Source organism: Chelmon rostratus, chromosome 10, assembly GCF_017976325.1.
Source record: "Chelmon rostratus isolate fCheRos1 chromosome 10, fCheRos1.pri, whole genome shotgun sequence".
NCBI classification, from domain to species: Eukaryota; Metazoa; Chordata; class Actinopteri; order Chaetodontiformes; family Chaetodontidae; genus Chelmon; species Chelmon rostratus.
In genome coordinates, this window is record NC_055667.1 from 4,655,218 (window position 1) to 4,765,000 (window position 109,783).

The 109,783-nt window shown below is 43.4% G+C and overlaps 4 protein-coding genes across 5 annotated transcripts; 1 reads left to right on the plus strand and 3 right to left on the minus strand.

Annotated features, from left to right (window-relative positions):
• Positions 1-18,678: 18,678 nt before the first annotated feature.
• LOC121612824 lies at positions 18,679-22,428 on the plus strand. Its single transcript, XM_041945949.1, has 2 exons — positions 18,679-19,256; positions 20,206-22,428. Exons 1-2 carry the CDS (start codon positions 18,734-18,736, stop codon positions 20,493-20,495), a joined length of 813 nt encoding a protein of 270 aa, XP_041801883.1. The 5' UTR covers positions 18,679-18,733; the 3' UTR covers positions 20,496-22,428.
• A 5,065-nt stretch (positions 22,429-27,493) lies between these two features.
• Positions 27,494-39,466, minus strand: impdh2 (IMP (inosine 5'-monophosphate) dehydrogenase 2). The gene is made up of 14 exons (XM_041945996.1): positions 39,030-39,466; positions 37,397-37,445; positions 36,981-37,082; positions 36,792-36,866; positions 36,081-36,287; positions 35,240-35,327; positions 34,889-35,088; positions 34,408-34,498; positions 33,944-34,039; positions 30,551-30,694; positions 29,345-29,489; positions 28,785-28,928; positions 28,059-28,142; positions 27,494-27,878 (listed from the first exon to the last, which is right to left on the minus strand). The coding sequence occupies exons 1-14, from the start codon at positions 39,125-39,127 to the stop codon at positions 27,857-27,859; spliced, it is 1,545 nt and encodes a 514-aa protein (XP_041801930.1). The 5' UTR covers positions 39,128-39,466; the 3' UTR covers positions 27,494-27,856.
• Positions 39,467-40,530: 1,064 nt separating this feature from the next.
• On the minus strand, positions 40,531-54,799 carry arih2 (ariadne homolog 2 (Drosophila)). Of its 2 annotated transcripts, none has more exons than XM_041945416.1 (15): positions 54,676-54,799; positions 52,929-53,477; positions 49,904-49,971; positions 49,556-49,628; positions 48,625-48,766; positions 47,551-47,672; positions 46,792-46,901; positions 45,837-45,954; positions 45,596-45,646; positions 45,256-45,277; positions 44,553-44,704; positions 44,270-44,413; positions 43,720-43,788; positions 43,411-43,536; positions 40,531-43,137 (listed from the first exon to the last, which is right to left on the minus strand). In XM_041945416.1, exons 2-15 carry the CDS (start codon positions 53,193-53,195, stop codon positions 43,066-43,068), a joined length of 1,536 nt encoding a protein of 511 aa, XP_041801350.1. In that variant the 5' UTR covers positions 53,196-53,477; positions 54,676-54,799; the 3' UTR covers positions 40,531-43,065. The 2 variants fall into 2 exon arrangements, with proteins under 2 accessions (XP_041801350.1, XP_041801351.1); XM_041945417.1 differs by having other exon boundaries at positions 52,929-53,455; positions 54,676-54,783.
• A 2,316-nt stretch (positions 54,800-57,115) lies between these two features.
• xpc (xeroderma pigmentosum, complementation group C) lies at positions 57,116-69,464 on the minus strand. The gene is made up of 14 exons (XM_041945745.1): positions 69,202-69,464; positions 66,719-67,015; positions 66,148-66,244; positions 65,058-65,142; positions 64,797-64,954; positions 64,549-64,669; positions 64,339-64,428; positions 62,831-63,715; positions 62,410-62,570; positions 61,145-61,226; positions 60,491-60,622; positions 60,097-60,266; positions 59,419-59,512; positions 57,116-59,270 (listed from the first exon to the last, which is right to left on the minus strand). Exons 1-14 carry the CDS (start codon positions 69,311-69,313, stop codon positions 58,941-58,943), a joined length of 2,814 nt encoding a protein of 937 aa, XP_041801679.1. The 5' UTR covers positions 69,314-69,464; the 3' UTR covers positions 57,116-58,940.
• Between the last annotated feature and the right edge of the window lie 40,319 nt (positions 69,465-109,783).

A 109,783-nucleotide genomic window follows, 5' to 3' on the forward strand; every position in this document is an offset into this window, starting at 1 on the left:
GACTCAGAGAAAAATGTACAATTACAAATCTATCTGCTGCATCAGCACCATGGATCAATCAATACACAACACAGTAAGGCTACGGATATTATAGAGCCATGGTTAGAGCCGAATGTGGCAGTATAGAGACCTGTGGGTGAGCCTGCCTAATTGGCAACACCACAGCCAACCACCAGAGGCGCACCCTCCTATAAAAGGGGTCGATCCCTCCCGGCCAGTTCTCTCTCGCGGCTCCAGGATGTGACGTCACTTCCGGGTCGTTTTTTGTTTTGTTTTTTTCAATATATACAGAAATACACAGCAGATTAGGGCAGACTGGGGTATAGAGTCATAAACAGAAAAAAGGGCTTTTGCATAGAACCAAATATGTAACATAGTGAGGTTGAACATATACATTAAAAGAAAGAAGACATAATCAAATAAGACAAAACAACATAAAAGAAAAGAGAGAAGAAGAAAAAAACAAAAAAACAAAAGAAAAAACCCGAAAGAGAAGCAAAGGAGGACAAACCTTCAGGGGTCACTTATAACAGTTTTAGGTCAACAATGATATTCAGGAGTTTCTTCCCTTTCTTCCTCATACTTTTCAGAGATTTATGAAACAAAGCTAGCTCTCTCTTAAAAACCGCCAACAGTGGTTGTGTTTTGATACATTTAGATTTGTGGATAAAGGTTTTCCCCAGAATAAGTAGGGTACTCAATAGAAGTTCTGAGTTCTTATCCTCCCTTAGAATTCCAAATGTGATGTCTCTGTTGGTGAAGTCAAGGAGAGAGGGAACTTTGGGCTCCAGCCACACATGCATATCATTCCAGAAAGTATTACTGAATGTACAAGTGAAGAACAGGTGACCCGTGGTCTCTGTATGTTCATCACAGAATAGGGAGTTTTTGTTTTCTATATTAAATCTTTGTCTGAGGAGATTGCTTGAAGGATATATGTCATTGAATACTTTAAAGTGAAGCTCTTTTGCTTTAGGAGGTAAAGGCATTTTTAAAAAGTTGGTACGTAATTTTTTTTAAGACAGGTTGACCAAAGATGTGAGAGCCTGAGTTTCTGCTAAATTGTAAAGGATATATAGTGTATGTTGCGTTTGTTGGCAGCCTGACGAGGGAATCACCTTCACCTGAATGTGTGATGGCACTCCCTGACTCCTAGTTAAAGCCCAGCAGTGGATGCGGCCAGGCGCTCCAGGAACCAGGAGAATCCTTCTTCTCTTCCCCCTTCCCCAAACTTTTTAATCTTTTATAGTAAATAAAGTAAAGTATTTTTGAAACCAATAGAACCAGCTGATCCTTTCCCTGCACCTCACACAAATTTGGCGCCAAAACCCGGAATATAATCCAACAGAAGATGAGCAAGATTGTGTTGGATTAGGAACTCACCTTGAAGTTGCAGGGACAAAGAAAAGGAGAAGTATGGCTGAAAGCGGTGAAAAGGATAAGAGGAGCTGTGAGATCCGCCACAACCCGGCTACTGAATAAGATTGATCGGGAACTAAGGAAGGAAGAACCAGATCTTTATACTCTGGAAGAACTCAAGGACCAGCTGATCACTAAGGAACAGAGTTTGATTGAATATGACAGAGACATTGAAGCATTAACCAGTGAAAATGATTCGGATGAAGAAATAAACACTGCAATTGAGTATATGGATGGCATAAGCGCATGGAAGACACAAATCAGACGTGCATTGCACATGGATAGAGAGTCAGATAACGCAAGCACCATATATACAGTCAAAGAAACAATGGACATATAATTCATACGGTTAAACTCCCCAAATTAGTCATTCCAAGATTTGCTGGGGAAATTAGTGAGTGGCAAGGGTTTTGGGGTCAATACCAAACAGCTATACATGACAATGATTATTTGAGCAAGACAGACAAATTCAGTTACCTCAAGTCATTCTTGTCGGGCACCGCCGCCAGTGCAGTGGCAGGTCTTGCCTTGTCAGATGACAATTATGACAGTGCAATTGACATGCTGACAATACGATTTGGCTGCAAAGATCTAATGATAAACGCTCACATGAATAAGCTGCTAAACATGATCCCAGTAAGAAGAGCTTGGACCTAAAATGACAACGGTAACTGTTTATTTTGTGGGAGGGGTGAACATAAATCATCAGAGTGCACAGAGTTTACCGTTGACATAAGAAGAGATAAATTGAAACGACTTGGCAGATGTTTTGTATGTCTTGGGCCCAGACACCTTGCGCGTAATTGCAAAGCGAAAGCGAAAGAGTCGCTCGGGATACAGATGGAACCTGAACGGAGCATGGAGACGGATGTAGGTTGGAGATTGAACGAGTCGGTGAAATGCCAACAAGGTTGATATGAAGTTTGTTTGCCTTGGAAAGAAAATAATGTGAAATTGGCTACCAATTAATAATTAATTGCACTGCACTGAATCGACTGAATAGTCTTTAAGGTTCAAGGTTCAAGGTAACTTTATTGATACCCGTAGGTAGATTTGTTTTGCAGTCTGGAGAGGGCATCTCAAACATTATGCACAACATTTAAAAACACAGGACACATACGAAAGACAGATCAACAGCAGAGCTTTAGGGCATTCAATCGTTCGCAACTGGACCTCGTCATTTTGTCTTAGAAGACGTTTCACCTCTCATTGGAGCAGGCTTCATCAGTTCGTGTCACCAGACTAGATAGGACAGCTCTAGTCCAATGCAATGTTGTTAGGTTCAAGTATTTATCCCCTGAGTGAGGCCAACCCCCAAAACCAAGAATGGTATCACTCTATTGTGAGGCAAACGATCCCCCCATTAAGGCGGGGTAGGGTGCAACCCTTGGGTGTAAATGACAGTTTTTTGCCTCGTTAGTGTCCCATTGTTGTCATTGGGAGGCTCCTTGAGCCATGTGTGAATGGCTTTGTTGTTTGTTTTCAGAGGCTAAATCTTTGAATCTCTTTGGGAGAGATGAAAGGACAGCATTGTATGTGGGAGATAGGTGGTGTCTCAGACCTCCCCCTCTGTTCAGAGATGGTTTTTCAACCTTGACATAGATGGCTTCTCTTACTCCTCTTTCAAACCATCTGTCTTCTCTGTCCAGAATATGCACATTTTTATCCTCAAAGGAGTGTGCTTTCTCCTTGAGATGCAGGTAAACAGCCGAGTCTAGACCTGAAGAGTTAGCCCTTCTGTGTTGTGCCATGCGTCTGCTCAGTGGCTGTTTGGTTTCCCCAATATACAAGTCTGTGCATTCCTCACTGCACTGGACTGCATACACCAGATTGTTCTTCTGAGTGTGAGGTGTCCGGTCTTTGGGGTGCACCAATCTTTGTCTGAGAGTGTTCCCAGGTTTGAAATGTACCGGGATGTTGTGTTTGTTGAGAATACGCCTGAGTTTCTCTGATACACCAGACACATATGGAATGACGATGTTATGCCGTCTGTCCCTCTTTTCTTCTTCTGTCACTGTGTTCTTTCTGGAAACAGCTGAACTTTTCACAAAAGACCAGCTGGGATAACCACAGGTTTTGAGGGCCCCCCTCAGGTGTTTGTGTTCCTTGTCCCGTGCCTGTTGGCTGGTTGGAACATTATCAGCTCTGTGTTGGAGAGTTCTGAACACCTAGTTTGTGTTCCAGTGGGTGATGTGAGTCAAAAAGAAGGTACTGGTCTGTGTGAGTAGGTTTTCTGTAAACCCCAATATGGAGGCGCCTGTTCTCTCCAATGTGGACATCACAGTCCAAAAAAGTGAATTTGATGTTCTTGTCCACTGAGTTAATGTGCTCGGTGAAAGCTTGCACTTCTTGGCTTTGGATTTTTACCCAAGTGTCATCCACATATCTGTACCAATGACTTGGTGTTGTTCCTTTGATAAATAAGTAAATAAATAAGTAAGCAAGTTAAGACCACGTTAAAATAAGACAGACCTCCTATTTAAAAGAGAAACTGTAGCGAGTGGTCCTAACTCTCGGGACTATGAATCTCCTTTTAGATGGTAGCAGCTGGAACTCACTTGCCAGGGGATGGGAGTCATCAGTGGAAATGGAGCTGGCCAGTCGCTGTACCTGCCTAGTGTACAGTGACTGTAGGCACCGCTGTGACTCCCCAATGAGCCGACCAGACCATTTAATGATCTGATTCAGTGAGTTCCTTTCTTTTGTGGGCAGGTTTCCAAACTATGACACAAGTGAAAAAGTTAAACCAACTCAATAAAAGCACGATAAAAAAGTGTCATCATGATCCTATCAATGTGGAATCGGGACAACTTCCGCAGACAGAATAAACACTGGTGTCCCTTCCTGCTCACAGCTTCACAGTTTAATATCAAATTCAAGTGGAGTCGATGATAGTCCCAAGATACTTATAAGATTGCACTTGCTCAATGGCCTGTCCCTTGATTGTGATGAGTTCAGGTGTATTGGCATTTTTCCTAAAATCAATGGCCATGTCTTTTGTTTTGGCTTCATTGACCTGTAGGTATGAGTCCTCACACCACTTGACAAAGTTGTCAACGACAGGGCCGTGACTGTTTTCTGTTCCTTGGAGCAGGCTAACAATAACAGAATCATCTGCGTATTTTAAAATGAAACGGTTCTTAAAAGTGCTCTGACACATATTAGTGTACAGTATGAATAACATGGAAGAGAGCATGCACCCTTGTGGTGAGCAAGTGGAGGTGCACACCTTGTCAGATAAAAAGCCATTATCTCTGACCCTCTGTGTCCTGTTTGTTAAAAAATCTAAAATCCAGCCCACAAGGTTATTGCTCAAGTTAAAATGCTCTAAAAGTCTCTGTGTTGAAATGTATGGTTGAATTGTGTTAAAAGCAGAGGAGAAGTCAATGAATAAAAGCCATGCGTGACACCCACTCTCTTCGAGGTGTTTAAAAAGCAAGTTAAGGAGAGTGAGTGTGGCATCCTCTACTCCCCTTTTCGGCCTGTAGGCGAACTGCAATTGATCGATTGCATTCTCTGTGTTTTTGAGAATTTCTAGACGAACTAGTTTTTCAAAGACTTAATTATTGAAGTCCGAGCCACCGGCCTAAAATCATTCAGTGTCGTGGGGCGACTGGATTTGGGGACTGGGACAACAACAGCATCCTTCCAGATCCTGGGGACATGCTGCTTTTCCAAGGATCTGTTAAAAATTCTGTGGAAAACAGGACTTAGTTCTTTTGCACAGGTTTTCAGTAACCATCCACAAATGTTATCTGGTCTATGACTTTTGTTAGTCTTTGTGCCATAAAAGGGTTTTTCAACATCCTCCTGTGTTACAGAGGAATGCTGGTTTTCACACAATTCAATGCTCAGTGTCTCTATTTCTTTGCTAAAATCAGACCTGTTAAAACGATTATAAAAGCCATTAAGAGCATTGGCAAAATCGGTATCTGAGCTGAACCCATTTAAAGTGACACTGGTGCTGCTACTTCTGGTATTCTGGAGGCCAGTGATCATTTGTTGTTTGAAGCCATTTTGATCTCCAGTGTGTGTATGCTTAGAGCATACTAGCATGATTTGGCATCAGATGCAGACAGCTAAGAGGGAGAAAAGAGACTTGAATGTTGTATTTTTAGATCTGGCTAATGCGTTTGGGTCAGTGCCGCATAGCCTTATTTGGAGTTCCTTTGACTACTTTAAGATAGATATTCTTGAATAGATATTATTATTAACTTGGTGAAAGCATATTTCCAAGACATCAGACTATGTGCAAGTAGTGCAGAGCTCACAACAGGCTGGCAAAGATTGGAGGTTGGATTTATGGCAGGATGTACAGTTTCCCCGCTAGCTTTCACAATGGCTATGGAGGTAATTAATAGGGCTTCCAAGTGAGTCGTAGGTGGGGAGAGACGGCAGAATGGAATGCGTCTTCGACCAATTAGGGCTTATGTTAAATGTTAAATTTGGCCGGGGAGGCTTGGGGCTTGGCCCAGGCAAACCAGTGTGGAATAAAGCAGGTCTAAAGGAGAAAAGAAAGCTTGTAGTGGAACAGGTGCGTAGGCAGGAGGAGTTGTTAAGGGGGTCAAAAGCAGTTTATCAGGCCAAACAGGGAGACAGGGTAGAGGACATTCATGCCTAATCCAGCAGGAGAAGAGGTTAAAGTCTGAACAAGACACCTCTCCTCTGCTCTGCTTTCCCCATCCCATCTTCTCGCTCTGCCAATAGGAAGAGATCCAGGTAGAGAAAGTGTAGATAAGGTGGGGGTGTGGGCAGCTAGAGTCTCTCTTTGGGACCATGCTGCCTGTTCAGGTGAGTCTGCGTTGTAAGATACAGAGTTGGCTTGTTTGTTTGTTCTTTTTTGGTTGTTTTCCTGTTTTGCTTGCTTCTAGAAGGAAATGTTAGGGTTTGTTGCTTCTTGAAGGAAATGCTAGAAGAGGCTGTTAAATCTAGTCTGTGGATTAGGCCTCCACCTTCAGCACCCTCTAAATTTTCTACCTACCCGAACAAGGGTCTGTATCCAATCCCTACTTTCATCTTTGACTCTACCTCTTTATTTTCTACCCCCAACCCGAACCAGGGTTTGTATTTCCCACCCCGCTTTTATTGCTGCAGTTGGTGAGAGGCAGGGGTAGATGATGGTAGTGTGGCAATTGGCAGTTACATGTGGCATCTAGGCCTGTGGTAGCATTGTAGCAGCTAACAATAGCTAAAGCGGTGGTAGTATGATAGTATCTTAGCAGTTAGTATTGGCATCTAGCAATTAACATTAACAGTATAGGTGAATCTAGCTGTATTGTCTTCTTCTGTTCCTCTTCACAGGTAGCGGTTAGCATTTAGCATTAACATTAGCTAAATGGTAGCATCGGAACTGTATTGTCTTCTTCTGTTCTTCTTAGCGGTTAGCATTAGCAATAGCTAAATGGTAGCATCGGTACTGGCCACTACCTGGAGCATCTCTGGGTCAGTTGAACGTGGCAGTGCTGTTTGGATTGTGTAGGAGCAGTGTGAACTGGCACTGGGGGGGTGACTCTGGGACGCCGGAGTTCACCGCCGAGCCTCCTGGAGGTGTAGTGGGACTAAGTAGGTGAAACGCTGTTGAAGGGAGGTATCCACCTGATGACCCCCAGAGACGTGTTAGGAATCACTGCTCTCTGGCATGTATAGAGGCAGGTTAGGGGTCCAAGGTTCTTTCCTGAGAATGAATCCTCTTTTTGAGCACAAGTATCTTGTGTTTAAATTAACTCTGCCACATCATCCAGAGATCAAAGACAGTAGAGCTACTACAAAGCTACGAGTAGTGTTTCATGCTTCTTCACATGAAAAGGAAAGTCCCTCGCTAAATGAATGTTTATTAACTGGACCAAATTTGAATCCTGATTTGTTAAGCATTCTGATTAAATTCTGACAGCACAGAGTTGCAACGATGGCAGACATAAGTAAAGCATTTTGCAAATTTAACGTAAACAAGAAGGACCAAGATGTGCTGCGCTTTTTATGGCTGAAGGAGAGACCAGGCCCCTTTGAGGAGTTAAAGGTGGTAATTAAGAGAATGACGCGTGTGCCATTTGGCGCACCTGCCAGCCCCTTCTTGTTGGCAGCAACAATTAGACATCACCTCAAAAATTATGAGCACATCTATCCAGACAAAGTAAAGACATTGGATGAGTGTTTATATGTGGATGATTTTATTACTGGAGCAGAGAGTGACGACAAGGCCCTGAAATTAGCTCGGAGAGCCAAAGAAATCTTGTCAGGTGCAAAAATGAATTTGTGCAAGTGGAAGAGCAACTCACCTGTGTTGCAAACTGTGTGGAAACAGGAAAATGAAATGGAACAAGTGGAAATCAAGCGTCAAAAGCCATTCAAGGTCCTGGGCTTGGCATGGAAAACTGACACTGATGAATTTGTGTTTGAAACTAATGAATTAATTGAATATCTGCAGGACAGAAAGGACACAAAGTGTGGGAGAGAGGAATTGCATGGGGCCAAGACCTTCCTGATGATCTGGCAGAGAAATGGCATAAATGGTGTTCAGAAATTCCAGATTTGAGCAACATTGCCATTAACCGACAATATGATGTTGAACCTAACAGTGAGTGGGATGAACAGCCAACAGAGGTACGTGAAATCCATGTGTTTACAGATGCCAGCAAAAAGGCTTACTGCGCTGCCGCATATTAGCGGTGCGTAAAAGCAGATGGACGATGAGCAACAACTTTAGTCGCCTCTAAAACTAAGGTTGCCCCCTTGAAAAAAATGGAATTAATGGGAGCACTAATTGGAGCCAGACTCGGAAAATTCATTAGGAATAACCTGAATGCTGGAGAAAATGATGTGCATTTTTGGACTCATTCTATAATAACTTTCCATTGGATTTGGAGCAGCTCAAAACAGTGGAAACAATTTGTGGCAAACAGAGTCAGTGAAATTCAGAGTTTGACGGTACCTGGGAACTGGAATCACTGTGCTGGAAAGGAGAATCCAGCGGACCGTGGAACAAGAGGAAGGAGTGTGCGGGATCTCAAGGAGGGTGATCTGTGGTGGCACGAGTGGCCGCAAGACGTGAGTAACACCACTGAAATGATCATTGAAGAGGATGAAATTAATGAATATCTTGTTCAGAATGCTGTGACTGAATTGGACTGTACAATTCAACCTCTCTTTGAATTGAGCAGGCACAGTGAACTCAGTAAAGTTTTGAGAATAACAGCTTGGATACAGCGTTTTGTGCATGCACGAGCTGGAGAGAGACGCACTGGAGAGCTGTGTTCGGAGGAGATACAACAAGCGGAGAATTACTGGATCAAGCAGACTCAACATGTCATCTTTCCAAAGGAGATGGATCACCTGTTAAAAGGTACAAGTTTGGACAGACAATCAAGGATCATTACACTGATGCTGTTTTTGGATGAGATTGGACTGCTGCGAGTGGGAGGCAGATTACAGGAGGCGAACTGGTCTTATTCCCAGAAGCACCCACGCATCCTGCCAGGGGGGCGGATTGAGGAAACCTTTATTGGAAGAGATGGGAAAATAAGATCATGTGCTGTCAGACTGCCTTCTCGTCTTATCCTCAGGAGACCTGTGCAACTGCTCTACCCGATGGAGGTGGATGAACCTTGACTGGAGGATGGAAGTTCATCGGGCCGGAGTGCTGGTTTGTTGGCGGCCTGACGAGGGAATCACCTTCACCTGGATGTGTGACGTCACTCCCCAAATGGGGGGGGTTCCCCCGTAGTTAAAGCCCAGCTGTGACGCGGCCAGGCGCTCCAGGAACCACAAGAATCCTTCTTCCCTTCCCCCTTCCCCAAAGTTTTTAATCTTTTATAGTAAATAAAGTATTTTTGAAATGAATAGAACCGTCTGATCCCTTTCCCTGCACCTCACAGTGTATGTGAAGAGACCACGGATCACTTTATTTGGCAGAGTCCCACTTGAGAAATCCTGTCCATCAATGGTCAAAGAGGGGAGTTGGAGAGGGGCAGCCATATAGGGAAATGTATTTTTTACCATCTGAAGAAAGGCTGTTGGGATACTTTTGATGACTTTATATTGATTACAGTTGCATTGGAAACTGCATTAGAACTTCGCCACATTCAGGTACGTGGGGGAGCTAATGTTTGTGTGTCATGCAGAGCGGCTGACGTGGGGCTTCCAGGGACTCCTATGTGTGTTTGTGTGTGTCACCTAGATGGCCTGCTGCGGTGAGTTTCTCTCCCTCTCTGTAAACTGCTAATCATGACCGCAGCTAACAATTGCATTGTAGGTTGTGAAACGTTTGTGCCACCGCAGGTCTCTAGACACAGATAAAACTCAACTCCAACAGTGGCTCCCAAGCTTTTTATTTTTCAATCATCCAAAAACAAAACTCAAAATCTTGTCCAGTTCTTGGCCTGGCTGGTCTGGAGAGCTTCACTTTCTTGCTGCCATGTGCAGCTTCTTCCATGAGAGTTTCAGGCCCACAGGCCCAGCACACTACTGCTTAAGAGAGAGAAAAGGTAATCAGCAGAGTGAAAACACCTGACAAGCAGAGTGAAAACACCTGACAAGCTCTGGCACTGACTCCCTGAGCCATTCCCCCACATCCCTCCCTTCTGCAGCTCAGTCAAATTTGCATCTAGAAAATGTACATCCAGCTGTGGTCTAACATTTCCTCTTAACAATATCAATAGTCCGACAGGGAGAGCATCAAATATTATGGCAAATTCTTTAGGTGTAACTGGAAATGCATACTCTCTCAAGAACTCAGCATAATTAAACAAATATCCATCTTCATTGAACAGCTGTGTCACAAACATAATATTTTGATCAAACCATCTCTCAAAGAATAAAGATTTATTCTTATATCGAATATTTTGATTATTCCAAATCAGACACTTGTGTGGTGAAAAGTTATGTTTATAAACTAACATCCAAGAAAGTAAAGCTTGTTTGTGAAAATTTGCCAGATTGACAGGAAGTTTATCAACACTATAGTTACAGTTTAAAAGAAATGTAATTCCCCCAACCTTCTTGAAAATAAGCTGTGGTATAATGTACCATAATTTACTTACTCCTTGCAGTTATCTCTTTAGCCAATTTATTTTGAAGATTGTGTTAGAAGTGTTGAAATCCAATGCATTTAAGCCCCCTTGACAATATGGGTGTCAGGGTGGAAAGGCTGAACAAGGCTAGGGGACCCAGGAGCAGACCAAAGACAAAAAGTCAATCAAAAAATGTAGTTTATTCAGGCAAGGCGTTGACAGGGATGAGGCGGAGAATCAGAGTCGAAGGCAGGCAGAGTTCGAAGCACAGGCAGGCAATAAATGATCAAGCAAATCTTCACAAAAACAAAAACATAGGCAAGGCTCACATGACAGTAAGTTCCAAAAAAGGCCAAAAACACAAGCAAAGAAAAGAGGCGGAAATGTCCCAAAATTGACCAAAAAACAGAAAAAGGCTCACGTGGCAAAACTCAAAAACAGCTCCAAAAGGCTTCTAATTTGGAATTTCAAGAACTCCCATTGCTCTCCAAAGGAGTTCAATACTTTTGCCTTTCTCCAGCTTTCATTAATAGTTAATTTTACCAAGTTTAGAAATTGTTTATCTTCTAAGAGAGTATTATTTAATGTCAAATAACTTGTTCTACTTCTTTGATCATGATCTGTTGTGTAATTAGAATTAACTGAAATATATATCAATTTATGGTCTGAGTACAGAGGGTTCAATATAAACATCCATGACTTCTTTCTCCAAAATTGTTGATATTAACCAAAAATCTATTCTTGACTGTTTAATCAAGTCTTTTGTTTGCCATGTAAACTGAATCTTATCAGGATTTCTATATCTCCATATATCAAAACAATTTAAATTAAAACACAGTTGATCAATTTCTGCAGTTTTATCCACTTTCACCGGACGTGGTGGCACACAATCCAAAAGTGGATCTTTAATAGAGTTCCAATCTCCTCCAAGGATTAGTTTCGCGCTGGGGAATAGCATTAAAAATGAACAGATTTCTGCTTCCACTTCTTCAAATAAGGCTCGGTTTCTGGAACTATTATTTGTACCATAAATATTACTCAATATGAAAATGGTGTTTCACAGCCAGAATAATCCATCTTCCAAATACATGAATTTTATTCTTCAAAAGTTTTACCTTTAAACTTCCCTTTTAAAATGGCTACACCTGCTGAATTATTACTGCGATAAGACATCCAAATGTCCTCTCCCCATTGCTGCTTCCAAATTTTAGAATCAGTCACTAAAGCATGGGTCTCTTGTAAAAAAAATAAAAATCAGCTTTAATTTTTTTTACAGAAGAGAAAGACAGCTTTCCTCTTTAAATTATCTCAGATAGCCCTAACATTCAATGAGCACAGTGATAGGGACAATGTCTCACCCACACACTCCAAGAGAGAGCAAAGAAAAGAAAAGAAAAACAACAAAAAAAGATTTTAACACCTACATTAACAGTCTACTTTAATGTTATACCTGATCATTTAAGATAAGTCTTCTCTTACTTGCTGTCATCCCTCATATCGCAGTTCCTTCCCGTCGATTTTGGCTTTGGCCCCCCTGAAGAAAGCCATCTTTCCCTCCTTGCGTGCTGCCTCGATGTGGGGCCACAGTTTATTTCTAGTCTCTTTATCCCTCGATGTCAAGTCCTCTCCGAATCTGATTTTCCTGGATGTGAGATAGTCAGCATTCTTGGCGTTTTTCCAAACCATTTCTCTGGTTGCTCTGGAAGTTAAACGCGTGATAATTGGTCGTATTCTATCTTCAGATCTTCTTCCTACCCGGTGGCTGACGTCGATGTGGAGATGGAGAAGATTCTCAAGTCCTGGAGCAACTGCCCAGCAGATTTCCTCCACTTGCTGCTTGATGTCTTCTCCCTCTTGCTCTGGAAGTCCATGGAGTCTCAGGTTCCAACATCTCTGGTAACGTTCAGCATCGTTCACTTTGTCCTCTAACTCAGATATCCTTTTTTCATGGTCAGCACTTGCCTTCTTCACAATGGTTTCATCTTTTTTCATATCCTGAATTTCTTGGAAGATAAATTCAGCATTTTCCTTCAAGGCGTTGATACTTGCTGCGTTATGTTCAATCAGCTTCTCCAGGGCATCTGCTTTCTTTTCCAGAACATCAGCTCTCTGGTCTATTTTTTTTCAAGAAAAGTTATACTATTGTTCTGTACCTCTGCCAGCGTCGGCTCGGGTCTCACTTTCTTCGATGTGGGAGTACTCGGCATGGAGTCGGGTAACGGCACGCATTCAGGGCTTTGAGAGCGTGCATAGGAATGTAAATCTGTATAACTGACTTCCATCGCTGCCCCAACCATGGGAGTGTTGTTACTTAAGATAGTGAAGAGGTTTCTATCCATCTTGACTGTGCGAGGTCTTCCTCCTCTATCTTTCCCTCTTCTCCCCGCCATGATGGTGGCTGTCGGTGTCCCAGGTGTTGTCACTCACCAAGTTGATTGAAGCTGGCGGAGATTTTCTTTTTTCTTTCTTTTCGACAGGCTCGCCTTCACCAAGAGTTAAGAAGTCCGTCTCCAACTTTCAAATTAAGTCTTGATATTGTTAGAGATAGCATTTATAGTTGGTATAACCTATAAATCAAACTTGTCACACATGTCGCCTCCGTTCCTGGACGAGTCATTAATGTCATTTGCCGAACAAGCGCGGGTGACGTCGGCATCAGCTGATCTGGTGCGCGGGTTTAAAGGGACACATGGCCACAGCTACAGGGGGCCTCTGCTGCTTTGTTGTACCGCTGCTTTGTCGTACTGCTGTTTTGTCATACTGCTGTTTTGTCTTACCGCTGCTTTTGACCGCTGCTGCAGGTTTCCATGTTTTGTGTGCTGCTTTTGGTGCTACGCTTTCTGTTTTGCTTTTCCTGCTTTTGCTTTGCACCAAGGTTTTAATTGGCATTTAATGCACTTATTTAAATGAAGTGACTGAATAGTGGGGTTAGATCCTCTCCACATTTGTTTATTTATTTCATTTTTGTTCTCATTAGTTACTTTATTCAGTTTCTCTGCCTGTTTGCTTAATTGGTTATCTAATTTGTGATTATTTCCAAGATGGCAGCGCGTGCAGACGCAGCGGCTCGTACCTCCCGTGTTTACGTTTTTGTTTGTTTTTACTCGTTTCCACGTTCACCACTCTTCTGTGTCACACCGCGGTGAGCTGTCTCGTCATGGGGTTCTTGTCATTTCCTGTTTTATTTTGAAGGTCTAACTCTCCTCTCGTTTCAGAGCACTTGCCCTTCCCCATGTGTCCTGTGTGTCCGCCCCGATCACCTGTTGTCTCCACCTGTTCCTGATTACCCTCCACGTGTTAAATAGTCTGCGTCTCCCTTGTCTTGTGCCAGTGTGTCTTTGTCCGTCAGCGATTCACCCGAGCCTGTCTTCTCCATTGTCCTTGCCGTGAGTGTTTTTGGTTTGTAATTTTGATAAATTAGTTTCTGGTTTCTTTTCACAGTTTAGATCTTAGTCAAATTGTTTTCCTCATTATTGAGTGATTTTCTGTGGGATTTTTTTTTTTTTTTTGTTATTTTGATTCTAGTTCCTCCGTTTATTGGGAGTGTATTTTGAGTTTGTACAGCGCTGATGTGCAGACCCTGTGCCCTGAGGTTCAGGAGCAGAAATCACATTAACCACGTTTGATTAATATTTTAATTGCCTATTATTTAGCATATATCCATATTTTTTCATTGTTCAGTGAAATAGTCATTTTATTATTCAGGTTGACAGCTGACTGCACGCGCCAGTAAAAGGATGCCGGCACGCAGAGAGTGGAATACCGCTGTTACTTCAGCCACGCCCCCTGACTATGATAGCCATAATTAACCAATATTGATCCGCATAAAAGGCGCATCGGATTGTAAGGCGCACTGTCGGTTTTTGAGAAAATTAAAGGCTTTTAGGTGCGCCTCATAGTGTGGAAAATACGGTAAATATTAAAATCAGATTCAGTCGTGAACGGAGCCCGGCTGTCTATTGTTGTTGCTACCTGTCTGTATAAATGAACGAGTGCATTAAATCGAGCTCACGTTTTAGTATCTTGTGCACAGGATTTATCTTAAACGTGCACACATTTTATTATCTCGTGCGCTCGATTTAGTATCTCGTGCGCACGATATAGTTTTTTTTTTCTTCATGACACTTTAGGGGCTCCGTAGTTTTCCTCCTTCGGGAGCGTCTTTTGTTTCTTACATTTCATTGTTTTTTCCTCTTTGTTGAGCGTTTTCAGTTTCTTTGTTATTTTCTATAGTATAGATTTATTATCGTGATAGCTTTTTGCTTAACACACTTTTTTAACACTCAGCGAAGTGGTTCTTGGGTCGTTCGATAAAGAACTGTGTGAATTAATCTCTGCGTCTGAGTCCTGATCTGAGTCCCGGCCTGACATGCTGGAAGCTCTGACACAGTTCAGCAGGTCTGAACTGTTGAACTTTTCGGTTCGGACTCCGCACTCCCCTAAACTGGACTTTATTCCACTGGAGCTGCAACGGACCCCAGAGCCCACCACCATCCCCCCACTGCTGCCAAGGAGACAGAGGAGGCGCCGTAAACAAAAGCGTGGCAAGAGAGCCGGCTTGCGTGCTAGGCTACAAGCTAACCCTCACTGACCGGCTCTCCCCAGTCTGTTCCTCACCAACGCCAGGTCTCTCTGCAACAAAATCGACGAGGTCCGTCTAAGGATAGTCTCTCGCCGGATGGACAGCTGTGTTACCATTGTCACAGAGACCTGGCTGGACGACAACATCCCGGACGCAGCGGTGGAGATAGCGGGGTGCTCTCTGTTCCGGGCGGACAGGCAGCAGCTTCAGGTAAGAGCAGAGGCGGAGGCTTGGCCCTGTATGTACACAATGCCTGGTGTACAGACACACGCACCGTCAGCACGTTCTGCTCTCCTGATTTGGAATACCTGGCGGTGAAATGCCGACCGTTCAAGCTGGTTAGAGAACTCTCGTCCATTGTTATTGTGGCCGCCTACATCCCACCGCGGGCTAATGCTAAGTTAGCATTAGAGGAGCTGTACTGCCTAATCAGCGGGCAGATGAATGACAACCCGGAGGCGGCTGTGATTGTGGCGGGAGACTTTACGCATGTTGAACTGAAGGCGGTGTTTCCAAAATTTCACAAGTACATAAAGTTTCCTACCAAAGACAGTAACATTTTGGATCATCCCTGCTGCTTACAAGGCTGTAGAGGCTCCAGCAGCATGTCAGACCACATCTCAGTGAAACTTATTCCTGCCTACAAGCCTCTGGCCTGCAGAACAAAGCCGACCACCAGGACAGTACAGATATGGACTGAGGAGGCCTCTTCTCACTTCAGGACTGCTTTGAGCTTACAGACTGGACTGTGTTCAGAGAAGAGGCAGACCTTAAGGAGTACACATTATCTGTATTGTCCTATGTTCAGTTCTGCACTGATGCTGTCCTCCCCGTCAAGACCATCACAGTGTTTCCCAACCAGAAACGATGGCTGGACAGCACAGTGCGTTCCCTGCTGAAAGCCCGGGATACTGCCTACAGAGCTGGTGACAGGCTGGCTTATAGCAGGGCTCGAGCAGAGTTGAAGAAAGGAATTAAGCAGGCCAAGCTCCGGTACAAAGACAAAATTGAAGATCACTTCAATAACAACAACCACAGAATATGTGGAGAGGCATCAGAACCGTAACGGACTACAAGCCTAACACTCAGCTTGCCAGCCACGACCCCACCCTGCCTGACACTTTAAACAGCTTCTTTGCCCGCTTCGACACATCAGGCAGCAGAGAAGTCACACACCTACCCCGGCTGGAGGAGCAGCACCAGCCCCTCGTCCTGCAGCAGCACCAGGTGACATCCACCCTGAGGAGGATCAACACCCGCAGAGCTGCAGGACCAGATAAGGTGTCAGGCAAGACTTTGAGAACATGCACTGACCAGCTAGCAGGAGTGTTTCCGGACATTTTCAACCTGTCCCTGCAGCTGTCTACGGTTCCTGAGTGCCTCAAGTCCTCCACCATCATTCCGGTACCGAAGAAGACATCCTTCACCTGCCTGAATGATTACTGGCCTGTTGCTCTGACCCCGGTAATCTTGAAGTGCTTTGAGCGGATTATTCTCAGGTACATCAGAGGCTTCATCCCCTTGGACCTAGACAGCCTTCAGTTCGCCTACAGAGGGAATCGGTCCACAGAGGATGCTGTCTCCATCACCCTGCACACAGCCCTGACCCACCTGCAGCAGCCCAACACCTACATCAGAATGCTATTTGTAGACTTTAGCTCAGCTTTTAACACCGTCATCGCAGACAAGCTGGCGCTGAAGCTACACGCAGTGGGTCTGCCTGCGTCTCTGTGCCACTGGATCAGAGACTTTCTCACCAACAGGCCTCAGGTGGTGAGAATAGGGAACACTACATCATCCCCTCTGGTCCTCAGCACGGGCACGCCACAGGGTTGTGTGCTCAGCCCAGTCCTCTTCACTATGTTTACTCACGACTGTGCTGCCATACACCCCACCAACACAGTCGTGAAGTTTGCGGACGACACTACGGTAGTGGGTGTCATCTCAAATAACAACGAGACCCACTACAGAGAGGAGATGCGCCAGCTCACCCAGTGGTGTTCAGCCAACAACCTGGTGCTGAACACACGGAAGACCAAGGAGGTCATTGAGGATTTCAGGAGGTCCAGAAAGATGGATCACGCCCCTAAAATAAAATAAAAGCATTCATTATGCAAATTGTGTTCTAATGTTATATACAACATTTAGATATTGGATTAACATGCAAGCAGCATTTTGATATTGTAGCTGGTGATGATGGAGCTCATCTTAACTACTTTATTCACTAATGTGTAGTTTTATCTGTAATAATGCCTCATATTTATTAAATTTATAATGTGGAAAACACCTTAATCTGCAAAGTAACTATATCTGACAAGTTAATGGAGTCAAGTTAAGAGTATAAAGTGCCAGAAAGTTAAAATACTTCTCTAAAGTATAGTCTGAGTTCAGTACTTGAGTAAATGTACATCCTGTGGGTACTTTTAACCACTGATTAAGAGGAAGGAGAAGAAGAAGAGGAAGTCAGAGGAGAAGAAGAAATGAAGCTTCTGACACAGTGATTTCAGCCATTTCTCTAATATTCACAGTTCCTGTGAGGCCTGAATCCTTCAGGCATCAAGTTACCTTATTTAACCTTGAAAGGCTCAAATTAGGCTTGAAAACATCATCAGACCTGGAAATGGCATTCACAAGGCATCCAGGTTGTTTTGCCATCAGCCATCAATTCTGGGGTGGAATCTCACGGTGAACCAGCCAGGCCGACATCAGTGGCTGACTTCACTGAAGCTCATGTGGCAGACAAATCAGATGTTATAAGAGCATGTTAATCCCCAGGGTTTTGAAATGAGATGTTCAGCATTTGGGTGTGCAATATCCTCATACCTTTGGCCATGTCGTGCATATGCAACACAAACATCATGTTAATTATAAGCTGTGCCAGCAATAGCACGACTACTACTACCACCACTTAGAATGAGAATAACTGTTTATATAGCAGTTTATAGACCTGGTGTGATGGCTATTAAATCAATAAATCCATCAACAGAAAGCAACAATTTTGATTATTTATAACTGAAGTTATTTTCAAAGGAACCCAAAGATCACTTGTTCTTCTCTCTATGAATATTTGCTTCCATGGTTGTAAACTGAATACTAAGGGGGCTTGCACTGTTTGCAGTTTGAATATGCCAGTGTGGATTTGAGGAAACTTTGATGGGCATCTGATTTATCAACAATGAAAACAATCGATAGTTGCAGCCCTTGCAGCCTATGATGAGGATGATGATGATTAAAGCCTGACTTTTCAGTAAAACAGGAGACAACTTGTTCCCAGCAGTTAATAAAGGGGCATCTTAAACTATAGTGTTAAACAAAGTAATTATTTTTTGTTGTCATTAATTTATGATTTAATGGCACTATGACTAGCTAGTTACTGTAATTAATGTGTTTTTTAAGTAACAAAAACATAAACAAGAAAAGAGTTGTTTTTCTGCCTCTTGTTTTAGCTGCTTTTTAGCTGCTTTAATGTCTGTTTTCTGTCTCTGCTATGCTTTCGTTGTTTTCTTTTGTGACACACATTGTACTACACAAATAAACGGATTATTATTTTTACACTTTAATGCACAGTCCATTCTTTGTAGCTACAGAGTGAGTGATCCCTCTCCAGCGATCTTTGCGCGCGTCTGTTTCCGGCGCACAACTGTGACGTAAGCAGCGCAAACATACAGCGGAGGTGTTTGTAATAAGTTGAGACGCTCCAGCGGCACAATTTCTCACAGCCGAGAAGATGCACAACTGGCAGGAGAACGAAATCAAAGAACTTCTGACCATTCGGGGCTCGGAGGCGATCCGAAACCAGATCACAGGCACGGTGAAGGACTCGGTAGTTTACAACAGGATGACCAAACTGCTGGCGGAGAGGGGGGTGTACAGGTCTCACATGCAGGTGATCAGCAAACTGAAGGCGCTGAGGAAGCAGTACATCAAGTATCACCAGCAGAAGACCCGCTGCGGGAGCGACCGCGTCGACTGGCCGTTTTATGAGCAGTGCCACCGGGTGTTCGGGAATGCCCCCGTGGGCAACCCGCTGAAGCGACACCGGAGCCCCACGCCCCCACCCGCACCCTCTCCTCCGTCGCCGCCCCTTCCTCCGCCGCCGCCTGCCATCAGCGAGGAGCATCAGGGGGTCGTAGTCGGCCTGTGGGACGAGGTGGACGAGAGGGAGATCAACAAGCATCTGGGTCCAGTGGAGGCGGAGGACGACGAGGAGCAGTACAGCCCGTCAGAACAGCTACAGCCCAACAACACCAGTGAGTCCATGTGTTTCTCTTCTTATTGTGTTCAGAAAGAAAGGACAGCAGGGACACCTGCAGGGTCCTGTGTCCTGAGGTCCCTGACACCAGCACAGCATTTCATCAAACCTGAATCCAGAAGCAAGTCCACTTACACAGTCCAAATCCTATCAAATCACTTATTTAATCCCAGTTTAAGTAACAAAAGTTATTTAAAGGCGAACCAGCTGTCATAACAAACCCTACAGAGTGACCTCAGCAGCTCCAGATACTGCCTTCTTCATGCACTTGTATGTACTGTGTCATCCATCTTCACAGTAAGAAAATGCAACTGGTCGGTTGCTGAGCCTGGAGCCAGCCTGTAGAGGTGCAAGCTTTGGTTGCTGCGCCAGCATCTGCACGGAGTCCTACGAACCTCGTCTTAGCGAACTGTGCGTGTGTAACAGCCTCGGAATGAGGAAGTATTTGTCACTGTGCCTCCTGAAAGTCATGTGAAAAGTGACTCCCTCTGCTCCTGGCCTGCCCGGGAGATAACATTGTGATGAAAGAATAACAATTGTTTCTAAGAACTAGAATCAGCAGCATTTCGTCTGACTTTGATGAGGCACAGCAGCGAATGCTTCTGTGTTTCGTGGCAGCAGCGTACAGTTAGTCTAAAGTATGTGAGCGAGTGATTATTTGGTCCCGTAGGTGTAATCTTTCAACAAGCTCCCACATGATAAGTCCGTCTGTCAAATGCTGTTTGTCCTCTTCAGGTGGAACTTAAGTGTTTTCACCCAGTTTTAATCATGGTGGGCTCAGTGGTCTGTCTGTCTGTCAAAGCCTTCTCATTTATTATCATTCTCCTTTTCTCCATCATCTCTGTTGCTGCAACTTGGAAAAAGTTTTTACAACCTTTAACCTCTCGTTGAACCATAGCAATAAAAGAACGAGTCACTGAGAGGCTGTATCGTCTCTTGTTTTCTAGTGTACACGGTCCCATCGAAGAAGAAGAAAACGACGGTGATGGAGCAAGTCTCTACGCTGGTGTCGGCGACGGTCGCCCAGCTCAGGGAGATGGATGCGTCCATGCAGGCGCAGGAGGACGCCCGGCTGCAGAGGCTGATGGACCACGAGAAGGAAATGCAGAACAGTCTAATGAGTCAGCTGGTCGCCATGCACGAGCGGATCAGCCGAGAAAACCACGAGAGACAGCTTGAACTCGTGGACAGGATACTCTCTCGGTTCCCTTCACCTTCAGCACCTTCAGGCCCCTGACTGACACTTCCTGTGCGAGTGACGACGGTGTACAGCAGGGTTATTCAGGGTTAGGCAAACACTTGGGCCTCTCCTCTCCACCAGCTGACGAGTGCCTACGCCCACATTTCTTTTGTTTTCACACTATTTCTCAGCATGAGGAGAGATAAAGATCGACTGGCCTTTAACCTCGATACAAACAGTAGGTTAAAAATCCGGCCATGTTCGCACCACAGGCCTGAGTTAACCCTTTAACACTCCAGTTGTGAACTGACGGCGGTGCTGAAAAGACACACAAGTGCAAAGGAGCAGGAACAAAACACAATTTGAAAGGAATAATAATGCTGCACCACAGTAGTCGACTGTAGCGCCATCATACCACTTGTAAAAAGAATTTGATGAATGCATATTGCTACACAATACACAAAATATAGCCCGACACGGCAGATGGGTTATTACACAGAACCATCTGGGGGGTGGTGCGCAGAGACTGTTTGGAAAAGGGCAGGCGTTTTCAAGAAATACTTGTTTTTGCTCTTCTTTGTGTGAAGAAATGCTCTCCAGTTCTGATTCAACTGATGTGTAGTAGCATGGAGGCCAACCTCTCCGGGAGCCGCCATCGTTGTTGCAGCCAGTAGTTCCTCAGAAGGTGCTGATTAGTCTGAACGCGCTGAAAGCCCCAAGCACTTAGCATGAAGCCGGGTGGGATGGGTTCTCTCATCCTGTGATCTCTAGCTAGACTAAGACTCTGTGGAGTTATGCTATATATGTATGATCGTGTAGAGCATATCAAACAAAACCAGTAATTTACAGATTTATAATTATTATTATATAAACATTTTCTGACTCAAAACAAGGTTGAAAATCTGTACACGGAATCAGAACTAGATCAGTCTGAGTCACATGAGGCTGAAGATCTGAATTTGGAGACTGGACACCTGCCATGTGAACATGGCCTTCAGTTAACTGATGTGTGGATGGATGTCCTGTTCCGGTCCCACCACCTCACCTGAACGTGCTGGTGTGATCCGTGGACCGGACCCCTCAGCAAAAGCAGACCAAATCACACCGGCAGCTGCTGCCTTTTGTTGTAGGAGACTCTTAACTGAGCATTTGAAGAGCTGTTTTAAAGTGAGACTTCAGGGAACAATCATAAGCAAGAACTGCTGGTGACATCGGTGAAATCTGGCAGGTAGAGAAAGCGTGGCTGTCGAACGCTGAGGTGGATATGTGTTTCAGCCACGTCACCCCTCAGTGGTTCAGAGTCTGTTTGCAGCGCAGGTCATGAATCATGTGCTGATGGATATTGTAATGAGAGTACACACAGAAACAGATATTTTCAAATCCTGAGCTTTATTAGAAATATCCATTCAGAAATACCACGCAGATAAACCATAAGCTGCAGTGCGACAGTTAAAGAAACCGCAGCCGGTGCTCCAGTCGCTGTTCTCGGCGTCATTCTTGGCTGACACGAAATTCCCGGTTGCGTTTCCTGCTGTCAGCAATCCGGGAGAAAACGTGTCATTGAGGAAAAACACCTTCTGCATCAGACTGCAACATCAGACAGACTTCACCCCACACACTCCGGTGCAGCCTGCTCATGGCAGCACAGCCTCACTGGTTTCACTTTCCTTGTTGATTTGAGAGAAACAAAACTGCAATTCCACCTTAAATGTCTTGTATGAATCAGACTGGGTGGACTATAAGATGAGCGGACTTTGGTTTTATACTTGTGGCTCAGTCAGCTGGGATGTGCATTTTTATTGTAGATACTTTTATACTGTTACAAGTGTTTTACTGTTTTAAGTTTATTGCTTTTTTCATTCATGGAACAATAAAGTTTTCAACTGAAATCATGTGGATCCAGTTTCCAACAGGCTGCTGTTACAAATGGAGCGTGAAGGCGGACAGAGAGGACGGGGTGTGTGGTAGGACGGACGAACCCCTGCTCGAGTGTCCTCTTGCCGCCGAAGCGTCGCCGTCGGGTCGTCCGCTCACGATGAGCTGTGCACTGTGGGATGGAAACGGACCCCATAACCAGCTGGAGCTCAGAATCACAGCTGCATTATGGGTTCCGTTACAATCCCACCCACCAAAACAAGCCGCTGGTACGGGCTCAGGTCCACTCAGGTCGACACAGCTGAAGGGAAAAGAAATGGTGATTAAAAAGGTGGAAAAAAAGGGACTGATGGAAGAAAACGTCCCAGTTTGATCTGCAAGAAACACCTTTCCGATCAGTTCTGTTAGTCGCAGCTGATTGGTGTATTTTTGGGTAGACCGACCCTCTTTTAAATCCTCTCTGCAGCAGCAGCAAGTCGTACATTTACTTTGGTGGCTCGTCACCATAAAACATAGTTCAAATACATACAAACGCCCCTTTCCTCCCTTCAGCATCCAACTCCGACTCTTCACCTTTACTCCGCCTTCCAGCCGCTGCAGAAACACAACTGTGGTGTTGGCAGGTTTGAGGTGGTGTAAAACAAGACGAGCATTAAGAAGCATCCGTCCACTCAGCTGTAACCCAGCGGCTCAAAACTCTTGAGTGAAACCACAAAGCCACAGTGTAAGCAGAGTTAGTTTTCGCTCGGAGAACTCACTGACAGCAGTAGCTGGGCTCATTTATGACGGCTTAAAGGAGGAAAATGGTCAAACTTGAATCTGCTGCAAAATGATCAAAGCAGTAGTTGTGTATAATTACAGTAAAGTCTCTATTCTCAAAAATGGTGACTCTTCAAGAACAAATGCGTAAAAAGTATAATTTGTTTAATTGTGGACATCTTTAAGATGCTATTTTCGATTTGATGTATTTGTGATACATATGTAAACAAATTATACACTGAAAAAAACCAGGCCTATATCCGAGAGGATCAATTAAACCTTAAACACAGCCGCTGTAAACTCCTGCTCTCTTGTGTCTGCTGGTCAGCCCACGTTTGAATAATCGGCATCCAAGCAACTCGAGGAAATACTTCAACATTTTCAGCACGGAGCCGCCTTTAAGTCCAACGCAGCTAATGTTAATGTTTTATACTCTGGATGAGGAGGAGCGCCAGCAAAATGCCAACATCCGGCGCGTCCCTCCAGCTCCTTCAAGATGCTGAAATCACAACAAACCAAAGCAGTGACACAAAAACACACACCACTGCTCTTGGCGAAAACCTGAGAAAGTTTAACACTTGAAAACCAAGAAAAACTTCTTTTTTTTTGTTAAATTTTCTCCAAGACTGTCCAGTAAATATTGGAGCGAGGAATGAAGCCCTATCATCTGCAGCATCAAAGTGACAAACAGTCGATTGTAGTGAGGCCACGTCTTGAAAAACCTGTTGTGTCTCGACTAAAAAGAAAAAAAAAAGAGGTTAGAGCTGATAGAATGATAAAAGGAAGGACAGAGCTGAGAAAAAAATTAAGGAAGAGATTTGATTTACACCGTGGGGCTCTTCCTGGAGCCTAAAATGGCTTTTAGACCCTGATTTAATGCTGCATTCAGTTCTCATGTCCTCAACAGCTTCAAAACCCCTGAAAAATGAGAACTAAACCCTGAGAGAAGCAGTTGGTGAGAGAGAGGACCTGGACTCAGCAGAGGCTGCAGCATTGCTTTCAGTTTTGTCATCTGTACTTCAACCCTTGATAAGAAAGTGTGGAGGACTTGAAGACGGAGGAAGAAGCACGCTCATGAAGAGCAGCAAACCGAGATTTTTATGGCAGGAACGTGGGTACGAAGTTTAAAAAGCATGCAGGCACACGTTTAAAAGAGAGAAGTCAAACGAGGCGAGAGGTGAAGCGAGGACAGGCGGCAAACAAAGAGTGAGAGCAAAGTGAAAGTGGAGCAGGAGCTGCCAAAGACTGCAGCACAGATTATTCACAGTCGTGACAAAGTCTGAAAAACAGTGTGTGGAAGCTCTCACCGACAGCCCAGAGCAGCGAGTCCTCCTCTGTGGTCCCCTCTGCCAACAGCTCCGGGAGTCCAGACTTCCTCTTTAAATACTCTAGAGCTTCATTTCACTTTCACTTCTCCTGATCGCTCAGAACTCCTCCTTTTCGTCCTTCACCCACTCCTCCTCCTCCTCCTCCCCTGCTCCTGTCCCCGCAGGACAGACAGCAGCTATTATCCTGCCTGTCTCCAGTCCTGTGTCCAGGCTCTCACTGTGCCTTCACTGTGTTTATTAAAGCTGTACTGATTACCTATCACCTCAATTAAAGGTTTTTATATATCATGAGATATTTAGATACTTTCAATATGTTGAAGACAGACAAGTGAGGTGAAATCATTAATTATGTTAACTGATCCCAGTGCTGTGTTAAGATGACTGAGATGTATGTATTTTAGGCAGTTTGAGCGCCTTCTTTTCTCGGTGCTGTTACATGTCAGCGCTTGCTAGCATCAAGATTTAAATCCAGTTACATTTGATAAAGAGTCAATTCACTCAAAAACAAAGGTTAGTTTAGATTTATTTTTAGACTTTAGTTTTTGGTCAGTTTTTGGATCTGCTGAGGTTTTAAAAGTAAAAAAAAAAACAAGTGACAAACTGGAAATACTTGATGCTACAAAACAAACTGCGTGTGCAGTAAATTGACTAACGAGGACTCGGGTGGTGTGATTTTTCAGAGCCGTGAACAAAGACGATAGACAAATAAAACCAGACCTGTGTGTGGCTGGATGCCACGAGAGGTAAGTGAGGATCGTTTATGTTTTACTTAATTATCTTATTTTATTTATTCATTTGTTATCTGGGTGAACCAGCACTGGTCATTTGCTTTCCTGACACAGATGTGTAGATGTGTTTGTGCTTTTTGGTTGCCCAGTTTTTTTGGGGGGAAATTCTATTAAGAAAATTGTATTTAGAAGATAAAACAGTTCTGAGGAAAAATCTTCAAAATCAGGTCCGAATAGTTTTAGTGTAGTTTTGATCCAGTTCGGCCTGTAGAGTTAAGCTTTTGAGGTTACTATATTTTGTACAACTTCCTTGAAAACAATTTTTTTTAACCTAAATTTGCTTTAGGCAATCTCATTTTTGAAAAATGTGTGTTTGTTAAGTTCTTTATTCCTCATATTGACAATCGGCAGTAGTAGTGTATATATATATATATAAATACTGCCTAATTACATTTACTGTATCTATATATAAATACTGAAATACTGTGATGGTTTAAAAGTAAAATAAATCAATTTTCACTGAAGTAAAATAATTACATAAATATATTGTGCTGTGCGTAGATATAAACAGGTATGTGTAAATGGGTTAACAATCGCTCTGCTTTTTGATATGTGACATAAAGAAACCACCCATTATCATTAGGATTAGTGTTAGGAGGCCAGTGCTAGTAGTTTTTCTTGCACAGTAATAGTTGCAGTAATAGTCGCAGTACTGACATGAATACTTGTCATTATCATAGTAGGGACAGCAGTGGTTCCTTCTTTAATTTGCTTACCTGCAGCACGTCTGAAGTCATCTAGTTGTTTAGGTATAAAATGAGCTAAATCTCGTTTAAAAGTCAGTTTTTTTTTAAAACATGTAGGTTACAGATAATTTCAGCTCATCTCAATAAAAGATTTTATTGACTAGTATCGGCCTGCTTAACATTGAAATATAGTTCTTGAATTGAAACAAGTCATGTGCAACGTAGACATTTAAAAAACATAAAGGCTTCACTGGTGTGAGTTATTATATTCCATGAATCACACGTAAAACCCTGAACTTTCTGCTGCGCTAATTGAGGCCTGCAAACGGACTCCTTTGTGCGCTAATTAGAAACATCTGCATGTGACATGGTGGATGACGTGAGACAGGTGTGACCAGTAGAGTGTGACTGGAGCCGTCCCATCAGCCTGTCTGGGTTTCAGCCTGGAAAGTCCGGTGGATTTGGCCGAGCACCCGATCCTCCCTGGAGACCTGCGGCGGGCAGAGGCAAGGTTAGGTGCTGTAGGTGGAGAGGAGGTGACGGAGGACACCAGGCCATCAGTCCCACGCTTTGTCCTTGAACGTCCTTCAGTAATTAACAGTGCAGCAGTCGTGCTGTGCTTCTGCTCCTCCGCAGTGAATACTGGAATAAACGCCACGTCGCACTGAGTCAGCGTGTGGATGTAGTGTTTAAATGATCAGAATGTAAACTGTTAACAACCAGTTGCAAATGAGGCATTTATTGACCAATTCTTAAGTTTTGTTTTCCAGGACACCTTCCTAATCTTTTCCTAAAAAGAAAACTGATGTGTAGTTAGTGATTACTAGTGCAACAAACAGCCTTTTAGTCAGCTGAACACGTAAAAGTATAAATGCAAAATTTGTCTCAAAAGATTTTCCCTGTAATTATTGCCAAACATTTAAGGGAAATTTTGGCAGTTTAATAAGAAAGCATTTCCTTGTAGTATTTGTAGTTTGACCCACTTCTGACTTCACTTTGTGTACGTTTGTCGGTCTGGTCTGAAGCCACTGCTGTAGTCAAGTCCACCATCGAGAACAACATATGTAAAATGATAATCTGATGATGTTTATGTCCAACCTACTAGCACATTAAATGGATGGTAGTCACGTCTCTTCGCTAACAGGAGTTTAAATGATGGGATTTTCTCGCTCTGCTTTCCGCCATCAGGTGAGCAGAAACTAGATCTCGTGGTTGTTGAGGTGACTGTTTCTCATTAGACGCCACAAGCTGCAGCACGTCTTTCCGGGGTATGCTTCTCCTCTGCAGGTAACACGAGAATCCAGCAAAATAAACTTGCATCGGTTGAGAAACTGTCTCTACATTATCAACTCTGGAAATTTTTTTGTCTCAAACTACAAGATAAGTATAAAACGTGTATATTATACTGTATATATGTGTGTGTGTGTATATATATATATATGCCTGTGAATATTCTCATTCATCCAGGTCATTGTAAGCTTTAGGGCATTCAATCTGGGGATAAAGTCTCTTATCTTGTTCACACAACTCTTCATCCACATCATTTTACGGCTGACGAAAACAAGACGAAAGCAGCTTGTGCAAAAACATAACCTTTATTATCAGACAAGTTTTTTTGCCTTAAAATGGACACACCAGACTTTTTTTTTTTTTAAATCACAACATGAAAGGCATTGGAGGGCTCAATCACACGTGCACTGATTGATAAACGCTTAGTTCCCCCCCTTCACACACAAACAGCTAGACTAAACACAATGCATAGATGACACTGGCAGGAAGACTGATGGATCCTTGGAAGAGTTTAGTGTGTGTGTGTGTGTGTGTGTGTGTGTGTGTGGGCTCGTCTTTTAATTTGATTGAGATGTTAGTTGTGTGTGCATTTGTGTCAGGTATGAATATAAAAGGGTCTGGCAACTAGTGTGTTTGCATAATGTGTCTGTTGGAAAGATTCTCCATCTGTAGGCTGATCGGCCGAATTCTTCTCAAAACAGACGTTTCTCATAACTGCAGGAGAAAGAAGAGTGTCAGTGAGGAACAGATAAAAAAAACACACACACAGCTATCCATGATGCTCCCTGAGGCTTCCTGTTAAGACAGACTGGTAGCTCTAAAGAGGAAGTTGAACTGAGGGCTCGTGTGTCTCGGGGCGAGACATGTGGATCCACAAGTTGCGAGTGTGTGTACCTGTGCAGGCTGTGGACTCCACCCTCCATTTGAGCCGACGTTGTTCTCTTTTCAAATTTCAGATCTCCAGAGTACATCATGGCTCTGCCGGGAGGAAAGAAACAATGTTATACACAACACCGGACATCAAGGGGACCAAATACAGTTTGACACAAGCACAGGGGAAAGAATATAGCGTGCGGCGGGCAAGTGCCAAGACTAAAGCCGAGTCCTGAATCCACACAAATGCCTCTTTCACACGGGACAAAACACCTGCTAACATCTGGCCTTTGTCTTCAGTGGGAAAGAGTCTTTGCAGAAATGACTCTGCAGTAGTCAGGGGTATTTATCAGCTCCAGCTCCAGTCGACAATGATGGAAACATGACACCCAGGTGGATGCGTTAATTTTCGACCCTTTTCCGTTGCAATGACGTCCCACGTTTAAGTTCCGGTATTTGGTGCATAAATATTGACTTTGTACGAGAGAATTTATAGCACAGCTGTTGTATTGAATTGCAAATGAGTTATTGCAGTTATTAGTCTGTGCTTTCATGAAGTTTACAATTAAATACTCTAATAGTTTTGAATCATAATTCACCACTTTTATTCTGAAGGCCTGATGGAAGTCATACGTCAAAATAATTGTACTATTGTGTGCACACATTTCCATGTTATTTTTTTCTTCTGTGACCCCTAATGGGCTCAATAATGCAGTTTTCTATCATTCTCTGTCTGTGTGTCTTTACCTGAGCTGTGTGAGGCTCTTGGATCCTATGTCCTGACAGGAGTGCTGAATGCCAGCCAGCAGGTACGGAACAAACTTGTGGATGGAGCCTTTGTCCTGCACCGCTCCAGAAACACCCTGAGCAACTTTAATCTTATCGCTCTCACTGAGGAGAAAGAGGAGTGAGACATATGATGCGGTTAGTGCCGTAGAAAGAGCCCACGCTGGGCTTGTACAATCTGCTTTAAATGTCCGTGACAGACGGGATACCTCATGTGTACTGCCACCATGTGGCTAAAGATCTGATGCATGATGAGGTCAATAAATTAAACCAGTTTGAAAGTTAACACGCTCATCAATCAAAATAAAGATGTCTTGTGGGCTCATCATTCTTCACCACAAAGCAGTTATGTCAAACATTCTTAAAACCACTGAAAATGAGGAAGACGTGATAAGAGTGAGACCCTCGCATTGTGGTGATTTGACCTGCAGATATACAGTCACCTGTAGGGCTCTGTTACCCAACTGTAAGCTGATCAGTTTGAACAGCACAGTCTCACAGCCCCGTTTTTGTTTCTGTACCTGAAGTATCTAGTCTGGGAGCCCAGATTTTTGTCCATGGCATCCAGGGAGCCCATGCCGCGGTACTTCTTCAGCCTGATGCCGTCAGAGAAGAAATACTCCCCAGGAGCTTCGCTGGTGGCAGCCAGCAGAGAGCCCATCATCACTGAACGCCAAGAGAGGGAGAAAAGGCGCTAAGTGGAAGTTAGAAAAGAAGACTGGAAACTAACTGTTATTATGCTACAAAAGGTTTTGCAGCCAAACCCGGAAATGAAAGTTTTAGTTTTAACCTCATCCATCATTTAAATATTTGAGTTTTAAGCTCCTGCACACTGACAGAGTTCCCACTCTATTGTAGAGATCATTTTCAGTAATGGCCTAACAGGTACGACAGACAGGGATCACGCCATACACAGTACACAAAATATACTTTCATAGCATTCCATCATTGTATTGTATCAGGGAAGGCCTTTGTGTTCTGTGCTTCATTTATGTGCAATAACATATCAGCAGCATTATTCATTCACAGCCAGAATGCTTTTTTCCTTATGAATTATATTAACCATTGCTGCCTGAACACCAATAACACAAACAGTAGCCTACAATTTCACCTACTGTAAAATGTAGCCTGAATTTAACATATCTAATTACAGCTCAGAGTTGAGTTTGGCTGGATTATTTACTGATCACTGACTCTTATCAGTTTATCACACCATACTAATCCCTTTACTTCTAATATTAGGTGGAGTCTTTAACAAGGATAATCACACCCAGTGCAAGCGACCTCTACAGAACGTAACGTTTCATGTCACGTTATGGTCACTTTTACCTTAAAGACGCAACATTGCATTTGAAGAGATGATGCTAGCCCATTCATTATCATTGGACTGTCTGAGCAACGGCGAGCACACATCTGAAACATTACTCCGAGTCGATTGACAAACCGAGCTAGCAGTCACATCAACTTCAGCAACTGAAACATGCTAACTAATTTCACATTATATGAATTGTTTAAAATGTTGTCTGTATTTAGGGAAACTCTGGTAGATAACCTAGTAATTCATTCTCAGCTAAAGGAAAATAGAAAGAAATGTTGAAATACTTTTCAAGGACATTTTACTTTTTCATTCATTTTCCATGCCTGGAAAAAACTGGTGACTGGTCTTCCAGGTTTTCCCGGACGCGTGGGAACCTCGCCCTGTATCTGACACACCCATCTATCCATACCTGTGGATGCTCCCAGTGCCAGGGCTTTGGCAATGTGTCCGACAGTCTGGATGCCGCCATCGGCGATGACTGGTACACCGAAACGCCTGGCGTACTCTGAAACCTTATAGACAGCTGTGGCCTGGGGTCTGCCGCACGCCAGCACTGAAGGCAGGAAGAAGAGAGACGGAGGATTGAATGATGTGAGAAAATGGGTAGAGTTATGGACGTAGGTCATCTTAACTGCAGGAGCCTAGCCTCATCATGACTGCTGAACTATTATACCAACCCCTCACCTTGCAGACAATAACTAACCAAACACAGCTCATCACACAAACCTTCACACATACGTGGTGGAAATTGGAATAAAATGCTGGGTTTTTCATCTTTACCAGCCAATTATTCTTTCACATAATTATTATATGTTTTCAGAAACAAGGCTCTGATACTTTCACTCCTCTTCTTCCTTAAAGTGTTAAAGTACAAATTTTAGCTTTGGTACCAGCAATCATTAGCTGGATGGAAATTTGATGACGTGACGTTAAAAACCCTCGAGACTGTATTTCAGAGAGTTCAGTTTTGATAGACATGCACGGTGAAAACTCCCAGTCATTCAGATTATGTTAAAAAAAACCTGAAACAGTGAATGAGCAGACAGGCTGGGAACGTGACTCTTTGTGTTGTCAAAGAAAAGTAAGAATTAGGAAGTTAAACTTGTCACATCAGCAGATAAATACCACACCGCACTAAGACTCCACACCCATCTCACATAATACACGCTGTCTCTATTCAGCCCAACACTGCTAATCAATTCATTTCAATTACATTTCTACGATTTCAACCAATACTGTTTCACACCATCAAGTACAAGCACGGACACTCAATTTTGCTGTGTGTCGCAAAGAGAAACATCCCAATTCCTTTTTTCACTATTAGAGTTGTTTTGCTTCCTCTGACCTCCGGGCTGCACGGTACTTACCAAACTGGTAATCCTAATTATCCTGCTACATACTGACGGCCTCGATCCAAGACAGTGCATGCCGTAAAGGGCTTGTGCAATTCATCAACATCTTTAAAGTCATAATAATAAATAAATCCTTAAGACTTCAGTTTTGGTTGATTTGGTGGCTTCATGGGTATCTGGTGGTGTCTGAAAGTGCAGTTTAATACTTAACTCTGGGGCAGCAAATACTCCTTGAGCAGCTACTTTGTCAGGAATCCAACAGAAGAGCAAAGAGATATCTGCTACAACGCAAGTTTGCTTGGTTATGCTCTAAGTAAGTGGAAGTAGGCAATTTGAATCCACGACAGGGATGGCGGCTCTGCCACTAACTATGAAAACTACTATATGGAGACGTGTCGAGGAATGTAATACATTGAGTGGGTATTAGTGGGAAAAAAATGTCAACCATAAATAAATAGCATCAAATGGGGTTGATTTCATGATAATTTCAAGGATTATAACTTGAATGTAGAACAAAAGCAGCTGAGGTCAATCTGATCGGGACTTCAAAATCATATTTTAGAAAAATCTGCAGCCCGATCATGTATGCTGTTCTGAACATGTGTCGTATCAGAAAACATATGAACAAGGCAAATTTTACAGACACAAACCACAACAAAACCGAAGGAACAGAAACACCTCATCCTTTCTCAGCCCCGATGCTGCTCAGGCTACACGTAACAGGCGAGCGTCCTCTCGCACAGCCATGCCACAAATCTAAACGTCGCTTTGGGTGCAAGAATCACAGATGGCAGCACATTCTACCATCAGCTTGATGCAGGCGTGCAACTGCATGTCTGTTTGCAGACTGAATATATGATGTCGACTCTTAGAAAGTCAGACACGGAAAGGAGAATATGGCACAAATTGCTGAACAAAAATGCATTTATCAAGGCCACCTCGTCCTTGATGATCATGATTAATTAGGATAATTCAAGTTGTGAAGCAAAGATGTCAGGTGAAATATGACCTGCCTGGTCCCAAACAACTCAGAATTATTACCACCTCTGCTAAACAGAGACACCCTGTGGCTGCCAACTACATTACTGAGCCACTCCTGTTTGCTGGTTCCAATGAGTTAGGAATGGATGTTAGAAATGAATGAGAGCTGTGGTTACAGCTGGGGTGGTGGAGCTTCTGTCAGAACAAAGTGAGTGGGTGGGGGCAAAAGCAACATTCACTCAGGATGACTGACAGATTAGTGAGGACACAGGAACAAGCAAACCCCAAAACCCCCAAGAGCTCTCAAAACAAACCAAAAACCTATTTCCACTATCTCTGCTACGTCTACCGATGCAAAGCTGTTAACCAATCAGTGCAGCAGGCTGTGAGGGGGGGGGGGCACACTAGTGATGGTGGAGCCAATAGGCGCCCAGCGCAGGCCAAAGGTGGCGGGGAAACTTACTGGAGTATCCCGTAACAGTGGTTGGGGTTTTGGGGCTGTGGAGCTTTATTGCTGGTGGTACACTGAGGGGAGCTGGACATGGACGCACACATACACAAACACACTCGCACGCACACAAACACACACACCAACACCAGAGTGGGAGGTAGGTGAGAGAGAATTTAAGAGGAAGAAAGCAAAGAGAAAGGAAAATAAAGAGGGGGGGGGGGGCAGGTAGGAAGACAACAAGATGAAGATGACAGACAAAAGTGAAGATAACCGTAAGCAAAAGAAAATGAACAACAATAAATATTGCTGATAATTCAAGATGAAGAGACAAGTCAGAGACCACAAACAAATATCTACTGAATACTCAACCATGCCAGACAAATCGCAGCTAAATGCACCCCAATGATAATTTAGACTTACAATCCAAAACCAGTTGTTTTCACACCAAAGCAAGTTTAAATTCAAATCAGCTTCATATTTCTTGGGCAGTGACTCACAACAACCCTAACTGCAACTACAGATGCCCACAACATCAGATCAGGCAATCATAGCACCTGACGTGACTTGGCAGAGCGAATTTTCAGACTACACACTGCCAGGATCAGACATGTCAACAGACACTGCACCTGAAGCACAGAGCACCTCCTAGATGTCAGACTATGCAAGACAAGGCAAAGTAATCCTTCCTTCCATCTGAGCCTTCTGATGAGTCTTACCACTAAGACACACTCCACAAAATAAAACAGAACATTGTTGAACCAAACGGTCGTTATCAAGCTGCTATTATGCAGTTTGGTCCCAACATTAGGATCAAAAAACTGGACATTTACTACCCCACCTTCTAGTGCCAAACCAGTCAAACTGTTCAACAAAATGACAAACTTAAGAGTTTCCTTTCACCCTTTGACTGGCACATTCAATAACCACACGAGAGGCTCCAGATTGGCTGCTGGCTGATGCCGTGTGGGTGGGAGCAAGGCGGTTGGTTGTTTGCCGAGTTTGCTGGTCAGTCGCTCACCTTCCTGTGTGATGCAGATGGAGCCGCTGCCCATCCCCACTCTCAGCCCGTCCACTCCTGCATCGATCAGGTTCTTAGCCTGAGCTGCAGTCACCACTGCAGCAGACAGGGGGAGACAGAGAGGCTGTTAGAGATGCTCACATTGAGGGAACATCGTCATTATCCGGCTTTAACTGTGTGATCAACAAGCAACTTTGAATCCATTTTCATTAGCCTTTAAGGCACAAAGGAAGCTCAGCCAATCGTTTGGCCGCTCAACAACCTTACTGGCTGAGAGACCTGACACAGCTGATTTCTTTGCAGTCACAGCTGAAGACAAACATAAGATCTGCCTGCTTCCTCTTTTTCCTGATGCTATGATTTTGATTAACCATTAACTGGTCAGTCTGACACGTGCACAATGTAAATATCTTGTTTGGTTAGTTTGCACATGTTGGTGCAAAGGTAAAGATAAGTGGGGTTACCGTTGCCTCCGATGACCTGTAGGTTTGGATACTTTTCTTTGATATATTTGATCATGTTGATCTGGAAGATTGAGTTGCCCTGAGATGAGTCCTGGAGGAGCAGAAGGAACACATGGCATTGTTATTTACAGAGCATCGTTACTGAATTTGTACACTTGTGCACACTCCAGATCAAACCAGAGGAACCTGCATGTCATTAAATTTGCTCTTTGCTCAATCAAAAAGAACATCTCTCATTTAACACGCTCAGTAGGAGCAAATTTAACTGTGTGCAGACTTGCTACTTGATGTTGACACTGTATCTAGCCTGCTATGCACCCAAGTACCACAGTGAATATGTATACCACTACCACCACACTAAGTAAACCCATTACAAATCTGTGAAAGAGCCCACATCCAGTCTGTTCTCCACTAGCAGTTCCAGTACTGATTGCTCAGGTGGTCTGGTCACCATGGTGAATATGAGTCTCAACCTCCTCACCAGTACAACGACATCCACGCCGCTCTGCGTCAGCAGGTCCAGTCTGTACTTGTCGTCATTGTGGGTGCCGATGGCGGCGCCACACAGCAGCTGTTTGCGGGAGTCTTTGGAGGCCAGAGGGAAGTCTCTGTTCTTCTTCAGATCTGTGCGGGCGATGATGGAGACCAGGGAGCCCTCTTCATTCACTATGGGTAGCTTACCTGCAGGAGGAGAGGAGAGAGGTCAAACACGTACAGACATTCACACCTGGATGTAGATTTGTCAGTTTTTTGTCATATTCTTAACTGAAATGGAAAAAACAAAACATGACAGTCATCAATAATTCTTATGAGAAAGTTAACATCCTCCCACCTTTCTTACTCCTCTGGAGAATTTCATTGGCTTCTTTCAGTGTCACTCCAGCAGGGGCGACCACCAGGTCCTCTCGCTTTGTCATCACCTGTCAAAACGGTAACACACACACACACACACACACAACATAACATAACATAACATAACATAACATAACATAACATGACATGACATGACATGACATGAACAGAAGTAGGGCTGCAATTAACAATTACTTTCACTGTCTTTTAATCTGCCCATTATCTTCTTGATTTAGCAAATTAATTATATATACCGGTATTTATTTCTCACAGCTCAATGTGATGTACTCATATAGCTTAAAGTTTATTATCATACATGACAGGAAAAGCATCAAAGAGAATGAGAAAGTTGTAGCTCTAGCTGGATTTAGCTGAATTTGAGCTTTGCTAATATCATTACCCAATATTTGCTATTTACATGTAGTCATATGATCATACATATACAGTGGCAGATATGGAAACATTATAGCATACATTTATTCATATGGTAACATTACTATTATTATTAATATTATTACTACTCGTTTTAACTTTAACATGTTGTATTTGTTATTTCTAGCTTTTTAAAGCTTTTCCTGAATAGCATAAACATACCATTATATTTATATACTTATATTTACCATCATCTTTGTTAATACAGTTTATTACACAGCAGTAAAATATTGCTTTATCAGTCTCAAACATCCAGTATGGAACAGGCTCTGACTTTAATTCTTAGCTGTTGAACTGTTTTCCATTCATCAATTCCAAAACCTACAGCATCCAGCTTTAACATCATAGTGTTTTTAGTCACTTCTGGCGTCTGTTTTGAGTCTACCCACCTCGCTCAGCGGCAGGTCGTGGTCCTCCTCCTTCAGGAAGTCGATGTCTCTGGAAGAGATGATGCCCACCAGCTTGCCACCCATTTTGCCGTTGTCTGTGATGGGGATTCCGCAGAAGCCGTGGCGAGCCTTGGCCTGGAAGACGTCTCGTACACACTTGTTGGGGCTCATCACCACGGGGTCTGTGATGAAGCCCTGCTCATAACGCTGGTGGAGGGAAGGAAGCAAGGAGGTGAGGAAAAATAAAGCGGGGCAGGAGACGGAGCAGGGGTGTAGAACATATAGGAATATACAAGGGAAGTAGGGGAGAGAGTACCGGCAGGGAGAAGTGTGTAAGGGTTGGATAAAGAATATGAGAGCGTTTCACTGCCTACACTCTACAGCACAGGAACAAGGGATGCAGGGAAATTACATGATTCTACCTCCTTCAAACTGACAGCAGCAGCAAATAAAAACAGAAAAAACAAGACAAAGAGAAGCTGATGTGAGATGAAAGAAAAGATAAACATTAAAAAAAGTGAAGAAAAAAAGAAAAAATATATATGAAATATGAAAACCTATGAAAGACTCACATAACACAGATTACATACAGGAAAAATGGATAAGAGGAAAAAATCTTAAAAAAAAGACAAGACCAAAGATATGGAGTTGAACAAAATGAAAGAAGGGATGAAGGAGTGTAAAGAGAAATTCAATAATCATCATCACTACCTTGACTTTGCGAACTTCATTGGCCTGGAACTCTGGAGTGCAGTTGTGGTGGATGAAGCCGATGCCACCCGTTAGCTGGGAGGAGGCAAAACATCAGTGTGTGTGTGAGTGAGCGACATGGTGTGTTAATACGACAGCAGGAACAAGAAAATTATCGAAGGAAACTGTGTTTTTATGTGTCACACTTACTGCCATAGCGATGGCCATGTTGGCCTCTGTGACTGTGTCCATGGGAGAGGAGACGAAGGGGGTTTTCATAGTGATCTGTTTGGTGAGTGCTGAGGTCAGGTCCTGGACAGAGGACATTTCAAGCATCAGGAGGACATTTCCAAGCAGCTTTCAGCAAAATTTACAGTCTTACTTTAAATTAAAAATACGAGGATCAACTATTAATTAAATTCCAGGAAGCTATAATTTACTGCTCTGCCTAATGGAGGCACTGTGAGCCTAATTCAGGGAATATTTGTGATGGGAGGCACATGTCTGATAATCCTCACTCTCGCCCCAGACATAATCCCAGACTCAGATTGGTTTAATACCACATCAGCGGCGTTAATCTGATTCTGAACCTGATCTGTAAATATTTGGCCGCCATCACGACTCACCACTTGGTCTGATGTGAAGTCGATGTAGCCTGGCAGAATCAGGAAGTCGCTGGAGGAGAAACAAGAACAGTTTTGAGTCCTTACCAAACGAGATCATTGTTCAAGTAAATATTGTCTAGTTCAGAAATAGAAGCTAGAAGGTCTTCAAGGAAAAGTGTGGCCTAAAAGTACTGAGCAGGACATAGGATGACTAACATTTCTTTCTCAGGAATCTTCAGACGGTGTCACATTACAGCACAGGAGTGTGTGTGTGTGTGTAAAATATTTTTTGCAGAGAACTTCTTAAATGCAAGGCATGTCGAACCATGTGCCATACGACTGGTGTGAGGCCCATGTGACAACGAAACCGAGAGCAGAAGAGCGTGTTCTAGCATGTGACATGAGTGACTTTAGGGATTTATCAGGTTTAAATAAGAAATATCTTTATTTACAAAGGCACTGAGTAACCTACTTTTCTCCATTTCATAACATTTTAATCGTTCAGCATAGACTTCGGATGTTGTTAAGACTAAGTATGCAAATTGTAAGCAATCATGTGGAAGGGCTGGTAGATAGACATGGGTTGCAAGTAATGATTATTTTTCCTGATTTATCAATGACCTGCTTAGTTGATAAGATGTCGGAAAATATTATCGCAGTCTTCCAGAACCCAAAGGTGAAGTCTTCAAACAGCTTGTTTTGTTCAAACAACAGGGCTAAACCCAAATCTATTCAATTTACAATGATATATAACAGATTTAAAAAAAAAAAGAGCCAACCCTCACATTTGAGAAGCCAAAGCCAAAACAGGTTTGGCATAATAGACAATATTAAGACATCACTTTGTAGAACTAGAAGAAATAGAAATATAATGGTCATGATGTACATATGAAGCTATAATCTGTACCAACATCACATGGCACTACTATCTGTGCTTTGTTGTATGGAGGACTAGTAAGCAGATGCTCTAAATATAGCCAAGGTGCACACAGTCCAGCAACAACACAGGACTGCGTAAGACCTAAATCTGGGACCTGTGTGTACACACAGTGTGTCCCCCCTGTCATTTCCAGGAGGCTCTAAATCAGACTACAGACGAGCTTTCACTCTTTAAGACATACACTTAATTTACCCACGACCCTTGTTTGCTGGCAATGCGTAATGTAAACGGGGAAAACAATCACCTGTGTGCAGGGAAAGTTCAGAGCACAAGCTGCGACCACCCAGTTGACATAAACACAAGGGGGGCTAATTGTACGAACTTTGCCCTTAATCACAGCAGAAAGTGGATTAGTATACAGCTTCTGCTTTCTTATATTATTAGGCTGCCACATCAGAGCACACAAGTTTACTTTTCACAGTTTCATACAATAAACTGTACATTTCAAATATACAGACAGCAGGCTGGGCTCCAGTAACTTCTAATGCAAGTGTGCGATTACTTTGTCACGAAGAGCATTATCCAACCCGTGAAACGACTTTGGCAACACCTGGCCGAGGTGTTAGCCACCTGACAAACGTCCTAGCTAACTGACAGCTAGCCAAACGCACGGGGCTAACGTTACACACAAAGCGACGTGATAAAAGTAAATGTCGGGGGAGTGTGCGGCCGTGCTCGGCCCGGAGCACAGCGGAATGACCGCGGTGTCTTTACTTGTATGTGAGCCCGTCTCCTCCGTTGAACAGCTGCTGTCCCGTCAGCCCGTCATCGGGGACGTAGCTGGTCTGACCGCTGATCAGGTAGTCCGCCATGACGACCAGTCGTTCAGTCTTAAATAATTTAAAAAAACAAAAAAACAAAAACAACACACGCTGCTAGGGCGACGTGCGAACACACAAACACACACAGGCCCGGGAACAGAGACCGAGAACTTTCTTCCTCCGCGTTGCGCGTCGCTCTCCTCTACGGCCACCGTCCTGCTCCGCGCGCCTCTCAGCGGCCGGGGAGATTCCGGTTGTCTGGCGGTCTGCTGGCGGTTAGAAACTGAACAGAAAAGGTCGGTATGACCGCTGCTCTATCTTTTCTCAGGCCTTTCTATCACTCGGAGCCGAGCTCTCATGTTCTTTCAACGGCACACTGCGACACGTGCATTTTACCCGACTGACAGTTTCCGACACCGACGTCACGTCCGGTCGACCCGCCCCCTCAGTTTTTGTTACTTTATTACATATCTAGCTACACAAAACATTTAAACACTTTTATAGTCTTTTGAAAAAATAAACTGAGTTGAACATTAAGAACACAACCTTCCTCCATCAGCTCATCAACAGGGGCTTACACGAACTCACATACAGTGTAATGGATTCTGCACTGCAACCTTTACATGACCTAATTTTAATTGTTTGCAGCCAAAACATATCATACTGTATGATGGGCTGTTATTTGATGGACTTCACAAAGTTCAGAAGAACAAAATGTGCGTCACATCTTCCAGTGGCTTCAAAAACATCCTACAGCCCGTAGAGCTGTTTTGAAACTGGAAGTGCCTGCTTGTCCTGCTTTGGAATAAACCCTTGAGGTAGCAAACCTCCCCACCCTCCGTGTTACTGTGTGAAGGTGATAGTGGGCCATACACACACACACACACACACACAGAAGGCCAGGCAGAGCAGTGGAGCAGCTAATACCATCTTGGCACATTATTACGCTTAACTATATAAGGCTGTGGCAGACACGCACAGGCCCTGCGCCAAGTGATGTGCAAATCTGATAATGTCAGAGGTGGCCTTGGTTTCTGCAGCATGTGTCAACACTGCAATGACTGTTAAGAAACATACAAAATTATTCAGAATATTTGGAATAATATTTATACAGCACCTGCAATTTATGCATGCCTCATTCTATAATTCACATTTGCAGTGCAGATGTAAGAGGTGCAAACAGAGATCCATAATCAAGGGGTAGCACAGTTCTTATATTAGACAACTGGGCAACATGATGCAAAACATCTTAATCAAAAATAATTCTTACCATATATATATAAAATCATGATATGGACTATACATTAAAAACTGTCTACAAAAACAAGGTTGTGTCTATACATCTGTGTGTGTGTGTGTGTGTGTGTGTGTGTGTGTGTGTGTAATGAACACACGAGAGACAGGGTCCGGTTTTAAAAACTCTCAGTAACTCTATTTCTGTATTAATGTACAACCGTTGAAAATTACAACAATTTTTTTGTATTTTTGTATTTTTTTCTTTTTTTTTTTTAAATGATCTATCTATCAACAGCCATTTTCCAGAAGAAAAGTGAACAAGGTGAGCAGGAAGAAAAGAGAAAATAAAGAGCAAAAAAAAGCGAGGGGATGAATGCAAAGAAAGAGAAGAGAGCACGAGATGCTGGAAGGAGACAAATCAACGGTTAACGTTTATTTTCTGCAGCGGAGTGTTTGACCATGAGTGTGTCAATGTGTGAATGCTATCTGCGTGCAAATGCTTTGTCGATGGGTGGTGCTGTAGTGTGCGTGAATGACTGAGATTACTCTTGCTGCTTCAAAACAACCTCACCATCTGATCAGTGGAGATGCAAATGTTCGACTTTTATGGAGAAGGTCTGGCTCACGCTAGCCTGGATCTACATTAGCTGAACAATCAAAGTATAACGATGTAAAGAGACAAGAATGGGACCATGTAATTCAGTAGTTTTACTTGGACCATAATGACTAACAACTATTTACTGGCAGTAGTGGCTGCAGCAGGTCGGGTTTGGTACTAACACAAACAAAGGGAGAAGGTGTGTTTGTGAAACGCTGGCAACAAAATCTAAAAAAGTTGTCATCTAAACACACATTCATCTTTAGTCATGTGGGTACATGAACATGCATCATACGTAGCAAAATATTGAAAGTATTTTCAGGAGTATGTGGGACTGTGAGGTCACCATTTTTCCAGAGTAAACAAACCATATACATGTTTATGGCATAATATCAAAAGAAGCACGTTTACAACAAAAGGTGTCTAAAATCTGCCACTGAGAATTGATCATTAGCACGTCAAGTTGCATCTACCCTGGTTGCTCTAGAAGTCTCGCCCTTCACGAGTCGGCAAAAAACAGCTTCTTCCACAAAACCTTCCAGACCTACTCCATCATCTTTGCTACAATCAGTTTCTCATTCACTTATTTCAGCTAACCTTTTGCAGCCTTGGAGAGGTAGCTGAAATTTAAATGTGTGGAAAGTTCAGAATATCAACGTGACATGTTTTCAGGCTACAGGCAACAGTTAAGTGCTGCAGGTACAACTGCCAACAACAGTCCACTAGTCATTATGATCCATGTAAAACCACCAAGTACGGAGCCACTATCAGCACAGTCAGTCAATCAGTCTCCTGAAAGAAAATGTATTCCATCTCCTACATCTTCCTTATCTGCGTAAAGGACCAGTGTGTAAGGCTGAGGGGGATCTATTGGCAGAAATGGAACAATATTCATCTATAGGTTTTCATCAGTGTATAATCACCAAAAAATCTGAATCATTGTGTTTTTGTTACCTTGAGAATGAGCTCTTTATGTCTACAGAGGGAGCGGGTCCTCTTCCATGGAGCCTGCCATGTTGCTCCACCATGTTCCAACAAACCAAGCACTAGCTCTAGAGAGGGCCTTTCACATTTTCACAAGTTTTGCAGCCACTGCAGGTTCTCCTAAGGTGAGGGGTATTCAGTTGGCTGCAATCTTCAACCTCACCAGTAGATGCCAATAAATCCTACACACTGGTCCTCCACTAAAAGCTTCTCCATCCTTCAGTTTTACTTTTCTGTCTAATGATCATTCCAGCACCACAGGGATACTGTTGGGAGAAAAACAGCCCTGTCTATGACAGCTTGATTCCACTGGGCATGGCTCACTGATGGGTTTGTTCCATCCAAGCATTCATCCCCAAAAAGGAGCATTTCAGCAGCGGAGCCTTTTGCGTGCCCCACTGTGTCGATTTGCTCAGATTTTGTTGATTTGGTCATTTTTCATTCATTTTTGTGCTTCTACCACGGAAAGGCTAGATAGTTATATGGTTTTTTTTTTTAAGGGTCTGGTTTCACGATCAGGAGTCTGTACAGGGTGTTCTACTTTAGAAAATTGACCAGATGTTCTATGCCATTCCTGTGTCTGCCTTCCTTCTCGATCTGCTCTTTCCAGCTTCAGTCAATAACAGACTAGGCCAAGCGTGTATTTTAGTTCGAGCAAAGGGTCACGTCTGGGACGATTCTGAAACACACTGTGGGACTCTGGTGGGATTATTGACTAGAACGGCCTTGATTAGCTCCAGCAAAGCCTGATGTAGCCGTGCCCAGTGGAATTCAATGTCTAAATGCTTAACGTGGAACAAAAGAATATCCACTTTTTCCAGACGTGTGACAAGACCTCAAAATTTCATCTTTATGACCAGATGTGAAAAGCTGCAACAGGTGTAACCCGTAAATGTGATGCTCTGAAGCCAAAACATGTACATGAGGATGAGAGTGAGAAGAGGAAAGGGCAATACAATCGTGCCATTCTGTGACCCTGCAGCATTATGGGAGTAAGAGGAGAGGGAGACAGAAAGGAAGAAGCAAATGAGTGAGCCAAGAGAAGCAAAAAGTAGGGGTCAATATGACTGCACCGAGGGATGGTCATGGAAGGAAGCAAAAGGGAGGAGGAAAGGAAGAAAGGAAGGAAGTTAGGAGGGAGATGCTGGTGCTTTGCAGTTGCGATGGAGCTTCAGGTGTCGTGGAAATCCTTCAGCAGCGTGCGTCGCCTCTGCTCAGCAATGTGCATCTGATTCTCCAGATCCTGGAACGAAAAACAGACAAAAATCACCTTTTGCTGTTAGAGACACCTCCAAAATAAACATGGCATACTAACATTTGCTAATTAACTCTAAACACAAAGTACAGCTAGGACTCATGGGAATGTCATTAGTTTTGCAGGTATATAGGCACAAACCAAGTATTGGACAAATTAATGTTTGTCATGATGTCCTGACAGTCAGGGCATCACAAAAGGTCGCAAAATCCTCCTTAAGGGCACATGAATGTCTGAATCAATCCATTCAACGGTCCTTACCCCTCTGTCACTGGCGCTGAGCTCCCCCTCGCCTCCTACAACCCCTCTCTCGTAGCTGTCGGCCCGCTCCACCTTCCACGACAGGTTTTCAATCTCTGCCTCCAGCTGGGCCTGCTGGTACTCAAACTGCAGAAGGGTGGATAAAGAAAACACCAGTTACTTTCTCCTCCGCCAAGAAAAACAACGATCAATTAATCATCATCACAATTAATAGCAATATCAAATTATACTGTTTGGGGGGAACCTTTGGTATACTGCAGTTATTACATTATAGTTCTGCAATAAAGGACAGACATTTTTGTTTCTCACCAGTTTCTTGCGTGGGCCGGACTCCATGTAATAGGCGTAAGGGTATGTATACTGCAGCGTGTAGCGACACTGGAAACAAAAAAGACAAGACACACTCGTGATGTTTAGGGCAAACTTCGAGGCAGAGCTTCACATTTGAAATCATCCAGTCAGGAAAGTGAAAGTGAATCAGGTGATTTGTCTTTTTCCCAGTACAGTTCACAACATGAAAACATGTGACAAGGCTGAGACTGCACTCTGCACTCACTTCACTGTGTGTTAGCAGCTACAACTGACTCACTTCTCTCTCTCTCTTCAATGTAAGCATACTTGTCAGGCAACTTTTTATATACCGCCTATAATTCATTTGTATGTTCAGTTTCCTCAATAAATCCCAAAAAACAATTTCATGATTTCACATTTTTGCTTACCCTGTGTGCTTGTTCTTTCTGTGCATCTCCTACCCTCTTTCTGCATTTACCCATTTGATGTCTCCCCTCAAATCACTAACCTACGGCCTGTACATCTAGAACACACACACACACACAGTCACAGTCCAGTGTGTTGGTACCTTCGCCAGAAGCTTTGCAGCGTTATGCAGGTACTGCCAGTCGATCCAGGTTCCCAGGTTGTTCATCACTCTCTCCTGGATCTTCTCCTGGATCCTCTGGTACGTCTGAGCCTCCAACTGCAGAGACTTGTTGTGATTCTCCCACTTGTGGAATAAAGAAAAAAAGGAATGAAAGACAAAGCAAGTATTTCTCTTGAAGACTGAAACTTGTCTGTTGTGTTTACTTTATATTACTTGAGCCATAATATAAAAAACATATACACAGGGATCTAGAAAAACTCACCCTCTCAAAGTAGAAGAGGTATTTCTTGAGGGCCTCTCTGGCCTGAGCCTGCTGGCTCTGGTTGACTATATCAGGGTTTTCTTTATAGCGGCTGCACTCGTAGTATTCACTGCCGTGAGTCTTCCAGTCACCAAGACACATCCAGCAGAAGTCTGTCAGGAAACACAAGACACACATTTACGGACTCTACACTGTATACAGGTGTTACACAGTATGCACTTTAAGTCTGGTATCATAGAACAGCCTAAAGGTTCTGCTTATTTCTCAGGTCTACAGCTTGTCTAACCTGGCAGCTATTGGCTGTAGTTAATATAGTTTCCATTTGTCCACCATAGTGTGATTTAACACATTGTTAAATCAACTGACAAAATCCAACATATGAAGAAGAAGCTGCTGGCTTGTGGGACACGTTGGTGCACTAGTGGACACAAAGTGACAAACAATTCTCAAACCGTAGCTTCAGAAGTTATTCTCAATTCTTTTCTTTTAGTTTTGGGTAATCTACTCAACTATATGTTCCTTTAAGGCAGTCAGCTGTCCGCATGGAATGGAAGTTATTCTTGTTTTGTAATTACTGCTGATGGTTACTTTTTGTGCCACGCATTGTGCCGCTAGGTGGACGCAAAGCGTTTCAGAACAGAACAGTGACTTCATGCTTCACTGGATCATACCGGAGGTGTGACACTCAGACACAAATACGTACCGTGTTTACACTTGGAGCATTGCTGAAACAAACAAAGACAGGGGAAGTCGGATTAGTGAACCAGCAACCTGAAAAAACAACCTTTGAATGAGCTTGGACAAATCAGCAGCTGAATGTTTTTATACGAAACCATTAAATGCTTTATTTAACACAACTGCTGAGTTACACACACAGATTGGAAACTGTTAAAAATCTGATAAAAAACATCCATATATATGTCCAGGAGTGGTTTAAATCAAGAGTCAAACTATTAAAATTGAGGACTTCAGCTTTCAGAATCTGAAAATATTTTTAACATTTCTTGTGTTCTGATAAAGAGTGATTTTCAGCTCTGACTCACCATGTGATTGCACCCTCCGTTCTTCTCAATGCAGATATTGCACTTAGGACACTAGAGGAGAATTAGGGTGTTTAGGTTTCAAGCGACAGGTCACAGAACTGTTTCACAGATAATAAGTAATAGGTATTTTTGTGTGTCTGCGTGAGATCGTGTGAGCGTAAAACACTGTGTGCAGGTACGTTAAATATCAGTGGCTATGCATGTGCATTACTGCATGGGTACAAGTATAGATCCGTCATACATCTTTAGTGTGTGCGCTGATGTAGTTAGCCGTCTCCGAGTCATCTGCACATTTGGTCAGCCATTTCCGGATCGTTGCACAGTCTGTGGGCGCGTGGTACATCTGACGGCATTTAAAACTGAGACAGAGAAAAAGAGACAAAAAAATACAGAGACTCACACTTGTGTTGATTACAAGCACATAACATACAGATTCATTACAACATGTTCCAAAAAAAATCTGTCAACAACTTTTCAAAACTACCCGGTAACATGCAAATATCAGTTCAGTCTTTATTGTCCCACATGGCAAAAAGTTTACACCAGTAGTGGGAGTGGGCGATGAATTGAATTGTATTTTCAATGATGATTTTGGCTTCCAATGATTATGAAAAAGAGATAATCCAGATGAGACGATTATTGTGCCACATCCCATTTCACAATGATGCTCTTGTTTTATCCAGCGCACCCCTTTCCTTTACAGCGGTGCACTTTCCTCCCCTCCCTAAACTCACACGCTTAGGGCAAATTCTAGACTGATTCTGACATCATATATTACATTAGTAACAGTTTAACAGCTCAGATCATTAAAGGAACTTAGATAAATAAGGGAATGTTGTGTGTAAAAAGCATTTAATTTAATTAACAACAAGATCAGCTGTTTGACCATCTGTGAATCAAATGCACTTTTCTCATTAAACTTTTGTTTTTATCTTCATCTTGGAGAAAAAAATGTTTTGCTTTTTGTCTTACTCTTGAAAATCGAAAAAAAAAAAGGATTAAAAAGAAAGCCGATGAATTATATAACTGTTTTAGGATAACAAACACACATCAAAATCAGTCAGTGAGATAACTGAAAGCAACCCTGTCCCACAGCCAGTAGGGCAGGCAAAAAAAACCTGACCACAGTCAAGCAACAGTAAAACTTATTTATACTGTAGTGTGTGTGTGTGTGTCTGTGTGTGTGTGTTTCCTACCAGAAGACTTCACTGCAGCGGCTACACTGCACCCTGCGTGCCCGGGGCTCCTGCACCTTGATGACGATTGGACAGTCTGCACCTGGACACAACTGTAATTGGAAGTGACTCTGCGGGACAGAGAGAGAGAGACGGAGATCAAGTAACACTGAGGGAACGTCAGAATGGACGGCTGCAACATCATGATAATGATTCAAATGATAATGATCCATCTCCCAAGTTTAGCAGTGAGGTCAGTGTTTAAAGGGGGGGTGGGTAGACTGATGAAAAGCTGACATTGGATTCTCTGTGGATTATTCAGAGTAACATGGACATTGTTTCTTGAAAGATGTGTTACTGTGTGTAATGTATTTTTAAATTCCAATACTGTAAGGACCATCATTTCTATTCGAATCAATTCTAGATGGAAATCTTAGATATAGCTATCTCAAAACCTGGGTGAATAAAACTGATGTGACTTTCTTCACAATCTGGGTGAATGATTCTTTAAGAAAACACGAACGTCTAATTTGAGATACCATCATTTGCATACATATATTTAGATGGAAGCCCAGATGACAAGACAGACAGTGAAGAGAGTGAAAAAGCAGCAAGAGAGAGGATTCAGATTTAACGTGGTGTGAAGGAGATCCAAAGATCACTCGTTGAAACAAACACAAACTCCCTTCCCACATGCCTATGACGTTTCATTTGCTATACGTGCAGACCTTGACGCAGCATCTGATCGGACAGACTCAGCACACGCGGACAGACACACACCTCGACGTAGTCTCTGAAGAGGTAGCGTCTGTATTTGTCCTTTAGCTCCTCCACTGGCAGCAGCGGCAGGACAAAGTCTTCTGGCATCTGCAGGGAACAGTCCTGAGCCATACAGGAGATACCTGAACACATGCACAAATGTATTTTAGAGAGTCCAGCATCATTGACAGGGAACAGTGAGAGAAGCAACATGCACACACACTGCTGTATAAAGGCTGCAGCTGCACCAACAAACGCCACCCATCATTTTAACTTCATCTGCGGCTGAGAAAGCTCCTCTGCAGTTTAAGCAGGCTGGTTTCTAGTTACAGTGACCCAGAAAGTGGACTGTCTGATCTGTCATCATAAACGTGTCCTTCCAACAGCTGATAGAGAAATACTTATCAGGCTCAGAAGGACTCGGTTACGTGGACCAACTCTATCAGGGACGCTGTTGGAAAGTTGCACAGGAACACAACTGTACACGAATATGTTCACACACGCAAGCCCTTGTGCTCCCACACACTCACAACTAAAAGGACAGGGAGTCTGGTACACTGTATGCACTTTAACACACACACACACACACACAGTACAAAAACTTATCCTTGTACACACCCACACTCCCATCTGTGCTCCTGCTGACACAAGCACACTTTCTCTCTCTGATACACACACGCACTACTAATCAGAAGTAGGAGCATGCCTGCCTGCTACATTTTACACCAGATGGAAGTCATCAAAACCTCTTATTACACCTGCCTAATCTTTAAAGTCACAAGTCACTCTTTGATTCTACACACACGTAAACAAATGTGGACCTGTGCGCAGGCATCCAGCGGGGATCTGTAGTGTTTTCTGTCATTAAAATTCGGTTCATCTAGTGATTCAGTCTGCCAACGCTGCTGGTATGGCAAGACAACATAAGCTCAAATACATTTTCCAAAAGGATCTGAGGCTAAACCTGTGACGAAACTCTGAGCAGACACACACACATGAACAGACACTTGGGAGCTCACATCAAACACAAAACGTGACTCACAGACTCTAATTCCAGCTTTGATGACTACACAGACACACACTCCCTCTACTCACCCACTCCCATGCCATCTTTGACCAGAACAGTGCAGTGCTGCTCCCAGCATGCTTTGCAGAAGGAGTGCTGGCAGGGCAGCGCCAGCAGGGAGTCTCTCCGGACGACCTGTAGACACACACCACACTGGAGGGACTGAGGGGCCTGAAACACATAAATCATGGAACGAGCCATCAAACACAACCTGCACTAGAGAGCTAATAGCTCAGTATGCATACAACACCTTCATATGTTTGTTGCATGTAAAATGACACAAGAGAATCAAACCAAACGTAAATGACATCTGTAGCACGAGTAGTTAGGAAAATTAAGAACTGTAACATAAATTTGGGGGTAAGTCTTAATCAATCAGCTAAAGCTTCTAATTTTTTTATAAGAGAGGTCATACAATTGATCTGAATTTCACCGTAAGCATAAAAAAAATAATTCCGAGTATAACTAGAAATTAGTTCTGCAGGTGACTATTCTTCATACCGATTAATCTACCGATTACCTTTTTCAATTAATCAACAGAACACTTGAAAATATAACAAATAATGAGTTGCCATTTCATATTACAGCAGCGTTATCTTAAAATGTACTTCTTTTATCCTCTGCCGACACTGGGGGAAAAAATAAACAAAAAACCTTAAGATATTAAATTTCAATGATGACAAACTGAGAACAGCGGCTCCCACTAGAGAAGCTGTAAGCAGTAAGCTGTTTGGGAGTTCAGTTCAGACTTCAATGGCTAGTCAATTATCAATAGACATCTATTCATTTTGTCAATTGACTGTTCACACAAACAAAGGACAAATGTCTAAGTAAGATAAGAAAAGAATGACGATAAAAAAAATCTGCATAAAGTATTAAAGTATAAAGTATTAAAAATGCTTGCAAACAGTATTTGTACTTCATTCGACAACTAAGCCTCACATGAGGTCAGTTACTCACAGTGACTGATCTGCAGGTGCTGCTGGGCTGGACCAGAGCGTCTGACAACAGCAGAGATGAGTTGGACTTGTATCTGTGGGGATATGGACACACGCATGGGTCAAATGAGGATGAGAGACCGAAAAGGTTAAAACTGCAGTGTAGCGAGAAAGAACTGAGAAAATGACAATGGACACAGAGTGACAGAACGAGGCTGCTGAGGGAAATCGGAGACAGAGAAACAATAAGGTAAAGAGAGGCAGGAGGAGGAAGCACAAGAGAAAAGTAAAGGAGACTGGAGAATCACGGGGATTAAAATGATGCAAAAAAGGGGGTACAGAAGCAGGGAGGGGCTAATGAACGTAATACCTGTCCAGTATCTGTGTAACCTGCCAGTGAAAATGCACCAGGATCAGCTTTGCTACCGCTGGTAAAACCTGAGAGAGGAGGAGAAAGAACAGAGAGAGAGAGACTGATGAAAAAGTGCTTCTGTGATATTCAGTTCAAAGCGAAATGTTGCTTCAATGACACGTGATACAGCTAATCTGTAATGACACACACACACCTCTCATATTCCCAGTTTGTCTGTTTATACAGTAGTGCATATTAATCCAGCTCTACTGCTCATGAGAAGGAAATGCTTCTTGATCACGACCCGGCTGTAAACACTGATAACGCAAGGCTTTCTTAGTATATATATTTTAGCTACAGAACAAATAACTTATCAACAAAATGCTATTAAATATGGAGCTCATTTAAAACGAAGTACAACTAAAACAATTATTTGATTATTTCACCAAAAGAAACTCTATTGACAAGAATTTTTAATCAAACAAAGACAAAAAATGTAAAGAAAAAAGTTAAAAATCTACCTGCTCCTCCCTGTCAGTGCTGTAAATTGAGTACTTTTTGGTGTAATGATCACTGGCAAGGCCATAAGCCATTTGTAGACATCACCTGGTGCTGTGATATTGCTACAGACCAACAGATTCAGCGATTATTGAAACAAATTGGTAGCTACATCTATAATACAAATAATATTCCATACATGCGAGACACCTGCAAAACAAAAGGCTGCCCTGCCTCCATGAAAAGCGCTTTATTTTGATTCATTTTCATCCTAGAAAACTGAAATGTGGTCAGTGCTTTCCCTGTTGATAACTTGTTGCTGTGACTCGATGTGTTCTCTGAGCTCTTATTGTACAGTGCATACTAGATGAGGCAGGAAGATAACTTTATAAAAGGGACATGTCTAGGATTACTTCAGCGTATCAGCTTGCACTACAGGCCAGACGTCTACGGCTCATGTTAGTCCTTGAGGTTAGAAAAGCCTGGAAGTCAACAATTCAAATCCAGTTAATGACTGACGTTTTCCCCTCTTTCACCTTCTGCCATCATCACACAGTTGCTCCTTTGGGGGATGCTAATAAACAGAAAACTGCAGTTGTGCTGTTCAGGTGCCAGGTGTGATTATGTTCAACTACGAGTGTGAAATAAGGTGTTGCCGCAAAACAGCATGCAGACTCAGCAGAGTTAGCCGAAACAAATGAGAGTGAAGTAAACTGCTCATTATGAGGTTTGAAAGGCCATAATCAAGATGATATTCATGATCAATGTTAGTCAGCCTCATTCAGTCTCAGCAAAAAAATGCATTAATATTAATGTGTGCACTCAGAACAATAAACAGTCAGAGATTGCAATTATTCTGCTGTGAGAGTGTACTCACTGCAACTATTCCAGGCTGATCATTTTAATGCAGCCGTAACCTCAACCAACAAAGTCCAACCAAGCACACAATCTTTGGCATACATCTGAACATATAATACACAGAGGAAATGTTACCATATCGCTTAATCTTGGAACATATGCATTAGCAATTCAGGCAGTGACTCACCGTACATCTATATGTGGCCTTGTGTTACTTCAGAAACACACTTAGTGACTGACTTGAATGTTGATGACATACCTCTATTTGGTACTAAAATTACTGTTGACCCTTAGCACACGCACACATGTACATAACAAGATTATTTGGTTGACATCACACACTACTGCCTCAAAATGACCAACATATTTTGGACTATGTCCAAATGAGTGACAAAAGTTGAAAACAAACTATAAATGCCACAGAAACACACTAACATCAATAAATCTAAATGTTGCCATTCTACTGAGGATGCTCTCCCACAACAATGGACATGCCTTCACAAACACATCTGGGTAGAATAAAACAGAACTGTTACAAAGTCAAACTTTCTGTCACCTTCAATTTTTTCTGTGATCACTTATTTAAAAGACTTAACAAGCATGACAGAAGGATTTGATTAACAGGTCTCAGTTCAGGAATTACTGCTTTATGAGCATTACTAAGCTGTCAGAAAATCACTATTTAATACGCATACAATCCTCTTACGACTGAAGCAGAAAAATATGTCAGTCAGAACAACTAAAATGTGCGTTCAGCTTAACACAGAATCGCTAATCATGGAGAGCAGGAGACAAGAGAATATGGGTTTAACCTGCTGAGACAAAGCAGAGTCACCAGACTCTGTCCATTCTACTTCTTGCATCGTTTTCCTGAGTCAAAAGAACACTAGTGTATCAGTGTACACTTGTGCAATACACAAGCAAAAGCCTGTCTGAAATTATTTTGCTTTGGCCTGTTTTACTCATAGTCATATCAAGTGTACAGTGGCCTGTAAGGCCTGAAAGCAAGGCCTGTCTCAGAGGACACAAACAAAATGTGACAAGAGACCTGTACCAATTTATCTGACACCGTATCAGCACCTTGTTTTTGTCCAGTGATAATTGTACATCCTAATTTCAAATACTATGATGGCAATGTTTAACAACCCAAGGAAAAAAAAGTTGGGATGCTGTAAAACATAACTAAAGACAGAAAGCAATCATTTGCAAACAATCTGTGTTTAAAACTGTTTCACAAAGTGTTTCTGAGCCCATGTAGTAACGTCCTTTATACAGTCATGTGATCACAAAGTGGTGAACCTCGCTCCATCCTCACGTGTGAACGACTGAGCCTCTCCAGGATGCTCCTTTCATACCCAATCATGATACTATCACCTGTTACAATCAACCTGTTTACCTGTGGAATGATCCAAACAGGTGTTTTTGGAGCGTTCCACTACTTTCCCAGTCTTTAGTTGCTCCTGTCTCAACTTGTTTGAAACATGTTGCTGCATCATATTCAGAATAAGCAGATATTTACAAAAATCAATGAAGTTGTCTTTGTACTGTTTTTAATTGAATATATGTGAGATTCTGTTATATTTATGTTTTACACTGCGTCCCAACTTTTTTGGAATCGAGGTTGTTTTTCATTCTCAGGATAATGACAACATAGCTTCACACAACACGGCTACATACACAAGCTCACCTTCAGTGCAGCAGCCACAGTGTTAACCTCCTCTATCAGCACCCTCTGACTTTCTTTGTAGGTCAGACAGGTGAACTGGTACTCCTCTGGGTCGAAGGAGTCAGCGCCCTGTTGCTCCACATCGCTGGCCACGCCCTCATAGTAGGCTGCAATGTCACCCTGATCCTCCTCTTCACCTCCATCGTCATCATCCTCCTCTTCTTCAGAGTTCACCCCGAAGTCTTCCTCATTACTGTCCGACGCCTGGCTGTTCATGTCCACTGACATCAATCGATTGAATCAATCACCCGGACAGGTAGACGGCCGGCCTACCTGTCGGATCCGAGTGGTCCGATTAGCTGAAATGGCTCGTTTGAAGCTCCACCTCCTCGTGTCCCCGCACGCCCCTTTCCACCTGCTTGTGTCACTGTTCAGAGACACCCTGCCTTCCTGTCTGAGGCGCGTAGAGTCCGCGCTCAGCAGCAGCGGAAGAAACAGAAGAAGTCACACTCCCCGTCACTCATTTGGAAAGCTGGTTACAGGACAATCTGAGAAGAGGAAAAAAAACGACTGAAGAGAAGGAGACATGAGGAAAGTAACGATGAGGGAGGAAAATGGAGACAGAAGAAGATGTGAAGAGGCAGAAGAGCAAGAGAGTTGAAGGGGCAAATTAGTGAATGAGAAGCAGAGGTAGAGAAAAAAAGAAAGGAAAAAGTGGGAGAAAAAAAGAAAAACAACTATATAAGTGATCAAAGTTTGTAATACCTGCTAATGATTATTAACATTTTCTAGATAAACGAAATAGCAAGTGGTGCACAGACATCAACCAGCCACCGTGTGGTGGATACCACATGTCACTTCCTGTTCTGCCCACTGATTACACATCTTGCATTTGCAACTGATTCGATTGTGACGTTCTAAATCTGACTCCTTATAAACATAATTTGTTTAAATTTGCACAAACTTTGATACCACAGAGGTCCTTAATAGGGTTACTTCGACATTTGATTTGTTTTCGCTATGGTCAAGAGACACCGGATCAAAGCCGTCTGTTGGCAGTGGCACCGAGGCTCAAATGTGACATCGCAAATATCCACCTGGATAGCAAACAGCGTTTGCCGGGAATGCCTGCCAGCCGGCCCCGGTGCCAACCCAGCGACAGACGAATGCACGCATTCCACCCGGTCCAGGCTAAAAATAGGCAGCAAACTGGGTGACACACATCTTGCTAGGCTAATGTATCACAGCGACTGAGCACAGGTTTGATAACAAATTTCGGGGGATGGGAAGGAAGATGTTTGGGACGAGATTAACCAACGTAAAAAAAATGATTTGGTCGTTGTTGGTCATGGGCATTCCGGTTGGACTTGAAAAAAAGTAAACTAAAAACGGCAGTGAAGTCAAACGGTTGGCAAATTTACGGTTAGCCGGATTAGCTTCCTGGCTAGCGTGCTGGCAGCTTTATTCAACAGCGAAGTGACGGCACGTCAAACCCACGAGTTTTCAGGGTTAAACTGTGGGGATGGCTAGGAACAGACTTGCAAAAGTTTCCGAGAAAAAGTTAATTTAGTCCCATTACAAAAATGTGCAACATAAGAGCTAGGAGAGGTTAGCCGCCCCCCTTATCTTCCCTCATGCTGTGCCTACGGCTCTCATCCACTCTAGTCCGGGGATTGAGATGTAAACAAGGCCCTCTGGAGCTCGGGAGTAAACAGGCACATTAAAACGACTGCATTAATTTCCACTGGCTAAAGTCGGTGGTATTTACCTCTCACAGCAGCGGCGGCTCTGCCCGCGTTGACAGCCAGAAGTGGTTTTTGTGTGGGGGAACCCAAAGAGCGATTTCCACTGTGTTCGCTGGTCTGGCAGGCGGAAGATAGACGGTAACTGAGGTACTTATCTATGACGTCACGTCCGCGTTTCTCCTGCCAGCCTCCTCTCTCTCCTCTGCTAAAGACAAGGCAGGTTCACTATGCTGTCCATCAGTACTTCAGCAGCATTACAAGATGCAAGAAGGAATATGTTCAGGGTTCAAGGTCTTACAGGTTTCATTTAATATGAATTTCACCTTACAACTAGGATTCATCTTTAATTGGTTGCAGGCTGTGCATCCCAGAGAGCCCAACCGCTTCATGTCGGTAGCCTTAAATTCCCACCTGATAAAGACCACCTCGGTCACATGGTGGGCTGCCAGCTGGACCCCCTAAAGTTTGCATACTGACCAGGCATTGGTGAGAAAGATGCAGTCACCTACCTGCTGCACAAATCTCTTTCCCACCTGGAGAGCACTGGGAGCACTGTGAGGGTCATGTTTTTTGACCTCTCCAGTGCTTTCAACACAATCCAACCATCACTGCCGAGGGGGAAGCTGGAAGGAGCCATAGTAGACTGTCATTTGGCTGCATGGACCATCCACTACCTCACCAACAGACCACAGTATGTGAGGCTTCATGACTGCGTGTCTGATATGATAGTAGTTTGCTGCTCTCTCCTTTCCTCTTCACCCTCTACACATCGTACTTCAGACGTAACACAAACAGCTGTCACCTCCAGAAGTTCTCCAATGATACTGTCATCGTTGGACGTGTATCAGAGGGGAAGGAACTGGAACTGGGAAGTTTCACCAACTTTGTCAACGGTTGTGGATTGAACCACCTGCATGTAAACACCAGCAAGACAAAGGAGGTGGTGATAGACTTCCACTGGAGGGTGTCACAAATTACACCGTTGAACATTCAGGGTTTGGACATTGAGATTGTGGATGAATACAAATACCTGGGTGTCCACCTCAACCACAAACTAGACTGGACATTTTATAACGCTAGGGTGTCATTTGCAATCTTCTGCGCAGTGGTCTGCTGGGGCAGCTCTGAGAGGGACAGAAAGAGATTTAATAAACTGCACTAATCTTATTTATGCCAACATACACTCATATCTTTTACATATTGTGCAATATTACATATTTTGTACTGTTTTTGTATATTTTCTTCTTTCTTGCAATAGTATTAACACTTTATTTATTATCCGATTATCTGAAGGCAACATATATTTATATTAATTCATATATTTTTTATACTCTTGTATATAATATACATATACATGGCTGATTTTCTATTCTAAATACCTTTTTTATTGACTCTTCTGATCCTCCTATGTCTATCTTTTATTGTTTGCTGCATGTAACAATTTCATTTCCCTGGCATGGGATTAATAAAGTGTTATCTCATCTTTCAGGTTTCTGAATAACTTTATGGCAGCTGTTATTCCCCAGTGTAGTGCATGTGTGCACACATCGAGATGACAAAAACCAGAATGGGAAATGTTTGGAAACTCTCTCCTTCCCCATTGTTGTTTCATCACACAATACACACCCTGCTATCTTTCATCACTATATGAATGTTGCAATCTTCTTCAAATGGCACACCCGAAATCCCTTTAAAACAGGCTTTAGTCCCCCTGCTCTTGCGTCTCTAAGCTCTATATGACACTCATTCTTTATTAAAGGTAAAGAACAGTTACTTATTGGCTGGTTTAACCTTTGTACCAAACTGATTCTTGGACCAGGCAGTCCATGGCACAGTTGAACCATGATGTGTGTTTAGAATCTCTGGTAAACATCACAGACACATCATTAGCACGGTTTAATGACTGTTCATATTGAAAGCTTTTTACTATATTAAAGCTGCATATGTTGTAAAATCATTACCTCACATGAGTTAGTGTAAATTTCTTATAGCAACTTAAACTTGTGTCTGAATATTGTGCAGTTTAGGCATCCTATCAAAGAATCTGCAGCAACAGAAACTGTTCCTGCTGTTCCTGACAGGCTGGACTGTAACTGCAGGTGCTGCAGCTCTGCAACTGGATGCAAACTCAAAGTGCTTTAGCTCTAAAGGTATAGGAGCTATACACACAATGCATTAACTTCTGCTTCTCAGCAGTGCCTGAGAGAAGCAGAGGGTCGAGCCCATGGGGTTAATGCATTGGTAATTGGTCTAGGATTGCTGAGGAGGAAGATGCATCAGCATCTAATGCAAAATGTCATTCACAACAGTTCAGTCAGTTGTTACGGATGTAAAATTGCACACGTATTACTTCAAAATATTCCTCTTTACACTGTGATATTTGTGAATTATCACTGTAAGAAAAAGCGGTAACATTTTCTTGACAGATATTTTTTTAGATATTTTATTTAAAGCTAGTCAGGAATCAGTTCAGAATTCATGTGGCAGTAACTGTATTTTTAAAGGTAAAATAAACCTGGGCTGTACCAACACACACACACACCTTACTGCCAGTGTTTATGTGGTGGATGCAGATGTTTGGAAAGCTAGTTGTATAGGTGTGTCCTTGAGTGTAAGACCACTGGGTAATCTGACTGGGTGTCCCCACAAGTCATGTGCCGATCTGAGAGCAGCCACAAGTCATTTGACCCCTGGTGGTCAAATGAGGAAGGAAATGTGAAATGAAAAAGGGAATGCTAGCCCTGGTGAATGTTTTTTTATTTTTTGTACTAAGGCTGTGTGACTGTTGATGATTTGGAAAATTTAAAAGCAAGATTTTTTTTTTGTTTTTTATGATGAATCTGAGACCTTTAAGATAAACTTAACAAAAATGCAATGAATGAAGCAGAACAGATAAATCTGACTTCAACATTCATTTTGGTTGTTTTGCTTTTTACTAGTATTTAAACATTTCTTACGAAAATACTTTTCATACAAAACTTCCTATTTTAAATACAGCTATCATCTGCTGTGTACAAACACGTGTACAGACACAAGGTGTGAAACGGTGACATAAGTGTGAAAGAGGCTGAATGTGACAGAACACAACAGAAACAAGTGAACCTCCAGGGATGATGCAGTCTAACAGAGAGAGAATGAATAAGGGGAAGCAAAGTATTTGTGACAAAACAAGAATGTCTGAGCGAAGAAATCATTGAACAACGTCTTAACTGCAGTTTTAGTGATTCAAGTTTAAATCTGGGCTACATGAGTATCTCCGTCTATCTCTGCAGGAACATCCTGCAACCCAAAAAACAGCTGCATCGACTGCAGCAGAGCTGAAAGCACGGCTGTTTGTGTTCATTCATGAAAATGCAACAACAACGGGATACAAAGTTTCACTTAACAACATCAGTACAAGCTTCTGTTTTCATAGGATCAGGTTCCATGGTGGACGGTCCAGCCAGTAACAACGGCTGGTTGTATGAAATGTGATGACGTGAAACAGTAGTGTACATCGTTTCACAGCTTCTAAATGTTGGCAGCTTTTCATTTTGATTCAGCCGCTACAAGCCATGGGAAATACGTTTGTTAGCTTGCCTTAATTGTAGTGTTGTGGGTACACATAGTATCCCTGTTTATTTTCCACACAAGCCATCAGTTCAAGTCAGTATGAGCTCTATGTGCAGTTTTGTGTGCTGTACTGAAATGGAAAACAGGCTCAAGAGGCTCAAACCAGCACTGTGCTGCTCGACTTTTGGAGCATAGAGACTGAATACTTGCAAGAAGGCTGAGCGTATCACAGGAGTCCAGTGAACTGACAAACTGACTTCATCACACATATGAAAGAGTAAGGACACTTCCCTGTTCTCACATTCATACTGAGTTTGTTCTCTCCTTGACAACCTGGTAATACTATTCTGCACAAAAGCACATGTGTCAACACGTCCTTGATGTGCTGGATTTCTATTAAGCTCTCATACAAAAAGCTAACAAGACAGCATATGAGCTAATGGGAATGTATGGGGTGATGGTGGAGACAGAGCAGGTTCAATGCATGTATCATCACCGCAGACGAAGAAACAGATCAGTCTGGTTTTGTTTCCTCCTCATCTTTCTGTCTTCCTCTCCTGTTTATAGTGTTAAATACAAAAGTTCCAGTGTTGACCAAACTTGCAAAAGTTGTTCCACACGAGGAACTGCGTTCAAGGTATCTGAACATCTTCCAAAGTAAATATCGGGAGCAGTCAAGTGTTTTTTCGAGAGCAGTGTGATCAACCTAAACTTGTGTAGTTTTGGGTCCGCAATGTCACACTTTCTCAAAGGGGAACAAATGTTCCGCTTGTCCTCTCTTTTGCCGTTTTGTCGTCTTCTTCTTCAGTCCGCTGTCTGCCCCTCCGTCCTCCTCTGCTTGTCTGTTCTGGGGCCAGGACATGGCCAGAGTTTCAGATGCAGTCTTAGCTCCAGGACTACCACCCTCAACTGCCTCCTCATCAGACGAAAGCCCACAGGTCTCCTTGCCTTGACCAAGGCTACCCAGTCCCTGGTTCTTCTTGCCGTAGCGCTGTTTAAGCTTTTCCCTGATCAGGAGCCCCTTCACCAGCAGGGCCCAGTTGGAGGTTGCCCTCTTTTCTCTTTTCTGGAAAGTGGAACGAGAAGAAAAAGTGCCGTGGTAAAACAAACAAACTTGTTTAGCTTTAACTTGAAAGTGAGCTGGTTTGTAGTAGCAGCAAAGTCAGTCATGCAAAGTCAAAAGAACGATTTCACACACACACACACACACACACCTCTTTCTCCTTCTGTTTCTGAAGCTCTTGTTCTTCCGCCCAGGCCGCTCTGAGAATCTCCTCATGCTCCTCACACACAATGTAACCATCAGTCCTGAAAGACACACACACACACACACACAAAGAAAAAATATTTATTTCTTTCCCTACATTTAATACGTTTTCATAACAGCTGCATTGTGCATTTATTTTCTGTCTTTCTTCAGAAGGAGAGGAATCTATTAGTGTCCTGTGAGTAGATTTTCAATGTGCAGACTTCAGGGTATTTGAAAGATTATATTAAATATTCACAACAGCTAAATTTAGAGAGCAATTAATCAAGCTTTGTTTAAGAAAATAAATAAATTAACTAAGCAATAAAAGCCATAGTCAAGAACAAACTTTAGAAGCAGGCAGAAACAGACAGAAAAATGTGAGCAATGTAGGCAAATATTTCTTTTTACACAAACTCTTAGCATGAACATTTTGGTAGTATTTCCTTAAATAATGAATTAGAAATGCAAAAGGAAAAAAATTCACAACACACAGCGAGACACAATGAAAGCAGTGTAGTTGTTAAACCCTGAGACTGGGATGGGAATGCAGTCACTGACATGCTCCTGTACTAATCTAATTGCCCTACTTCCTTGTGTTTAACTGATCCCGTCCCAGCTGGAGCTTTCCTCAGTGTTGTCTTACACAGCGTGTGAGTATCCTCCGTGGAAGTCGAAGCCCGTGACCGCGGGGGCGGCGTCAATGTTCAGCTTCCTGCCCACACGGTGCAGGTTGGGCAGCCTGAGGTGAACACAGCCCACCGGTAACATACAGGGTTTGAACAGGTAGACGTTACCGTAGTCGTTACGGGGAACCTGAAGGGAACAGACACAGAAAACATGTGAACATCGTAAAACCTTGATCTTTGGTAACTTGTGATTGTATTTTTCAACTCTAATGTCTTGATTTCTAAGAACACATTTTAATCTGAGATTATTTGTTAATTATGAAATTAAATTTTCTCTGTTGTATCCTAATATTTGCTGCAACATTGGTCTAATCTCCTCACAGCTCTCACTCTAGTGCACAAAGACATTACCTTCCCGTCCACAGCGAGAGGCGGCTGGTACTCTTCAGTCTGCCATTCTCCAAACAGGGGCAGGTCTTTTTCATCCTTCAGCTCAGACATCATCCTGGCCTTACGGGAACGATTAGAGAAGCCCTTCACCATCTGACAGAGGGTCACAGTGGCACATACAAGGACAAAACACACTATTTAAAGTTGTTAAATGTGTGGCTGGCTTTGCATGGCTGACATAAACTGTTGCTGGTGCTTTTATGTCATTCTCACAGCTCAACTGAACCAGAGCTCATCGACTTTAATGTTGGGAGGGAATCTATGATGGAAGAGTCTTGACCAAATCTCTTAAAGATGAGTGTTTGGTGGTTACATGAACGACAGTGGATTGTTGATTTACATCTAAACGTGACTGTGACGACTGTGACCAAGTTTTCAGTTTGAGGTTCACCACTCCTGAAGCTGTTCCTCTTTTTTTTTTGTTAGCATGAGTTACAAATCATGCAAATGAAGACAGCTGAACTGATTTGACTAGAGGCTAAAGAGGGATTAAGTTAGAGGGAACAAAAACGAACACAGACGCAAACTAAAAGAAGAGAATTGACGGACGGAAGAGAGAAAAAAGAAGAGAAAAGACAGGAGGAAGAGATTTGACAGACTGACTCTCTCTCTCACCTTGTATGGCTCCTCTCCCAGCCTGACAGTTCGTGCTTCTTTCAGCCAGGTGTCTTTAGAGTGGAGGGTGTGCACACAATCCCTGAAGAGAAAGAAGATTTACACATGACAAGAATTAAGACTAACATTTTATTTATCTTACAGAAAGCCTCATCTGCTTGAGAATTTCATGTTTTGTTTTGTTGGCTTGAGCTCAATCCAGACTCAGAGTCTGTTGGTTGTATTTAAAGAAGTACAAGTGTGGACAGAGCCTAATGAACATCAACATTCACAGCTGATGCAATTCAGAGCTGGCAGCTGACGATCTGCAGGTGAGCCTCAAACACAGTTTAAGTCATCAAATAGCACCACCAGGTGGATGCTGATGCTCACGGCAGGTCAACGTCAGCTGTGTCCCAGTTCCTCTGATCTTCCTACACAACCCGGCCAGCGAAGGTGTGTCTTTGAGAGGACAGGAGTCCAAACTGAACCTGCTCTTCCTCCCACAACAATTTAACTAACCCCCCAGAGTTCAAAACTCACACCGCTTTCAAGTGCTTCTTCTCAACTCATAAAGGATTTTGTTTTATTTGTTTATGACCAGTATTGACCTTCCCAACTAAGTGTGAACACCAGCAGTAACATTGGGCCATTATATCCCAGTTTACAGTGCGAGTAGTGACTTTCCAGTTCAACACATAACGGTCTACTGGCAAACAATGAACCAGATTAATGGTAAACGCATCCATATACACCCTGTGCTTCACTCCACTGCACAGTGTAAACTATTCCTGGTTAATTCACTGAAGGAATTGGCCTTTTGTCTATTTGTCTTTTACATTCTAATTCAAGAGGCAGATTAACCACTGACTGATGACAACATGCGTGCACATACCTAGTAAACATGAAGTTAGGTGAAATTTCCAAACTGTACCAGACTTTCTTGAACAACTGACTTGTGTACAAATGGCCTATGTGATCCCAAGGGCTACAGAGTATACATCTGCTGTATTCTGCTCTCCAAATCCAGACCAAATAAGGCTACAATTCTCTCACATTTGGTGGAAATGGGGACAGACCTTAATCATCTCATTTGTATTTGTTCTAGTCATGCAGACTAAGGAGGCTCCAGCCCCTCAACTGGACCACACAGCCATTGACTTCCCTAGTCTTCATGGTCTGTTACAAATCAGCATTCACATACTATACTCTGCAGAGCATGTCATGCAGGGCATCTTGGAAAGCAGTTTACTTACAATGTATTCACGGCTGACTTCACTACTAACCTGGAGTAGACGGGCTCTCCCCTGCAGTATCCCAGTACAGTGGCTGTCGAAGGGTAGATGGCTTCATATTTCAGCAGGTGTCTCTTTAAGGCGTACAGCGGGTGGTTCTTATACTCTCCTACTGAGATCGGCAGAGGTTTGCTCAGCAGTTTGCTCTGCAGCTGGGTGGCCAACATGGGGAAAACACAGAGAGAAGATGCTTGGTATCATTAAGCGTAAACGGGTGCAAACCAGCTCAAATCAAATGGTTGCGGCAGCTAATTGTTTGGCTTTGAGTGGCTTCAAGTTCTAATTTTCCCACGATGAAAAAAAGTTTGTGTGTTCGAGGTCTTGGAGAAGAGGTGTTGGAGGTTGCATGTGTGGATGTGTCAAAAAAACATCAGCTTGTCTGTCTTAATGTCTACATGTCTGTCTGTCTCACCTCCTTCTCTTCCTTTACGCCCCTCTCGTCCTCGGGTCCCAGGAACGGCTCCAGCGTTTCCTCCCACCATTCCTCATCCACCCGTCTCTTCCTGGACGTCGTCATCCAGGTGGGGTCGTACTTCCTTCCCAGGTCCTTCACAAAGCCGTCCCCGTCCACCGACACCACGTATGTCACCGGCGCTGTTGCATTCTGGGAGCAGAGGTGAGGCATCCCGACACCGTGCTCCACATCCACACAAACCCAGGAGGAAGTTTTGTCCAGATACACCTCCAACCACTCGTCCGCTCCAGGCCCCTCCTTCTTTTTCCCACTCCTTCGCTTTGTTCCGTTGCTCCTTATTGTTCCCTCTCCTTCTTCAAAATCATCTTCCTCTTCCTTCCACTCCTGCTCCTCCTCCTTTACAACTTTTCCCCCTCCACCACTCCTTCTCTTTGGAGCTGCAGTATTCTTGCTGTTGGTCACTTTGGCTTTGCTCTTCCCTTTTCCCTTCTTCTTCGTTGTAAAATCAGCCTCGCTGTCTGAACCCGCACTGTCCCCCTCCTCACTGTTCACCTGAAATTCCTCTTCATCACTAAGCCCTTCCTCCTCCTTTTCACTGCTACTCTCCTCCTTGTAGCTGACTTTTGAGGCGATGCTGCGGCGCTTTGAGTTCTTTGGCCTCTGCCCCCCTGATGTTACAGCCTTCTCCTCTTCCTCCTCATCCCCCTCCTGTATTTCTTTCCTCTTTGCTTTCTTTCCTCCTCTATCTCCTTTAGTGTTCCCCCTTCCTGCAGGTCTCTTGGTACCAGGAGAGACCTTCGGCTCAGGGCAGCTGGTCTTGGTGGTTCCTTGGCCAGTGTTGCTCTTTCCTGAGGCACCAGCAGATGTTTTAGCCCCTTTGCCCTGAAGAACGGAGAGAGAAATATTTAGATTACGTGTAATCAGTCTATAATGAGTAGACATATGCAGAGGCAACAGAGTGTTTACATTTTGTAGAATAACAGTTTCTGTCCCTCCGCTAATGAGCTTTGCTAATTGACTTCAACTTCTGAAGAGTATGGACGGTTTATTACCATGCCAGGGGTACCAGAGCGTACGTGGAGGGATAATGGAGCAGCTCAATTAATTTAAATTTGTATTATACAGTTTGATTAAAAAGAAAATATCCATGCAGTTAGCTGTAGCATCCCAACACTATGGCTACAATTGAGAAATTGCATGAAAACTAGTTAGCAAGCTAGCAGAGAAATGTTGGCTCAGAGTAACTGATAAACTGTTGAAACTGTCAGCTAAAAGCAGCCTTATGGATGAACTGTCTTTACAATTCACTCATGGCATCTTAAGATACTGCATTCATGAGAGTGGGATGGACATATGCACGGACAAGAACACATATATTTAACATATGTAAGTAATAAGATATATATAACTTTATGTAAGTGCTAAACAACACCAGTATGAAACAATTAAATGATTAAGGATGAACCTGAGTCAGTATCCTCTAAAGGGCACAAGAGTGTCAGTACCTTGGCTGAGGGGAGCTTGAGAGGAATCGGCTGCAAAGAGAGAACCAATCGGCTGAAGAGCTGCAGAGACCTTAGGACCAACAGGAACAGCTGCAGGAAACACAAAACACACAGCAGCATAATTGTTTATTCTGTTTATTACACCCTTCTATGTTCACTCAAACACTCTATTTCACGACATTAAATGGACTAGTGTGCCAAAATACCAACATGAGTCATCTCCTGGTGGTTTCTGGCTGACAGGCTGGCCAGCCGCCTCTCCAGCAGAGCCCGGGGGTCTGGACGCTCCTCATGGGGAAGACTTGGGTTGAGGGTGAATGTTGCTCTGAACCTGTGGAGGCAAAGGTGGGAGAGAAAAATACAACATGAAATAGATGATACAGTGGTGATTACACCAAACTGATAATGACTGATACTGTGATTCTGATAACTACGCATGCCATATAAATATTTCACACCATTTGAGCAGTCCAGAGAGGTAGTTTTGGTCGATGCGCTCCTTGGCGACCATGCCGTAGTGGGTGGGCAGCAGCGACAGAGTAATGGCCAGCAGGTCTGGTTCACTGCACAGACGGTTGCGGAACATCCCGCTGGCTATCAAGCACATGAGGTGGACCTGAGAGACCAATCAGAGGTTTATAATGACCAAAGTCCCATTGTGGTGACTTCAACTCAGACACAAGATCAGGAAACAGGAAGAACAACACGTGTGTTTTCACCTTGTGTGTGTCTATCAGCTGGTCCTTCTTGTATCGGTTCATCATCCGCCTCAGATACGTCTCAAACTCTGCCTGCCTCTTTTGCCTGGCAATGAGAAATTATGAGTAGAGCAAAACAGACACACATTTCTCCATAGTGTACACTCGCAAACAAATCTAAAATAAATGTATCCAAACTATGCTTTTGCATACACTGCATGTTTGCACAGGCTATCCAAATATACCATTAAGATGCAGAGTGTGTGCCTGTGTCTGTCTGTCACTAAAGACCTGGATAAGGGCTCAGTCACTCTCTCTCTGAGTAAGTTCATGGAAACCTTAAAATGGAAAAAAATCTTTAATCTATAATGGAGACATGAAAGCAGAGAGAAACATTGCCAGCCTGACTGGATCGCCAGTTGGCCTTCAGAGATTGTAGCTGGCGGTAGATAAACTTGCACTGGGAAAACAAGGCTTATAGTGAACCAATATAAATGCCAAATAAAGCCAAAACTTTTAAAAAAGGTTTGCCCGTTTAAGGTGCTCTTGAAAATACAAAAACTGGTCATAGAAAAGAAAAAGTTCTTTGGTCACTCTATGGCAGAACACAAAGAAAGAAATGACTCTCATTCATCTGCCTGATGAGTGTTTTCTTTCAGGACTGAAAACGGCTGGTCGTGCTACCTGCAGCAGTGCTTACGATTAAATAGATTTTACTGAAACAAAAGTAGGTCAGGAATGGAAAAACCTTGAATGAAGTCAGTGAACGCTCTGAAACTAACACAGATCACAATGAAAAGCATTGTTTTAGGAAAAGAAGCTCACCTTCGGTATGTGCTCATATTATTCTGTCCTTTTAAGTGTACATATAATGTAAGTTTGCCTCAACTAAGTATCAACACGTGATTTATGTCAATACACGCTTCATGGATTCCGACGATACTGCAACAATAAGGATTTTTATTTTATCAGTTCTGTGATATTTTTCATTTTCCATTACATTTTTAAAAATTGTATTGTAATTGTAAATAATAACATTAATACCATTGCAAAACAATCTTTCCTGTGTATAATCAGTATACTGTATGCACATGCACAAACGTCCACTTACTGTTTCCTGACTTCTGGAGTCTCGATCTCTATCTCAACAGGCTGAGAAGGCAGGACGGGTTCCGGTGGTTCAGCTGGACCCAGGGGCTCAGTCAGCTCTGATAAACACAGACACGCTCAATGATTTTGTCACTTCTGCTTCCTGCTTGCCTCCCAACATGCTATACCAGTTAGAAAATCATATTTTTCCACTGTCTCACTTTTGTATGAAAAGTAAAAAGAGTGGAAGATATGGGTGGGTAATATGGCCAAAATCTGCTGTCAGGGTATAGATACATTTCTATCACAGTAATGGTATACAACAGGGTACACAGTAATTATTATGTAAATTCAGTTGGTTGAAAATAGCCAAACTGTACCATATTTCATCACATTTGATTATTTTCTTTTTTTACTTAGAACATCCATACAAGCAAAACCAACCTGAATTCAGTAAAACTAACTTTCTTTCATGCCTTCCACTCTCACGTCATGTGACACAGTCCCGCTGACTAAATCACGTGACCTTGCGAGGCAGCTGGGTTGCTGCTAGGTGCTAGTTGGACATGCATTTCTGCTGATCCCTCACTTACCTTCCACTTCCTCCCAATCATCCTCATCTTCCTCACTGTCTTGCTCCTCTTCTTCTTTCTCTGTTTTCTTGGCTTTTTCTGTAATCGCAGATGACGCTGAGATCTCCATGTCAAAATCGTCTTCACTGTCGACCTCCTCCTCCTTCACTGGTGACTGGAAGTATTTACTGGTTTTGACAGTGGTGGTAGTTGTGGATTTGGTGGAAGAAGTGTTCCCTGCTGCTTGTTTTGTGGAGGAACGACGTTTGGGTTTGACCTTCCTCTCAAGCTTCTCCTCTTCCTCTATAATACTATTACCTGGAAGGACAGACAGAAAGATGGACATGGTTTTAAGCTGCCTGACTGAGAAGTTTAAAAGGATACATTTTGGTTTTCAGTCTTTGACTTCTTACGTTTCATAGTCGTAGATGAAATCCTCAGAATTTAAAGCTGCTGTATTTAGCATGAATGAGTCACCACCACACTGATGCAAAACAGAAGTATAGACACCCTAAACAAACGAGATCACCATCATAGACTCTTGAATCTTGAATCCCCCCCACTCATTGAATCTTGCCCCTGTCAAATTCTGCACTACATTTTAAAGTGTGAACCATGGGGTGACATTCAAAAAGTTAAGTGATGATGCACTGTATTCATAGAAAATGAACTTAAAGCTCTTTAAAATGTCCGTCGAGAGGCCACAGGAAAATAAAAAATTTCCACTAGATTAATAGTCAAACACCAGCAAACACCAATCAAAAGACACCAAACAGAACAATGATGGTGGTGGTTGGTTCCCCCTAACAGCAGGAAGCAGAGAGGTTGCATGATCCAGTAATCCAGACCAGCTGCATTACGATGCACTAGTTACCGATGGCTGAGGATTTGCATGACACAAGGCATGCGCATCCAATAGGTTTGTATACGGTTGGTGCATGATTTACACACACTCAGGTCCTCTGGTCCAACACTTACAGAAACAATTTTTCACAAAAACATGATTCAAGTTTTGAGCGGAACACAGATGTGTATCTGGGCCAGCAGATCCACTCCAGTAACCAGCCACATCCGCCGTGCATGCACCTGCACTCTGTGCTGCTTGAAAAGGCAACAATAATAACACAGCCATGTGTGTGAACATAACCCCAACGACACTGAAAATCTGTTTTTCACCACTGAAGACCCTGTCACTTACAACAATGAATACCACATTCTGAGGTCATAAAAAGACTGATGAATTCTCTTCAAATACACTGAATCATTGCTCTCTATAGGGCTAGACAGTAATAAGCTTTCAGCGGAATCATATTGTGGTAATATATCTATATAAGCTAAGATAAGATAAGATAAACTTTTATTGTCCCCGTGGGGAAATTTTTCCTGGACTCTGTCCAGCTACAGACAAGATGTCGCGGTTCAGCCTGGTTCTGGGGACCCTGAGTCTCCTGCCGGAAGGTAGAAGCTGGAACTCATGGTGCAAAATGTGAGTCGGGTCAGACACAATTTTCTGTGCAAGTCTGCTGACGGAGTGCTCATGAAGCAACTGGAGGGGAGGATGATTCCTGAGCCCTATAATCTTCATGGCAGTCTGCACCAGACTGGCAATCTGTGACCTCGACTGCACAGTCAGGTTGCCGTACCGGGCCTTAATGCCGTATCTGATGATACTTTCCAGTGCAGCCCGGTAGAAGAGCAACATGATCCTCTGCTCCACTCCATAGACCCTTAGTCTGCGTAGAAAGTAGAGACACTGTTGGAGTTTGGAGCAGAGGCTTCCAACATGTACCTTCCAGCTGAGTGTGTTGTCAATGTGGACCCCCAGATACCTGTATGAACCCACCTGACTGATGTGTTGGTTCTTAATGACGACTGGCCTGTGGTCAAATATCATCTCTTCTGTCTTTCCCACATTCAGCACAAGATGATTTTGGTCACACTACTGGACAAATTCCTCTATTTCTGAGAAATAGTCCAGTGGGCTACCGTCAGCATGCAGCAAGCTGACGATAGCTGTGTCATCAGAGAACTTTATAATGAAGTTATCATGCCATATGTCATGTTATCATTTCACACTGCCACCGTCCAAGTGAAGGACTCCAAACAAACTGTAGTTTAAGACTGAAAAATTAGGCATTGAAGGGTTTTGTCTGGTGTACTATATGACAGGTGACAACAAAATGAATTGTATTAAACGGTTTTATCATCTTTTTTGTGCATTTTATGTACTATTTTTGATAAATCACACTACACACTAAGGTATTGGGAAGGTAGCTATTTATCCATGAGTTCGGGGCTACACAGACACACAGACCCCTGCACTGCTGGAACAAGCAAACTGACCCTGCTTACTTTGCACACGCAGTTATTCCCACATGGATAAACACTAGTTGGCTAGCTAAATTTGAGGTTCCCATTCATTTTTGAGATGCAAACACACATCCTTTGCAGGAAACAGGGAAAGTGAGAGTTTATTTGTTGTTAAATAACGGGACTTTTCATACCTGCATCTTTCTTCTTGGCTCTTGCTTTTGCTCCGCTGCTCTTCGCCTTCAGCACCTGCTTCTGTTTCTTTGTATCGGCCTCTCTCACTGCGCTCTTTCTCCGCTTTGCCATGCTGTCTTTCTGTCCTTTCTCAAACTTTTTCAAATCAAAATAACTTTCTTTCAGTGACGTTTGGCAAACCTAGACGTGCGGAAGTCCCTCAGCTCTCCACATGGTGCTTTGTAAAGGCACGGATACCGCAGTTATTCAACATCTCACTCAGTAGCTTTCATAACATGAGACTCTGCACTCCGGTTGTTTTGGTGGGCTGGACACGACGTCACATCCGCTCCTTCCTTCCTCTTCTTCTTCTTCTTCTTCCGCTTGTGTCAAAATAGCACCAAGTCGCACAATTTACCTTCTTCTTAAACTCCCCAAATCTGGCTAACGGGAGCTTTCATTTATATCTCTGGTGCTATCTGAACCGAACGGCGAATTATATATAAATCATGTCGTGTTTTTGAGCGACGTAATATCGCCTTTTGGACACAGGGGGCGCTGTTGTGTTGTATGTGAAGCTTAGCTGCAACAAGTGATATGTGAGGTGTACTGAGGGAGCCATTGTCTCTGTTCCAGCGCCTCATACTCCCATATTAAAATTGTCATCTTGAGCTTTGACAGTTTTTGCAGTGACACATTAATAACCACATTCATGAGGTTTCATAAAAGACACACTCATGCTGGGCGGCTACACAACTGTCTGGCAACAATAGGGTCTGTTTATTTTTCTATTGGAAGCATTTAGCCAAAGGCATACATAATGAAAACAGTAGAAAAACTCCAGTCTCTTGATCCATAACTTTAAGACAGTTGGCATTAAAGGGCCATACCAGACTCTGTACATGTTTCATCATATTTAGTGTTAATCATATGTGTTTGCAATTCCTGCAAACCATTTCAAGAACATGCAATAAACTTAGTTTTGCTGTTTTTTTCAGCACCTGAGCTACTTTGACCATTTAAGATTAGTCTCTACTGTCAGTTGCATCGCCACATTACAATAATGTACTCTGACATAAATAAAATAAGACCTTATATTCAGTGTCATGGATTACCTCAAACAAATTTCAGGTTAATATTCACACTATGCTATCATGAAGCATGGAATGTGGGAAGACTCAAAAGTTGAAAAATAAGTACTATCTATAAGTATATACTTAAAGGACATACATACATTAAAAAAGCGGTAATACTAAAGTGGTAAAAAATACTATGTCATGTACAGTGTACTGCAAATGTTACCTAAAGCAATGCAAAACAACCAGTAAAGTGCCTTACAGAGCTTAAGGTCAAAGCCACAGTCCCATGACAAGTTTACTCAAACAAAACTGACAAATATCATTTACAGTTAGAGACTTAAATACTGATGTACTCTTCTTATTTCTTATTTCAGTGATTTGTGTCACTTTCTGAAATGAATGGGTTTTTAATTGGATTGGGTTTTTTTGTACGACAGAGTGAGTGTGCCTCGAAGACTATGCTGAAATAAAACAATTCTCAGACAAATGGAGTGGATCCACAGTGCGCACAGGAGCATGAAACTGTTTGCCAATTCTGGCCAACCAGCTGGCAAAATCACCTGGCCTTGTAGCCAGGTCTGAAAATAAGTAGTCACAAGCAGAAGCGTTACTGTACCTTTCCACCAGCACCATTTCAGATCATCTGAAGCAGAAGAGGATGTGACGGCTTAAAGTAATTTTGCTCATGAGTAGAGAATGTGTGGTAGGTCATTTCGCAGCTTGATAGAGGAGCAATGTTTCACTTTTTAGGGATTTGCAAAATTCAGTTTTGTTCCGGCCTTCTTCCATGTTTTTCATGGAAAATTGTGTCCTTTAATACTGTGACAGGCATGTTCACTGTTGTGATTCTGTCATGAAGGCATTATAGTGATATTGTTTTGTTTTTTAACTGAAACATCACAATGTCTCATCTCACTAACCAAAAGATTTGCAATTAGATTCACATCTCATTTATGCAGGTTTCCTCACAGCCGAGTCAGGAGGACTTCAGACTACAGACATGAGAATGTGGCTATAGTCCTCTCTCCGTGTGCCAGCCTGGGGGGTTTCTCTGTCTTTCACCCAGTGCATGCTGGGATACTCTCTTCTTCCCACTGGGACCCTGAATAAGAATGAAGTGGGTAAAAGACCATGACAGAATGAATTCTTTATCTCGTCATTTTACGATGTCTGTGTGATTCCCCTGCAACGAGTTCTGCCTCTTCAGTCTGAATCAATTTGGTTTATTTCAGTTCAATTTAATTTTCATTCTGCTCTGACGGGATCCGTATCGATCATGCTGAGATTCTGTGGCAGATGTGTGCGCTTCACTTCAGAGAGCCGTCTGTCAGCTGATACAGTCGGACAGCTTCAGACTGACTCGCTGCAGTAGGGGCCTGATGGGACCAGGGGACCATTTCTGTCCTGAGTGTGTAAAGCATGCACCTGATATATGCACACCTATTGCACACATTCGCATAAATGAATGTATGTTTATGTGCAATGCATGTGTGTCTAGATATCTGTGTGCCTGTGTGATTTGCCTGTTTTTGCCTCACGGTGTCCTGGATGTGTGCATGCATTTATTGACTTCTGTGAGCATGCAGAGTCTTGAGAGTGTGCTTATACATACAGTTGTGAGTGACAGTGTGTGTGTGAGGTGACAGGGCTTGAGTCCATGGTCCAGTGCGCTGTGCTCCCAGCGCAGTGCATGGCTTCCATCCCTATATGAACCATCAGTACAGTCAGATAGGAATAAAAAGCCATACAGCGCACTGGGCATTGGGAAGACTGGATTTTAAAAACAAGGAGACACACAGGCAGACACACAGAGATGATAGATGGAAGAGCATTAAAAGAACCCCCCCCCCCAAAAAAAAAAAAAAAAAAAATCAAAACAGGATAACAGCAGGCAAAACATCACATCCAGACAGGAAGACAGTGGCCCTGTTTACAGCTGGCATTAACATGTATCTTGGATTATCTGATCACAAATGGACATCTCTAAGGTGTGAATGCATCCAAGACACATTGAGGATGCATTAAGACCAGATCGCTCAGACCACATTCAGAGCTGGCCAGGGCCACATATCGCCGCATTCTTTTAGCAGTGTGTACACAAATGTGTCCTGGGCCACACTGTAGGACCGCCTACTCAACTGACATCCTCCTCATAAGTACACATGAAACACTGCTCCCGGTACACTGGGTAAACTGGGAGTACAGCAACATTCTGGACCAATGCCTGATCAACAGACTGACCAGAGAACAGATAGTGTGTGAGTCAGACAGTATGAAAGCCTCATCAAGGATAAGTGATGCACCCAGTGTTGAGGTGTGGCAATAGGTGTGCCATCGACCCAGAAAGCACAAAACTGGGTGTTTTATCCCCACAATGTTGACTCCAAGGCAGCTGGGTTTCCAGCTTTGCGGCGCTTGGATCTTGCCGATCAGACAGAACTAACCTGGTACATGATGTACAAGATTTTCTCCTGAGAATGTGAAGAATGTTGACACAACCATCATATCACCATGTTTTAGATGGAGCAGTCACAGAAGGTCCCTTTTTGGATATTCAGGTTGCAGCACACTAGCATATATTTATATATACATACAACATTTTACATCTTCATCTCCTCAACCACATGTGCATCACTTTTCCTCTTTAGCTTTTCTAAGGTCACAGATAACACTCTTTGGTAGTACAGTAGAACAAGTGTTGTCATCTATAGTCCACATACTTGTTCCCGTCACAGATGTCTAAACCTTAACAAGAAAGAAAGAAGGAAACACTCATCCAGGTGAACAGATACAGACAGAAAAGTTACAAAACAGTTCAAATCTATATCATCTACAAATTGATTTTGGTCCAGTTTATTTTGAAACACATTCTCTCCACAAACGCTGTGCATATATTCTAAACTTTATAGTCTGTGTGATGAGTAAGTTTTAATAAATTAGATTCAAACATGATTTTCTTCTTGCATTGCAATGAAAGTGCTTGAAAGTCTGAACCCAGCTGTAATTATTCTTTTTGTGAGAACAGATCACACGTATGCCACAAAGACTTAGATTAAGTCAAGCATGTATTGTCAGCTCCCGCTGTTAGGATTTGATTAAACTCCCTCTAAATGATTTGCTCGTTAAGAGGAGTTCTCAGCTCTTTCACTAGTGAACTCTGTGGCACCTGTTGTCCTCCTGGATGGGAACCACATGCTGCAAGCTCACCCACATTAACACATTTTTATCAAACCGACTTTTAAACACCTGCCAGGGAGAGCGGTGATTTCACGTTTCACAGAACAAGCAACTTGATTTGCTTTAATCATGAGTCACATCTTTGCTACCAGTGTGGGCAACCTCCTCCTCCTGCCACATATGGACACTTGTTTCTGGAATATTCCTGAATCAAATGACACTGGACTTAAAAGAAACTGAGAAAGATGATTTTTTAGACTGACTAGAGACTCAATAAGAGGGAAATTTGGGCTGTGAAATTCTGTCCTGCATCATTGGGCCCCATAAGCTCTGGGAATGACTGGGAACGACTGAGAATTTGGCAAGTGACTGCAATAAATTAGAATATCTTAACCCGCCCGCCAAAAAGAAAGAAAAAAGAAAGAAATCCCCACAAGTATATATGTCATTATTGTTTTCTACAGAAATAAAGCCTGAGAAACCATTTCCGTCGAGCCTTAAGAGGCTTCACAACTTCAAGGAGCGGATATGAAATAAATCCAATTACCGAGCTGTCAATCAAGTCGCTAATTAGTGCGACTCCGGCAGACTAAGTTGCATCAAAGAGAAAAAAACACACACACAAAGAAAAAAAATCACACAAAACGGACAAATTCGTCGCTGAAAACACAACTACCGCAAATAAACCTCATCAGACGCTCCCTCACACAACCTCTAGACGGGCTGCTGCTATTTCTGGATCGCCCCAGACGAGCAACAGCAGCTCGAGGAAAGAAATAAAAAAAAAAGACGAAGAAGAAGCGAGCATCCATGAATCCGAGCCGGGACACCGCGGCCACCACGCCTCTGAACCCGCTTCTCCCTGCCTCCTCCGGCCGGGCTGCTGGAGCTCCTCAGCCCCCGCCGGGTGATCCGAGCAAACAGGGTCCGGCTTCAAACAGGTGGGCTTCCAGATCGCTTCTGCTTGAGGCCTGAGCAATTGTCCAGAATAGTAGCTGGTCTGTCCCCTGCTCGGTCCTCTTGTCCTAAGAGAAGGGGTCGCTGATGCTGCCGCTGCCACCGGTGGATATGTGGAGTTTGGTCGCCCCTTTACGCATCTGTGCGTATTTCCATTCAGCGGCAGAGGCAAACAGGCAGAGAGAGAGAGAGGGAGAGAGAAAGAGAGAGGGGGGGGGGGGGCAGTGAGAGGAGGGAGGGAGGTGTGGTGGAAAAGGAGGGGGGGTTACAAAAGCCCCTGAGTGAGGAGGAGCCAACGAAAAAGAGGGATGAGAGAAAAGGGACAGGGAGAAAAGAGAAGCAAGGAGGGGGCATCATCATACCTGAACAGGAGACCTCCCTCTGCTTGTGTGTGGTGTATGTGTGTGTGTGTGTGGCAGACAGAGGGTGTGAGGGAGGGGAGGCTTATGTCGCCTCAGTGACGCGCAGTGTTAATAAAAGCCGGGCAGAGGGGCTGAATAGGGCTCTTTTCTGTCTCATTCAAATACCGCCAGAAAGCACTTTCATTCTGCTGATAAAGTAGGGAGTGTGTGTGTGTGTGTGTGTACAGTGGCACGTTGGAGCTGTGTGACTGTGTGTGTGTGTTTGAGTGTGTGTCCATCTGCATCTCTGTGTGTTTGCCCTCTCTCTCTATCTGTCTCTCTCTCTCTCTCCCCGTCGCTTTCACTGGCATTTACACTGCGAGCAGCCAGACAAACAGACGGCTGGGTGTACTGCCTGACCGACGGCCGATAAACAGACGCCCCAAAGTCAGGCAACGAAGTGGGGGAAATAAAGGAAAGAAGAGCCAAATCAAGTTTCAACTATGAGACATGTGGTAAAAATGAGGAGAAAGACAGGTGAATAAAGTCAGAGAGGAGGTCGGGAGAGACAGAGCTGCAAGAAGGTGGATAAAGACAGAGAACGACAGTCCTTGCCCCCCCCCCCCGCCAAAGACAAGGAGGGCAAACAAAAGACAAGCGGCCCAAAACGTCTCCAGACGAGACGTCGAGACACAGAAAGACGAGATGAAGGGGCAAACGAAAAGAGGGGAACAAGACAAGAAAAAGAGAATGAGAGAGAGATTTTGGGAGAAACACTTCACAGGGATGAAGTGGAAATACTTGCTCTTAGGCTCCCCTTCCTCCACCTCCTCTTCTTCTCCTTCCTCCTCCTCCTCCTCCTCTTGTTCTCAGGGGCTCGGCTGGAGTTGCATTCCAATGCGTCGCTCTCAATCCCCGTTACTCCCGGCAACACAGTTCCTTGATCTGGTCCCACGTCATGCCGGGCAGAGGAGGAGGAGGAGAGAGGGAGGAGGAGGATGAGGTGAAGGTGGGAGTGTGTGTGTGTGTGTGTGTCTGTGGGGAGGGGGGGGGGCAGGAAGAAGGGGCATTGAGTGTGAGAAGGGTGAGAAGGGGAAGGAAGGAAGGAAAGAAGAGGCTAGAAGAAGAGGGAAGCTATGAGAAGGAGGTTAAGATGAAGAGGAGGGTAGGGGATAGTGGAAGGTGAGAGGAGGAGAAGGAAGTGACAGAGGACACAAGTGGGGAAGAAGAAGGACAGAAGAGGAGAGAATGAGAGGAAAAGGCGAAGACATGAAAGAGGACAGGAGGGAAGGACGGAGGGGTGAGAAAAAGGAGGAGCAAATATGTGTGGGAGCAGGAGGTGCAAAAAGAAAGACAGAAAATTAAGTAACCGAGGAGAGGAGAAGTCATAACAGCCGCAACACTCCCCCCAGTCCTCATTCCTGATTACAATAAAATCAAAAGTAGAATCACTGCTAAGGATCATTTGCTTCTCTGAAAGCCATTAACGTCAGATGGGTTTGTTCTGAGCTGCCTGCTCCAATAAAGTTCAATAAACTAGAGTTAAAAAGAGTGAAAGAAAGATGGATGGAACTATAAAGAAGACTGAGGGGTGACGCAGCACACGTGGCTGAAGACGCAGTCAGAAAGTGGCGTTTGCTTCAAAATGCTTGCAGTACCAGGCAGGCGGGATGTTGGCCACTGAAGCACCTCAGAAGGGCAAATAATCCAAGGCGGGCCAGAGTGAGCTTTTCACATCTTACCTGCGACATGACATCGCCTGCTGACGTGCTGATGACAAGTCGGTTGAATGTGAGAGTTGAAAATTAGTGGGAATCACTTTCTTTTAGCAGCTTCCTGTTAATGAATTCAAGGCGTTCTTAATGTAATTATCCAAGCAGGCGTTCAGATTATTCCATGACCTTCGATAACCTCACAAACCCACAATATAATCAATCTGTTCTCTTTTCCAGGTCGTCAAATAATGGCAACATTTTGTCAAGGCCTCCAGGTGAAAGTCCTGCAGCTTTTTCACTCTTTGTACTGGTCACCTTGTTCTGAGTGTCTAATACTGACCACAGATGGGTTTAAACCGGAGTTAGCTGAAAGCCCTGTGTGTCTCATATAGACATTAAAGGATACACCTTGTGGGTCTGTATGAGACTTTGAAAGGCTGCGACGTAATGTCGGTGTCTGACAACATGAAAATAAGAACGTCTGTGGCCACTTGAGGGCACCAGTCTGGTTACAAAATACTGACATTTTGTCCATTTTTAAGTTAATTTAGTGAACTTTTTAGCAAATAGCTTCCTGGTTAGACACCCAGCTGATAAGGAGCAACATTAATTTTCATTTGTAGTTGTGTTTCTGGCCACTTATAATTCGCTCTCTTTTAGCTCTGTTTTTGGTCTTCACTCCTAAGGGAAATATCTTTTGCTGGTAAAAACAGTAAAATTGCGTGCATGAAAACCAAATCAATGAGCCAAAAGATGCAACAAAAAGCTCCACAGGGCTGGGAGAAAGTGTCGGGTTGGGTGATAGCTCTGTGTGGGTTCATCACTGTGAGTGACAGCTGTCACATACGAGTAGTCATGCAATCCATTGTAAATAAAATAAATAAATAAATAAAATGAGGTGAACAAGCTGAAAACAACAAGGCCCTAAAGAGCGGGTGACTCAGCATGTTCCCCTTCGAGCAAGAACTAAGGCGTGAAATCACCTGCAGAGGTGATCAGCTGGATGAAAACCTGCAGGCTGAAGACTCTTGGCGTTAAACGGTTGCCTCACCACATTTGGATGATGCTGCTTTAATGAAGGCCAATTAGATGACTCAAAAATTGACAAACTGCGGCAGATTTACTGACCAAACGGAACAAGACTGAGAGCATTTTAAGTCAAGTCTGTGAATGGAAATGTCCACATTTACATTTGTTACACTGGTAAAAAGCCTTGAGGATGATGATGATGAACTCTGATGGGGTTGTGTTGAGCAGAACACACACGCAACAACTCTTGGCTCTCACGCACAAACGCAGAGTGTCCATCTCTGGTGAGATATACGAGGTATACAAAAACACAGACATCCACGTCGATGGGCCGCGATGGATGGACGAGCTTAATTTATCATCATTCATGGATGTTGTGTGCTACTGGCGGGGATCGTAATGCTGTAAACCATCTAGCTGGTCCTTGAAGGAGGGCTACAAATGGTCTTCATTGATCCTCGTGTGAGTAGAGTGGGGGAGATGTGATGGGATTATATGAGAGGGGGACTAAGGTTAAAGGTCAACTCATCTGGGTCAATCCTGATCCCAGTATTTTTCAGTGATGTTAAAGTGTAGTATGTTTATGCCACAAGCAAAGTGTTCAGGCTGGGATTAATTTCTTTTCAGAACTCGCTTTAAGTCCCTAAATCAACATTCAGACCACGACATGAACTCCCTTGGAAACAAAAGGCAAAAAAAATAATTATACTGTTAACAGCTCCTTAAGGCATAGCAGCTGACATATGATGTTTAATAACAGGCCCAGTATGGTTGAACTGACACATCGCTCTAATCCAAAGAGAGACTGTGCAGAGCAGAAAAGAGAAGGATCAGATGACAGTTTCCTCGTGTTCCAGAGCAGCACAGATCCTTATTTTACACCTCAAGCACACCCACAGGTTTGTGTAACCTTCAAAGACAGAGGCTATTCCCAAATTGAATATACAATGACATCCGACACATACAGCACTGAATTGGTGAACAAACGGTGACAGATTTGGTTTAATAATTTTGGAGATGCTCTGCCGTTTCTTCAGTTCAGCTGTTACAAGCAAATATACGGATGCCTACAACAAGAAGAGTATTATACACCTCTACTGAAAGGCTGCAGACAGACTCCACTTCTTTCACATCTTGAACATCACTCCAGAGCAGTAATGGACACGTTGAAGTACCCTTTGCCTCGGTTCTTTACAAATAGCAGCTAAGCAGCTCTTTACTGATAAAGTGCAAATAGGAGGAAAACAGCAGAGATATCAGTCACTGCAAGAGTCCATCCTGGTTCTTTGTAAATCAAACACAGGCTTTTGTACTGATAGCTCTTCTGCTACTCTTATCACCGGCTGATCACACCAACACTGAGTCAACCTTTTGCCTTTGCAGGCCCGGTGTTGGTTGGTGTTTCTGGGTGATGTTTTTGCTGCACGGCAAGTGAAGAGTTTAATGTTTCAGAAAACAACGACAGCAGCTTGTTCGGAATAAACGGAAGAAATGGGAAGATAGCACGAGCAGCTAGTGGTGCGAAGCATTGATGACCAGAGAAAGAAAAGAGTGCAGAGAGAAAGACAATCCAAGGCAGAAGTGGATGTGATCTTTGATGGGTGTATTGCAGGAATTCTAACAACAAAGACGCCTTCAAGCCAAAAGAATGTTAGCATGCTAACATTTGCTGATAGCATTAAACAATATAGCTGAAGCCGATGGGAATGTCAGTAATTTTGCAGGTATTTAGTAAGTCAGGAAGTAAATAAAGCTTTATTTATAGAGCACTTTTTAAAATACACCATTACTAAAAGCTTCACACAAAAAAAGGAATAAACAAATAAGACAAAAATACAACACGAAAACACAGTCAATGAGAGACAGACCAGACAGCAAAAACAACAAAAACACAAAAAATGTTGACCGGATGATGGCGCTAGATGAAATGTTAATTGACTGGGAGGAAACCGTGCTCCCATGTTGACCAACAGCATCAGTCATTTCAGCAAATGCCTCAAGACGGCATCTGTTTACACTCCAGTGACAAAGCCCTCTGGCAGCAGTACCACCATTCGTTTCCCATTTCCCAACAACAGAGAGCTCAATGCACATGCAAATGAATAACATCTTCACCAGCACATGCACAGCACTTAGAAAAATGCTGCAAAGTCAGAAAACACAACCAAATACACAAACGCTGCAAGTAGCACAGGCGACAACAGAAACTGTTTCCAGGGGACAATAAAAAGTGATGAACATGGTTGGGACTTGCTTGCTGTTGTCAGGGTTTGTGACTTAGGGACTTCCTGAAGTCGGCTATTAATTAAGTGTTGTTGGAAAATGACCTGATTTCACATTTTTTTCAGTGGGACGCCAAGCTGTCCCCGCCATGTCTCGGCATGTCCATCACTTTTTGGTGTCCCCTGGAAACTGTCTCCGTTGTCGTCTGTGCTCCTTGCAGTCTTCCTGGTTGTGTCTTGTCTACTTACATGTGTTTTCTCAAGTTGCAGCGCATCAAGCTCTCAGGGTACAGCAGTGATTTGCAAGGGTTTTGAAGGCACAGACAAACAATGTCGTCCTGCTGATCTGGACGTCAGATCAGAAAACGTTTCTATGTGTTGTTCTAGAGGGCATGGGCAAATGCTTTTTGTCGTTTAATTTGTTGTCCGGGAACAAAGAACGTCGGTAGAAAAGTTTGCGGCAATCCATCAAGCAGATGTTGAGATATCTCTCGATAAAAGTGAAAACTTTGACTTGCTGGTGGTGTGAGAGGGGAAGTCAGGGTAGCACCAAAGTCATTAGGCTCCATCCTTTGGGGACCATAAATGTCTGTACCAAATTTCATTGCAATCCATCAAATAGTTGTTGAGATATTTCAGTCTGGACCAAAGTGGTGAACCAGTTGACAGACATTGCCATCCCCAGAGCCATGCCTTGAGGATGCCAAAAAAACACACACATTTTGTGGACTGCCACTTTAAGCCAAGCAATCTGACAGATCAAATATGTACAGTTAATTTCTAAGTGTATGTACGCAAGTTAATTTTCTCATTTCCTTCCATTTTTTGTACGTAAATGACTGTGAACAAGGCTTCTTAGTTGGCACGCGTGCACTGGCAACTTCACACAGCAAGTGCTGTTAAAAGGCCATAACGTGCAGAGGGCTGCTCTGCACTGTGAATACGGATGTGAAGATGATGCATCAGACAGCAGTGGAGCATAACCGAGATTTTACAACTGTAATCAAACAGTAGTCAACCTGGAAATGATGGGAATTTTAATTTGTCAGGATCTGCAAAAGAAAACTACTCCCCATCTTAGGAGAGTTGGATGAAACACAAACCATGTGTGGTGTATAGATTTTTCTGTTCAAGTAGCCTTACAAAGTGCTCCCTAGAGAGGAAGAGGAAGGCCAGTTCACCTCATTTCAAAGAGATATTTTGATAAAATTGTCTAGTCGGCTTTAAAGTACATAAACTATGAGTAAAGTAATCCAAGAACAACACCTTTACAAGCTTATTTTAATGATTTTTCTGAGCTGAGAAATAAAATCTTTAGCTGGTGAGGCTGTTAGAAATGATCATTAGTGGTAGACCAGAATGATAATGTAAGAAAAAAACACACAGAGAAGGGGGGAAAGAAAGGATGTGTCTTTTGATCATTGCTTTAGGTGTTTGATCCTTTGACAAAAGAACAGGGCGAATTAGGTTTTTATGTTTCCTGCAATCTCTGCCTGACAGCGGCATGATTACACACAAGACATTAGTGGGGCAAGATAAGGTGACCGAGGAGAGAAGAAGGGAGAAAAGATTGAAATAGGCGAGAGAGAGAGCGAGAGAAAACACAGCAGAAAATGAATAGCGCGAGTCAGAATTGAACACAGCAGAAGAGAATAGGCTGCAATAGAAAAACATGAAATATGAAATATGAATAGGCCCTTGATGATATTCCCACTCTATCTGCCTGTCAGTGGGTCTTCATTGTTATTCAGGGGAGAGCGCCCCTTGTAGCGGCACTTATCAAAAGGCAGTGTTACGATCAATAAATATGCCATGGGAATCAAAGCTTTTTTCTTTGATAGCATTGGTCATTTGCCCAGAAACTGTTTGGAAGTGGGAGCCAGGTTTGAAGGCAGCGTGGTATGAGTCACTGGTTACATTTACAAGAGAGCAGAAAATCAGATTTTTTAACCTTTTGTGGGTCAGCCAAGCCTCTCGTCGCCGTCTCTTCACTGCAGAGTGAGACCCCGGACGGCTCGCCCCCACTTAGACAGCCTTGAAAAGAACAGCTGTAAAAAAGAAAGTTGGGATTGATAGTAAAAAATGTCTATAAACAGCTTGTACCCCTCGGCTTTTTGATTGATAATACTGCAGTAATAACAAATTGTGTGACATTTCTGAGTTAACCTGTGGGTTTCGCGCTGATTGAATGTTTGGAGCTGCATGAAACCGCTGTATATAAAATCCCTGAGGAAAGACTGAGCAGGGGAAATATTTCCTGGAGCTGTGCTGTGTCATGCAAACCTTGTATCAGCAGAAATAACCTACTGAAGTACCTTTAGAATTCAATAATACAGTTTTATATGTTGATCTTGACACAGTTTTAATTCAAGGAAAATAATGGGTAAAAACTACTCTAAATCAAGCCTAGAAATTAAGAATATATCCATGGACACATTATTATTATCTATTGATCTATTGATTGGATAGCGAAACAGTGTTTCAACTCTAAGGATGACTCATTTTGAGATTATGCACTCCTAATTGAGTTTGCTGATTGTAGTTTGATCTTTTGCATCTTACACGGACCGTTTCGCTTTATATCGCCATTATTTTGTCGCCTTGGAAACTCTTTGCCCTCCTTCACCTTTTCCGTACAGATGAACTTTCATCAAATAAGAAAAACAAAAGATCAAAATGGCAATTACATGTTTTTTTATTTTTTTATCCCACTGCTGAGTTGTATTAAAGACCTTCTGACGTCCAGTTCTGAGGAGGCGCCCCCCCCCCCCCCCCCGGCTGCTCATCACACTTCTATTAGCACTGGAGCCAAATGTTGCTGCAATTACTATCGCTGTCATGGCAGACACAAGTGGCACAATCCTGGTGATTAGAGTCGGGCCTTGGCTCACTCTCATGGAAATGCAGACATGCATGCGCACGCACGCACACGCGCACGCACACACACAGTTATTAGTCGTAACTTGGCTAAGTGGACGCTCCATCGCTGTGCTACACTCAGCCACCTGCTGTCTTTTCTGTACCTTCGCTTCAGGCAGGATCATAACAGCGTCTGAGACATTAGACATTAGTCATTAATTGGGCTTAATCGTCTCATTGTTTAATTGTCTGAGACCAACCTAATGATTATGCCAAACTCAAGTGCACTAAACACCTGGCTGCAATAAACGCGAAGCCATGAGTTTCTTAAACTAAGGGTGAGGACTGGAAATGGGTCACAGGCTCTCCTCTGCTGGGTCCACCTGTGACGAGAGCAGGTAACTTTTAATGAGCCTGGGACAAGGCTGAACTTGAATCCAGGGTTTAAAACTTTATAAGCACATACTCACGGCTAATCACAAGTTAGTCAGTGCGTCACTATGCTTAAACTGCAAAGTGATGTAATTTAAGTTTGTTTTAGGGTGAATTTAGGGTTGAGATTAGAAATAGGATTAGTGTCCAGGAATAAAGACAGGCACTGTAATTGTCCTCACACCCACAGTGGTACAAATGTGCGTGTTTGTGCCTGGAGCGAAACTCCAATTACCACTAATATGGCATTCTTGTTTGGCAGGACAGTGACAGTTTGCTAAAATCGCCAGGAGTTGTTGGTTAAGTGTGTGCACACACATACATTCACTCGTGTATTGCATTGTTTCATTTGGCTGGCTACTGATTCTGGAGGCTGCAGCAGCCACTGACGATCACATCGAATGCGAGGCCGTGTGCATGGCGCGATGAGAGGAGGGATGCATGTGGCAGGGCCGGTGGGGGTTTTGAGGGTTATTGGGTGGACGACTGCCCACCCTTTGTGCTCCAAATCCGGGGGAATCTGCTGGCCATTGTGGCTCCCTGCTTGTTCGCCAGCCAGAGAGCTGAGAGAGGGGATTTCAGCTCCGCAGAGCCGATGACAAGCAGGTTTTTTCAAAATCGTCCTCTCTGGGTTTCTCTCTTGCTCTTTTATCCTCTCTGTCTTTTCTCGCTGTCTCTCTGCTTTGTTCTGGATGCAGTGCACAGTCAGCCCCGGCCAGCTATAGCATGGTAATCTGTGAGTGATCGAGGTTAGTGATCCAGTCCTGGGGTATGATTTAGGTTTTAAGGGGTAGCACCTGTGTCTGCTGTGGAGCACGTGCAGCAGCTTATGACACAGGCAGCTCAATGCCACATTTTTTCCATTTTGTCACAGTTAACAAGCGAGGCAGAAATAGCTCGCATTCATTTAGACCAGGCTATTTTTGTTTAGTCAAAATCCACGCTTATGCTCTTATTACCGGCACAGCACTGCTCCCCCCATATAGTCAGCGTGGAGAGGCTTCTGAAACAGCATGTAGACTGTCAGACATGAGACAAATCCCAGATGAAACCAAAACTAATGACGTTCTTTCAGGTGGGCTGGAAGTGTCTCAAGGCAGAGTGATGCACCACTTTCAGTGGAAGAGAAAACTGCTGTGCAAATATATTTGATCTGACACCATCAGATTAAACTCTGCGCCCATCTGAAGTCAAATGAAACAGCTTACAGTGACGTTCGCTTTATGGGGAAAACATGGCTTTACTAAATGACCTCCAAGCATTAGAGGAGTCCCACTGTCATACCTGAGGGAAAGCTTGTGTTTCTGCGGTGTTTCTCGCTTGGCCGTCTCAGCAGACCTCGGTGCACATGTAAAAATGTCTGTGCAGTTCAGTTTTGAATGAGAAATTATCATTTTGGAATACAATCATTGCGTTCATTTTGTGATGCTTGTTAGCTACAGTAGCTAACAACATGCTGACCATTAATAGCAGCATGATTACACAATGTTTCCCAAAACAAAGAGTCATTGGATTTCAAAAATACCACTTAAGAGAGTACTCCACTGATTTAGCAAACTACTTTTATAACACTGCTGGATACACGACGGTCTGTCTTTCATAATACACGTCTTCCTCCTTGTCAAAGCCTGGTGCCTACATTACCCACAATGCAACTTCACCACCAACACTTCTGTTGAGCATAACACTGTATACAACATACAAACTCTCATTGAAGTCACCCACAGGTGTCTGAAGAATAATATGGGGTCTATTTGACTCGATATTGGAGCCAGCCTCAAGTGGCTATTCAAGGAACTGCAGTTTCTGGCACTTCCACGTTGGCTTCATTTTTCAGCCTCAGAGGTTGCCGCCTGTGTCAGAGATTCAGCTGTGTTATGCTCGCAGTGGCTAATGTAGCCTCGAGCTGCTGGCCTCAAGCAGAGATGAGGGGTGGACTACAGAGAGCTCACACCTTTCTAACTCCACAGCTCCACTTTTTTTTTCTTCTGAAACTTCCTCAGCCCCAACCTACGCTGACTCAGGTGACATCACTTGAGGTAGTTTATCAGACTTCATGCAGCCCCCCCCCCCAGCCACACAAGGATCCAGACTTCTGCAGCAGTGCTCCCCAAGACCTGTAAACAAACTGTGATGTGTAGAATTGGTGGCGTTCCCCTTTAATGCAGTTAAAAAGAACCAATTTGTTAATGTTTACTCTAGGCATAAATCTTAACATTCACTCTTATGTTGTACATCAACATCCATTTGGGTGCTCAACAGCTTATTGACTACCTGCTGTTGTTTGACTGATGCACTGGGAAACCAATGAAATTTAATGTTCAAAGTCTGAGCACCTGGTTTAGCTTCACTTCACGTCACAGTTGGCTATATTTCAAACTTCCCAAGCTCGTAGAAGCTAGTTAGCTCGGGATATGTGCCAGTGGTTAAGTTTTAACATCGGATGCTTTGATAAATGAACCTGGCTGCTAATACTGCTAACATACAGCTAGTAAGAGTAACAGAGGCACTTATAATCCCCAGCATGTTACAGAACAACACTGTAAGGCAAAACCGGAGGAAAGGGCTGCAACAATAATGGCAGTTTACTAACGGCACAGGTTCTGTAGCTAATAGAGGTGTTCACTACTGAGTTAGAGGTCAGAAATATTTCCAGAAGTAGGATCCAAAGTATTTGGATCCTACTTCTGGAAATCCTAGCAAGTTGGACATGTGGGGAATAATCAGTGGTGATTCATCAGTTGTGTATATCTCTGGAGGACAAGTCAGAAAACAAATGGGGCTCCCTGGTTTTGGTGTGTTAGAGCAAATGTGTGTGTGTGGTGTGTGTGTGTGTGTGTGTGTGGGGGGGGGTTTGGTTCCAGTCTCGTGCTGGGCTGTCGCGTCTCTCTGCTCCATTTCCTGTCTCTCTGCTCTGTGGGCTGTCGCAGGGCCTGGAGGAGGGGATGCGGATGCAGAGGGAGGTGGGACGCACCCTCTCCTTTAAAATGAAAGAGACGTAACATGATTCAGTGGTTCATGATGGGGGGGTCAATCACTCCAGTAATCGCAGGGACGGCGGTGTAATTTGATGTAGTAGTTCATGTCATGTAGTTCTTCATCTGGATTTTAACATGTTGACAAAATAAAACATAACCCTGTGAAGAAGTGGTGCTACATTATCAGTCTGTGAAGTTTTCAGAGTGATAATTAAGCAATGGCAATATTTTGTTGGTGAGAGCGTCGTCCTTTGAAGGCTGGGATTCACGCAGAGACATCAAAAGATGAAAACAAAATTGATCAAATCAGATCTGTCTTTGAGGAAAAGGACCGCCGAAAAGATGACAGGAGAGACAGAAGAAGGGAGGGAGGGAAGGAAAGAAGGGACAAGAGTGCAGAGGAGAACTGAGGGAAATAAACAGTGAGCACTGTGCTGATGTGTCGTCAGAGAAAGACACAAAGAACAATAAGCAATGCAACCCAATGTGCTAAAAATCAGTCATTGCTTCTGCAGATATTCTGCATTAGGAAATACATTTTGCTCGTGAGAAACAGTCGGGCTACAACAAGAAATCATTCGTACAGTCAGTGTCTTTGCATTAAACTGGGTGATGTTTAAAACCAGCTGTGGAAAACCAGAATAATTTAATTTATAGAAGAAAATTATGAGTCAATAAAAGAAGAAAATAATTAATAAAGAAAAGAGAAGTTGTGTTAAGTTGTGTAACAATATGAATGATTTATCCAAAAAGAGAGGAGGATGTACCACAAATGACGGAAAAAGGGGGTGGAAGTAGTAAAGATAGTACAAATAAGGAATGAGAGGTTGGAGAAGTCACAAAAAGACAGTCATTACAATAATTCAGTAAGCCGAGAGACAGAGAGAGACTGGAACAGTGAAATTCTATGAACTCAGGAGCTGAAGGTCTCAAACATCGACTCCGACAACAAAGCGAGCAGAGTAAGAATGAATTTTAAAAAAAGAGACTGAACCAGCACGAGACGCCGAACGAGAAACACAGTGTAAGAGTGAGGTGAGCCCGCAGGAAAGAGAGGGAGACGGCAAGCGGTGATACATTAAAGAGAGAACTTTTAACTGGAAACTGAGGGAGCTGAAACAGCGGAGGAATACACAGCACGATGCAAAGAAAAAAAGAAAAGAATAAGGAAGCGGAGGGATGAAAGACACGGAACAGGAGAGGAGTAGCGTGCATGTATGTGTGTATGTGGAAGTGTGTGCGAGCGCGAGCGAGATCCTGTATGAGCCGTGTGGAGCGTGGCCTGCATGGCTGAGCAATTCCTGTCCAGTTGGCTGGTTGGCTGTGAGTGTGTGCGGCAGGGGGTCCCAGGGAGGGCTTTGATCATTACCGAGTGTGACAGAAGAGTTCTGACAGAGAGGTAACCCCCCAGCCCAACACACACACGCACCAGTAACAACATCACCATGACCGGTAATGTTACTCCTATAGACGGCAGGGGCAGAGATGCAGCAGAGGGTGAACCTCCTACAGACACTTTACCTGCTTTTCAAATGACTAGAAATCACACTCTTTGCTTTTTATTTGCTCCATCTGACTTGTTTTTCTGGAAAATTAATTAGGGCTGGAAGTCACAAATGTTGCCACTGTCATCAAGCTAAGTCTCATGATGTGACTTAAATTAACTTACTTTGTCTGATCGGTCTGATTTTAAAGGGCAGCAAATGTTCACAGAAGCCATTACAAGACCATTTCTATTTTACCTGACAGCACTACACACACTACCAAGTACTGCCAAAGTACTACGGCATGAGTTACAGCAGGAGTTTTAAAGGCTAACGGTGGCGTTATTTTATCTTTTTAGTATTATCATCACTTGATATACCTTCACTGCAGCGAAATGGTTAATGTACTTGAAGCAACTCTGCAGCTGCGTTTTTGGATCACTGGCGCGGAGCTCCACGTGGGCCAGGTGTTACTGAGCATGCTCGGAGATGAAGTTCACACTGTTACACAGTTTGATGGTGAGCGACACCGGCCATGTTCATCGTAATGATAGAGTATGTCAACCAAATTCATGTGTTTTCAATAGTTTCCGGAGTTCTGCGGCACAGAGGCGGCAAAAGTATGCGGACACCTGAACACATCCATATGTGGTTGTTGACATGGTTACAGATGTGCAGCAAGCTCATCGGGCTCACCGGGGTTCAGGTAAGGACTCCATTTCTTGTGTCGACACTGATTAATCAAACAATAAGACAAACCCTCGTTAACAGCAGACATTAAGGATCCACCGTCGGTCATCCTCTCATTGACACCCACGGCGTTCAGCTGCTACAGCCACAAGGCTCAGTGGTAATTAAATGCCCCAGGCATAACAACAAATCTTATCAGTATTACCTGTGCCGTGACATTGTTGACCAGCTCATTGGAAAACCATGGGCATTGATACGCTGCTGTAACAACCTCCACACCTCTGCTGAGGCCTTTCATAAGATCTTCTCACCTGGCTGCAGGGATTTATTCCCATTCAGCCACTGAAGTTATACAATATCGCTAAGCGATAAGGGAAATATTGATTCTTAGGAATTGTCTTACACTGATCATGAACTATACTTACCTTACTTACACACACCAGTGTTATCACCTGTACAACAAGAGTATGCTATATAAACACAGACTCACAGCACACAAGCACAAGGCTCGAGGCATAATGTTGTTTAACATTAATAAAAGACAAATTAAAAAATGCTTGCTTGTTGCTGTTTATTTGCTGAACACTAATTTGAAATTAAAGCCTCACAAATTCACTGTTCACTCGCCCATTGCAGTGCAACTGTAAAACATTTCATAGTTTAACAAAACTGCCCCTGAGAAGGAGCAAAAGTGGCCCTAAAGGCGATCAAAATCATCAGAGCTCATGGAAATACCAGCCCACACACACACACACACACACACACTCACAGGCCAATAATAGAACATTAATTTCCCAATTTATTTTGTCTCTAGTTGCCAGCCTGCCAGTCCTTCAGGTGTTTTCATTGAGGTTCAGGTTTCTCAGACACTCCGTGAACTGGTAATTAGTTTCTCCTGGCTCTCTGTCTCATAGCCTCTGTGCGTGTGTGTGTGAGAGAGAGAGTCACATCCAGACAGAAATCAATTTCAGGCGGAGATCTATCAGCTTTTGTAGCCAGCGATCCAATCATCAAATAATGCATCTGATATCACGCTGTCGAGGTGGTCTGTTCAGGGAATGATTCACTCTCGCTCTCTCTCTCCTGTTCACGTTCACGTTCTCTCTCTCGCCATCCAATTCTTGTCTCCGCCGCCCACACACCTGCACTATCTCACACATTCTGTCACACACATACACACACACAGCGAGGTGATGGATAGTATTTGGAAACATGTCTTTACCTCAATATCATCAGAGGAAAACCCCTCCGTCAGATTATTTTACACTGTTAGATATCATCAGTCTGAGATGTCCGCAGCACGCCAGGGGATAGTTTCAGATCAAGTGTGGAGATTTATTTCTTTTTCTCCTAAGCCTGCTTTGTCTACCTCTAATTAAGTTAGTGATTTCCTACAAGATGCATTGAAATTGCATCCAAGTGCTTTAACAACAGGTGGAAGGATCAACAGTAAGAGTTATAGCACTGTAAGGAAGACATCCAAGAAGGATGTTGGTTTTAAAGGGGAGGACTGTGCCTCCTCTCATTTAAAACGCTCATGTGTTGCTGCTGCACTGCTTTCTGGTTCATTAAGGAAACTGCTGGCGCAGAAAGTCTATATCTATCTCTTGTGTGACTGATTTCTCGCCACATTCAGCATCTGATTACTGAGCGTTGCTGCCAATCTATAATGAAACCCTCACAGTTTGATTGTGCCGAACCGACATTAAAAGATAATACCAGGTTATTGCAACTTCGATCTTTTTTTCATAGTTTGTCTATTTGTCCTATCTGTAATAATCTTGTACTCACCAAATCAGTTAGATCACATCACTAAAAGCAGTTAGATGGGGGAAGAAACACGATCAGCGGGATGATCAGACAGCTTTTAAACAAACCCCCCGCTGAGCTGAATATGTTGGGAAGAGGTGGATGGTAAAATTCTGATGCAAACTGTCTGTTGCAAACATGCAACAAGCACCTTCTGTAGCTGTGTACAGTTTTCTTTGCAATGAAGGATTTTTACCAACATTTCAGGTGCACTCGCTTTCAGTTTTACCCCCAAATAAAATGTCTAAAGTGTAAAGTCCGAAGTGTAAAGTGCGTTGTTTTCAACCTGTCTGGCTGCTCAAGTTTCTCTCCCCGTTCGACTTGCAGAGATGCCACTGTGTTCCCTGGTCTCAGCAATTACTGCGCTGAGTACAATCCTATCAAAACTGATAGATATGATGGCCAAAACAGTAATTATCCTTTAAGTTTCAGATGGTTGACTAACACCATGTGGCTCCAGGGACGTTGAGTCCAACACTTTTGGACCAAGTATGCTATCATAATAGCTGCAAGATGGATTGCCATTAAATTTGTTACAGATATTCATGATATTCATTCATACCCAGAGACCCTGCTGACTTCGCTGATCCAGTTTTCAACACTTTAGTGCATGCAGTAGCATGCTAACATGCCAGATTTTTTAACACCTCTGAACATTTTCTGTAATTAAATAATTTAAAGGACGGACATACGTGGTTTCTAGTTCATGAAATATGTTTTCCATTTCTATAAAAAGGAAGGCACGCGCACACACACAAACAGACACACACACACAGTGAATTACCACTCTACAGTGTGTTCACAGAGTACTTCAGGGACCTGCACGCTTCCCTCTGAGTGTTAACTGGTTTTCTTCCTGCTCCACTTGAGTGTGTGTGCATGTTTCTCCACTTGAAGGTGGAGTGCCACACACCTGCAGCTTGGCACTGGGTGTGTTTGCGTGTGTATTTTTATGTAAATGCATGGTTTGTGTGTGTAACCAAGCAGCAATTATGTGTGTTTACCAGCTGTATTCACTAACAGAGAAAGCATGTGTGTGTGTGCGTGTATGTGTGTGTGGGTTGGGGGGTGGTGGGCACACCTTCTTTATGGAGACAAAACACAAGGCCCCATAATTTAAATCTCTAAATTTTTTTCTCCAGGAATTGAAGCAAGTCTATGTAATGTCCTCTGAAGTGATGGAAATACGACTGTGTGTGTGTGTGTGTGTGTGTGTGTGTGTGTGGGTGTGTGTGTGTGTGTGTGAGTGTAGGTGTAGGTGTTGGTGTGTGTGTGTGTGTGTGTGTGTGTGTGTGTGTGTGTGTGTTGGGGTTAAACATTGATGTCATAATGCATTGAGACAGACAGCCTCTCCCACTGTGACGTCGTCATGGTTACCACATGAAGACACAATGCTGTAAATATCTCTATTTACCGTCAGTTAAACACACACCCGTACACACAACTACACAAGCCATGGACATATGGTGTGCACGCACACACGTCCATCACAACCCCCTTTTTGTCTTTCTCGCTCGCACATGTGTTTGTGTGTCACGCATAAACACGCTGACACACACTCCCTTTCGCACATGTCCAAAAACAAGCACACACATCATTCAACTCACCGTCCATCCTAACATACTGTGTGTATGCATGCACATCGCCGTCTGACAACGCACAATTATCTTTCTTTTCCAGTAAATTATCATTCACTCGTTCACACACATCGCTACCTCTCTCGCTTGGCTTGTTGCCTCCCTCTCTCCCCCCTCTCTCTCTCTCTCCTTCAGGAGAAAGGTCAGCTCTCACCAGGAGACCCACCGGCCTGTCAGAGAGAGAGAGACAGAGAGAGGGGGGAGGAATGATGGAGCACAGCCTATGCTCAGCCGGCTAAATTTGAAAACACAGTTTCTGTGTTTGACTGTGATGTGGGATTTCGGGTCGTCATCGTAAAGATCTCCCGCCACACTGAGACGATTAAACAGCGAGGAGAAGAAGAGGACACAAACTGCACCCGCTGCTCTGCTTCCTCCTGCTCTCTGTGATTCACCGTCTTTAAATACGGCTGAATTCACCATTAAGTTGTTTTCATTTACACCTTTCTCTACGCCTGCTGTCAGATAACTGAAGAGTGTTTAATCTCCATCGTATTTTACGTCAGTTATCTCTGTTTTTATGTCCATTCTTTTTCCTGTGAAGCGTTTTGAGCTGCATTTCTTGTATGAAAGGTGCTAATAAAGCTGACTATTATTATCCTTTGATCACTACCTGTTAACCAGGTGGACATTAGTTCCTGTGCCGCTGAACATCAATCAGATCACTTTTGTACTGTATGAACACAGAGGCAGGTTAATAAAACCATCTGTACTGACATTTAAAATGAGCCCTGCTAGAAGTGGCTCATCGTAACCTTACTACTTTTTCAACAGCCCTCGGTTTTACGCTGTAAAGCTTAATGCGAGTGGAAGGCCAGATTTAGCTGGCGTGGTGTGTTAGTCACAGAGTGAGGAATAAGGGGAAGAAATGAATGAGGGGAGGAGACGGTCTCACATTTAAATTCATCACCAGCGAGTGCATGGTCACACAAAGTGTGGGCAACCATCAAACCAAGAAAAGTTTAGTCAGAAGCTGATTGTTCGGCGTACATTCATAAGTTCTCCTTCTTCCTGTTTTTTTTTTCATTGAACTTGTTAACAAGTTTGTCCCTATGTATTTGCTGCACCTCTCACGAGAATCAATCATTGCAGTTGGTGCTGTGATGAAGTCTGAGCTGGTGGTGCTGTAGCCCACTGTGGTCCTCACGGCTCAGGCTAACTGTCCTTATTCACGCTGCAGCAAACTCAAACTGGAAACATATCAGAAAATGTGTCACTTCCTGAGCCCAACCTTCCTGAAATCACCACTTTAAAACTCCATGAAGACGAACAGCTCACAGACAAACGCTGCTGCATCGAACGCCTTTTTAAATGAGACGATCATTTTAACGAACACAATTTTACAACACAGCTACTGTAATTGCCAACTGTGAAGGTTTGGTTCAGCAAACCTTAAATCAATTTTTTTATGTACGGAGAATTTGTTGGCTTCCAGTGTGTAATTGGTGAACATCAAAACTAACAGAATGGGAAAGTGTAGAGGGAGCAGTGATGTACCCACTGATTTTATGCAAAACAAGTCAAGTGAAAGCAAGATATGTGAGACTGCTGTTCGTGCTTCAAAACAGGAGTTAAACTCCCGTCTCCAGCGGAAAACAGCAGCTGCCAGCTACAGCAGCGATGAAAGGTCGGCTCCTCGAATACATACAAACATATTTATATAAATGTGGTGCCTTTGTTTCTGATTTAGTGAAATGCATTTGAATGAGCAGATTTACATCAACTTTATAACGACAGAAAGTGAAACAAATCCATTTTCATCACGCTGAACCTCCACACTGTTATGACACAAATCTAAAATTGTATTGGCAGCATGTCGAGGTGTTACACGCGTTCAAGCACTGAAACACGTGCATAAACATTTCCAATGCTGTGAACACGGAAATGAACCTGATTGTAGAACTCTGGCCTTGTGATATGAGACAGTACTCTGCTACCACCTGTTACGCTACCATGGGACCAATGCTCCACACTTTAGCCTTGTGATGACACTTGAGCCATGTAAACTGGCTGATGAAGGCTGTGAGATGTGGGTGAAAGCTCGTTAGTGGACCTTGGATGCTCTCTTATATGGCTTTTTATCACATACTTCCACTGCCCTTTTAAAAGCTGTATCTCATTGAAAGAACAGGGCTATTCAAGGTAGAAAGGTTACCTCTCACTCCACTTTAAGCTTTGTTTTGTCTCTTTGCTGCCAACAGATGTATGTACCAGTGCTTTCTAATGGAAAAAAGGAAATAATGAAATAACACTGGTGGTACCCTTTAAAGCTGCAAGCATCCTTGAATGTCCTCTACAGAGACTAGACAGGATTTTCCTCGACTCTCATCCTGTTTTTTTCTTTTCATCCCACATATCACCTTGTCCTTGCCTGTTATATCTTCTGCTTTTAGTGAGGCGTCTTCAGGAGAAATTCAGACACATAATTTTATATCCATGTGTAGATAACGAGTGTACTGTGCGTCGACTGATTGTGCTTTCTAACCAGTATTCATGTGAGTGTTTTTTCATATTTTTGCATCGGCATAAACAACAAAATCTTAAGCAAAGCTGCGCAGACCATTACACTTCCTCACTTGCCCAAACACACGCCACAGAGAGGAGAAGAATAGTGAAAAGAATAAGACCTTGAGTCGAAGAGGGAATAAGAAGAATAAAAAGATGAATTTGAAGGTGGATTTGATTCCCTCAGGCAACTCCAAGGAGACTGACACAGGTGGAATATGAATGAGGAAAGTGTGTTTGTGTGTGTGTGTGTGTGTGTGAGGGGTGGTGGGATGGGGTGCACAGAGAGCGACTGGTGGTAGAGAGTGAAAGAACGAGCCGCTCAGAGGGAGAAATGTCAATGAGAGAGGGAGCGAGGAGAAAAGGAAGCGAGTGGATGCAGAAAGGTGGAGAGAAGAGAGGGGAAGGAGGGTCAAAGAGCCTGAAAGAAAAGCTGACAGAGTGGAGAGACAGACTGGCAAGCTAATGGCAGAAGACAATAAGAGAGAGGCAAAAGGAAATGGTAGATAAGAGGTAAAGAAATAGTTCTGGCATTTCAAAGAAGGGAGAGCGTGAGGGAGAATTATGAGACAAAAATGGTGGGAAGGTCGTAGACGGAAAGTCAGTCGATGAAGATTTGAGGACCATGAACACAACAACCCAGGCTGAATTTATAGAAAGGCACCTTTTAACATTTGCAGCAATGTTTCTGATACTCCCTATCAGTGGTGGTTTGAGCTTTTGGAAAATTGTGACACATGATTGTGGTGTGATAAACCATCACAGCCTCTGTGGGGGTTTTTGCCTGCAAAGCTCTGAAGCCAAATTTCTGTCGCCTTCTGGTGAGAGACGGAAAAGTTCAAGTAGCGTAATGGAGAAAGTCAGAGGGAAATGCTGAAGAGGGAAAGAAAGAGACCGTCAATGTCACCGAAAAGCAACGGGAGAGGAATGGGGAAAGAGAAATCGGGGGAAGGTTGGATTAAAGGGAGGAGGATGGGAATGGGAATGGACAGAAAAGAACAGAAAGGTCAGAAGAGGAGAAAAAGACATGTAAGGTGACAAGAGAACAGGAACAAAAGAGAAAGAGAGTGAGGAAAAAGGCAGCCAGATGAGCATAAGAATGAGACAGAGTGAAAAAAAAAAAAGGCAGACAATCAGGAATAGAGCGAGACTGACAGATCGACGGGAGGGAAGGAGGAGGGAGCTGGTCTGGGGATCAAACTGGTCTCAGAGATCATTTGACAGGAGATGAAAAAAGGAGGTGATGAGGAGCGAAGCGGCGCAGATGAACAGACGGGGAAGACGAATGCAGACGAGGACTGGGGGTGATGAGATAAAAGAAAGACAGAAGGAAGAAAGAAAACAACGACGGAAGACTTAAGTACCTGTGGTGTCACCTTTGTTGGTGCATGACGCCACCGCTCTGCAATGATGTGAGTGGAGACAGCGTGGGCTGCCTCGGATCTCAACACTCCACCCGCACTATATATAGCTATTATGTGGCTCTGTGGCTTCGATAAAGGTGAAAAAAGTGCTGAAAAAAAAGCTGATACTGTTCAGGAAGAAGCAGAGGCAACGTTTCACCTCATGTCACAATGAGTTTGATCATTTTACCCAAAAACGAGCAACAAAACAGGTTTTAGTCGACATCCTCTCAGACTTCCAGTGGCGCTATCTGCTGCTTTTTAAATCATGAATCATTATTCATTTTGAGACATTACTCCATGAAATCATCACCAGCAGCATCGGATGCAAAATGTTGAGATTCTAATGGCCACATTTTTAATTTGCTGATATGGAAGTTGTTACATGGAAATCGGGAAATCACATCAAACACGCTCATCCTCTCCAGTAGAGTAAAAAGACCCACACGCTTGACAACAGCCATGATGTTGAGAGTTGGACGGTTACAGAGAGCAGCCACAGATTTGAAGAGAACAGAGTATGAAGCCTGGAGGAACCCATTTGCTGGAGCCTGGATTTACAACGACAAACGCAGTGAACGAGCAAGCAGCCACGAGCGTGATAGGCTGAGACGCCTGTCAATCACAACATGTCCTCATACCCAACGACTGAGTAGGGCAATCAGTCAAAAGAGAGAGAACATGCAGTATATGATGCTGGAGAGTACCAGCAACAGTTGCACCCTATCATCTGGTGGAAAATATCATGGTTTGGGTTGAAAAAAGTACATTACTGTTACGTCCTTGCATTGAGCAGTAGCTACGTGCATTATCCGACACAACAGTTATTTAGCTGTAGCAGCCCTGTCAACAGTGAGAATGGATTTGGACGGGGGGGCAGGTGGCACAGCAGGGGCAGGACGTTGCCAGGGAGCAGATGGAGAGCTGCGCTCTACTGATGCAGCTTCGGGCCTCGCTGCCTCTTCTGTCCTGGCTGGACCCACAGCAGGACTATGGTGGCGTGTGGTGGCCGGACACACTGTTGCACAGAAACCAGTACCTCTCCCGGGACCGGATCTCAGACTGCTGCATGGGCTGCTTGGCATAGAAGACGGTCACTTTACTTTTCTCCTTTAAAGCTGCAGAAATTTAAAGGTATCTGTGGATCTGAGGAGAGTGTGACTGAACACCGCCCAGCTTCGAGCCCTGCTGAAGGAGCCAAATCGATTTCTCCAAATTCCTTGATGTGAAAGACCGGGTGAACGGCGCCTTCGAAGCGCAGAAGGACACAGCGGGGAAGGCGGACTCACACACAGCCACGCCGGTCGTGAAACTGCAGCTGTTCGTCCAAGAAGTCAACAATGCCGTCAAGGATGAGTGGTTAAAGTGAAGTAACGGCAAACAGTTTGTGTGATGTTCTCTTTTGTCCTCTAAGAACAATGCAATAAACCTCAACAGCAACACAATCAGTCTCTGAAATGGCCAGAAAGTTGAATCAACACCTCTTGGAAAAAAAAAAACTTCATTCATAACCTTTTTGAAAGCAGGTTTTATTTCATTGCTGTTGTATTGGCTCATAATAGGCAAATAAATGTATGTTATTGTTGCACTTTGTGCTCTTGTCAAATACTCTATCTTCTGCATTCAGGCTCTGTGGTTAATCTGGAAACAACAGGATTGCTTTACTGCTTAATTTTTAGTTGAACATAAAGGAGAGATGAGTAGCCAACAAGTGTAAAAAGCAAGGCGCTGTGGGTGGGTCAGCCGCCACTGTTCTGTGTGAATGTAGTGTAAGGGTAAGAAAAAGAGACAAGATACGTGATACAGCAATCTGGAGCAGGAAATGAGACGAGACAAAACATGTGGGATGGTACTAGACTTCTGACGTTGTCACGATATGACACTGGCCTTGAACCGCTGACCCACCCTGACACATCCGAGGTTTGTTCACGTTTTGACACATTCGGCGTCTTTTCCTCATCACACCAACATAAAGGTGTGAAGGATGCGTCAATGTCAGCAGAGATCAACACAGCATATGTGAAAAAGCTGAGCACAACGATGTCAAATGGATGTTCTACGTTTCTTCATTGGACAAAATACATCCTCTGTGACGATGAACTATGAGCCTTGGAAAGTGACACAACAAGCAGGTAAACAACGGGTTTAATAAAGGAGCTGTTGATTCTGCCTTTCTGTAAAAAAAAAAGGTTGCTGCTGTTGTGGGAAAAAAATCCCACATTTCAGGTTTTCAGGTTTTTCTTCGATCTGGAGGGTTTTTTTATGTGGTGTTTTATTGGTAGTGCAAGTTTTCTGACCCTGAGGCCTGCAAAATCCATTCAGTATCCTTAATAAGATTTCAAAGATTCATAGTCATCAATCTTAAAATGAGCCTGCCTCTCTAAATTTCAGAAAAATTGACTTTTTGAAAGCACAGCGAAACAGCAGGTGAAGAGAGACGGAGTTCACCTCTGCACACACACAAAGGAGTAGCCCATCGCTCTTCTTACCGATTCAATTTAGGGGACAGCTGAGGAAAGACTTCTCTTACTCCCCATTTATTTAACATTCGCTAAGGGTGAATTCTGCTGATAACTATACGATGATGAGCCACCCTCAACGGTCTGCCCTGTCTGTGCTGTAACAGACCTCCGGGACATCGTGTCTGAAACGTCGCTGAGTGAAGGTCAGACATTACCACCCACAAAACTCACATCAGTCACACTAATGCGTAGAGGCCAGGAAGTACTGATTCAAGACGTAGTGACAGCTAAGTGTGGGTGGACTGGTTGTGTATGTGTGCAGGCATTAGAAATCCACAAAATGCACTTTAGCAATGTGCCTCATTTGCCTCTGTGATACCGCCACCTGTCAGTTATCAGGCCATCTCACAGACGTGTTCAGAGACTTTAGTTTGAAACCACAGCAAAGGCAATGTTTCAGTTTGAGATCCAATAATTTCTCAAAGGATTTTTTAATATTTCCGTTACTTTCCCATGACCAACCAGGTTGTGAAAAGCTCCAGACACGGGTATCCCATGACTGTCTGTAAATACGTGTATCTTGATCCTGATCTTGTTTTTGTAAGGTGTTGGGCCACAGAACAGCTTCGATTCTCCAGGTCTCTGGATCTCTACTGGAGGGATGAACACCATTCTCTCTCAAGATATTTCCTCCTTTGGTATTTGGATGACAGTGGTGGAGACTGCCATCTAAAATGTTGCTCCAAGATCTTACACTGCTCTTCAATTGATCAGATCAGAGATCAGATGACACAGCATAAAATCTATTCCATTTTCATATTAATGAAACCACTGAGTGACCTTTGTGACCTGTATGAAATCTTCTGTATTAGTCTCATTTAGAGCCTTTTTGTGTTTGACATGTCACTGATAAGCCCAAATCCCCTATCATCAGGATGGATATTTATACATAGAATATCTGGGTATTGAAATTCATTTAAAAAATACAGGTGCTGTTGTTCTTCAGGTGCAAGGTCTGCAAGGTGCAGGGCAGCAATGCCTTATACTAAGGCAAGAACCAGCGAGATCACAACAAAATCACTTAATTCCAATGAGTGGATTTGCTCCTGGCGGGAAAGTAACTAATTTCCGGCATGCGGTTAAATTTCAGTGACATGCAAATTTGCACTGTTGACCAACAGCTAGCCGTCCTGACAGTGCAGACCTTTGAGAGGACGGCGTGCTGGAGAGGAAAGAAAAAGCAAAGAAGAAAAATAACGGAAGCTATCACATCTTATTAGCTGTGTAGCACCATTCACTTCCATTTAACCTCCTCTGTCAGGGTTAAAACTGTTCCACAAAGGAACGATTATTCGCAGACAGAGACAGGAGGCCATGGTACAAATCCACCTTTAAAACTGTGTGAACTTATTGTGCAGGCTAAGATAAAAAGCTAACAAGTTTACTGTGTGACTGTTAGCAAGGTCGCTAGCTCGGAGAGATTTATTTTCCCTAATCAGTAGCTGTTATTGAATGAAACAGTGGTGAACTGTCAGGGGGACGTAAACAGACCAGCAGAGAGAAGCTTCAGGAGCTAATCTGACGAGTGCTAACCCAGCTGAGCTAACGGCTAGCTCACCAGCTACAGCAGTTCACTACAGATCCGCGAGGAGCCACCACCTCATCAAGCAACGCCACCTGTTTTGTGTGGATGAGCAAATGTCACTTTGTGGCGTGACCACTGCTTGATACTAAGCTAAACAGAAGATTTCTTACATATAACGTCGCAAAAAAAGGTTAAATTTCACTGCCTGAATTGAGAAGTGGTGCTGCATAAGCCAGCCTGCCTACAGTGAGGAACAAGCTGCGGTCACCTGATGTCAGGTGTGATCAGTGGTGAGAAAACCTGTTGACTCACAGAAAGTGACAAAGCAAAAAGAAAGCTGGGCTCACCAGTGTCACGTCTTTTTCCTTTGAGTGAGTCCCTTTGATTTTCCTCAGAATAAAGAATCACAGAGCAGCCACACTGGTAAGCATGAAGCTGTCGTGCTTTTACAAATGTCACCTCAGACTATTACCTGGATGCATTCAGGGCTGCTTTTAAATTTGAACTCAATGTGCTGTTTTCATCTGCTCAATAAATCCCAGAGCCTGGAAAGGAAAAAGAGAGGAGTACATCTGAATTAAAATAAACTCGTTTTTTTAAACCTTTGGTTAGCATTTGAATCATTTAAACACTCGAAAGAATAAGATAATGTTAATCTACACTGTATTCTTCCCATTAACAAATCCCAGGCGGCCTGTCTGTGCATGCAGCTCCAAGCCAAATAACTACGAAAGACATAAATCTTTCAAATGTTTGCAAATATATAATTTAAGTTTTTAAAAAAGGCTGAACAATGTCCTCAAGCAGCTTGTTTTTAACAAACATTACTCAAGCAGGAATCAACGGTGCATTTATTGGAGACTATTTTCAACAGTGGATTAATACACATTTGGTTCTCTAGTGAGTATTTACAGCAACACAATGCTGCATGTGGGACTGAGTCAAAATAAACTAGTGTGTGTTTCAATGGAAACAGTTGAGTCAGCGTCAGCAGGGCTGGTGGTTTGGATGAGGAGTCTGCAGGAGGGCGTGGGACAGCTAGAGGTAGAAGAGGAAGAGGAGGAGGAGGCTGGAGTGTCTCTGTTCTGATTTGACGTTTGTGAGACAGAGAAGGGGATCCAGGACACTTCAAGCACACCTGGAAACAGAAACATCAAGTCAGCAGCAGATAAAACAAACAGTGATTTTAATATCGCAGAATGATACAATTAGAAATGACCATCACTGTGACACACACTGACATCACAGTGACACATCACACAGTGACATCACACTGTGACATCACACACTGACATCACTGTGACGTCACACACTGACATCACACTGTGACATCACACTGTGACGTCACACTGTGACATCACACACTGACATCAGTGTGACATCACACACTGACATCAGTGTGACATCACACAGTGACATCACACTGTGACATCACACACTGACATCACACTGTGACATCACACACTGACATCAGTGTGACATCACACAGTGACATCACACTGTGACATCACACTGTGACATCACACTGTGACATCACACTGTGACATCACACTGTGACATCACACTGTGACATCACACTGTGATACGATATCTCCTGTATTGATGACATTACTTCCTTCCTCACACTGGACGTCAGCCCTGGATGTAAAGTGTGTGCTGCAGAACTATATGATCACAGTTTCAACCCTGCTGCAGAGACACCCACCCAGCTGAGGAGTGCCTGATGATGAAGACCCAGCTGCCTGACCTCTAACTGGTTAAAGGGGAGGAGAATGCCCCTTTAACAAATGATCTTGCGATGTTCTGTTTGTTCCCTGGAAAAATTAGTCAAAAAAAAAGGCTGAACAATGTCCTCAAGCGGCTTGTTTTTAGCAAACATTACTCAAGCAGGAATCAACGGTGCATTTATTGGAGACTATTTTCAACAGTGGATTAATACACATTTGGTTCTCTAGTAAGTATTTACAGCAACACGATGCTGCATGTGGGACTGAGTCAAAATAAACTAGTGTGTGTTTTAATGGTAATGGAGGAACGGGTCTGCAACGGTGTGGCTCAGCGATGCCTTTTGAACAATAATGGAACTCCATGGCACAGAGGAATGAGCTATATCACGCTTTAGCTGGCAATACTCCTTGAAAGGAAGACAAGGAGAGATGGAAACCGAGAGCAACAGAGTGTGATGAGGAGTACACCTGACTCCTGTTTAAGGATCGACCGATTTCATTGGTGAATGGAGAGAGAGACACTGGGGAGAACAGGGTGGGGTGGAGGGAGGAGGGAGTGAGAGGAGGAGGAGAGCAGGGCGAGTAAAGGGAGTAACGGTCGTCTCCATGGTGAAGCAGTGGTCGTCATGGTTACCCACAGAGCCCGGGTCAGCGGCTTCAGGAATGTGCATGCTGTTTGCACACACACACACACATACACACACACACACACATACAACAGAGGGGGAGAAAATAATGACCAGCGTGTGTGTGTGTGTGTGTGTGATGACAGATGAGCCCTGTTGTCAGAGTCACCAAGGGGTGTGAATGTCTACACTTCAGGAGGCAAGGAAAGAGGTGTGTGTTTTCAGTGTTTGTCAGAATGAAAAAGAGGCACTGAGTGTGTGTTATTTCATCTTTTTTTGCTTCCTTTTGGGCAAACAAATGCATGTTTGCATCGAGCGTGTGTTGTGGTTTGTTTGTGTAGGTGTGTGTGGCCGGGTCAAATAGGTTCATAGCAAGGAGGGGTGTGACAAGACAACTGTGACTCAACTGATGCTACTACATGCAGGCGCCTGGCTGTTTGTGTATGTTTTCAAGTGCGTGAATGTGTTTGTGTGAGTGTGTTGAACACAGCAAGGAGCGTGAGTTAACCAAGATGCACTGCTGTGCAGCCATTTCTGTATCAAAAAAACATCCAAATCTTTGTCGCATGTGGTGGTTTAGCACACAGAGACTCACATGCACACGTCTCCACCTCCAGACATGCTTACCCGAGCACAAAATCAGAAGTTCATGCAAGAAATTCACTCACTACTTTCCCAGCGTCTTTCCACTACATTTAGGCTTCAACTGGGATTCACACGGTTACCATGACACGCAGGTACGCCGCAAACATGGCACGCTGCACTGCTCGAGCACACTCTAATGTGTTTGGATGCATCTGAGTGTTTGTTTCCTCCCATTTGAACAAGTTTTATTTATTCTAACACCACCTGCTCAAAAACCCTGACTCCGGTGAACTGTTCAGTCGTATGCACACAGCTGAACCAATGGGTGGCACAGGATTTAATTGCCAGAAACATTTTAGTTTATTAAAAACAGTAAATTTCACAATGGACTAACAGCGGGATAAGTGTATGATTCCTAATTGATTTATAAGGTGCGCTAACAGTGATTTTAGTAGCACTGCTGAAAGAAAACACCTACAATATGATAATCATAGGCATGTTAACTTGTTAAAGTTGAGAGTCATAACAGTCATGTTGTGTACATATTTAACAATACATGCAAAAAATACAAAAATCCATTTCTTGGCATGCTTATATCAAAATTGAATCATGTTCGTTCAGTAGTTAGCAAATTAGCAACAGCACATCGGCGCGTTGTCAGGTGTTAGCCGCCTCAAACCTTTTTCCTTGTTTCCAAAATACCACGGTTACGGCCCCGCTGGCTGTAATTTATTCACTTTGAGCAAAGCGGTTTCTGTGACAGCTCCAGATTATGCACATCAGCAACTACATGGAGCTTCGTCACTGTACGCCTTCAGGACAGCATTAACTGAGCTTCCACCTTCTGCAGTTGGAGGGGTTCGTCTGCCTGCTCCGGTAACGGGGTTGATGAAGGTGCTGAAGGAGGCGAGCATTCCTCTATGACTGAATGAAGGCTAGCATACAACTCTGAATCACTCTCCATTTTTGTTTTTGACATGTCAACTTCTCAACACTTGGATCGATTTCCTCTCAGCGTCTTCTAGTTGTCCAGCCTGCGTATCCTTCACTCGAAAACACGTCACAACACAGACGCTTCATACTGTCAAAATGCCGTTCCATGCTGACTTTAATGTCAGTGTTGGCTTGCTAATATTAGCATGTTACCATGGTACTGTTACTGTTAGCATGTGACACGGCATGCCGCACATTTACTGTGTGACAACTGATGTGCTGCACAAGCTAAGTCTGAGATATCCTAAAGTGGCCGCCGTAGATGACAAACTGTTCTGGATTTCTAAGTACAACCAGGTAGTTTCTCCATTTCCGGCTGTCTCCATCCATTCACAGGGCTGCTAGCTTAGACATACTTCCATACTTCAGCCAAATCTTTGAACCCTGCGTTTATTATGTTCAGTGACAGTATTTCTCATCTGATTATTCTCGCAATATCCATGCATGGTGACTACAGAATACTTGTTGGTTAAAGCTAGCGGTGAATTATTGTCATGCATATTTTAGATAATCCAGCACTGACTCCTGGTAGAAGATGGGATGTGATCTTGGGTGTCTGGAGTCAAAGGTAAAAAAAATAAACGCATACGATATCTCCTGCATTTATGACATTACTTCCTTCCTCACACTGGACGTCGGCACTGGATGTAAAGTGTGTTCTGCAGAACTATATGATCACAGTTTCAACCCTGCTGCAGAGACACCCACCCAGCTGAGGAGTGCCTGATGATGAAGACCCAGCTGCCTGACCTCTAACTGGTTAAAGGGGAGGAGAATGCCCCTTTAACAAATGATCTTGCTATGTTCTGTTTGTTCCCTGGAAAAATTAGTTCATCTACACTAACAGGTTTCATGACCCGGGGGCAAAGCACAGCGGCTGAAAAGGCTTCTTGAAAGGTCATAAATCCACAGACATCAACGGGGGAAGTGAAAGCAGGTTCACCAGTTCCTGGATAGTCTCATGTAGGTCTGAGGTGTTTTGAAGGTCACTGACGATACACGGCATGCCTGGTTGAGCCAGCCAGAGTACTACTAGTACTCAACCCGCTGCCCTTTACAGCGCCGACTGAACATTCACGATGGATTTCTACTCCAGTAAGTGTTGCATTGTTCACTCACTTCCACCTCATTTTCAGGCATCAGACCCTGAAAGTTAATGGAGCACTTAAATAATAAAGAGACAAAGCGCAGGGAAAAATTGTGTTACCAAGTGAACAATTTAACTGTCGTCCGCCTCAGCGAGGACTATGAAAATGTTTGTTTTTTTTCTCTCTGAATTCCTCGGTGAAAAATATTTTCATAGTCATTGTTGCTTAAAATTGCTTCTCGATACTTATCACAATTTAGCCACTTAGTTGTCACTTAGTCACAATTTTCCATACAATGAGAGAGGTGTTTTTTTTCAATTTGCATCAAAGGGTTGTTGTTTTTTTCTTTGCCTGCGACTCTGCTAGATTGGTGCAACAATTTCAACATAACAAGGGGCTACAATGCAAACAATGAAATCTTGAGGAGCCACAAATAGGGGATCCATTTGTACAACGTGTGGTAAACACAAAATCTACTTTCCTTATTCACGTAGCTGCGAAGGTCTGCGTGTCGCCAATTTCCTCATCTGTTAACGGCTGCATCCGCATGCACACACAAGACCGCCAGCTGCATGTGTGGAGCACGTCTGCAGAGCCTCAGCGTCTGCACTAAAACATCAGGATCCTCGACTGGAGAGCTCAGCTGAGACAGTTTGTCTTCAGGCTGAATGAGATCAAAGTTTGTCTGGGTTTTGATGAAATTTCCCTTTGTTGTCTTGTTGCCATGACAGCGTTTGCATTACGGGTTCAATTAGTACATATATTGAGAGAAATACAGACATTTTTGTTTTCACTGTGATTTTGTCAGCTCATATTCATATCAAAATATATAATATCTGATAAATTACTATAAAAGTTTGTGATTTTGGTGCTACACACAAAATAACCACACAGCACTCATTCGTATTAATGTGTGTTATATTTTCTTAACTTAAAGTTACACATGAACTTGAACACTTGATCTTGACCTTGACCCCGCTCTGACACGCGACTCTGTGGCCCTACAAACGACCTTTGACCTCTGTGACATCATCCATCATCTAACTCAAACCCTTGTGTCTGTTGAGAAAAGCCTTTGAATGGACCTGAATGGACCTCCCACTTCACCTTTATTGTCACTCCATTCAGCCTTGATCTGCGCTCTCAATGGTGCGTTGGGCCCCATCTGTGAATACCTTGGGCCACACTGCGTGATAGACACTGAAAGGCATTAAATACATCAACACAGAGATCAACAGTCTTCTGAAGATACCACAGTTGGCGTATAATGGCATTTGAGGCTCCTCCAATTAAAATTTTGGACAAGGAACTCCAATCTAATGTCTCTGGTGGCGCCGAGATGGCCCCTCCGCCAGCTTTTTTGTGTTAGTCGGGTCACGGCGCCTGTCTTCAGTGACAGATGTTGTAAAGTCGTCAAGATCGGTGTCCACATTCCTTGGAATAAAAGGCAAATCAGAAGTTTTAGTCAAATGTCATTTGTGGCGCCTAGATGGCTCCACCTGGGCCCTCGCGTGCCCTCATGGATACTTAAATGTTCAACTGACTACAATTTGGTTAAAGTCGGTCAAATCTTTGATGTTCAGGAGCGAATATACATCAATCCAGATATGTTAAATTATGATTTTACTGCACCATAACCACTCCACTGCTGGCTGTGTTACCATAATGAGATTGATCTTTTCACTCTCACACTGTTTGGCCTAGTAGTAGACGACAACAGCCGACACTGTGAGCCCAGAGTCAGATTTGAATCTACTCTCGAGCTGTCACACTTGGTTTTCTTCTGTCTGTAAAAAATGGTGCAAATCAAAGAAACAATCTGAATGCATCAATGAGATTGTTTTCCCTCAGCATGTCTCACCCTTCAAGAAAATTACCTGAGTCTCAGACTGCAGCTTCTGTATTATGATCTTTTTTCTGTGCGGTGGCCTGGTGTGTTTGAGGTAAACAACATTCCAGTCCATTTTCAGCCCTGGGAGGAGGGCATGAACCATTAGCTTCCAGAGGCCGGCCCATTCCTCCGCTGTCTGTCGGCCTGAGAGGAGAGCGCTGGCAGGCGGGCGGGCAGGATAGCTGGCTTCCTGGTTCATTGGCTGGATGGCTGGCTGTTACACTCTGCTGGACAAAGATGCCAAAAAAGTGGGCATGGAGACGCCTCAGAGGGGGTCAGAGAATAACAAATGACACAAAAAAAGCGACCTCGTAATTTAAATGCAACTGTGTGAGTTTTTTTGTGCTGTCTTGTCTGAAATGTGCTGCTGCACACGAAGTTAAGTTTGTCTTCAGGAGGTAATGATTCATGTTTTATGCATTTGAGCTACACGAATCACTTGAAGTTGCAAAGACAGTCTGAGAGCTGTGCTTTAAAAGTGGCATTTCTGTTCGTATCTAAGAATCACGCTGTAGTGCGAGGACGTTCGGTTTGTTTCGTTTTTGTCACACGCGGCAGAGCCTGATAAATTGGATTTTTTAATCAGCTGGTCTAGGAAGTGTGGGATTTCGAGGTAATGTGGTAGAGAGAGGCAGAGATGAGCAGGACTTTAACAAGCAAACGTGTGGATTTGCAACCCTGTGCATCACAGATGAGAATTTCTTACATGTGTCTTGTCTGATGATGACCCAGAGAGAAACTCTTCATCTTAATCCTGATTAAAATCTTGATTATTGGGCATTCAGCTCCTCGCTGATGCAGACCAACATTGACATAAGCAGGAAGAATCCACTGAAAAAACACCAAACAGGGTTAAAAATATCCACGTACTGCCTCCCTTGCATTCATAGGCACATGTTATGAGGGTGTGATGTGTTTTTCATACTCTCGATAACTCGTGACATCGTGCCGAAATACTTCCAGCATTTCCAAAACGCCTAGAAGAGCTGTAGCTGTGATTTTGCAATGTTTCGACTGATATAGAGGGGGAAATCCATTTTAGAAAAATCACAGAGACCACTGTGCCCCTCTACCACACACTGCTGGACTCAGCCAGGTCTGGTGCAGCATCCTCTCTGGACTCAACAAGTTTTGGCCGCAGACACACATCGTTTCCCTCCAGAACGTCTCCATGGTTAGATGTGTGGCGTTCCAGCCAGCCAGCTGGCACAGAGACACGAGTTACTGAGCAACATCCACAGAGCAGGACTTTGGAGCAAAGATGGCTGCCACGTAATAGTACAAAGGCCAAAGTGTGGGCACTTACGCTCACTGGCATGATGAGTGCCAGCCTGCGTTCTGGCACCAAAGAGGACTGTTTGTAATTACAGAGCTGTGGCTCAGAGTGGACACTGGGCGCTGTCGGCCCAGCAGTAAAGAGCGACAAAGCATTTGAACGCTGCCCAAAGTCCCGGACAACATTTGCTGCTCCTACACCAGGATGAAAATGACTCGTCTTCATGTCTGCAGCTTTTCTGTTTACTCGCCAACAAGCGGGTTCAAACAGTCTGACACGTTTCCTCTTCCGATCTGTCCAAACTGTTCAGAAAGGGCTCCATTACTGCACTCGCTTTTCTTTCTGTCCTCCTTTAAAAGACAGACAGCACAAGTTGGCTGCAGCCTGTAGTTACTAACTAATACACACAGCAGGAACCAGATCAGTCCTGCATCATATCGGACGTACGGCGAACAACCTCATAGAGCACATTTTATGCATTTAATAGGGTTGTATAGTCCTGCTGTCGGGTGTATAAGAGGCCTAGTTTCTATGTAAAATGTGGGAAAAACTTTATCTACAGTAACGACAAGCAGTATCTGTAAAACTTCCTGTATGACTCCTGTTTCCATGGGGAGAGGCGTGTTGCCGAGTCATGAATTTGATGACTGGGACTAGACTTGACAAACTAAGGAAAAAGGAGTTGCTCCGGCAGTGTGACTTCATCAGCAGTAATGAGTGGCAGAAAGCGTTCTTCCTGGCCCTCTGTAGATGCCTTTGGCACTGACTTTTAGTTCAGCTGGATTTCACCCGTTGACTGTTGTAGTATAAGTGCAACACTGGATGGGCGTGTCATACATCTACACATTGGAAATTCTTTTGTAGATCACAAAATAAACACAAATTTGGCTGTTATTACTGAAGACTAGTGATGCTTGCTTCAGGTTACGGGTCTATCCAGTCTATCAACAGGTAGTGAACAGTGTCTTTTAGAGCTGAAAACAGCCGTCTGCCGTGTTTGACACTGACACTGGTCAGAGTGATCCGAGACAGCAGCTGCAGGACAGAAGACAATGTTAGAACGCTCCAAAAGATGAGAGGAACTGCAGAGTTGGGTGATCTCTGTTGGTTCATCAGTGTGAGTCATCTTTGCCACAGTCGCCATGCAAGCCTTTGGTGATATAAAAATAGTATTATAGCTGCTTTAAGGAAGTCGGTTTGCTCGGTTGCCCTCCCACACAGAGCTGGAAATGGCTCAGTATTTGCTTGTTGGCTCCATGCATCACATCATGCTAGGAAAGAGTGTCGTCTTGAACAGTTCTGCATGAGTACTGCAGGAAAAAAACAAAACCACATGACCACCGTATGATGAGTGACAGTTTGTGTGGGAATGCTGGCCTTTTAAAGTGATTTCTATGGCAGCTGCCAATAGATGCAGAACTGACCTGTGGAGCCTCAACCAAGGTTTTCCTGAGAGACGTTTTGGGCACTTTAAAACACAAAAAAAGACTGTTATGTTGTTCACAGATAAGTGGTTTCTGTATGACAACAGAGCTGGGCACTGTGGCCAAAACTGCAAATAACAGCAGGGGAAGGGAAACCAGCCAAACAGGCACTTTGGAGCCGAGCGCTGCTCAGGCTTCATGCTATTCACTGCGAGTGGAGCTTCAGATTATTTCACTGTGGAGGAAACTACTCTGTGCTAAATATCACTACCTGCTAAAAATAACCTGACAGAGTGGCTACCTTTAAAGAAAACTCATCTATGTATTCTTCAGTGTAAATTGGTTAGGCAGGCAGACACAGCTAAACGGGTCAAAAGTGTCACCCTGAGCATACGTCAATATAAGAACACCTCAACAAATGACATTAAAGTGCTGCAAGCAAGCGGCATCTGTCGGAAAGTTGTGCCGTGTCTGCCTTCTGCCTGCTGCCGCTGAGCCTCTCCATGACGCGCACAGATGGGCCTCCGTCTTCAAGTGCCTGTTTCTTAAAAGCCGAGCCGCCTCTCCAAAACCTCACGGATCGGCTGCCGTCTGAACTGGTGTTTCTCTCTTCAGTTTGTCTCTGCTT

What these genes read in the sequence shown, in the direction of transcription:
- LOC121612824 (XM_041945949.1), top strand. Translation starts at nt 18,734, where the DNA reads ATGCACAACTGGCAGGAGAACGAAATCAAAGAACTTCTGACCATTCGG. An exon ending in GCTACAGCCCAACAACACCA is followed by an intron (nt 19,257 to 20,205) that starts GTGAGTCCATGT and finishes CTTGTTTTCTAG; the next exon opens with TGTACACGGTCCCATCGAAG.
- impdh2 (XM_041945996.1), bottom strand. Translation starts at nt 39,127, where the DNA reads ATGGCGGACTACCTGATCAGCGGTCAGACCAGCTACGTCCCCGATGAC. An exon ending in ACGACCTGCCGCTGAGCGAG is followed by an intron (nt 35,328 to 36,080) that starts GTGGGTAGACTC and finishes CCGTTTTGACAG; the next exon opens with GTGATGACAAAGCGAGAGGA. An exon ending in AAGAGCCTCACACAGCTCAG is followed by an intron (nt 28,143 to 28,784) that starts GTAAAGACACAC and finishes TCCTCCCGGCAG; the next exon opens with AGCCATGATGTACTCTGGAG.
- arih2 (XM_041945416.1), bottom strand. Translation starts at nt 53,195, where the DNA reads ATGTCAGTGGACATGAACAGCCAGGCGTCGGACAGTAATGAGGAAGAC. An exon ending in TCAGCGCACACACTAAAGAT is followed by an intron (nt 45,647 to 45,836) that starts GTATGACGGATC and finishes ATTCTCCTCTAG; the next exon opens with TGTCCTAAGTGCAATATCTG. An exon ending in ATGCTCCAAGTGTAAACACG is followed by an intron (nt 44,705 to 45,255) that starts GTACGTATTTGT and finishes GTTTCCTGACAG; the next exon opens with ACTTCTGCTGGATGTGTCTT.
- xpc (XM_041945745.1), bottom strand. Translation starts at nt 69,313, where the DNA reads ATGGCAAAGCGGAGAAAGAGCGCAGTGAGAGAGGCCGATACAAAGAAA. An exon ending in ACTCCAGAAGTCAGGAAACA is followed by an intron (nt 65,143 to 66,147) that starts GTAAGTGGACGT and finishes TCTCATTGCCAG; the next exon opens with GCAAAAGAGGCAGGCAGAGT. An exon ending in ACCACCAGGAGATGACTCAT is followed by an intron (nt 64,429 to 64,548) that starts GTTGGTATTTTG and finishes TGTTTCCTGCAG; the next exon opens with CTGTTCCTGTTGGTCCTAAG.